Raw genomic sequence first — 118,256 nt, forward strand, 5'->3', positions numbered from 1 at the left:
ATCTACAGTTATTTTTAGTGTCTCAGTCTGCTGTAAGGGGGTAGATATCAAAGTAATTTACAGCAAAAACTATATCAGCCTTTAAATAAAGCAGAGGAAGATTTATTTATTTTTAGAAAATCTACATTAATACTTTTTATTTTTGGATATTATTTTTTTATTTGAATTATATTGGTTTTAATTGATTTATCTGAGTCCATAGTTTGTATTTATTTATTTCAATTATTTTATCAAAATCATTTTAGAATGATTTTATTTTTTATTATTTTATCTGTCGCTGTCCATATATCCTTTTTTTCTCTTTTGTAGTGTAGCACTTTGGGCTATATGCTTTTGTGCATGAATGGTGCTATATGAATAACATTTAATTGAGCTACTTAACATGCATAAGAAGTATAGTTTTGTCAACAGGGGGCGCCAAAACTGACACAAGTTGAGTTCCTCACAGGAGCTTTAAAACGGAGCTGAAGTAAGACAACAAACAACAACCCACGATTTCTTCACCTTCCTAGTCCAAGTTGTTGCAGCTGATGATTTTTAAATCTTGGTGAAATCACACTCTTGTTTGTTGTTGTTTATTTTCTGTAACTTTTATTTTCATTTGCAGAAGAGATGCTCTTTAAAGCCTGGTTGTTGTTTTTCACCCTCTTGTTTTCCTCCTCTTTCTAGGGTACATCAGAACAACGATCCGACAAAAAGTGAGGGTTCTTTAATGTAAGAAAGTGCCCTCGTCATTTGAGCTCATTCTGTCCTTCTATTCCTCCTTTCATCCTCCCTTCTTTCCTTCCTTAGACTGAAATCTCCTCCCTCCCTCCCTCCCTCGCTCTCACTGTTTCCGCTCTGATGAGGACTCACTCCTCTCCGGGCTGTAATTAAGCAGCTCTGCCTCTGTCTCTCCATTCATTCATGGATGGCTCATTGTGCACATGGATTCCTCTGCAACGCTTAATTGGCTAAACATTGTTTAGCCCACTTAGTCAGTTTTTCCTCCTACACTTTTATTATTTTTATTTCTATTATTAATATTATTACTTGTATTATTTAACACTCATCCGTCTCCCTCCTCCGCTCCTCTCTCTGTTTCTCTGTGACTCAGACGTTCACTACAATCACTGTTCTCCGTTAATTTCCCTTTTGTTTCTGGGTCTTCACATTGACGTCGCTCTCTCTCTCTTCCCCCCTGTTCACTTTCCCTCCGTCCTCCTCTCATCTGGCCGTGCTCCAGATCCAGCAGGGTTTTAGCCCGTGGTCCTAATTGTCAGGACGAGGGTGGATCCTGTATGAGACAGCCATATGGTGCCTGGCTGCAGGGCTGAGCTCCCCGGGCTTTTTAAAAAAGGTGAATGTTTGTGAAGCAGCCACACTGTGGAAGAAATTAAATATATATGAACGGCAGGGAAAAAAGTTTGGTGAAAGGATGGAAACTGGAGAGACATTTTTTCTTTTATTAAATGCTTGCCATCAGCTGGGAAAGAAGTGTAAAGTGTGTCCCAAGAGTCCAAAATGTGAAGGGTTTGTCCTCTGTATGGTGGCCTGTAGAGGACATCTCAGACTTACCTCTACACTCAGACTACAGTGAATTTTACTTGAGTAGAAGAATAGATATCAGTGCAGGAAAGTATTTATTGCGATCCCATGACTTCCTCATGTTCTTCATCACAAAAGCCTAAACAGAAATTGGGGAAAAGGCTTTTTGGTATTCTACACCCTCAACCTGGATTTGATTGCAGAATTACTTGCATTAAAAGAAGCTGGTGTCATTAAATGTTTTTAAATCTAAAAAAGGAAGACTTGAAGCAGATTCTCCAGGGCCAGACACAGGGTGTGACACTCACAGCTTCCCCCAGATCCGTCTCTGGTCCGTCACAGTACCGGATCTGATGGGTTTATATTCTAGTCAATGTGTTAACTTCCACTGGATCTGCTCCGTTGCATTCCGGCTGCGTCTGTGATCCGACAGGTCGGAGCCCTCTGGATCAGATACACAAGACTTCTATTTTTGCCGGATGCTGGAGCATGACTCATCAATCTCAACAGAGCAGATGGAGCAGCACAGGAAGTCAGGCACCAAAACAAAATGAAAACATCCGGTTAATTTTCAATATAGAACACTCTGTGTTATCACCAGATCGTATTTCACTTAACTACAACCACAAACCGTCATGATGAGCGGAGCCAGGCCTGGAGTCAACAGATCAGAGGTTTTCAGAGGACCGGAAAGGCAACGTGGATCAGGAGAGGATGATGAGAATCCTTGATTCAGTAATTGCCACGGGAAAACTTTGGTCACATGACTCCAGCTGTCCCACGGTCCTGCGTTCCGAAAACGCAACCAGTGGGTGTTGACGGACGAGAGATCACAGAGCCAGACTGCAGTGGATCAGAGATGGACCGGATATGGATCTGGTGGAAGTTCTGTGTCAGGAGGAAGAGATGTACAGTTTGATGGACACAAGTTAGAATGACTTCCTGTGCTGAACCAGCTCCTTATGACTGGAGAACATTGTCTAACATGGCATGATACTTAAACAGCGTCCTTATCTCTGACACCACCATCAGAGAGTCTATCTCCACCCTAAAAGTGTCACTAGCTTTGCATATTAGTTTGTTGAGTCTCTTACCCCCAGTCTGCTTCCTCGTCACACAGGATAGCACTGGTCCCCGACATCCTCAGCATCGTCCTGCAGATGGTAAAGGACCACAATGTCCACACCAACCCCACGGATGGAAACAGAGGTTACCTATCCTCTACTTTCTTTCATCAAGTGTGATATGAAAATAATATTAAACTTTCTTGTGAAAGAGCTGAAGTAAAAAAAAAATAAAGAGGTAAAACTTTTTAATTCAGCATCTCAAGCACAAAGTTGAAACATGAGGATTACATTTAACTTTCAGAGATTCTGAAAGACATGAGACGGAATAAACCAGGGCGAGATGAGTTCTTCAATCAGAAGTGAGAGGATGATTTTCATTCCGCCTGGCACCAACAATGAAAGTTTGACTTTACTCTCTAAAACTTTGTCTTGAAATGCAAAATAATAAAAACATTCTCCTTTAGCTTTCACTCTCTTAGATCGTACACCTGGCACAAATACTCACCTGTGGATTCATGCTGTTTCAGTTTCTGCAGAATAAAGGGGGAGGAAAGTTTTACAGGCTAACTGAACTCTGAAGACTTCTTCACAGGTTTGTTTAGGAATTAAATCTGTGTGTTTATGATCGTATGTACGTCCTGTGTTAAATTTATGCGGGTCATCTGCTCCATATGTGAACGGTCAGCAGGTCAGTTTTACTAATAACAACAGAATACACATAAACTCCCAAGATCACTGCTGCATCTCCACAACCATCAAGACACACAACCTGTTGGCCATGAATGTGTGTGTGTGTGTGTGTGTGTGCGTGTGTGTGCAAGTTGTAGACATTAAAGGTCCCATCGGGAACCTCGGATCCAGCTGCTGATTTCAGAGCGAATGACATCTGCTGTTGCACACACACACACACCACACACACATGCATGCATATCACCTCACTACCACCAAGAGTATATATAACACACTGAACATGCTAACCGGTGGTGCAACACACACACACACACACACACACACACATTAGAGTGTAACAGATGTAGTGTGGGCCTGAGACACATGCTCGCACTCCTCCGACTCAGGTTTTAAGAGAGCAGTGTGTGACGGAGACGGGATGCGGGGGGATTCTGTCCAGAAATGTCCAGAAGTTCTGCTTTCAACCAAAAATCACTTGTTGGTTTGTGCACGGTTGAATTTCTGAATTAATGATTGCATTAAGGAAATAATGCAGTGATAAGGATACTGATAATAAAAGTGCATCTGAAGAAGCTTCAATCAGGACCGCTCCTCCGTGAACACAGAACATGTGCTAAAAACAGAAGCCTCTAGTGAATGCTCCAGGAACTGCAGGTTTTAGCACTTCTGCATCGGCTCAATTCCTCAAGAACGGAGGTTGCCACTTGTGAGTAACCAGATGGGAAAACTATTCATTTTCTTTCCACATTTATAACCTCAGTTTACAAGTTTAGCTCAAAAACGTTAGATTATCGTGGGAAAAGTTCAGTTTCAGAAAGATAAACTTTCATATATTCTATATATTACACACAAAGATTATGGCTCATAACAAATGAAACTCAGGAATTCAGTGGCTTATCTCAAATCATTAGATTATTGCCCAATTTCACAGGATCTCAGCCTGTAATTTGCTATTTCATCTTGGCACCAATTGATCATTTTGGCATTGTGGGCAAGAGCTGCATCCTGCTGAATGAGGAAATCAGCATCTCTGTAAAGCTTGTCAGCAGATGGAAGCATGAAATGCTCTAAAATCTTTAAGCAGACACTGTGTTGACTCTGGATTTGATAAAACACAGAGCAGACAAACACCAGCACATGACATGGTGACCCAAAATACAGATTTTTTTCTATCAATCAATCTTTATTTATAAAGCACCAAATCCCAACAAACATTATCCTCAGACTCTTTCCAAACTGAGCAGGTCTAGACCGTAATTTATGTTCTATTATTAACAAAGACCCAACATCAAGACAGGATAAGATCCAGTCCCATCTTACAGACAAGACTCAGTCTGATCTCATCTTAATACACCACGAGCAGAGCACTTTGAAGCATTTAGAAAGTTACAGTGGCAAGGACAAAACTTTCTTTAACAGGCAGAAACCTCCAGCGGGACCAGACTTTTTTTTTTTGCTGCACCTGTATATTTTCCCAAAAGTCTGCACCTTGAGTTCTAGGTTTCCTTTAACTCAACTTGATGTGTATTTTATGTTGTTGGTCCAATTTAGAATAAAATAGACGCTAAAGCAGGGTAAGCTTAGAGCATGAGTACAAGTCACTAGAAAGCCAAACTTTAAACCAACCGAGAGAAATAGAAATGTGCGTTCACTCTCGTTCAAATGTTGTTAATCCTGTGACCGAAAAGAAAGGTGGTGTCAAACAAAATGTTGAATTTGGAGCTAAAAAATGTGAGCTAGTCTGAATAAACAGTGTGGATGTGTTACTTGCATCATCTTTTCTCGTTGACACAAAGTAAGAATCTTTTTCCTAACAGTTATGATTTGTTCATGCGTAAAGAAAGTTGTACTTGCATTATTTTTCTAAGTATGCATTATGTAACCTCCACGCGCAATGCTCGTATTTTGTGTTCGTTTTTACATTTATCTGTAGTTTTATGTGTGTCTGACTGTGTGTTTCTGTGGATGTGTAAGGCAGGGGGGTCAGTGTGGATCACAGTGGCAGGTGCAGGGATCGTGGCGACGCCCCCAGGCCGACCGCGGGGCTCGAACGCTCGCCGTGGCGATTAATCACCCGGCAAAATGCTTCTGACGTGCCGAAGAGGGAAAGAGAGGAGCTTCATGTTTCTGCATCCTTCACTGATCATGTGTGTGAGTGTCTGTGTCTGTGTGTGTGAGATAGAGAGAGAGAGAGAGAGAGAGAGAGAGAGAGAGAGAGAGAGAGAGAGGGAGAGAGAGAGAGAGAGAGATGTGGATTACCCTGTTATACACAAAGACAGAGTATGAGTATCTGGGAATAAATGTGGAGAGGAAACTGTGTTTATTTATTTCTCTTTTTTCCACTGCAAGTTTCTTTAGGTCACGTTGTTCATGGCGGTAATCATCTCTGCTATATGCAACCTCTACATTCTGGTGTCAAACCACTTGAGTCTCTTTTGTACATTATTTCTGTCAGTAGTAACATGATTACCAAGTCAAAGTTATTGATTCAGGAGCGCTCTCCTCATGGATTTCACCAATTTGATGCAGAAAGGAAATACTCTTATGCATGGCGTGATCGCTCCACTACCAGGATGCTCCCTGCGTTAGCTCAACAGCATGCTACAGGTTTGCAGAGCGAGCATTGAACCCGCCCAGTATCCAGAGTGACCAAGGGCTTCAGACTAGAAAGGTGGAGGCCGGGATGTTGGAGGCAAAGCTCTACAAGCAGCAGCAATGTTTTGTGTGCATGAGTGAGAAGGCAGCCACATTTGAAGAGACCGCCTTGCAGGGCTCTCAATTGAGACACACGCATTTCAACCTGTTCACACACTCACACACCACATCTTTTATTTTTCACGCAGAATAATTACAAGGACAACGCCCACCAAGTTGTGCTGCTTTTCCTTAAACTGTGGAACAAGTGGGTTTCCCGTAGATTACACAAGTAGCTCTCCACGCACCAGCTAATCAAAAAAAAAAGAAATAAATATAGCTACCCAACAGCCAATCAAAAAATAGCATCATTGTATTCGGGTAAAACAACACAACAACGTTACATTCCAAAGAAAAGGATGCACATGCACTATTGCACACTGACCAACGCAGATTGGAAGACGCATGATGATTCAGTCAGCAGGCTGAGAGCTGATTACAGCTAACTTTGGTGTCCTGCATGAAGTAATGCTGTTAAACTTTGCAGGTTGGATTGGTTTTAGTCTCATTTTGAAGAGATAGTCTGATTATGAAAAACAAACATACCAAATTTGACTCTAACAGAGTATTAGCGTGCACTACTCCTGCTCAAGCAGATAACCTGACCATTTTCGAGATTTGTAGACAACTTACTCAGGAATTCATTTGTCAAATAAACCTCAAAGAAGAGAACGCCAGAATCAAATTTTGGTAACAAGTGACTCCCTAGAAACAGGATTTTATCTGGGTCATTGGCATGGTTTTGCAGGATGTTGCTGTGCATGCTTTAGCCTCCTTTTCTTCAACTAAAGGGACCACTGCAAACTCAAAACACAACATTGACTGATTCCTTTTGCCCAAATTAATTTTTTTTTCTTAATCTAATTAAGGAGTTTCGTGGCCTATATACATAACCAACTTGTGACTGTTTCTAAAAACAACTGGAAGCCAAATGTTTACAGTTTGGTTAGCTTTAGGCACTAAATCAGTAGGTTAAGCTTAGGGCAAAGTTTGTGATTTGGGTTTAAATAAACCATTGGCTTTTGATATCAGAGTAGACCTCCAATCTGAGAATATTTTGGTTGTTGGAAAAAGTTGTTGCAGTTCCATCAAAATGTGTATATAATTCAGAATTTTTTCAACATTACACGTAGAGAATTTAAAAACAATCAGGTGAAAGTCAGCTGAAAATCTGCAGGAAGTCTAGTCATGACTGCAGCTCACACCAAAAAAAAAAACTCACCTGTGACCAAAGGTACCATTTGGCATAATGTCCCTGTAGATTAATCTTAAAGTTAAGACAAAGGTTGAGTTCATAAATCAAGATTTTGAGTATGGTTTGGTAGCATATCCAAAAGGTTGTGAGATGATCCAGCAAATGCAACTGAAATCATGCAGAAGGCAAGAAGGCAGTACAAGTAGCACATAGAGTGATGCCTGCAGACTTCTGCTAACACCTGCTAACATGCACCAAACACAATATGATCTAGTAGGGAGTGTAACAAACAATGGTGTATTTCAAAAATCTAGCAAAGCATTGGACAAATAAAACTTTTGACCAGCAAAAAAAAGGCACAAAATGGAAGTTAAATAAATGACCAAAGCTGCTCCAGTTCATTCTTTAGCTGACCGGGAAAGGTCAGAGTGCACGAGGGTTAATGATTCTAAATTCTGCAAATATTTTCAATACATGACATGCTTTAATGTGTGTTTAACCAAGTAACCCAAAAGCCATCAATACAGCTACGCATGGTTGAAACAATATTGTATTTTTCAGTCCAAAACAGAGTCACATATAAAACCCTCATTAAGATTTACACGTTCTCACAGAGACGAAAACAAAAGATGAGTGCGGACAAAACAGATGCTGCTAAATGAATGTTTTTCTCTTCTGCTAGTTTTGACGTGATATTATTGATGAGAACCATCAATCTTTGGATATTATTTGTCCTTTATTAGGTTATTTTCACAGCAATATCCCGCCTCTCTCTGCGTCTCTTCTGTCATCCCTCAAATGCATCAAATAAAGAAAAAAATGTAAACAGAAAAACATTTTGGTAAAGAAAAATCTGAGCCTCAGCTGGAACAACTTAGAGTAAAAATATGCTAACAGTTATTTATCTTTTCCCAACACTTATTGACAAGTCGAGTCTGTGGATATTTCATTTTTTATGCTGTTTTTGTTCTTTTTCAAATGTTGACTGGTCCAGCCTTTGAGAATAAATACAAACTACAGCTATTTAGCTAAAGATATATTTATTATATTTTGGCTATTAGGGGAGATGCTGAAAACGAACATCCATCCGTCATGCAATGCAACGTTATAGCAGTTAGGCGTCATGTTTGTGGCTGCAAGATGAACCTAAGAGTGCATTTTTCCATTGAATGGACATTTTATTTTATTTACTTAATTTGTAATTTATTTAAAAGTCTATATTTAGACCTGATTTAACCCAGAAATCCGCCTCAGTCACAAGATTCATTACACATTTACACACCTTAATGAACCCTAACCCCAACTCTGCTATTCAGGGCTACGATGATCGTATAAATGAGCAGTGCATCACAGTCACATTTTTAAAAAGTACGCTGCATTCAAAAACGCCTTGCTACAATTATTGTCAGTCACAAGTGGCTACCTCCAATGTTGAGATATGAAGCAGTTCCCAGAGTGCCAACTTGCGGTTGGCTCCAAAAGGCCTGGAATCCCCATTAACACTCATGTTACAATGTCTATTTTTATAGAAACCTAAAACATGTTTATAGCTTGGTTCAAAAAGCAGTTTGGTCTGAAAAGCTCACGTCTGTATTCATACACACTGCATTGAATGAAGCGAACTGTACGCTTATTCTTGAGAGTTTAAAAATCTGAACTCTAACAAATAATTTGTGCTGTGATAGCCAGTCAGCGTGCAGATCCTCCGGTGATGTATGATGTGACGTGCAGACCTGCGGAGGTTCATTCATCTGGAATACATCAGACATTTTGATTATATCTTTGTACAGCTTTTGTACAAGTTTGTGACTCTACCTGTTTTTATGGGAACAGGAATAAAAGGAGAACACTTGTTCCCCTTTTTGACCAACGCAAACCTGGTTGTAGTTCTGGGCTGGTGCTCGCGCTGGTTCGGAGCCGGATCAACTTGCGAAGTTTGTGTAGTGCAGTTTGTTTTACCACCTGCTCGAGCCCTTGGAAGAGCCACGTCATGACGTCACTTCTACGTGACCGCTTTTCCCCAACAGCGGACTTTCTTAAGGCTGATTTATACTTCTGCGCAGGTGCTACGGCGTAGCCTACGCCGTAGCACCTACACAGATGTGGACATGTCATACTTCTGCGTCGGAGTGTCTGTGACGCGCTGCAATACTCCACCTAAACGCTAGTTGGCAGTGTGTTTTTTATGCTTGTCAGAGCCCCAGTTTCCGGTTTTGCTTCGTATAATACGTCAGTTCCTTTGTTTGTATTCAGTGAAACATGGTGACTGACATCGAGCGTAGTATTTTGGCGTTGGAGCTGATAAATGTTGAGCAGCAGTTGATCATACTGAAGCTATTGAAAAGAAAACAAGAGAGGAGACGTCGGAGGAGATGGAACGTACGACCGCTTGATCGGTTTCGGCAGAGCACGGGGGAGTTTTTGGCTCTTGTTCAACCGCTGAGAGACATGGATGAGGAAATGCACTTCCGATATTTTCGTATGTCGGCAAGTAGATTCGACGATTTGGTTCGTCGTCTGCAGCCCTTTATCTCACGCCAGAGTACACACAGTATGCCTGTAGACATAACTCAGAGACTTGCAGTTACCCTTCGAATTTTGGCCTCAGGTGGAAGCCAACAGGCTGTAGCTGCTAGCTACAAGCTGTCTTAGTCTGGACTTTCCCTCGCATTAACAACGATGGCGGACAATGTAGCACTGTTGCTGATGTTGCTCCTTTTAGTAATCACATGAGGTCCCGAAGAGAACTTATCCAACTTTAACAACACTTCTGTGTCCGACTTCACCCCTCGCCCCTGATATAAGTGATTAGCGGTTCTAGACCAGCAAAGAGTTGGTGCAGCTCGGGAACCTGTTTTCCTGGCTGGTAGCCGGTTCTCTTGCAGTTGAAACACAAAAAACTGGTTCTCAATTGAACAATGGCTCAGAACCGGCCCTGCTACTGCCTCATGGAAAAGGGCATTAGAGGAAAGTGAATGAGGAGGTCTGATTTATTGAGAAATTGGAAACTTTAAACATACAACACCTTGCCAATCAGATCATGTCCAGGGTGGGACATAAGGCAAGAGAGAAAGAAATGCTGACAAATGTAGAAAATCTGTCCCGATAATTGGCCAAGTCTGATAATCGGTTGACTCCTACTGATGAGAGGTGGCTGGAATGCATTGATAAAATCGTTGCGATGGTAAACGATAAAGAATCAGCAATCTACACGTGCTTACTTTGAGGTCTGAAAGCAGCATTAAAGTCTTCATATGGAATAACAACCATTCTCTGATTTTAAAATGTAATTGTCAACCATTTGTATCATCTTATTTAATAAAATGTCTGAGCTGACTGAGCTTTACTTGACAATGAAAAGAAAACAAAGTATGGTACTTGTTAATATTTGTTCAGTGAAATGTTCTCTAAAGACATCAAAAAAGAGCCACGTGTTTAAAACAGAGATATTTATCTGGGACACTGAACACAACAATGAAATATGTTTTGATTTTACGGAGCAAAAAGGAGAATTATCTAAGACTGTAGGATTTAAGAGAGAGAGAGAGAGAGGAGAGATAGAGAGAGAGAGAGAGAGAGAGGAGAGAGTCTGTCCTTGAGGGATGAAGAAGAGAAAGAGGAGTTTTATAATTTGTTGTTTTTTCATTGTTTGGGTCTCAGCTGGCACAATGTACAATGTCTTCAGTGTGACTGTGTGTATCTCCGAGATGCAGAAGTGCACACACACACACACACACACACACACACACACACACACACACACACACACACACACACACACACACAGAAGCACAAACACTTATATCAGTGCTAAGTGAAACTGCCCTGTGAGGTGAGAATCTACATAATGATTCTGTATCACTTTGATTTATGGGTTCAGACCCACACCTCTTTTCTTCTTATTTATGTTTTTATGGTTTTCGGTCCCCTGGGTGAAGAGGTTTGCTGCTCTGCTGTTCCAAATCAGCAGAGCAAGGCACTACAGCCTGGGCGAGAGTTTGATTCCCTGTGGGGCCACACATGTTTTAAATAAGCGCTGACGCTGTCCAGCTTAATGGGACATCTTATTTTACATGTTTGATAATAATAATAAAAAAGTATTTCTGCTGTATTTCCATTTCATATGAAGATATTCAGAGTCAAAGCAGAAGTCTCAAGGGAAGAAATGCACCATGGGAGTTTAAATGTTGTGAGGAATTAGGTTAAACACAATGGAGGAAACATTTAATGAAAAAGAAGTATCTTTAGAGAGAGCCACTCCTGAAATACTCAAACATTTTACTGGAAGAATTTTCAAATGGTGCCCTCTTAACTTGTTTTATGGTATATACTGTGTCAAGACACCCTGTGGCCTGTGTTTAAAACCCTTTAGCTCTTTTCCTGAGGTACCATGAAGTGTTGGTTCAAAGAACCATTTGGAGCCTCTTTAAGGACACCCTAAACTGTCTGTTTCAAATATCCAAGTGGTGTACGTTTTAGGGTACCATACAGGGTCTTTTTCAAGATAACATTTGTTGTTTCTTTTAATGTACCCTTGGATGTGTGTTTCAAGTTGCTTCTTGTTATTATATGTTTTGTTGTGCCTTGAGATATGTATTTCAAGTCACTGCTTACCGCCTGTTTTGAGGTACCTTGGGATGTGTTTCAAGTTGCAATGTCTTGTCAGTTTTGAGGTACCCTTGGATGTGTGTTACAAGTTGCTTTGTATTGACTGTTTTAAAGGTACCCTTGGATGTGTTTCAAGTTGTTTCTTATTAGTATATATTTTACCTTGAGATGTGTGTTTCAAGTTAATGTTCATGATCTATTTTGAGGTACCCTCTTGTATTTGTTACAAATTGCCATTCATTAGCGGTTTCAAGATATGTTTTGATTTCCATAAACGGTCAAATTGTATATATCTTTCTGTCTGTTTCAAGATACCCTTAGGTGTTTGTTTTGGGGTACCCTTTAGCATGTGGTTTGTTGTACCCTGAAATGTGTTTATAGATACCCTTAGATTTATATCCAAAGTTGCTTTGTATTGACTGTTTTGAGGTACCGTGGAATGTGTGTTTCAAGAAACACTTGAGTGTCTGTTTCAAGGTGTACCACTGGGTGTGTTTTAATGTTCCTTGTAGAGTCCGTTTTGAGGTACTTGGTGTCAATTTTTAGGTACACTTTGATGTTTATTATACGGTCCAATTGAATATCTCTTTCGGGGCCTTCTTTTGATCAAGGAACCCTTAAGTGTTTGCTTCAGGGTTATCTTTAGCATGTGGTTAAATGTACCATAAGGTTTTTTCCAAGTTGCTGTGTATTGTCTAATTTTCAGTACCCTGGGTTGTGTGTTTCAAGAAACACAGAGTCTGTTTCAAGGTACCAGTTGTGGTTTGATGTACCCTGAGGCATGTTCCAAGTTATCTTTTGCTCTCATATTTGTGTTCCTTTAGTTTATTGTTGTAATGTTCCCTTTGTGTCCCCTTCAAATAATTCATAAATATATGTTTTAAGGTACCCCTTGACATCCGTTCAGAATCCTCTCTAGTCTTTTGTTTCAAGTCAGTTTCTTTTTAGTCTGATTTCATTTTTAATCTCAAGCACACGGTAATAACAGTTTTAAGGTACCCTTTAAGTCTATTTGGCAAATGAATTAATGCATGTTTTTAGGTACCCCTTGGCATCCGTTACATTGAACACTTCAGTGTCTGTTTTTCAGAGTATTTAGGACCTGATTCACTTCTACTGTTATTCATTTCTTACATATGGTCTGTTTTTGGGTACTCTTTAGTTTGTTATAGGCTCATGGTCCTTGTTTCAAATGTTTTAAGTTACCCTGAGGTATGGTTTAAGTTGTGTTTTCCTTGTGAAATCTGGATAAGTCTATTCCAAGCAACTTTATCTGTCATTCGTCTTTGCCATCTTCAGGTACGACTGCAGGATGTATGCAGGATGTATCTTCTTCATTCAGTCATAACATCTCTGGCGCCCTCCCCTGTGTGCATATATTCATGTTAATGCTCTCTATATTTTATATGCATGATGAGTGCATTCAGTGTGGTTGGCTTCAATCAGACATACATTTTAATTAATACGTTTGATCAGCGGTTTAATGAATTCATCATTTCGGTGGTACACTCTTTGGTTCCATACTCTCCCAGTCAACGTGATTTTAATTTTTCAGCTGTGATCTGTTGCAGGTGTCTGCTGTGACTATCAAACTCACCTCAAAGAGAATAACACTGCTCTGAACACACACAGGAACCCCACCCTGAGTCGAAGGAAGGAGTCTCTATCACATTCATTTTCACAGACGAGACTGAACCATGAAAAAAAGGAGGAAACAATCTGCAGCCTTAATAATTTGTGGACAAGAGTCTTGGTCATTAAACTATCAATCTGTGAATCTATTTGCTCGTATAATATCTTCAGATTATTTAATCAGTCATAAAACAGGATGAGGGGTTAAACAAACTGTTTAATCTCTGAGAAAACGAAGCCATTTGTGTAATATTTTGTTAACATTTTGAAATGGGTGTTTTTGTTGGGATTCAGTTAGCGTGTTCTCCATTAGCATGAGCAAGCCTTTCCTGTTCCCCTGCACTTCTCCCTCTGTGTGTTTCTATAGTAACCTTGGCTAAAATCCAAACAGCCGGCAGGGCCCTCTGAAGGGCACTACACACACAAGATGAAAGATTTCCACCAGGCGACTGCAGCTTCCAGGCAACAGATAAATGTGATTTTTAAAGGAGGACATGCTTCCACTGAGCAGAGGAGCAACAGTGAATATCGGGGTGACAGTGGCCCGTCCAACGTTTTTCATTTTCACTATTAATAACCCAGTTTTATATTTACTGACATGATTATCAATGAAATCTTGAAATAGAGTCTCAAATATGGACTTGCAGCAGCACATGACATGTTGCATAGCTGCTGCCAGGAGTGCTGAAAAGCTCTACGTCTTTAACAACAAGTTTGTGTTTTTTGAGAATTTAATGAAACCCTTATGCAAAAAGAAATGTGCAATAGACTGTTAGAAAGAGGTGGAAGGATTGTTTCTGTCCTCCTTGGAACCATTTTCACAGATCTTCACTAATTTGACCTCACGGTTCCTTTTTGTGTCTTTTTGGGCTAAAGCGCCAATTACACTGCAATAAAAATCAAATCTTTGCAAATGCATTTTTGCACATTTTTGCCAAAATATCTCATTACGCAGATAATATGCAACATTGATCTAACAAGTCCAGATATAAATCTTATTTCAAGACATTACAAGCCACTAATGACTAGTTCACAAAAGCACAGACAGACAGAAAACAACAGAAATGGGTAAAAGAAAATAAGAGTCATAATCATAAAAAATACTAAGAAATAGAATAAAATCAATGTAGTAAAAATGATAAAATAAGTAAGGTATAATGCAAAATAAAAAATCAGTGAATGTTTAAAAAAGAATCATATAAATACAAGAAATAAATAGATAACTGAATAAGATAAATAAATGTTGTTAAAACAATGATATAATAATGCAGTCCAGGGTTAAAAATAAATTACTCCAATTAAAAGCCATAATAAAAAAAAGGTAAGTCTTAAGTTTACTTAAAAAAAAACAAGCAGTTCATTGGGTGTATTGAGTAAAAATGACGGCCCATACAGCCATTAAGATATAGACCTGATCAATGAATGGAAAACCCTGTGACTGTAGCCTGTGAAATACAGTTAAACAACAGAACTATGAGCACAGTGCACAGATTGTCAACATGTTGCGTGCTCAGAAACGCTTTAAAAGTCAATCAGACACAATATTAAAGTGAGGAGAAGGCAGGTCGGTGTATTATTCCCACCCTCGCTCTGCTGTTTGTTCTGATCCCAGACTCTCAGTTTGGCTGTCGGAGCAGCAACCAGCGACGGAGTTTAAAGCTCTGAGCATCAGTGTTTCTGTTTGTTCCCTGAAAGATTCATAAGAGCCACATCCACATGAATCATTCACTAAGGAAATGATTGTCGTAAACATGAAGTGCCATCCCTGCCACTGTGCGCTGAAAAATTCATGCTTTTTAAGGCATAAATTATGACACGGCTGAGAGGGAGGGGGGGGGCTGTGACTTCCTCCATGTCAACCTTCGTCTTCCTGAGACGAAGTTCTCTGTCTCTCACACACACATACACACAAACACACACACACACCAATTTTTATCAGTAACAATATTTAAGAACAGAGACTAATTGATCAGTGACTTTAGATACCCCTCAGGTGTCATTTGTGCACATCTTCCTGTAGCTCATTATTTTAAGTCTTTTTAAGTGACGAAAACATAAAATCACATTGTAATTTAAATATCTAAGTTACATTACTAATGTAAGGTTCTGCTATTTGAACCCTTAGCCGTGATCTTTTACCTAACCAAGATGTTTTCATCCCTAAACAAGTGGTCTAGGTGCCTAAACCTAACCTCACTGCAACCGCTCAGCAATGTTATCACCCAGCTGTGTTAAATATCAAATCAATCTGCAGAAAGGAGCTCAGCACATTCCCCCTCTGCCTGTTATGACTGTGGTAGAACTGTTAGAATTGAATGGGAAAGAATGGAATGGAAAGGAACGGAATGGAACAGAACATATCAAAGCAGAATGGATTTGAAAGGAACACTTGAAAGCAGAACAGAATGGAACAGAACACATGAAAGTAGAATGGAATGGAACACATGAAAGCAGGACGGAATGGAACACATGAAAGCAGAACTGAATGGAACAGACCACATGAAAGTAGAATGGAATGGAACACATGAAAGTAGAATGGAATGGAACAGAACGCATGAAAGCAGGACGGAATGGAACACATGAAAGCAGGACAGAATGGAACAGAACACATGAAAGCAGAACTGAATGGAACAGACCACATGAAAGTAGAATGGAAAGGAACACATGAAAGTAGAATGGAATGGAACAGAACGCATGAAAGCAGGACGGAATGGAACACATGAAAGCAGGACGGAATAGAACAGAACACATGAAAGCAGGACGGAATGGAACACATGAAATCAGGACGGAATGGAACACATGAAAGCAGGACAGAATGGAACAGAACACATGAAAGCAGAACGGAATGGAACCGAACACATGAAAGCAGGACAGAATGGAACACATGAAAGCAGGACGGAATGGAACAGAGCGCATGAAAGCAGGACGGAATGGAACAGAACACATGAAAGCAGGACGGAATGGAACAGAACACATGAAAGCAGAACGGAATGGAACACGTGAAAGCAGGATGGAATGGAACAAATGAAAGCAGGACAGAATGGAACAGAACACATGAAAGCAGGACGGAATGGAACCGAACACATGAAAGCAGGACAGAATGGAACACATGAAAGCAGGACGGAATAGAACAGAACACATGAAAGCAGAACGGAATGGAACACATCAAAGCAGAACGGAATGGAACAGAACACATCAAAGCAGAACGGAACCCGTTTGAATAGAAAGATCTGATTGGTCAAAACCACATTGATCCTCAACAACAAAAGCAATGCCAGGCTCAATCTGATCACACACAAGTAGTTCTGTCACATTCCCCCTTTGCCTGTTGATATACTGGTAAAATGTCTTACAAGAATGATATTGAGTATTGGTTGAGTGAATACGTGCTGCAAAAACTCATAACTAACCTAGTGTTTCTAGAATCTTATTTCTAAAAGCCACACTCACGTTACAAGTCCAGATAAATATCCTGATTCAAGATATTACAAACGAAAAGTAAGACCCGAACTATTTGTATTGAGTAAAAAAAAAAAAACTGCCCTTATTCCAAGAACCTTGATACGTACATTTTTTGTACCCTAGTGGCAGATTTGCTTTGTCTCATGTTTTTGCAGTGCAGCCCTGCAAGTACAAAGATGGTTGCAGGGCTTTAGTTTAGAACATGAATCAAATCCACAACTCCTCAGATGTAGGAAAAAGAGCTAACAGGAGTAATTGTGAATTTGTTAGTGGAATGAACGGAGAGCTGTACTTGGATCAAGAATCCTCTCTTTTTAAATTGATTTAAATGTTTAGTGAAAAAAAGAACAAAACGGGTTGAAATGTTGAAACAGAGCAAAACAGAGACTGTTTTTCTGATCATTCAAACACTTATAGTTCCTCTCCTGTTTACATCTTTATCACTGCGAGGCCTCGGTTCTAGTTTTTGATTTGTGTGTGTGTGTGTGTGTGTGTGTGTGTGTGTGTGTGTGTGTGTGTGTGTGTGTGTATGTGTGTTCCTCCTCCCTCTATCTTCTTTCTGCTCTCACTGCCAGGACCTGTTTTTTTTTTCTAAGGAGTGTGTGGTCCTATCTGTGTGAGCATGTTCCCGCCTTTGTGTGTGTTCTCCTCTCTCTCCCTCTCTCTCCCTCTCTCTCTCTCTCTCTCCCCGTATATTCGGCCCTCACCTCGAGGCGAGTCGATCCTCTTACAGTAATACCATTGCCTAATCTCAGAGGCGTATCAGAGGGAGCTCAGAGCGCTCGGCACTAATAGGTTCACACAAATGGGATCTAGTCAAAAACCTCCCAATCCTCCTGCCTCTGTAAATATGGAGAGCATTATCTGAGTCCGCCCGGAGGCCTTCGATGTGGAACTGATGCAGATTTGACAGAGAGACTGAGAGATAGCAGCCAAAAAAAAGGTGATTTAACATGCTGTTAGTAGTGTTACAGCAGTAATTTTATTGGTTGTAGGGATGAACCGAATACGGTTTCAACTTTTTAGAAAACCCTGATGGAGTCATTCATGCAGGATTGTAATGTGAACAGTTTGGAGGGTGGTGAAAAGAATATCTGACATTTTTTAACTCTGTGTTTTTGATCTTTTTGAGGCAAAAGCCAGGCCTTCACTGATGCTGAGGCTTCTTCTTCTTCAATTTAAGCTGTAGTTTCCCCCATTTCCTGACATGTGCAGAAAAGCAATCTGAAGCATACACATCTCTAAAATGTCAAAGTGCAGGATTCATGGTTTCACTGAGATGAAAACATCTACATGTGTTAAGTCTGTAAATTAAATTTACAGAACTAAAGAAAAACAGTTAAATTAACCCTAAAAAAACACATTTTACTGCTTCATCAACCAGCTTGTATATTTATTCGCTGTTATGTCAGTAACAGCCGGGTCTTCCTCAGTCAGCTTCCACTCCTCCATTGCCTTCAGTTTAACTTCTGTCACATGCATCGGGCTGGTTTGTAGCACGTTGTCACATAAAGCACACAGAACGGGCAGTAATTGTCACATAGGATGCTCTGATCCGTGAAGTCGAACCCATCAGGGGCGGGGGAAACTCTCTGCAGACTGGAGTGCATCTTCCACCTCTCCTCTCATCTCTGCATAAAGAGATGAAACAGCTTTTCTTCTTTTTTGGTTTTCAAAGTGGCGAGAGCTTTTTGTTAACTTATTTCCACGACTGTCTGACATTATCCAACATATTTATTTTTCTGTTGTCTTCCAGCTCATTGTTGAGTTGTTTGGTAAACAACTTTTCTGTTCTGCTTCACTCTCATGGTTCAGTCAGCCTCCCAGTGTGCCACAGTAGGCAGCTTTTTTAAGAATAAAGCTACGGTGGCTGAGAAAGGCAGATGATTTGAAGTGGCCTAAACAATGGCTATTTTCGAAACTGCCTACTATACTAGCTGTGCGTACTGATTTGGTCAAAATTCAGTATGTAGCATGTGAACAAGAGAAAAATGTGCAGTATGCCAAAACTCCCCGGATGTCCACTGATTCAGGAAAATTTCACAGTATGCATCGGACCGGTCTGCCTAACATACTGTTTCCCACAATGCACAGTACTCGTTCCGCTTTTTCTTTTTTCTTCTTTTTTGACCAGGGGAACTCAGTTTGTTTGTGCTGTGAAAATTATTAAATTCCATATAAACCACTTCTTAACTTTTTAAATCATTAGTGATGCTAAAGAAGCAGTTTCTCTATCAGCTTGGCCGTTGTTAACTTCTGCTTTCCGAAACCGGCAATCCAGCGACGTCTGGCTCAGCATCCTGCAGACCAAACCCAACAGAACAGCCAGACTACAGACTAAATCCAAATGTAGTATGTAGTATACAGTTCCTACTGCTTACAACATTAATAGGTAGTATGTAGCAGGCCGTTTCAAAAACAGCCCATCTCTATCAGCAAAAAGGAGCAAGCTGCAAATTTTGCAGCTTGCTCCTTTTTGCAAATTCCAATACACATGCAAAAGTGCAAAACACAACAACAAAACTGTATTAACAATAAATGTGCTGCACACACCCGACATGGACGTGCAAACCCCGAAACACACAGAACTAGAAACAAAGAAAAAACGCAGCAAATCAAGACGTCACAGCGTGAGAGCCCCGGGCCTGTAGGGTCGCAGAGTGAAACAGCTTCAGAAGTGATGGGACTGTCGGTCGGTAATAAAGCTGTTTCACGTAACGCCGCCGCACGAACAAAAGAAGTAAAATTATTACGTATTTATCAGCCTGACAGCCTGTCGTTCAAACTCTTATTCATCGTACAGGAAGATAAAGTCAGTGTCTCTGAAGCCTTTTGACTGCAGCAGGCAGGACTGTGTTTAACTCCTGCAAAACATGAGCTGTGTTTTTGTTTTTGTTGTTGTTGTTGTTGTTGTTTTTGACAGTGCAGAAGAGCAGAACAAAGCACAGCACAAATACAAACTGACCACAGCTGGTGCAGACTTTTCACATCTACAGGAGGTGAGAGTTTGATTCTTCATAGACTGTTTGTTTGAGGTGGACAGCGTCCGACTGTCCCTTTAAAATGATCTTTGTTTTATTGCCAGAATATCTGTTTCATTTGTCTGGCTCAAATCTCTGCAACCATTTTTAATGAATCAAACAAATCCAAACTTTTAATGATTCCTCTTTGTATCATGTTCTAGTCATTTTAATTTTCAAACTTCTTTCTTTGCATATTTTCTAATTATTATATTTGCTTATGTGTAACTTAAAGATGCAGAGGTAGATAAGAGCTCTCTGAGCAGAAATTAAGCTAATACTTTTTTTTTTTTTTTTTTACATGTAATGAAAGAAATAAGCATGACATCAGATTCCTAAAGCTTGTGCAGTATCTGCTCGGTAGCCTATGTAGCAAGTAGAGATGTACATTTAAAGCTATGAAGCTATGATACCTGCTCCATAAACTGCTCACTCAGGAGAAGGTGCATGAAAGTCTGAGAGAATAGAAGTGATGAAACCTGTTCAGATGTTTACTGCCATGCGACCGGCTGCCCTCTGTTCCTGCTGCTGAAATACAAACTAACTGGAGTTAGGATGTAATCAGAAGAGAGCTGAGAGACAGAAACAGTCCTGCAGTGACACCCAGAGGCTACAGACGGTACTGCTGCAATAAAAGTCCCTGAAATACACTGAACAAAAATATAAACGCAACACTTTTGTTTTTGTTCTCATTTTTCATGCGCTGAACTCAAAGATCTAAGACACTAAAGGCCTCTTTCTTTCAAATATTGTTCACAAATGTTTCTAAATCTGTGTTAGTGAGCACTTCTTCTTTGCCCAGATAATCCATCCACCTCACAGGTGTGGCATATCAAGATGCTGATTAGATCAGAAATAGTCTCTGTCCAGATGTGAGAATAGGCTCTCTAAGAATAACATTTAAAAAAAAAAGTTTTAAAAAGGGTGCAAGCAGACCCTCACAATTAAAAAAAATAAAATAAACAAATGTTTTTTATTATTTTAATTTTAGATTTTTTAAATTATTATTTTTTTTATTTTGCTTTATGTAAATATATTATATATTTTTCTTGTGCTACTCTTCCTATTGTGTCTGTGTTGCTGCAACAACCAAATTTCCCCCGGGGATCAATAAAGTAATATCTTATCTTATCAATGAAACAAAACATCAATGCTTTGTTTCATCTTATCAATGCTAAAAACTGTAAGGAAATAAAATTACAGTATTTGATCCAGCAGGTAGCTACAGACACAAAATACATGAAGCATACAGGAAACACATGAAGCAGCATTAAGCTACGTTAAACAGGACTGAGAGGCTGATGGGGTAGATCATTTGCAGGTAACTTTTTAACAAAGGCCATTTTTTTCCCAAACCTTCTACTCCAAAATGAGTGACAAAATAATAAATATATTAAAAATATAGATAGATAATACATGTTGAAAATCTGCACAAATAATACAATAAACATTAATTTCATTGATTATTTACCAGGTACTTCATGAATGAATCTCACTTTATTCAATTAAAATACTAGAAATAAAGAGTTTTAATGATCAGAGCGAGGGTTTGACGTACAAGAAGAACAAATCTATAAAATCTATATAATGTGTTACCTTTACATTTTAAAAGTCAAACAGAAAAAAACACTTTGGTCCTTGAATCATTTTACAATCAGTGGTGTCAATCCTACACTTTAACAGTAAAATTGTTCATTGATGATTTAATTATTTAATCACACAACATATTTTTGTTTCCTCTTTGTTGCCCTTAAGTTTAACCAAAATGATACAATAAGTCAGTCAGAACAAATTAGATAATGGTCGTCTGCTTTTCTATCCATTATCTTGTCTTTAATGTTAAAGGAAGAACTGCTAATGTTCCTACGAACCAAATTCTAAGGTGATAAAGAATAAAACAGTCTCCTCACTGTTAGTATTTCATTCTCCAGGTTGTAAAGAATAAAATAATAAAGAATAAAAATGAATCTATATGTGTTTTAAAAAGTTTAACTGATCTGAAATCAACACAAAGAAATCACTGAGTCTGTGAACACAAGACAAGATATACTGCAATCACTAATTTGCCCACTTGATGGTGCTGTTACACAAAGAAACTCACAGCTGTTGCTCACCTGCCCAGCCTAGCCTTCATTACTGTAGACTCTTCCAGAAAAGGAGATTCATCGAAAAAGAGTGACTTATTTATTCATGATCACAATATGATTAAATGTTTCTAATTTGGATGGTGCACTAACTAAAGAAAGAACAGATTTGGGCTGTGAACTCAAAATTTCAACTTTAAAACAAACAGAAAGTTTCTGAAGCTTGAATATCAACAGAGTCAGAAGTAGAGGACAGACAAGTCTCACATTGTTGTTAGTTCAGGACGTGCAGGAAAAACAATTCACTGTTGTGACACCCCGGCCTCCATCAGCGGTAATATGACGAAGTTTTCTCTCTCTCTATAGACAGATATCTTCATTAAGGTGCAGCCAACAATTTCTGCAAATCTGCTCAACAAAATACATTTCTCATTTCCCTTGAATGCATCAGAGGCGATTGATTCGACCCCCATTAATCAAACATTTTAGAGGCTTTCATATTTACTGTTCACAAATCTGCAGCATGATGTTATTTCAGAAATGTTAGACCTTCTACTGAGGGTAAATCAGAGGAGGTCAAGTCTGTCTTTGTGGGTTCATACAGCTGAAATGAGGCTTCTGTGTAGTTTACTATTTACAGTGAAACTGAGACTTATCAGAAACAGATAATAGACGTTACTCTGGAGGGTGTAATGAACCAGAAAGTGACCGCCTTTACTTTGCAGACAAGTCCAGAGGGGTGAATGTTTCTTAACTTTCAGTCTGATCACGCTCACTTCTCAAATTGATAATTGTAGCGCGCAGAAGAGGACGTCCAGGCTGGAAGTCACTCCCAGAGAGATGTATCATTGTCAGGTTCTGAGGTGGTCTGTGTGGTAATCCAATCGTCAGCAGGTTCAGGAGCATCACAGCAAAGATGAAAGAATATCCTCCCAGAAGTTTGTCTTCACTTGAACTCGGCTGTGGAATGATAACCAACAAAGAGTCCAGCATAGAGCGGCTCCGTGAATCTGGTCTGGACTGTTTTGAGGAGAGTCATGGTTTCAGAGACTGCGTAGAATGACAGAGTACCAGCCTTCTGGTCCAGGTACACCCCGACTCTGTTGGACAGAGGGCTTAAAATAAAGGTTTTGATGTTGTCATGGATGAATTGATAACAGTTCCTGAAACACATTAACGCCCAGGACCTGTCGTTATACCCAAAGCCTCTCTCATGTACGACTCCTCTCATACACTTGTGTGTGACTGCTACTGAAACTGCGACCCCATCCCACTCCACCTCCCAATAACACCGCCCAGGCAGATGCTCTCTGCTCAGCACCTGCAGCTGGAAGATCTCACTGGGGGAGTCTAGGGAAACAAACGGCAATTGTATCCCCATTTTTATCCCACTAAATGTTTCTTCAATCCCTGTCGCTCTTCTGACCCCAGCAGATAAGGAAAGCTGCCCAGTGGCTGTGTCTCCATCCAGTGTGATTGGATATGAGTATTGTAAGAATTCGTCTCTGTTCTTGGGCTCTGGTTGTGGCAAAACATCCACTAATCTCACTGCAAGGGAAATCCTTTCCCATTCATCACTGAGGATGTTCTGAAGTGTGTTCTTGACCTTAAACACTGCTGCTGTCACATCCTCAAAGCACTGCACAGGGCCGATGTCGATGCTGCATGTGTCTGCAGAGCCAGTATCAGCTGGCAGAGCGGTGTAACTGTGAAGAAACTGGACGTTGTCTTCTGTGTTTGAGAGCAGCTCCAGCTGAGCGCTGGTCCTCCTCAGGTCAGTGAGCTCCTCGTCCAGCTTCTCTCCCAGGTCTCGGACTCGACTGACTTCTGTGTTCTGCTTTGTTCTGATCTGCTGCTCCAAGTCAGAGCTTCTTTTCCTAATAAGCTGGATCAGATACTTAAAGTACTCCTCACTGTCCTGCACTGCTTGATCTGCAGAGCGATTGATGGCCTCCTCCTTCAGCTGCTGCATCTTCACATCTTCCTCTCTGCTCTGGATCCTCTGCTGGATATTCTGCTGACTCACCCAAAGCTCGTTCTGCTTCTCGGTCCTCTCTGCTGCAGCCGAGACTGTGTCATGGTCTTTATGACCTTCCATGGAGCAGAGATAACAAATACACTCTTGATCAGTGCGACAGAATATCTTCATCATCTCATTATGGTGAGGGCAGATGTTGTCCTGGATCTTCTTGTCGGGGTCGACCAGCTTGTGTTTCCCAAAAGCAGCGGACTCGTAGTGAGGCTGGAGGTGTTCCTCACAGTACGAGACCAGACACTGCAGACAGGACTTCAGAGCTTTACGTTTTCTCCCGGTGCAGAAATCACAGACGACATCTCCAGGTCTGGCGTAGCATCGATCGGACGGAGCGTCTTGGAGTCCAGTCTTCTTAAATCCCTCCACTAAATTTGCCAACATGGTGTTTTTCCCCAAGACCGGCCTGGGGGTGAAGATCTGTCTGCATTGAGGACAACTGTAATCCGTCTTCAGATCCTCTCCATCCCAGTGGCTTTTGATACAGCTCATACAGTAGCTGTGACCACAGGAAATCGTCACCGGAGCCTTCAGTAGATCTAGACAGATTGAGCAGCAGAATCTGTCCTGGTCCACTTGAAACCCCTGCTCTGCCATTTTACCTCTCTAGAATACGTGGAATTATAATCTTGCAGAGCTGTAAGAGGATATAATGGAGGGCTTAACAGATCAGACTTTGATTCATTCCTTGGAGATAACAGGTTGGGCCGAAGGTTGAGTTTATGGGCCCTTTGACAACACAAACATCGATAAACTACTTGGTAGGAAACTGAAACAAAGATAACGTTTATAGCTTCAGGATGACTCAAACTTAGGAAAGGTGCAGCTGTGCACACTAAACCTGCAACGAAGGAAGGAATCATTCATTGCCTAATAATGGAAATTGTGACAAGCTGAAGGGGTATCCTTGAAGGTGATGGGTTGGAAGCAAGAATTATGGACAAGAATGAGGATGTGTGCATCACAAAAGCAAAAGGCTGGACAACTGGGTCAGAGGATCTCCAAAAGTGCAGCTCTTGTGGAGTGCTTCCAGTCTGCAGGGGTCAGTACCTACCATGAAAGGTCCAAGAAAAAGACAGAGAACTGGTCACAGCATCAGCGTCATAAGCAACCAAGGTCCAAGGTGTCAGAACACTGTGCATCATGGTTTGTTGTGTATGGGGCTGATACCGGTCAATGGTGACCCATCCTCCAATGCAAGCGCCTACGATGAGCTTGTGAGTGTCAGAACTGGACCTCAGAGTTATTTATAAGTAGTTAATATCAGCGGCACGGCCCGTTTAAGATGAACTGAGGGGAAGTGGCAACTGTCCTGTGGTTCGATGAATCCAAATCTGACATTCTTTTTGGAAATCATGGACGCTACATCCTCAGCTAACAATTAAAAGCCAGCGTCCCTGATAGTATGGGGATCATAATAGTCCCTCACATGGGCAGCTTCCACATATGTGAAGGCTCCATTAATGCTGAACAATATATACAGCAAACTTTTTTTGCCTGTAATTTCATTGCAACTTTCATGCTTCTTTTTTACTGTCGCACTTTTTTTTATGTCATGTTACGGTGCTCGTTTACCCTTCCAAGCTTGCAGGCTTCCCCTGGGAATCCCGTGTTTCACATCACAATGCTATGAGCTATTGGTAATTCCCTTATGCGGCTAAGTCTGCAAAAATGCCCACTTATTGAAAGGGGGCAGAAAGGGCTCAAAAAGTCTGAGAGAGATCCCTCAAACACTTGATGATTTGACAGTGGAACAGCCCGAAGCCCTTCACAGACTGAGCGGGAACACGCCTCAAAGTCAGTGTGTGTTTGAGGGTGGACATTGAGACTGGGCCATAGAGTTCAGTATTTCCAATATGGCACCCACGGACAATTGGCTTCAAAACAGCGCTAAGGAACAGATGGGTGACGTCCCGGATACTACCTCCATTATTTATACAGTCTATGGTGAAAACATACTTTAAATACCAAAAAACTGATGAGTATGGGTGCTCTAGTTACTTTGTTTTACTTCAAATATCAACATGTAAATGAGACATGAAAAGTAACCACAGTGAAATAACCACGTGTTTCAGATTGCTAAATGTGCCCTTGGCTTTTATTAACAACCACATGATAAAACACCATCATAAGACAGAGAGCAGACTGCTGCTGAAACATTCAACAACAGCCTCCAGCTTCCGTCTTCATTCACTCAGTAATAAAAAGACATCGTCTGCATACAGTAACACTCACACCGAGGGGATGCAGTAACAGTCTGAACTTTGGCTTCTTTCTGAGAGGAGCTGATTACAGGTCAGGAAGAACACATATCTTTGGGATTGTTGTAAACAACCATTGACACAGAGAATCCTCATTGTTATTATTCCTGTCGCTAAGAGGCATGTGAATCAACTTTTAAGAAGTTAAAAATGAAGCAAGAGAAGATGAAACTACTGTCATCATTGCTGGTTCTTTCTGGAAGTAAGGCGCACTTTTGGTTAATTATCACAAAGAGAAACTGCAGCAGAAGGAAGACGTTGTAGAGGTCTTTTCATGTTGCATAAAGCGAGTTTTAACGTTACATGAGAGACGTGAAAAAAGTGAGGTATAGAACAAATAATGTAGCTTCCAATTTTGCATGAATCTGAAGAATGAACAAAGTTTTGGTCCCTTAATTGACGCCCATCTGCGAGGACTCTTGTGACACTTGATACAACAAAAAGATAAACTGACTATTCACAACTTACTCTTAAATTAAGACACATTTTATAACATCCGACCCCCTTGCACAGCCTGGTAAAGTAACATCACAGCATGTACAGTAAAACCTTAAAAGAAGATAGCTTGATATGTTAAGAGTTTACAGAGTTTAACCTGAGGGGAAGTGTTTGGATTTCTAGAGATGGAAATAAATTAACAGAAGCCGCGTCCAATCTGATTTCATAAAGCTAACGGACATAATGACAGGGTTTTGTATCGACACTTCAAGTGCTCTGCTGGCTTCAGGTTAAAACTGTAAATGTCAGAAACAGAAAACGTTCGGGTTCCACATCCAGGCAGGGACTAAAAGAAGGCTTTTATCATTTTAAAAGATCCTGAGTTAAACAACAGTCAGTCACACATTCGCTGCACAACCTTAAACCACGGTAACGGTGGTCATCTCTTCGGTGAGCTTCTTCGTTCTCAAGAGTCTGTGCACAGAGCGGGGACTGCAGGCGGAGGAGTCAGTATCACAGACACTCAGGAGAAACCATGTGTTCCTCTCACTTCCACAAATATTTACACCCCCTCTGCCCACAGTGTCGCTCCGTCTCTCCCACTCAGCCCCGGTTGTTAGATGTTCTCCTCTCTCTGCACTCCTCCACGAGTCGGGCGCCGTCGGATGCTCCGTCCCGATGCGATGAGGTCTGCGTACCCCCGGGAATGAGAGAAGGCGTAGGCAGAGCGGCGTGAACGGCGACCACGCTCGAAGGCTGACGGCTTTTTCTTCTCATCCTCTTCCAACTCCATCTCGTACTTCTTCCTGTTTCTTTGGACCTGGATGGTAAACGAAAGGTGACATTAGCAAAAACTGTGACAAGTCATTTTTTCTTCTTTTGGGAATGGTGGCATAAAAAATAAGTAGAGAATAGCTGATTTTCCTGCAGAGGAGCTTGTTTGCTTTTATACATTTTAAAGATGCTTGAGTGAAAACTTCCTGAGACTCCTCACAGGAGCTTGAAGTTAAAACAAAGGATGTGTAGAAGAAGAAGAAACAGGCCTCGACAGAGCTTCATAATGTGTTTCTTAAGCACAAACATTTTTCCAAATAATGCTTTTCCAACTTCCTCTATGTGTAACTTCTGTTGCCTCTAGAGCAACCACAGCATCCACTTATCTTTCTTATTGTTCTCTGTAAGCAGAAAAGCTGCAGGTCAACAGCTTAAAGGCTGATTTATACTTCTGCGTCGAATGGACGGCATAACCTACGCCGGAGGTCTGTGTAGCTCCCGTACCTACGCACGTAGCTGACGTGCGCCTCCTCCTCCAAAATGTAACTACCCGTAGAATCGAAGCAGACCGCAAGCCCTGTGATTGGTCCCCTCGGCAGCATTGTATTTCATCTCCTCCTCTCTATTCTTCCCTGTAATCATGTCTGTATGATAGACAGCAACATGTATCAGCTGTAGATTAACATAACACGCTCTGAATTGCTGTGGAAGAGTAAACTGAGATCGTAGCGGGGCCGGAAGAAGCCGACCGGCTATCAGAGAGACCACACTGCCCTCAAGCGTTTCGGCGGACAATTGCTGCGCGTCACGGACACATCGATGCACAAGTATGTGGTGCTCATGTCCGCGTCAGGCCCTGCTGCGTAGGGGGGACGCAGAAGTTTAAATCAGCCTCGACTCTCTCAGGTCTCACCTTGTCTCCTACAGATGGCCAGATGGATTTATAGAGGAACTGGATGCAGATGACGGGCAGCAGACTGATGCCCACACTCAGGATGATGGTTAACCACAGGTAGGGCTGACGCAGAGCGTTCGATGCAGCGCCTAAAATACACAAAATATAAACATCAGGGGAGTCAGGGAAAGGGACGGGTGTTTGTGTGCAAAACAACTTCAGAGGAGAATTAAACTTTGAGAACTTCAAATCATTTTTCCTTTAATATTTTGACAAGTTTGTGCAGCTCCTTTTTCCTCTAAATGTCATGCACAGACGTGAAGCTCTTATGCTGCAGTGCAAGTAAAGATCTTGGACTCATGGTGTCCTTGGTTTTGAAGGACTGAGAGGTTAAAGTATAAAACGTGATGCAGGGCATGTCTTTTCTTTCACACAAGGTTTTGGAAAGTGGGGTTAAAGTTTGGAAGTTTTTCAAATGCTGGATAGCCCAGAGCGTCTGTTTGGGAATTCAATAAAAGAGAAACTTTCAGGTACAAAGTCAGAGATTAAAACAGTACTTAGTTTCTCTCTGCAGCTCAGAACAACTTGATGTAATTCAGTGTCTCAGAGAAGATACCCAACACGGTCTCAGCAGATGTGTGTCTAACATGAGTCTGGTCCTGCAGGAGGTTTCTGCCTGTTAAAGGAAGTTTGTCCTTGCCACTGTAACTTGCTAAATACTGCAAAGTGCTCTGCTCATGGTGGACTAAGATGAGATCAGACTGAGTCCTGTCTGTAAGAGGGGACAGGAACTTATCCTGTCTGATGATGGGTCTTTATTAATAATAGAACATACAGGAAACTGAAGACCTGCTCTGTTTGGAAAGAGTTTGAGGATATCGTTTGTTGTGATATGGCGATATATAAATAAAGATTGATGGATTGAAAATACATCAGATATCCATATAACACTGTAGTAAGCATGCGACGACTTACCGGTGAATTTGAACATTGACGGGAAGATGACGTGGATCCCGGCGCTGTGGATGTCAAACATGATGCCGAAGTAGATCGCTATGCTTCCCAAAACCGCAAAGCAGTTGACGAAGGTCCAGTACGAGGTATCCAGAGAAATCTAGACAAAAAATACGGAGGACAAAGTTCAGCAGGTCAATCTCACAACATCAAATCATTACATGCATTTTGTATAAACCTCTTAAATCCAGGTTTATTCTTTTGTTACTCCTTCAGTGAGGACTTCAAAAAGGACTTCATAACACATGTTGATATTTCCTTCATATCTAGTCATCTACAGCTGATACTAAAATATCAACCCGTCCCCGTCTTCCTTCTTCAACTACTTTGAGACGAACCTGCAGGTTGACTATGAAAACCAGCGACGAGGAGGTGACCACGGCGAAGGACTGGTAGTCGGAGGGGGCTTCTCCGTCCTGCCCCATGGTCTGCAGGAAGGCTCCGTAAGGTATGAAGAAGATGATGAGCGAGACGAAGATGCCATGGAACAAACTGGTGAAGAAGTTCTTGTAGTTGAACAACAACCCCTGCTGGCCCGGCAGGTAGAGCTTCGGGAACTTCAGGCTCAGTTTATCATTTACATCCTGCAGGAGGAGGAGGAGGAAGAGGAGGAAGCAGAGGGATCAGTTGAGAGTACTGAGGGACTTCTGTTTCATTTGAGTGATGAGATGAGGACAAGAAATATATACAAACAACACTTCCTTTATTCCTAAACCAGAGACTTATTTTATTTTGTATATTTAATGCTTTTAAGGAACCTTATTATGACCAATAACAAGCATACTGGAGGATGTTCTTCACTCTGATTGGGCCTGAAACATCAAGATGTAATCATTCCTCGCATCCCTCACCATGCTTTTCTTCCTGGCTGAACCAATCTACTGAAGCGATTACCAAACCTTTCATACCTTTCACTCACTTGCTCCCAAACGTTATAATATAAAGCCCGGGGTCACTTTGTTCGACCTTTACTAGGCCTGCTTCTTACCTGGTCAAGAAGTCCAACAAGCAGAACCGGTAAGCTGCTGTAACACAGATTGTAGAGAGTGATGAACCAGTCTTCGTAGGCGACCTGATGAGAGAGAAACAAATACATATCAATCAGTTTGTCCGTGAAATCAAAGCCATGAGGTTTCCTAGGCTTTTGAAGACAGCCTCAATGGGACAAATGAGGAACTGCAGTTTTTTGCACTACTGCATTATTCACTGATGTTGCCACTGACCTGTGAGGAGTATCCGCTGAAGAAGGAGTACCAGAAGTGGACCAGTGTGAAGGCGAAGTTCTTGAAGAAGAAGAAACGGAGAAACTTGCACATTCGGATGTAAGACCAGCGCCCGTGCACCAGCAGGAGGCGCTCCAGGTAACGGAACTGAGCGAAGGCGTAGTCGCTTGACATGACGGCCTGCATCCCCTCCTGACCGCTGATCCCGACACCGATGTCTGCAGCTGAAGGGACAGAGAGAGAGGAGAGGAAATGTAGATTCTTTTTTCTCTCAGAAGTGAAGAATTCTCCTTTAAAGAAAGGAAAGTTTGTGTCCTCACTCTTGATCATGTTGACGTCGTTGGCTCCGTCTCCGATTGACAGGGTCACAGCTTTCTTGTACTTCTTCACCAAACTCACAACGTTAGCCTTTTGCTTTGGAGTCACGCGACAGCAGATGACCGCCTCGCACTCACACGCCATGTCCACAAAGTCAATCTGTGGAGACATGCCATCATATTTATCATCATGCAGCCCGTCATACGATGCATTCCGTGATCAAATCTCACTTTTATCTAGTCCTACCTGTCTCAGCTCCTTCTCCCGGTCATCCATCGGCTGTCCGTCCTGAGTGTTGGCGGGAGGGGTGCGCTTTCCAAGACGACGAAGACGCAGGCGGCGACGTTTCTTCTTCTTCTCATAAAGAATCTCATTCTTAAAAATTAAAAAACAGAATGAATACAGAATAAAATCCAAGATGTTGCCTTAGGAGAAAATCATTTCTATTTACGAGCTGCAAGGTTATCCCTAGAGCTAAATGTTCCCGAACAAACATCCTTTGTTTTTACATCGACAGGCTCAGATTTTTTTATTTGAGTTTCTGACAACATAACAGAATGGTTTGTTCATTACCAGCCATCCTCCTGTGATGATGAGAGCGTTTCTGCCGGGCATTGGGAAGAACGGCTCCGCGGGTCTCTTCTTCCCTCGAAGGACGGTTTGAGGCTCGTTCCTCCTGTTGGTCTGACGGATCCTCAGCTTCTCACTGAGATGGGGACACAGCAGACATGAGCGTTAATAAAAAGGTAGAAATCTTAACACAGTCGTCTCTGTCAGTTGTTGTTTTAATATCAACTCACTTGACGTCTTCTCCGTAGTGGATCTGCATTTCGTCAGTCAAAAGGGAACAGGAAAATCCAATGTTCTCTGCCGTTTCTGGGGACAGGATTAAACGTGTTAAAGTTTGTTGTTGTTTTAAAGAGAAGCTTCATTCACAAATCAATCCATCAGACTTTATTTATAAAGCGTTTTTCATACAACGACTATACACAAAGTGCTGTAAATAAAAACAACTTAAAATAGAATAAATGAAGAAGGAAGATATATATACATAAAAATAAAAAGACCCCCCATCCTGATCCCAACCCCACCCCACAATCCTAAGGAAAAATAAATAAATAAATAAATAAATAAATAAATACAATAAAAATAAAAAAGAAGTTGTTGATGAACTGAGGAACACTAATGATATCTTAATGAGGAAACACTGGAGGTAAAATAAGATGTTAAAACTCACCACAGGAAATTAAACTCACCAAAATAAAATACATTTCTGAGATAATAAAACACTAAAATATTAAACCATTAAAATAAAATAAGATGCTATACTTAAAATAAATAAATTAAATAAAAAGTGAATAAAATTTGAACTAGATAATTAATTAATAAATGAATGAATGAATTAATTAATTAATAAATAAATAAAGTAAGGTGAAAAAAACTGCAATAAGGTCTGGAGTTTGTTTTTAAAAATGTTTATGTTCTGTGCAGCCCTCAGATCTTCAGGTAGGGTGTTCTACAGGCGTGGAAGCATGCATCTTTCTGCCTCATTGTTGCATTCCTCCTGAGTCTGAGCTGACGGTACCTTTCTTATCTCCAGTCAGGACCCAGATCTTGATGTCGGCCTTGGCTAGTTTGGCGATGGTCTCTGGCACTCCGTCCTGCAGCTTGTCCTCGATGGCTGTCGCTCCAATCAGCTGGATTAAGAGACACAGACGTTTAGAAACAGTTGGATCTGAAAGTTTCAACGCTCCAGAATTCAGCAGAGAAAAGGAGAGAAACTTTGAGTTGTTCTTCACTAACCATCAGGTTGTTCTCGATCTGCTCGTACACGTGGTCGAGGGCGGCGTCTCTGTCCGACATGCTGATCTGAGCCTCTCTGTGTCTCCTGGACCAGTCGTCCCATTCTGCTGCGCTGATGTCTTTGTAGGACAGGCACAACGTCCGCAAAGTTGCGTTGGCAAAGATCTGAAGTACAAAACACAGACCCTGTTACCTTCCACTGAACACCAGGGAAAATATGCATGCCTACATTTGTGTGCAAACAGGAAACATGAACTCACATCCAGAGCCGCCTGGGTGGTTTCTTTGTGTCTGGAGTCAGGGGAGAGCCGCTCGTAGATGACAGTGTCGGCTCCTTTACAGTACAGACGAACTCGACCGTCGGGAAACTTCACTGAAACAGAAAGCAGAGGTGCGACAGAGTTAAAGTCTGTGCTTCAAACCTTTGAATCAAGAATTTGAAGCTCAGAGGCCTAAACTTTGTATCCAGAGTTTCTCAATATTGTCCGTCTACTGACACCAACACACCTAAATGTTCAACATTTAGAAACGTATTCTCGTCTCAATTCTGTGAAAGATTGTACAAAGAAAGTGTATATTTTATAATGATAATAATGTGATAATGCTACAAGCTTAACAACTTTTATTTTGGCTTCACCTTTGAAACCAAGGCGCCACATCCACCTCTGGAATAATATCTTTGCCTACAACTCTTGTTAGAAGAGCAACAGTTTGTGTTTTGTGTCAGTGTGTGTCCTTACGGATGATCGACATGCGTTTGCGGTCGGAGTTGAAGTCGAGCAGCGCCAACATTTCGTAGGTCACTTCCTTGTCCATCTCTCTGATGGTGATGGTGTCCTGCGTCCGAGAGAGAAACACGTAGCCGAAGTTCCTCGCTGCGGTCACCAGAGCACCCTCATCAGGAGATGCAGCCTGGTAGATAAGTTCACCTGAGAGACAGAGATGTGGACTCAAACGTAAGAAGGTTGTGTAAAAAAAAAACGCAGTTTTCTACCCAGATAACATATTCAGTTATGATATGATAACATCGTTTAATGCAGCTTTAAATCCTCTTGAGGGGAAACTATCAATCAATCAATCAAGCTTTATTTATATAGCACCTTTCATAAAAATCTAATGCAACCCAAAGTGCTTTACAGTGATTGAAAACCAGGAAGAAGCAGAAATACATTTTAAAATAGAGACTAATGCACATCAACAACAATAAAATGTGTAATTAAAATAAGTTAAAGCATCAAATTAATATTAAGAATATAAATAGTTAAAATAAATAAATTAAAAAGGGTAAGAATAAGAGTTAAAGATAAAAATGTAAATACAACTGGGTAGATAAATAAAAAATAAAAAAAATGAATAAATAATAAAAAATAAAAAATTAACAGTTAAAATCAATAAAAAAAACATTTAAGTCTATATAATAGTAAAAAGTAAGTAATAAAATTGTTAAACCCTAAAGAAAAGCCAGACTGAATAAATATGTTTTTTGTTTCCGTTTAAAAGTCTCAATATCTCCAACTAGGATGTGATGGTTACCGTCTTTGTTCTCCACCATGACGGTGTGGCAGAGGGAGAGCAGTTTGAAGAACTCTGTGGCGTCTTTGTCCTTCCTCGATCGCACGCAGGAAACCAGGGAGTGATCCAAGAACGGGAACTTTTTGTCTGCAAGATTGTTCCAGCTCCAGTCCACCGGCTAACAGGAAAATAAAACATGAAACAGTAAAATAATAAGTTAATGTTTGTGTGAGGAATTAAGTTACAAGAAATACAAGAAATCTTTTGTTTGGCTTTTTAAGTTTGTCTGAAGATTTGCAGCAAAGACTGAGAATTCAGGATCACTTCTTAAATTCAGTTTCTGGTTTGAAAGAAAAGTTTGTTTTAGCTATTAGTTAGCAGTCATTTCGGTTTGTCTGTTCACTAATTCAATGCATATAAATATAATACTCTGCAATGTCCACAAAAAGTCAGCTGTATGAAATGACTGATCTGTAATCGTTTGGAAAAAAATAAAGAATATAAAAGAGAGGAAGAAGAATTTCTTAGTAAGAGTAAATATATTTGAGTTTTACCCTTCCTCTGTCCAGCGACACTCCCTCAGCAGTCGTCGGATCCCCTGCAGGAAAGAAAGGAGGTCCACACATTTATATTATGGCAAAGAAAAAGGAGTTTGCAAAAAAAAAACAGAAGGCTTGATGTCCATTTTTTTTTAAATCAAATAGAAATAACGTTGCCTAAAACAAAACTTCTATCAGTGACAGTAACAGGTAAAGTCTAGTACAGGAGAGACTTGGTGTTCTATACAATGGGAAAGAGAAGGAATGTTTATATTGCATCTGTAATGGCCAAATTGAGATTGAAAATATCAGCATATCATAGAAAAAGTGGAAAAATCATCCATCATGCATCCCTAAAAAACAACTATGACTTCAAACTAACAAACAGGCCGGTAGAGACCTCATTTGTTTGTGTTTATGGCTTTGTTCTGGTCCATATTCCACTTCTTCCTGCTTCCTCAAAGTGATCATTAAAAAGTTAATTTTGCATCCCCCTGATAACACTGTGTCAAAACTAAAGGGTTTGAATTTTTAGCACTAACAGATTTCCTGCAGTTAATTTTGTTGTTTTTGCATTAGAAAAGAAACAGTTGTCATTCCTGAATAAACGCAGCAGAGGGCACCCTTCACTTTCTTTCTCATCTTGACTTCCAAAACCATTCTTCTCTGGCTTTGCTCCAGAGATTTGAACTTTTTGAGTTTAGTGAAATAAACCAAAGTTTGATCAACAACTCTTACACCCTGACAGATTGTTTTCTTTATGTTCATGTGCGATAACACAGATCCGTACCGTAGGTGCGTCCAGCAATGGTGCACTTCTTGAACTGCATGATGTTCTGAGTCAGTGTTCCCGTCTTGTCGGAGAAGATGTACTCAATCTGTCCGAGCTGCTCGTTCAGGGTGGTGGTTCGAGCCTGCACAGGGAGAACACAAGGGTATTTAATGAAAAGGTGCAGATGGACGCACAGGGAGAAGATTTCACTGCTACAGGTACCCGTCCTGTTTTTAATAGCGCTGCTGCAGCTCATGTTAGGGGGGGAAGTTCCTTTTCAAACATTCACTAAAACATTTCCAGACTGCTCAAGACTCGGTAGATTTTGAAGAACTTACTTACATTGATTCAAGATGTCAAATTGATCTTTAAGTAAGGGATAATGTAAAGTGAGCAGGTCTTTATGCCAAATAGAATCCAGACAGGATGAGACAAGACCCTGATTTGAAGTGGAGAGGTCTTGTCTTCCCTCATATTATTGTGGAACCCTCAAATTTAAGACTCTTGTGAAGTAAGAACTGAAAACAAGCTTGAAAACATTGAAAAATGAAACTTTTGGTGTCTTCACAGCATTGTTTGATGACAAATGTAGCTATTAGGACATCAAAATGTTTACTTTCTTACACATGTATTGCTGTAGAACTAACTTATTTTCAAAAAACTTAAAATATGCATACATGTGATGCCATATTTTCATGCATTTTAAAATAAACATGGCAAAAGTCTGTAAACCTAATCATCTTTATCCCCTCCTTTTCTCTATAGCTCACTGCAACAGTTCTCTAGACTTAGTGTGAATCCTGCATAAATAGATATTTGCTTTAGCACAACAGCTAACTTCTCTATCTTGTTGTAAGCATCCTGTGCTAACAATGAGATCGGCGTTTCACCTGGAAAAAATTCAGCACAGTCAGAATCGTGGTTTAAATATCAACGTACCTTAGCTGGTGTGTCTTTCTCTGCATGATACATCTGCAGGTCCCAGTTGATGAACTTACTCTGGCCCAGACGGATCACCTCCACACTGAACATAAAAAAACCCACAATATTTTCCTCTTCTTAACATGTGTGTATCCTACCAAGATACATCAACACCAGTTTGTAAACCTGACATCACACTTTCTCACGACGATGACCCTGGAGCTCAGCTTTACTGACCTGACGTAGAGGGAGATGGGCACCATGGTGTTGAGCACGATGATGTATCCCCAGAAGCTGAGGAAGCCTCTGTAGGAGGCGTCCTGGTCCTTCCCGTCGTACAGATACCAAGCCTTGGAGCCGATCTCCTCGTACCAGAAGGTGTGACCGATGGCGAGGCCTGCTGCAACCAGGATCAGCAGCACGAAGATCTACACGGAGGAGGACGGGAATACCGCAAGTATGTGACAAAGGAAAAGCTCCGGGGATTTCGAAAAGATGGCCTTTTTTGAGTATTTAAACTGTGAGTTTAAATTCTGGAGGCCCCGGCATGCAAGGTCGGATGAAATCTGAAGCTAAATGAACATGCAGTGGTCAGAAAACATACGCCTCCAACTCAGACTCACTGTGTAAACCATGTAGTTCATCAGCTCGTCAATCTTGGTCCTCTTGAATCTCGTCTTCCCACCATTCCTCATAATTTTGGTGTCGGCTCCTGCAGAAAAATGTAATGAAGCTTTGAATTCTAGCCATCTGGTCAATAGTACCCATCATGCATTCATCATTAACATCTCTCTCACAGGAATGACGTTTGCAAACGTCTACTAAGACCGATCTCTCTGCAGTGAACTCTGTTAGAGCCATCATCAGTGTTATTCCAGATTTTCAGAATCATCATCTTTTCCTCAGGTTTGAAGCTTTGAGTTTTCATCCTGTTAAGGGTTCTTACCTGCGAAGATGACGAGCCCGTGACACTCTTCTGTGTTCCTGACCTTGCAGCCTCGGAGCAGCATGTTGTCCAGGTCCAGAGGGTAACGCTCCCTCTGCCACAGCATCGTCCCGATGAACTTATCCAGGCGATTGTTGGGCTCCTCACACTCGATCAGAGCTACAGGAGAGGAGGGACGGTTCAAACTCTGCTGATATGCACTTTAATGTTAACAGCGAAAGGTGAAAGTTTCCTGATTGCTGTTTGTGTTTGGAAGCACATTTTTTACTCTGCTGCCTTATTTGTTGAGATTCTTCCTAATGTAAGAGTTCATTTTTGGTCCTTTCATTCAATTTAAAACATGATGTTTGCTCTTTTTCAAAATGTGCTGTTCAAATAAAGTTCTACTTGTTCTTTTCTTCCATAATAATTGCAATAAAAAGGAAAATCGTCCCGTTTACAAGTACTTTAAAAAACAAGTATTCTATCAGAGGCCCTGCATCTTTATTCTCATCTGTAACTCTTGCAGCTATCAGTGTTATCATTTATTTATTGGCTCAAAATAAAAAAAATGCTATTCTTTTTGGTTTGTTTAAATACATTTGAGCAGATATATTTTAGAAAACCTTCTCCTGTCACGATTACTCCTTTCAATAATCAGAAAATCTGAAATTGAGTGTAGTTTAGAGCCTCTCTCACCGTCAAAGTCCGCCAGCTCGTGCTCATTCTGCAGCCGCTCATCGGTCACTCTGAGGCCCAGCTTAAACTTCAGGTTGGTCTCTCTGCAGGGGAGAGGAAAGAGTGCATCAACACAGGACTGAAAGCATGCATACACAATTTAACAGAATCTGGAGTTAGACCAGACTCCTTCAGGGATCAGGATCATTACCAAAGTAACTGAAATATGCATGGTGTTCAGTGTAACTTGCATCAAAGTTGATTCATGAGGTTGTTTTTCCATAAATGTTCTTTATGTCAAGTTAAAGCCACACACGATGACACAGAGTCAGTCTTAAACTCTTTCACTGATAAATAGGTTGATTACAGGTTTGTTTGATTTTGAGGCGTTCCTAAATCCATAAATATACAGCAGCCCCGGTCACATGGCCGATTAGTTCTTGCAGAGAGCTCTTTACACATTTACCCTGCCGATCAATGCTTAAAGATGTTGACTGAACTAATGAAAAAAACCAAAGATCAAACAAACTTATCAGAGCAAATAGGACTGATCCCGGTGTACAAGGGTCCGTTACACAATGTAGGAGTAGCGCAAACGGTAGATAATGAGGTGCAAACATAAGAGGACATAACACTGAGTTTAGGTTGAGATAAAAGTGTTATAATTTTGGTTTGAGGTTTAATGAAAGGTGAGTCTTACCCGTCGAGCTCTGCTGTTTCTACATAACACAAGCTGTTTGGGTTGGAACTGGACAGCAGCAGGATGTCAGCCTGGAGAAAAATACACATTATAAAGGGTTAAATTCAAGAACTATGAGGAGTTCAGGGTCAAATCTGTTAGTATGTCTGCTCCTCATGTACTAGTCCTGCTTTGAGGGTAAATGAGAGTAATTGCAACACATGACTGACTATATATTTCATATCTCTGATTATCAAAATCACAGCACAGCTCCATGTAGCAGAAAAAAATGCTAACAGCTTATCTCGACAAATAGACTCAAAACAAGAGCAAATGTCTCAGAGCTACAAAAACTTCATAAGTGTGTTTGTCCTTGAATGTCAGCAGGGCAAAATGTGAATAATACACTTTGTCTGTTTGCTTGTTTAACATTATTTGTGATCATTGTTATTGTCATCAGCATTGTTGTTTAAATGTGGGATACATTCCCGTTAGCTTACTCAACATGGAGCTACAGTGGCTGGCTATGTTACTGCAACGTTACACAACCATCTGAGCTTTAGGTGACAGTCCTGATTCATGCAGGAGGTCAAACCTGCATAATTTAACAGTCTTTGCATCTACACCGTCCCAGACAGGCAGGTAACTTTTGCTGAGCGCTGTTATTCTGCATCAGATTGAATCAACGTACCGGGATGAAGTCGTTCTTCTTCAGACGAACCACATCGCCAACCTGAATCTCCCTCCACTTTGAGCCCTGAAACCTGCAGCAGAGAGATGTTCGACCACAGCTTTAAACATGGTGTTCATCATGATTTAATAAATAAAAGGATTTAGAAATGGCAGAAGGTTGTACAGGAACATATTGCATTTTGAAATATGATCGTTTTGGGTTTTTTTATTATATTTTGGGGCATTTTTGCCTTGAAGAGAGACATGAAATGTGGGGAGCAGAGAGGCCGGGAGTTGAACCTCCAACCACTGCAACAAAGACTATAAACTCTGTATATGGGGCGCACTTAGACCGCCAGGACACCGACGCCCTGAAAATTTGATTGAACATTCGGCATGTATTAAAGCACATTTTATAAAACATTCTGCAAAACTACTTTTTCAATCTATCGCTCGGTATCCAAACATGTTGCCAACCAAGTGGCCAAGCTTTTACACATCTCAAAACAGTAAGCACTAACCTTCCATCTAGTAGGACCTCACACTTCCTGTTGTTGATCTCCTTGTCCATCCTGTGCCGCGCCTGAAAGAAATACAACTTTACATGACGATGTGCTGTGGTTTGAAAAGTGGTCACTCAGTTTATGAATGTTTGACTTCTCTTTCTTTCAAACCGGATTTAATAAAAGTTGCTATCCAGTATTGTGAGTGTGCAACAGCTCGATAAAACCGACTGGTGTAACATTAACTTGTGTTCTACCAGGCAGTGTCAGAACCTATGAATGAGTGATTACTAGAAACGTGTCCCTCATACCAGATCATCCACGAGGTCTTTGATGGCAGTGACTCCCAGCACCACGACCAGAGGAATCAGAGTGGTGTACCAAGGCAGAGTGCTGATGTCTGGGATAATCTAAGAAACAAATAAACATGGTTTAAAAACACACAGATCCAGAGTTCATCAGATACCAGCTGTTCTTTTTGTCTTTTTGACGTACCTGTAGGATCAGCAACGCCAAGAAGTAGAGGTTAGCTGCTCTCTTCAGCTGCTCAAACAAGTTCAGGGGGATGAAGGTGAGGACGTTGTACTTGTAGGTCTTGATGGCATTTCCCTGAGGAGAAAACAGATGGCAGACAATGGTGAGCGTTTGCATCTAACCCCCTTACTGCTCATGATCTCATCCGGGTTGTCTACGCCTGGTTTTAGAAAAATCAAAAACAGAGAGACAGTTTTATAGATTGTAACTCATGGTGGCTCACAAAACAGGAGCGGAGCAGGAACGTAGGACTCGTGAAGTTACGGACAAACTCACCAAAGCACACGGACAGTTTGTGCCTTTTATTGAAGGTAATAATAATACCGATAATCTCCCCCCCTCAAACGCTCCTGCTACGGGGGGTAGTACTTTTCAAAGGTCCCATGGCTTTCGGGGGGGCGGGTCCTGCAATGCTGAACGTGTCCTATTGGTAGATTAACCGTAGTGTTTTTATTCCGCCGGTCGTCCACAATAACATCAAACACATCTGTGATTCACTTGATTTCTCTTTCTTTCATTTGTTATATCATTTTTTGTATGTGTGTGTACTTTTCAAAAGAAGAAGCTGTGATTCACTTGATTTAGCAACTTGTAACAGTAGTCTTCTCTCAGCCGTGAATGCATTTCTCCTGTTACGGTTTTAAAAGTGACCCTGTAAACTGGAGACTTTCAGCTGAACGTGTCAGTGTTTGTGGAGTTTACACTGCTGTTGAAACACAGAGGGAGTTCCTGGGAATGCAAACTAGTTTAGTTTTTATTAAGATTTCAAAATATCCTCATCAGATATTTAATAATTGTCTAAAGACGTTTATGAGGGATGCATCCGGCTGAGAGTTGGCAGTTAACAGGGTCGCGGTTTTAACCAAAACACCGGCAGATCTCTGCCACAGGCTTTTGAGTTAAAAAGGATTTGAAAGCCGTGTTGAAACGTTTTTGCTACTCGCGCTTTTGTTTGAAGTCAATCGTCGACGGGTGACATATCAGAAATGCTGAACTCAACCTAATTTCGTCCGCATTTTGAACCAGGTTGTAAACATGTTTATTTCTGCTGTAAAGATCATCCTTTTTGAATGGGTGTGCATGTGGTTTCAGTGATTCTGCTGCCTGCCTCAAGTGGACACTCGAGGAACTGCAGTTTTTAGCACTTCTCCATTGGCTTAATATAAACTGAAACTACATTTCTGGGTAAACATCAAGTTATTTCAGGTTTCAATGACCAAATATGTAATATTTATACTTTGAGAGGTCAGGTTTATTCATATGTGGTGACAAACAAGCCTCAGAGGGGGGCACTCTGTCCTGGATTAGTCAGGGTCAGTCTGCTATCACGGGTGTCAGTGATGCAGTGGTGCTGGGTTTCAGGTGAGGACAACACTGCGATCTCTCTCTGCTTCTCTGGAGCCAAAAACTGTCAAACTTTTGCCATTAAATCGAAGTAACACGTTGCTTTAATTTAACTAACGCAGAACCAGGAAATAATTAAACACCAATGATCCTGGACTGGGAAAGAAAAGGTGTTAGAGCACATTTCTTCCCTACAGCGTCTGGACCAGTTGTCCTAGTTTACGGTGCAGGCAGTGACCCAGTTTGAGAGCAGGTCAGTAATGAGACGGAGCTGCATTTCATCACGGATAATTATCTGATCACTTAGTTAATAGTCTTGACTCAGCTGCGGGACAAAAACAGGCACAATCAAGCACCTTCTCTACCTCGACTATTTAATTTTCTGTTGAACGTAAGATGAAAGCAGAAGTCTCTCAAATGATCTATTTTCAGTCCCAGAGTCTCGCAGTGTCTAATGTGTCTATTAGAGAGACAACGGTTGGCTTGGCTGGTTGATCAGGTTTCAGCCTCCACAAAGGCTGACGACACAAAGCTTCAGACACACGAAAAAACACTCCTCTGTTCACCTGCTGCTCGCAAAACAAAGACAACCCAAGCATTCCCGTCTTCAGTGAGGGCTTAAAATGACAGAAAGGTGACTCAAATAATCGCTTAAAGGAAAGGCTAACGAAACAAAAGAGCTGAATTAAAAACAACATTCAGAAAGTCAGCTGAACAAGCTTAACAATAAATCAAGTAAAAAAATCATTCACATGCTTCATCTTTATCTTAACTGTCATCTACATCTCTCTCAGAACAGACTGTAAAACTTGACTGTGTTAACACTTGTACGACGGGAGAACAGCCTTTAAAATGCTCAGGTGAGTTTTATGGAGTCAGGAATGACTCGGCAGAAACAGAGAGGTGACGTAAGAAGGAAGGAGACATGAAGACTATTTATTTAACAAAGCAGGTTCCTTGAGGGTGAGGTTAATCACACTGGTGCAGGAACCAGGGATTTAAAGCCACTTTCAAATGATGCACAAATTCAGATTTTGGAGTATTATATTTTCCTTCATGCTCACACAGATGATATAACAGTGTCACCACAACTAAGGGACCTTATACGTGTTTATTACCCGGCTCTCTTACTGATCTTCCGGTTGTGTAAGATGCTTGATTCTGATTGGTCCAAACCCCTTGACAATGGTTATTAACTTTCACTAACATGAGCAACACCAGAGGCAAACTGATCACACGTCATGTCAAATCAATCCACGGAAAGAGTTCAGACACATTTAACTTTTGCTTGTTGACACCATAGACTGTAAAGTGAGGTAACACTGTTAGCTTCCGTGAGAATCAAAACAATGTTTCGCTGGTTTCGTTAGTATGCTAATTCAGCTCCTGCTCGTTGACACCATAGACTGTAAAGTGAGGTAACACCTTTAGCTTGGTGGTGATGACAGCAGCAGGGTTCAAAGTTGGACATTAGTTTATTTTTAAAGGTGTGTGAACCGCAGAGCTCAGAGAAGAAGGAGAGCTGAATGAGGACAGTTTCATGTTCAATCCACTGCAACAGGCAGATAAGAACCCAACACCATGAAACGCTAAGTGACGTGGAATCACTGGGACTATTTTTAAAAAACTGCAAACATAAATCATTTTAAATCAATATAGTAAGCAGGTGGTTCTGGGAAATATAATCCCTTTAGTATCCCTTACTATAAAAATGTGCTTAATGAATAAAGAAGACATACAGAGCTACAGAGGAGAAATATCACAGTTACAAATAGTAACTAAATAGTAAAACTAGGCGCTTTGGATTTCTGTCCCCCCCCCCAAAAAAGGTTGCTTATAATCCATTTCATGCATTTAATCTCAGTTTGCTAGTCTACTGTTAAGGCCTCTTTAAAAGTTGTTAAAAACAAATCAAAGAGAGAACTGCAGTATGTCCAGAATATTGCTGAAGGCTCCTCCTCCAGCTTCTAAAGTCCCATTTTTTTCTTGCAAGGCATGGCAGAATCTCAGAACAAAATAATCACTGATTTATGTCTGCACTACGACACATCCAGACCCCTCAGGATTACAAAACATGCCCAGGATCATAGCAAAGCAACATGAAGCAAGCGTTAATCTAAGAGGTAAGCTTGCCGTATACCTGCGGTGTGTACAAAGTGTTGGCTCATCTTAATCAGGGCTTAAATATATTAAGGCAGCGTCCCTGAAATTACATACATGACATCTTTTACTGCTTCTATTATTAGATCACTTTTCTGATGCAACTATAGTATGTTTTTGTTGTCTACAATACTCAAAGGAAACGGACAATATCTCTTGCATTGGTTTGATAAGAAACAGGAACACAAGTCAGATCTGGTCTTTAAAGACTTCTTCACTAAAGGAATCACCGCTCATCAGTTTCCAGATCATGCATGAGGTTTTAAAGTGATTTCCATCCGTCCAAGCATCATTTGTTTTCACTTCATGAGTATGAAAATCTTCAAACTCACTCAGTGTGGATGACAGGACATAAACGCACAATAATGTTGTTTAAATCGAGTGTCGTTTCCATTCATGCAAATTTTAAAGTGATTCAAAGACAGGCTGAAGTTCAAACGCTGCTGAAAAGAAGCTCCATGCAACTTTTCAATGATATAAAAACAAGAGTAGAAAACAGGATGCAGACAAAGTTGTTTAGTAGTAGAGTATAAAGCAGACAAAGTCCACTCAGTGTGAAGGATGCCAAGTTTTTATATCCTGCAGGTTGATATTTATACGAACAAAATAAAGAAAACTGGCTTTTATATGCTCATTTATAAATCCTAATCTCTGTTGTTTGTCCAGGGTGTGTCGGCCTGGCTCGGCTCTATGTGCACAGGATCCGTTTATTCCAGGAACTTTAAAAAGCAGGTTTTTTTATCAACTTACAGAGTATCGACTTTTCTTGAAGCAAAGGAAGACTTTCTTCTGAAACTCTGGCAGTTGGTGATACGGTCGGTCGTTGGCTTTCACTTTCCATCCCAGCTCTGAAAGAAGAAATCATTATTTACAAACTTAACAGAGAGATAAAAACTACACATCTGTTTCTGTTTGATGCACTAAATACAAGGAATCTTTTCATCTAACTCTTGAAAAGCTGACCAAGACATGAAAATTAATTCAGTATAAAACTTAAAAACAAGTCTTCATGTGTCCATGTTCAACTCACCGCTGGGTCTAACTTCCACCGGGGGTTGTGGGGCTCCTGGCGGCTCTTCTTGTTCCTCCTCTTCAGAGCTTACCTCTAATTCATCATCCGTCTCGTCGTCACTGTACGGCATGACCTCATCGTCGGGCCCCAGGGACCCGCGGGAGTCTACACGCCGCCGACTCATCTTGGCGCTTCAAGTATTTCTGAAGAACAGAGAACGAGTGGTTCAAACTGTTAGTATCTCTTACATCATTCACAGTGAATTCACATCAGCTGTTCACCGATGAGTCTGGTTCTGCTCGAGGTTTCTGCCCGTCCAAAGGGATATTTGGCAGCAGAGTGCTCACTCTTTGCAGATTAATATTGTCTCCCTGGGGAGCATAGTGAGTTTAGGTATGTATTAAATGTGCTGTACGAATAAAACTGCACTGGGTTGCACCAGCCTTGCATGAGTTCAAACCATAGACTGTATAAATAATGGACGTTGTATCCGTAATGTCACCCATCTTTTCATCTTTTTTGAATGGGTGTGTATGTGGTTTCCGGTGTTTCTGCAGCCAGCCTCAAGTGGATGCTCGATGAACTGCAGTTCATAACACTTCCGCATGGGCTCTATATTTTGAGACCGGAGGTTGCCGCTTGGTTTAAACATATTTTGAATGTAATTTCTAATTTAGGATGGAGTTTATGCTCTGCTAACATTTCAGGGGTTGCAGCAGCTCAGGTAGCTCAGAAGTTCAATCTTAAATCTCTAAACAAGTGTTAAATCCATTGTTAAACACCGGCTGCGACATTTTGAAATATTCTCCATGATTGATAGCATCCATTAGAGACATAATAATCCGATCTGCGCTCCTGATGCAGTTACTTTTATATTGTGTTGGAATAATAAAAGGTAATGACTCTGAGTTCACGACTAACAAAAGGAATCAAATTGTTAACATATAAAAAAATAGAATAAAAGTTGAAATATTCAAATTATAAAACATCAGAAAAGCCAGGCTGACTTATAAGGTCTAATGTTTTAAAGCATTAATATTTTCCTATTGTATTCATCTTTTAAAACAAATTAAGTCGACATTTTGAGCCAGAAAGTATTGGACACTTACGAAAGAAATGAATCACAACTCATTGTTAAAGCTGCACACAAGAGATAACAGGGTGAGGACAAATGCCAGAGGAAAGATAAATATAAGAAGTTAATGGTGCAACAACACTGGCGACAAGTCTGACGGGTTTGAAAGTGACAAACTGACTTGACTTTGAACTTTAAAGAAAACCAAATATAATCACAAGGGATTATTTATCAAGTACGAGGAGAACGGAGGGAACAAGGATACAGATAAATCAGGACGGGAGAGATTACATGTAGCTGCTCACTTCATTAAAATTAATCTGCACAACTGATGGGTAAAATATTTAGTGTATTTAAATTAGAGGCAACTTATGACACAAAAATCCACCTTGGTACACGAGTACTTCCACTGATGTTCCGTAAACAAAGTCTTCTGACAGGTCGGTTTCAGAAGTCACATGAAGCATGTGTGATGACGCTGCAGCCAGTCTTTGTGTGTTTAAGTGTCATGCTAAAACAGAATATACAGGAATGTGAACACACCCTCTACTCAGGTGTCTTCACAATCAGAGGTTCAACCCGAGCTTTATTTAGCTGAAAAATGAAGCGTGTCTATTTTTAGATGAAACCTGACACCAACCTTATCAGATCGGACTCCAAACCCGGGTCCTGTTTTTAATTGAATGCTCCGAGTTAACACGACACACTACAGTACAATACAGAAACCCCAACCCCATGTAAAGCCTTCATCAGGTTTCACAGCATTTTTTAATCTAGGTGAGAACAACTAGAAAAGCCAGATGAACAACCGTTAACTGTTTCTTAAGATTATTATGAATGCATTCACATTAATATCATATTTTACGGCGCCAAAGGGTTAAAAAACAATTAAATGAGTCACAGGTTGCGTAAGCTGACAGGTTTCTTCATGAGTATAAAAACACACATGCTGTAGCTTAACTCTGAACACACCTTCAGGAGAGTGACTAGGTCAGAGGTACTCATTTTATTAAACCCATCAAACTGTTTTTGCATCCCCTGGCCAGACCACGTAAACAAAACTCTTTGTAGGCGAACAGAAACAGCAGAAATTTACCCAGACTTTTTTCATGCCAGCCCCCTTTGTGAATTTGCACAAGAATTAGGGTGAGTTTAAGTGAGAACGAAGCAGGAAATATTCATGAAAGATCCTCATGTTTACATCATGCAAACCCGGAAGAGCAACACGCAAGAGGATGAGTGAAAGCATCCGAGGTTGAAGGAGGAAATTCACCGAGATAGCTGCACACTAGTCCGTTTACATGCAGCAGTGACATGAATGTAAACACTGTCATATTAGTGTAGACTCTGCTGCTTCATCTGCCATCATGGTGTAAACATTACACAGTATGCTTTTGATGTCATGTCCTGCTTACAGACACTTTTGGGACATGTGTGAACGAGCAGCTCTGGATAATTGCAGGGGAAGAGCTCCTGCAAAATTCTACAAATTTCAAGGAGTGAGAATGTGAAACAGGCTTTAGTTTCTGGTTTACTTAAAAAGGGAGCGTGCCTAAATCTGGTGCGCCAATCTCTGTTTATTGCAAACATTTAATGTAAATGCACATTGTCCTTTTAAATAAACAAACGAAGTAGCACAGAGGCCTCGCATTGACTAGCTTCCGGTCAGATCAGTCAAATGAAGTGCAGCAAGTGGATGCAAACCATAGTTTGCAGTAGCTGAAGTTGAAGGGAAATGTAGGAACACAAGACGTTATTTTGAAAATGTCCTAGAAATGTGGGAACATAGGGATGACCCCCACCCCCTTAAGAACTCTGATACTGAACCACACGTCATATCATACAACTGCTACATATTTGACCCTGCAAAAAAAAAAAAAAAAAAACCCAGGGCGGTTATGAATGAGAATTCAAATGTAGTCTGCAGACATTATCTATATTGTTTCCTGCAACACCAAAGGTAATAAGGAATACAAACATGCATTCAGACTTGGATTAAAGACTGAACATGTTTAAAAAGACTTATGTTTGTATTCTTATTGATATCAACAGAGTTTAATTGTTTAAAGGAATAAAGAGGAGGTCTATGTTCAGGATAAGGAACATGACGTTTCGAGGCTGCGTGCATACGTTACAAAAGTTTTCCTTACAAGTGAGTAAATTTAAGTAAATCGAAACGGACTAATAAGATAATTTGCACTGTGTTAGCTGTGTTTGCTAAATACTGAACTAAATTTTGCATCTGACGTCAAAATTGTAAAAAATGAGAGAGTTTTCGAGCACCGCCAAGATAAGAAAAAAGAAAAAAATTCTGCGTCTGTCCTGAAACAAGTAAAAATGTTACTTCTAACGCAAAAATCCTAATGTCGAGTGATCCAAACTTCCTCTCAAGACACATAAAACTCAATCTCCAGTCTCCTTGGAAAGCCCCAAAAGACACATCCTGGTAAGCAGGAGCCAAGTCTAGCTCAGGTTGGCACCTCAGCGCTTCCCATTGTTAAAAGTTTAATGATGTGGAAGAGTCCATTACCCTGTGAGCAGGTTCACTGATCCTGTGACCAAGAATAAACACCTGAAAGTGCCGGACGAGACGGTACAGGAGTCCAATACAACAAATGGAAGAGTTAAATTTACTCTTAGATAACTTTCACCTCGAGATATGTCCACTTTCATTGATGTACAGTGTTTAATTTCTTGTTGGCGGATCTAGACATCAAAAATATTGCTTCAGGAATCTGACGAGTGGCAAAAATGATGCCCTACCCGAGTCCTTTAGTCAGAGTTTCCAAACCATTTCGACAAATGTTGGTCTGACTGATAGAGCTCTGACTGGTCCCACAAGTCTGCACATGCATCTGAGGGAGGGGGAGGACTTTTAAAGAGAACCTGAGAAGGTAGAGGAAAGAGGAAAGAGGGGGAGGGAGCCTGGGGTGGGGAGTAAAGATGATGACAGCTGAACATTCAGCAGGTTTTTTAAAAGATATTTGGGTTTGTGCTGATTCTGGCGCCCCCTGTGGACAAACTGATATTACTCATCTCTTTACTGATCACGTCCCTTTGGTGTGTATGTGTTTTCTGACATTGAAAATTACACCATAGAAATTGTCAGTCTTATTGCTGATGGTCTTGTTTGCTCTTGTAGGTCGTAAGGAGGCTTCTCTGTTATTTTCAGTCTTTTTCATGAGCAGTTAAAAAACCCTCACTGGAGCTTTTTATCAAAAAATATAATTCTTCTAACACGGGACTTCCACCAGATCCTTGTCCGCTCCGTCTCCGATCCGCTGCGGTCCGGAACAGGACCGCTTGTCAGCTGGAGTCATGTGACCGAGGTTTTTCCCGCGGTAATTACTGAATCAAGGATTCTCCTCCTCCTCTCCTCATCCATGTCGTCTTTCTGGTCCTCTGAAAACCTCTGACCTATTGACTCCAGGCCTGGCTCCACTCATCATGACGGTTTGTTGTTGTAGTTAAAGTGAAATACGTGACCTGCTGGATCAGAGACGCAGCCAGAACAGAACAGAGCCAGTGGAAGTTAACACATTGATTAGAATAGAAACCTATCAGATCCGGTGCCGTGACTGATCGGAGACGGATGGACACGGATCTGGTGGAATTTGGCCGTCAGGCTGGTTCTGAAATATAGATTTTTACATATTTGAGGGCTAAAACAGTCCTCAGCATGAAACATTCTTACATTATTTAACTTGGTTGCTTCAGCCATCAGCTATCAGACAAGGTGCTTGACCTGGCTGCACCTGTGACATGCTTTTTTCATACATCGCCCTCTTCAAAGCCACCAGACTCTATTGACAAAAGCTGTAATTTAACGCAGCAGAGCAGGAATGTTGCTTGTCAATAACTGCATGGATTTATATGTTTATTGTATCTTTGTATTACTTTTGTGTTTTAAAAGGTTAGCTCCAATCAAACTCAATAAAATAACTCAAACGAGCTTACTAGCAGTGTCATCTGGTGGCTTTAAAGAGAGCAATTAATCAGTTATGATGATCTTAATCTTAAAAAACTAATATTTATTTCCTGTGTGGAATCTTTTCCCAATGTCCTCAGACAACCTGAGCCTTTGAGAAGCTGTACGCTGATCATTGAACTGCAAGATCACAATGCATCTAGTGCAGCCTGTTTTTCAACTGCATCCCAAAATACTCTAAAGGAGCAGGTCGAACATTTTTGTATCTCGACCTCAAGCTATGTCATATTCAGGGTCAGGTTTACGTATAGTAGACAGTTCTGTCATAAAAATAAGAAATTACTCTTCAGTTTTTAGTCTCAAATTGACACCACAGGGATACTATTGAACACTTCATTAAATATAAAACAAAAACTCATTATGTCTCTTTGAAAGGAGGAACTTGATAAAGCTATTGAACAGTAGTTGTCAGGAGTCTTCCAGTAACACTCGTGTTGGAGTTAAGTCGACTTAAAGAACTTTGAAAGAGTGTTAATCTTCAGGCGACAGTACCTGATGTCAAAGTCCTCAACATGCAGTCAAACAAGGTGCCACACCAAAAGAATACATATGCTTAACAAAAGCACTGCGTCACAGTCGCATTCATCCGTGTTAGGTGCGTGTTATCACTGAAGGCATGCACAGAAACGTTTCCTAGATTGTGAAACGGTTACAAAAACATGTCAGAGGACGGATGGTAGTGAAGTCACAGACAGTAAGAGACGTCCCTCATGTCCAAAGAAATGATGTCCCATCTTGTTAGTATTATGACGCCTTATGTTGCAATTTGAGAGTGAAAATTCGGGGAGACTTTTGAGATGAAGCTGTACAAGAAAATGTCTTTGCTAGCAAACAACATCTTACTGGTTTATTGTTGGATTCTGATTCAAATGTTTTATTCATGATGTTATTTTTTCATGTGTTTTAGGGATAATGGAGGAAGCGTCTTTTTTTTGCTTCATATTCCTGAAGTCATTCCTCTTTTAATGTTCTGTGTTACATGCAGGAACTAAAGGAGACAACCATAGCTCTTAGTCCAGGCTGGTATCACCACAGTCTGATCAGCTGTGTTACTTGTGCTGCAGACCGTTTTTATTTTATTTTTTATTAACCTTTATTTTACCAGGAATAATCCCATTGAGATACAAAGTCTCTTTTACAAGAGAGTCCTGGCCAAGACAGCAGCATAAAAAGTTTCACATTGAGAACAAGACAAAACATACAGTAACAAGTAACCATTACATCAGTTTATAAATTAGCAGTGTTAAGCTCTATAACATGTGCACAAGCTGATCAGATCTTTTATTCTAGTTTTAAAATCCAACAATCAAATTAAACAATCTAGTTTAGGTGACCTTGAAGCTCAGACCAAGATGGGGGAGAAAAAACACAACATGCACTTTTACCAAAGACAGAGGGAGTCCGAGGAACGACAAAAAGAATTTGTCTATGGGACCGAAGATTTCAGCCACTGTCGACTTTAGGAGTCAATAAAGAGCATAGATAAGACGGCAGCTCCTGGAGTGCGGCCTTATAAAGAAAGATATACCAATGCTCCATTCTTCTGTGGCGTAATTTGACAATAAAGAAGACTATGACTTTGACTTTTCACAAGTCTACATTTTCATACTAGATACAGTGATGTGTGTATCAGAACCCTGAACCAGAAACAGACCGCAATGCAGTATGGTACACAGAGTTCAACATTTCCACTGTACTGTGAGGATTACAAAACCTCTAACACGTCAGCGCACAGTCATCTGGAGAAACATTTCTAAATCAATCCAATCATTGTATTTTGCATTATTAGGTCAGTAAAATAAACATATTTTTTGGCGTTCTATGGAAAAAAAACTAAATGGAGATGCAGCTTCCTCAACCCTTAAACGCCATGACTCCATTTATCACTCTGCATTTATTATTAAAGGTGACACACATCGGTGCATTCTTTACAATAAGGTTGGGTGGTCCTCACTCCAGGAGAGATGGAATATTCATTTGCATTTTTTTTACAGCTCTCTTAGGAAAATTGAATGTTCCACGAGTTCAGTCAGAACTTTTTGTTATTCTGCTTCCAACTCCTGGAACAAGCTGCAGCAGCTCCTTGAACTAAATGCTTTTTTATCTCTTGGACAAGAACCTTGATTTTCAACCTTTTAACCCCTTTTTGTTGCGTTTTAGCTGAGTGTACCTTTGTTAATTGATTGTACCATTTCATTTTTTATAGTCAATCCGTTACACCTCTATTTATTTCTATTTAATCTCAATTGCTTTTACCTTCCTATCACAAATCACCCCATTTGATACCTTGTTGTACTTGATTCAATATCACTTTAAATGAGAGTTGCCTCTCAATGATCTCTCGAGTATAAATAAAGTTTGATTGATTGAAGTGCAGTAATTCTAAACCATTTTGAGTCATGGCTCAAACAGTAGTATCCTAAGTGTTGGCACCCCTTTGTAGCCGTGGCATCACCTGCAGTAGTCACACTGCCAGTCTGAAGCCAATTATGTCACTTGTGCCAGCGATGTAAACCATTACCCATTAGAGGTATTTCATGCCATCTTTCAAAGCCATTCTTTTAACCACACAAATCTGGCGACCCCCGATGGGTAAGGACGCCAAATCTGGGAATCATTACATCTATGATTGACTCGACTGGCTTATATTTTTGGCGGACATGTTGACTCATGTAAACTTAAAGACACATGAAGGATGCATTTAGACTTCATCAATCAATCAATGTGTGCTGGAAAGTAAAGGCTCCTGGTTATACTTCCTGTATTTGAAGCATCATTGCAGATCTTGTGAAATGTTTTAGGGTTTAGTCATTTTCCATGGTATTCTAAGCGCGTTCAAACATAGTTAAAGCATAAGAGAAGGTTAAACACAAACTTTACAGCAGCAAACAAGTCTTGAGTTGATTTGTTTAGTAAGCAGTGCAATGCTTAGTGAAGTGAATTTGCAGTAAACACATCACAATCATCTAAATGTGTGGAAACAAACATGGAGGATGATCGGGTGTGGCCGTGCTTTCAGAATCAAGTGGATGCAGTCAGACGAGGCTCAAAGTATTGGCTACCTTTAGATTGATTTGGTGCTAGGATCGGATTCAAGACGGACATGTTGCAAACACAGATGTGATGTAAAACATGAGGAACAGCTGCAGACAGACATGGACTGATGTTATTGCACATCTTATATTTTCGTGCACGCTCGCTTAGCACTGACCATTAGTGATCGGATCTTACAAGAAACAGGTAAATGTTCGGTAAAGAGGGCCAGCTGCATGAACTAATGCCAGACCTGAAGATGTAGAGCACTTGCAGCAGGAAAGGCAGTAAGAAAATCTTGTGATCTTATAAGTTTACATTGAAAAATATGTAGATAGTTCCTACAGTTCTCTCTCTCCGGTATCGACAGGGAGGAATAAAAAGAGCTACAACAAATACAGCCCAGGGAGGAAAGAACAGAAGCTCCAGCTGTAGTCTGAAGTTATCTGAACAGAACCTTTAGAGGACATTTAAAAAGGTTAAACTGTTAAATACGTTAAAAACTTTCAGTATTGTCTGTTGTAAAAAAAAAAAAGAGAGAGATTTTCTACATCACAGCCAAAGACACCAAACCAGCCTGAAAACAGCATCAACAAACAAATTAATTCACTTTCCTGTCCAGAGCTCTCAATATCCCACCACCTCCTCAAAACCAACCAATCAGATTCCACCTGAGGATCTTAGGAAACCAGTTTTGGTGTCTGTCCTGGGGCATAGTTATGGTGACAGAAGAGTAGGGAGCAGGAGGGGGAGGGGCTGTCGGAGTGGGACAGAGGAGAACATACCTGAGCGACAACAGTGAAACCTGAGAGAAGGGAGGGAGGGAGGGAGGGAGGGAGGGAGGAGTGCAGCGCTCGCTCAGGTGCGGAAGACTCAGACAAACAAAACTACACGAAAGGAGAGACCGTTTCTCAAAACACTGAATACACAGCATGGATCTGAGGGTGTAGTTTCTGTTTCCACTAAACACTTTGGACCCTGTGCGGAAACTAACATTGGATCTTTAGATATTATAACTGGGGGTGTAGATATACCTTCAATTACAACAAATAAACCCTGACCCCTCAAACATACTCATAGTAATTCAGATCAGGAAGATGAAGAGATGAATAGCAGTGCATTTTTTTGTCAGAGTAACTTTATCAAATTGTGCTATTGATTTATTTTTTGGATGATAATATCTCCTGAAATGCAGAAATGTTATTTTTGGACAATATCAGTGCCTGTTTTTATGAGAAAAAAAGGTGCAAAAGAAAATGTGGTATAATTACATCCTCAAAAATGAAAAAGGATGATTTAAAAAAAAAAATTATATATAGATAGATAGATAGATAGATAGATAGATAGATAGATAGATAGATAGATAGATAGATAGATAGATAGATAGATAGATAGATAGATAGATATGCGTGTAAGTAAACTAAGTGAAATCATATTTATTAATAACTTGGTTTGAATTTTATTTCTTAAAAAAAAATTGGAAATCAAAGTTTGAGAAAATTTTACTTGAACTGTTATGATTTTGTGAAGTCAAAACAGTCTTATTTAAAATACTTCTTCAATAATTCTCTCTATTTTATCTTTTCTATCATTCAAAGGTAGCTATGTTTATACAGGCATTTTTTACGTAATCTAAAAAGGTAGTATTTGAATGAAAGTAGACATCCTGTTTTTTATGAATATGAACACATAAGGACTTTCTGCACTGTTTGCAGGAGATGTAGCAGCGCATCAAAGAAAAATCTAAAACGTTTGTTTCTCTAGCTCAAAAACAACCGGTTTCAGTATTGGTAATACTTTTATTTTCACTTTCAAATGAGTAACGGTTTCTTTCTCCAGACTCCCAAACTGGTCGGGCTGAAACAGAAACACAAGCAGACACATGCCGCAAAATGTCAGGGTACCCAGAGGCATTTTCTCACCAGAAAAAAAGAAGCTCTGTGCAAAGACACCCGAGGAACTCTTTGTAACTCTTTCAAACAAGAACACAGGCAGAGGAAAAAGAAAGACAACAAAGCAAAAGAAGGCATTTTAAGAAGTTTGATTTAGATTCAAGGATAATAAAGATGAAATCAAAGAATAGATAAATAGTATTTAAAAGGACAAACACAATTTTTTTCTAAATTAGCTCCAGAAGGCAAGAGCTTCAGGGACATATTTGTGGTTAATCACTTAATCCATTAAATCCTCTCACAAATAAAAAACACCTGATTTACAAAAAGGCTGCAATACCTAACAAATCCAAAACCATAGTGAGAGTTATTTTAACTATTCATTCTTTTTATTAAGGTGGAGTTCCTGATGGCACCGAGATCTGGGCCACAGCTAAGGGGAGCTGATGTCGGTTACTGAGCGAGAAAAGATGCTATCAGGTAGATTAATGCAGGGTCGGGTTTCTGCAGCACCTGAGGGGAATCCCTCTGTAATCAACAGGTGGGAGATGTGAGGAACAACGGCTGCCTGTTCTCAGCACAGTGACTCTGCATGTAGAGACACACAAATCAACTGACCTCGACTCAGAGAGTAAATAAAGGAGTAGTGCGAGGCCAAGCTCATTTTGATGCAAGGAGGGGGTTCTTCATTTCAAAGAGACCGCTATCAACACATGGCTGGTGCAAATACCACACCCATCAGGGATTAGATATCCAGACTTCCTGGATTGATCGAACCAAACTCCACTCAAGAAACAAACATTTTAAAAGTTGACAAAGCTTGACTTTTCCTTAACACTACTCTGCTTCATGATGCTGTTTGACAAACTCAACACCTCACAACAAAAGACACTTCATCTCTTTTTCAGGTTTATATCATTTAAGTAAGCCAGACTGAAGTCTCTCATTTTAATCCTATAGATGTTAAATACTCAGTTTTCTGTTGGGCCCCTTACACTCCATTTATGTGTCCCAAATAACCCCCCTGCTGTCATATTTGGGTTCTAAGTTTACGCTTTGACCCATTTTGAATCCCCTGAATGCTCAATTTAGGGGCAAAATTTTCTTACAGACCACTTTCTGATCTTCCGAATCTAAAATTTGGGGGTTAAATTAGCTTTTAGACCAATTATAAATCCCCTTAATATAAGATTTGGGGTTTAAATTTGCTCTTAGGACTTCCTTAACCCTATTATAGCTCACATTATGATATTAAGTTGACTCAAGCCTTTAGTGTCCACCAAACTGTCAAATTGGGAGGCCAAATTTGGTTTTAGACCAACTTTTATCCCCATGAATCTAAAATTTTGGGGTTAAATTTGGATCAAGACCTCTTTTCAATCCCCTGAATATAAAATTGGGGGCCAAATTTGATTTTAGACCCCTTTTTAATACCCTGAGTTAAGATATTTTGGCTAAACCTGCTTATAACCCCTTCTAATTTTTTTAAATTAGCCAGAGCCACCAATATGAGCTTGAATTTGGGGGCTAAATCTGCTTTTGGACCTATTTTAATCTCCTAGCTATCATATTTGGGGGAGAAACTTGCTCTTTTACCCCTTTTTTTTTTATTATTCTGTTGTTTTATATGATGTTTTATCCTTTGTGCATCATCTTTGAGTTTTTAGAAAAGCGCTTTATAAATAAAATGTATTATTATTATTATTATTATTATTTAACACTGTAGCTTTCAAATGATGGACTGAATTTCCTTTTCAGCCTCTATTGGTCTCCTAACTGTCACATTTGTGGTCTAAATTTGCTCTTGGACCCTTTTCAGCTGCCCTTGCTGTTGATTTATGGACCTGAATTTGACTTTGAGACTCTTGTAACCTACTACTCACGGTGAAGTTGAGACTCACCAAAAGCCTCTGGGGGATGAAATTAACAAACTAATGACAGTGTTTGCTTTGCTGACGTATCTGAAGTGGTGGGTTTGTTTTGCGTTTTACCTGAGCACACAGTCACTCAATCGGATACAGGATATCAAACACAGGGAGCGCAGTGCTTTTACAATGGAGCCAACTTCTGAACACAAAGGTTAATCCGCTAATAGCCAAGTCTACCGGCTGTAAAGGTTTGATAATAAGATCTATTACTACACTTTAACACGCCAGATATGGTCACTAATGACTCCAGACTGAGAGTGTGAGGGTGAGTGTGAGTGTGAGTGTGAGTGTGTGTGTGTGTGTGTGTGTGTGTGTGTGTGTGTGTGTGTGTGTGTGTGTGTATTGAAAGTTAATGGGTCGAGTCTTCAGAGTGTTCCTCACAGCTGGAGTCCAGACAATGAAACCAGACACAGACAGCCTGTCTGTCCACAGAGACACCGGCAGCAACTGCAACATGTGACTGACTGCGACCTTCAAACTTTCTCTGGATGTTCTGTAGATTTATGTGATGTTGTTTTCTCTGACACAGAAATCTCAATAAACATTATTTACAAGGTGAAATCATAGAAGCATCCTCCTCCAACAACAAACACATCGCCGTGGCACTGTCCTCCCCGTGTACTCAAATTCTATTTAAATTCTAGTTTGCGTATGTTGTAGTTAAACCTCAGCAGAGCCTCAGCCTCGGGCGGAACATATTTCTGACAGCAGTGTTTGTGGCTGGATTGAGGGTTCCTGTGGTTGTCCTGTTTGTTTTTGTTGTGACTCAAACTCGGACTTACAAACAAACATCTCCATTGATCCTTTTCTTCCCCCCTGAAACAAAAACCCAGGACCTTTATCCTGACAGGAACCCTGCTGTTTGTCAGCTCATTTCAAAAGATGAAAATAAAACCCTAATGTTTGTGCTGAAATACATTATATTATTATATATTGATTTGCTCTCTGTCCTATTCTTGCAGTAGCATTACAGGCTTACATTTGGACCCTTGGTGACACCATAGCAGTTAAATTCCGGGCTAAATTGGCTCCAACTAATTTTAGTCCACAAGATGTTAAATACTGGGCTATGTTTTCTGTTGGGCCACTTAAACTATATTTATGTACCCCAAATAACCCCCCAGCTGTCATATTTGGGTCCTAAATGTGCTTTCACACCAACTTTTAAAACCCTGAATCCAAAATTTGGGAGTTAAATTTGCTTAGACCCCTTTTTAATCCTCTGAAATCACAATTTTTCAGCTAACTTTTCTTTCAGACCCATTTTAATTCCCTGAATCTGGAATTTGGGGCTTGCATTTGCTTTTAGACCCATCTTTGACCTCTGAACCTAAATTTTTGGGTCTAAATTAACTTTTAGACAAATTAAGGGGGTTAAACCACCTGAATCTCAAATATGGGGGCTAATTTGCTCTTAGACTTCTTTTAACCTCTTATAGCTACAAGTATGAGCTTAAATGTACTATTTAGCCTGAAGTAACCCCCTAACTGTGAAATTTGGGGGTTAAATCTGCTTGTTGGACACATTTTAATCCCCTAGTTGTCTAGGGGTCTAAACTTACTCTTTCCACTCAGTCAACCCCATAGCGGTCACATTTTGAGCCTGAATTTCATCATAAGCCTCTATTTTTACCCTAGCTGTCAAATTTGTGGTCTATATTTGCCCTTGGACTCTCTTTAACCCTAAAGGTGCTCAGGGCCTAAATGTGCTTTTGTGCCCTTCTTAGCTCTGGCTGTTAAATTAGGGGGCTAACTTTGCTTTTGCACACATGTTCACAAACAGCTCTCACATTAAAGGCCTAGTGCCTGTCTCGTAGCTGTCAAAGATGTGGTCTAAATTTGCTCTTGGACCCCTTTTGACCCCATAGCTGTCAACACAAATAACCTGTATAAGACAGAGAGGAATTAAGGCAATAATACAAGCTCTATACATGCAAAGTTTTTGGGTGGGGGGAAAGGTTGTAAACAACTAAAAAAAGAAAATTAGAAACCAAGATTCTGGTGTCTAATAAACCGCACTCTGCCCAAAAGGTCAAAGAAAGATGAACACAGAAATAAAAACTCCACTTTGCATGGTGTCTCTGATTGAAAATAAGTCCCAAAGCTACTCTTCATTTGAATGTTTTCTAGACAGGCTCTACTTGCTGGTCCGACCTTTATGTAAAGAGGACAAGTAGCTCATAACAACTGAGAGTATCTGTCGATTTACACTGTTCCAGAACAATAAACACTTTTATAACATAAAAAAAAAAGACATTTGGGACTCAAAGCAGAAGATCAAACCCCGAACAGATCCAGTCTAAGGCTATCTAAAGAATATAAACAAGCTGTTGTAACTCCTTCACCTCAGCTTCACCTTCATCGATTTGCCTCTTGAGTCACAATTCAAATCTGAAGTCTCTGATGTCAATGTCCGCCATTTCCATAAGAAGACAAGCATTTTCATAATCATAGGATCCTGCTCCGTCTGCAGAAAGAGAGCTTCATTTTGTGTTTATGGAAAAATACCCGGGCTGGTGCGACACATGCGTACAGGAGGTGTCCGTGTGTTGAGGCACAACACCAGCCAAAGCTCACTGTATGTGCGGGTGTTTCACTCTCAGGTGACGCAGTTGGGTGACGCTGCATTCAAAGTCTTTTTACCTGCAAAGATTTGTTTCTCTATGGCAGGTGCTCGGTTTTCTCTGGAGCGGAAGAAACGTCTCGGATCATTAATGCTACAATAACCTTGAATATTTCTGAGATTTTACAGCAGAAGAGAAGAATAAACAACTGAATCCTCCCTACAGCACGATCCACTTCTTCAATCACGGACACCTTCACTTAGTTATGTAAGGGATCTCTTCTGGAGTGTGTTCCGGTTTCAAAGCTTGAAATATAAAAGTATACGTCAGCAAGATATGAATACACATGTGAAAAAAACTCCCTGAAAAATATCCACCATGGTTCAGGACAAACGGAGTCAAAATTCACATATAAATCTGCTTCGGTCTCAGCAAATGTGTGTGCAACATGAGTCTGGTCCTGCTGGAGGTTTCTGCCTGTTAAAGGAAGTTTGTCTCAGACTTGGACCAGCTCTTAGTTATGCTGCTATAGGATTAGACTGACACACTGGGATCCTATCTTTTCGTCTCTCTCCTCTCTCTCCCTATCACCTACTTTAACTCTTCCTGTCCCATTAAAGTTCCTAACCATAGACCTTTCTGGAGTCCCTGAGCTCCCTTGTCTTGTAGGTTCCTCTGGATCTCTGCTGCTGTGGACATGCCCTACTCCAACTGCTATAACTACTACTATCCGTCTAACCACTATCATCTCTCTCTCTCTTCATCTCCCTCTATCCCTCTCTCCAACACGGTCTCAGCAGATGTGTGTCTAACATGAGTCTGGTCCTGCTGGAGGTTTCTGCCTGTTAAAGGAAGTTTGTCCTTGCCACTGTAACTTGCTAAATGTTGCAAAGTGCTCTGCTCATGGTGGATTAAGATGAGATCAGACTGAGTCCTGTCTGTAAACTGGGACTGGATCTTATCCTGTCTTGATGTTGGGTCTTTGTTAATAATAGAGCATAGAGTACGGTCTAGACCTGCTCTGTTTGGAAAGAGTCTGAGGAGAACATTTGTTGTGATTTGGCGTTTTATAAATAAAGACTGAAATAAAGAGTTTGTATAATTGTGGAGCTGAATGCAACAGGCTGGTCTGCAGGTATCCGTGCTTCATCAGTTAGCCCAGTTTCCACATGACATGGGTGATAATTATGAGGAATGTCAAAACATGGGAGTGACCGGCTGTCATTTCAAACGTGTTATCTCGGACTGCAAATATATGATGATTGATTTTCATCTTTGGATGAACGCACCTTGCTGCTTCTGTTTGTATTTGCCAAGAAGGAAGGACATGAAGGCCCTAACGTGTAAATACGTTTGAAGAGTACTTCTGATCACATTCTTCATGCGAATTCAATTTAATAAAAGTATCTTGATTGAATTTTTCGTTCTTTGCCTTAATTACAGCTTTTTTAAGGATTACACGATTGTGAGATCTTTCTGTTTTGTTCCTTGCTGAGAAAATATTACATTTGTGGGTGATTAAATCTCAGAGCAGGTAAAAAATATTACGATTAAGACTATTAAATACATTATAGTACTTTTCCAGAGACTTCTGTGTTTGAAGAGTGTAACGCTAAGCAAAAAAGAAAGAAGTAAGACGGTATTTAGAATTAAACTAACTGATAGACAGTGAAGAACATGATGCAGACGAGGTTTGGAGTATAACGTTATATGACACTTAAAAGGTTTTTGAGTAAATTGTCCCAATAAGCAACCTTTATTTCAGATTTAACTAATTTATCTATTATTTATTTATATATTTCTGACTTCAAACACTCTTCTGCATGAGTAAAACACATATGAAAGAGCATCCTTCAGGACGACAAGGAAATAATAGGGTGAATCTATTTGTAAATATGAGTTTGTATCACACTTTTCAAATTCAAACTGCATTATGGAGACTTAAGTTTTGAAACGTCATCACTGCAGCCCATATATGAGCCTGTTTATAAAACTTTAAGGGGATGGGAATCCTGATAACTCTAACAGATGATAAGGAAAAGACTGAAAAAAACATAATTTAATAATAAAAACATGGTCGACAGCGATTTCTGACCCCACACTACATATTTGCTCATTTGGACTGCTTTTATAATCACTTTTCATACATATTTAGGTCAAACGAGAGGAAGTTAAGTTTAAAATATGATGGCCTTTGTGAAATATAAATTTTAGAGATAAGTCAAGAAGTTTGAAGCAGAATCAGCAGCTGGAAATGGATCAAATTGACATTAAAAGGTGTAACATGAAGGTGTTGCTCTCCCAGCAGTTAGGACTCCTTGAGGAGGAGAGCAGCCGCCCAGGTGAGACTCTTACCTGCTCTGTTTAACACTTTAAAACTTAAAAAAAAACTCAAACACAGACACACACGCAGACATTACAGTATTGAAGTGTACTTACTCGGTCTCTTTTGCAGGCTGATTTCACACAGTGGATCCTGTTCTTGGTCGGTGTCGGTGCGTTCAGTCACCGCACCATGTTGTCCTCTTCTTCCTGCTTGTAGAGAGCTCCTCCGCCGCTCCCCGCCCTTCCTGCCCCCGCTGCCTCACCTGCTCTGCCCCGCACAAACCTGCCGGACCGGTCCGACACGTCGAGGCCTTAAAACAACATTAAAAAGCGGGTTAAAAACAACGCGTGGCATTCAGGGAGGCGGCGACAGAGCTGCGGAAGTGGGCGCAGAGGTGTTCTGCTCACGTGACGCGCAGGTAAAGGGACGTAATTGAATTCTTAATTAAACCAGGTGGGCTTTACACTGGGAGGGCGTGCTGCTGCAGCTGACTCTGTGATCATTTGATTTGATTTGATGTCTTTATGTCGATCATGTAGAAGTAAAATAGAAAAAAAAAATACGAGTAAAAGAAGAAATAGTTATACAAAAAAACTCAGTTCCATTAGCAAGCACTGAAACATTTTACTTTACATGTGCGAAAAGGAGTAGGAAGAAGTTCAAACTTATCTAATCTTTCCCCTTTATTCACATTTTTCTTGCATTATATGGGTGCATTCCAACAAAACAAATCTTCATATATAATCTTCATACTTACACCTACAATCAAAAGCAAACCCCTCATGGTTCTCAACACTTGTCTACCTCCTTGTACCTCATGAAAATTACTTATTTATACTTCTTCTTGAACTGGATTATGTTCTGACATTGCTGTAGCTCCATGTTGAGTCTGTTCCACAGTTTTACACCACAGATTAAAATTCAAAAGCTTTTCCTTGGGGTCCAAACACTCACCATCTTTAATCTTAACTTCCTTCTTAAGTAATAACCCCCCTCTCTTTCAAAGAATAATCTTTCCAGGAAGGATATTTTTCCTAGCCGTATACACAATTTGTGCAGTTTTAAAATCCACAAGGTCAATGATTTGAATATTTTGGATTTGAGGAACAGTGAATTTGTGTGTTCACGGAAATCAACATTGTGAACTATTCTGATGGCTCTTTTCTGTAGTACTGACAGTGGTTGCAGTAAGCTTAAAATTTGAATGGTGATTATTCTAAAATAAGAAACAAGTTTATTCATTTCTTTTTCAATAAAAAGGATCCAAACCTTTATTTTTTTGTTTCTCACATTCTTAAATGATTTTTTTCAGTATGCTGACAAAGGAACACAAGTCATGTTAGATATTATAAAGAGAGAGGGTGATATTGAAGTGTTCTTTAAGTTTTAGGGAATTTTTGATAGAGTCAAAGACAGAGCTGCATCTTGAGTTTGCATGTTTTTCCAGTGCTCCAGTTTCCACCAATCAGAAAATAACGAGTTAGTTGAACTGTTCTGTGAGAGCCCTTGACACATGGCTGACTTAGATCTGAAGTTGTTCCTTTGACGCTGCAAAGCTGTGACCTTCTTCCTCTGTGCAAGATGAAAATCAGAGACCAAATTGAGTGAAAACAGAGTTTATTGTTCAACGTGTCATTCGTGATCCCCATCCTGCATGGACTTAAAATACAGAAAACAAAATAGATGAGAGCAACAACATTAAAAGAAAATCAAAAGTTATCACAATGTCGCCCCTCAAACATCAACCCTTCAGCACGTCTAGCGCAACGACTCTAACTTTACTGCTGAGAGGCATTTAACTCAGACTGAGCAAACAAAAACACTTCATGTGACCATTTTCCAACATTTTGCAGAAAAGAGCATCATGGGCAATAGAACTAAAAGTGCATTCGATTTTTCACCTCTCCCACATCACACAGAGAACTCTTTCTGTCCTCCTCTGGTGCTGAAGTGACCTCTGTTAGGTTCAAGGTGACAGAGCTCTGGACTGTAAGGTATTTTGAGCAGGCTTTATGATTTGATCGAAAAGGGTGGACAAGAAGAAAAACACTTGAGACAAAAGCTGAACTCATTCAGGGTCATGAGAATATTTTATTTCTATCTTTTAAAACTGATCAAAGAAAACAGACCAAAGAGGAGTCCTTTAAGTCTAGAGGCATTTGTCATTTGAGTTTCTTTTTATGCAGATAATTTCAGCTTTCTTCTCCTTTTGTGTCAGACATTAGATTGACCTCTTGCTCCTCTTATGTGATTCTTCTGGTCCTTGCCAATAACAGGTTGGGTTCCTTCTGACAGAGTCAGCTCTATTTGTTGACCCACAGTGCCACCTAAAGAGAGTCCTCCTCAGCAAATACTTTTACTTAATGCAGCTGTACAGTAAGCTATCATGAGGAGAATGAAAACTCACAACAGAACAGATTCATGATAAGCTGCTCTCTCCCTCTGGAAATTCCGGAGAGAGAGGCACAGTATCATCATTGGATGCATATTTATTGATGTGTTTCCAGGTCAATTATCAGCAGAGAAATATGAACTTAAACATTCAGATAAATTGATATCAGATGCATTTTATATTAAAACCAATTTATAATGCATGCAGTAAATTAAAAAATTATAATTCATTAAAGATTGCATATGTAATAGCAATAAACATCAAATTAAAGTCCACAGAGATCAGTTCACTGGATCATCTAGATCCTGTCGAGCGTGACATCCTGACATCTTATTTGATTTTATTTATTCTGACTCAGACTCATACCTCAAGTTAGAAATTAAAATAGTATTTAAAAACACTTTATTAACTTAACAGAGATGAGATAATATTGCTTTTGTACAACTTCAAATTAAAATAAGATATTAATTTATTCGTCCCACAACGGGGAAATGTAAAGTGTTACACCAGCAGAGTAGGCAGTGCAAAACAGCATAAAGTAAACAAGAGCCTGTAAAATAGCAATTATTAAAAGTTAATAGCAATTAAAACTAGAGAAGTAAAAGAAGCATATCTTACGAAATATATACACAACTAAATAAGTATATTTACAAATATTTACAAAACCTGTGATGCAGTGAAAAATGTGCACAGACTTGTAACATAGGTTAAAAACAATGTACAGAACTGATAAGATGGGTAGAAAAAAGTATTGCACATGTAAGAAGAGAGGGATGAGTAACTATTGCACTTTAATAAATAAACAGGGGGGATATTGCACATGAGCAGTTTTGGTGAGGCAATTGTTATTGATTTTAAAGTCTGAATTAATTAACGAAAATAGTCGTGTTTTAAAAACAGTGGAGCATTTTTTTTACTTTCAGAAAATATGGATTTAAAAAAGTAAATTGTTAGACAAATAACACATTCCAAATTTCTTCAGTGAAAAGGTTTTATTATTTATCCTGAGGGGGGCAGTAAAGCTCTTACATGCGTATAAAACGCCCGAGTTTATCGTAGAAGAAGATGAAGCCCCGCCTTTCCGGTTGGGTGTCGACCAATCAGGAGTCCGCATCCTGAATCAGTTCACTGTAGCTGTGTGGTTAGAAAGCAGGAGCAGCTAGTTAGCTAACATTCTGACAGAAAGCTAAAAACACAGCACGTTTTAAACATTCATCTGACCTCAGCTCTCTCCTGAACAACACCCAGATAAGTAGCTCACTTCACCGCCGCAGACTCTACCATGGTCGGTGTGAAAGTGATCGGGAGCGACCCGGATTTCCAGCCGGAGCTAGCGGCCGCCGGCTCCAGGCTCGCCGTGGTGAAGTTCACAATGGCCGGGTAAGATCGACTCACCGGCTCCGAGGCCTCGCTGCGGACACTGTGGACTCTTATCTCAGCAGACTATTTAAAAAACATTAAAGCTTATTGTTTAACTTCTTGTTGAAGATGGCAGATATGTATTTCTTTGTTGTCTGACAGGTGTAGCTTCCATTTCCATGAGAGCTAGTTATCATGCTAGCCGCCGTTAGCTAACTAGCTCTGCTGCTTGGAATGACATAGCATTTATTACAGTTCCTGAACAGCTGAGGTGACAGACCATTTAAAGACTTATTCATCACATAAATGGATAACTGGCAGTCAAAAAGTTACTGTTTTCATCACCAGGAGAAAGCGGGCACATTACATCTCATTAAAATATAACAAAAGTGAAGTTATTGTGAAGTGTACTGTAACATGTGACCAACCCTGTCATGTTTACCTGAATTTTACACAGATTGTTGCTGATTCAAAGTTTAGATCTGGCCTATACAAGCTTAACAATTAATTTATTTACATGACATATCAAAAAAGAAAAAACAGCACCTCTTTTAGTAAAGCATTCAGAAGGACTTTATTTGTAAAACAGAACATCAAACTACTGCGAGTTTGTCATGCTCTCGTCAGCCCTGCCTTGTTTCTATATTATCAAAACGTAAGACACAGGACTCATCACGGAATGTCTTTAGAGACGTGGTGGCTGGAAATATTATATATCAATCTAAAGGTTGGCGGTTCGATCCCAGCTCCTGCAGTCACATGCGGAGGTGTCCTTGGTTATAGTGACCTCAATATCATCCAAAACAACCAAAACTAATGTGTGTAAAATGTTGATATTTCTTATGTTATATACAACTAAAACATATTTTACGTTTTCCCAGTTGTCCCCATTAAATTTGGAAAAGTCATAAAATATGAAGCCAAATTTCAATTTAGAGACGTTAAACATTTAATGGGGTCCGATTGACCCCAAGGATGATAGGAGGGTTAGATGAAATGACACTCCAGAAATTGACAGGACTTATGTGGAATTAGAAGTTATCATCTTGCTTGATACATTTCCAAAACAATTCACAGATTTCTGTTGACATTATCTCTCATATTAAAGGTCCCGCTGACTTGTTGACCTCTTGTGTCATCAGGAGAGACCAGAGCAGATCACTAACACCCTCTCCTCTTCCTCCTCAGGTGTCGGCCTTGTGTCAGAATAGCTCCAGCTTTCAACATGTTGAGCACCAAGTACCCACAGGTCGTCTTCCTCGAAGTAGATGTTCACGTCTGTCGGGTGAGTCTGGTGTGCTGCATTCACCGAAGATGTTATGATCCAACAGAGTCTTGGGACAGCTGGGGAAAGGTCTAATATGTAAAGCCATAACCAGCCTTCATTCTTGTTATATTGTGATTTTTGGTTTAGTGAAGCGGTGTCAGACCAGAGCTAAAGTCAGGGGGGATAGCTTTTATTTGATCTTTGTATCAATAATCTTATTTTGTTATGGCAAAAGTAATCAATGGACCTATTCCCATGAAAATGTGATCCTAGTCTGGAGGATATGGATGAGAATATCTAAAAGCAACAATGTTTTTGTTAATCTCTTGAAATTTAAGACTTCTTGAGCTTCCTGCTAAGAGCAAAAAAAGATCGGAAGAAAATTACACAAAGACATAATTTTATTTTTTTACAAAATGTGCAGTGATTTCCTAAAAACCATCATGTCTATCTGCGTGAGAGTATTTCTAGCAACTGAACAGTGTTGGTCAAGTTGTATATGTTTAGTTTTTGGAAATGATGATGCTCTATCACACATGAAGAATAAGATATGCATCTGATGCACAAACTATACTTGTTGTGAGCTGTTGCATCCAGCACAGTTAAAGACGAGGGTTTTGTTCTATACAAAACTACATTTTTTATACATCATTTATTTTTCTTGCAGGCAACCGCAGCAGCCAACAACATCTCGGCCACACCGACATTCCTGTTCTTCAGGAACCGGGTTCGTGTGGATCAGTATCAGGGAGCAGACGCTGCAGGCCTAGAGGAGAAGATCAAACAGCACACAGAGAACGACCCGGGGAACAGCGAGGACTCGGACATTCCAAAGGGATACGTGAGTGAACCCTATTCATCGTTGTTTCCACTTTCATATAGTTCACATACCTCTATATGATCCCAATTTACACCTCCACATCAATGACTTTACCAAAGGCTCTATGTTTGTGGTTTGTCTATCTACCTCATTCTTCTGAACACAATATTTTAGATACACCTTGGTGGAAACGCTTACAAATCAGGAATAAATATCTGCTTGAACGAAAGGGTGAAGTGATTTGATTTTCTCAGTAGAGGTTACAGGTCAAGCAGATGATTCAGAAAGACATGTTAACATATAGCTGTATATGTGATTAAAAAGTGTAAATAGACTTGTAAGTCTTATTTTTTGTCCTGCTTGCTTTCAGATGGACCTCATGCCCTTCGTCAACAAAGCTGGCTGTGAGTGCCTCAACGAGAGTGACGACTGCGGCTTCGATAACTGCTTAGTGAAAGACTCCACCTACATGGAGTCTGACTGTGATGAACAGGTACGAGCATCACCTTTAATGACAGAGACTCTTGTGAATCTTTGAAGATTTTATTTTCTCCCAGTCCAAGAGTTTGGACCAAAACAACAGAGTGTAGAAAATGCAAAATACCTAAACCTCTGCACTGAAGCTAAAAAAAAAAAAGTGATGCTGTGATGACATAATCTCAGAAACAAGTTCATCCTCCGTCTTTTCTGGGCCGTCTTTCAAAGTTAAACCCAGTGTAGTTATAACACCGTGTGTCACATGCCTGTAGACTTTTTTAACAAGTTGCTGTCTCTTCATTTTGTGTAGTTGCTGATAACCATGGCTTTCAACCAGCCGGTGAAGCTGTTCTCTATGAAGCTTCTGTCCTCAGACTTTGGTGAGTTCAGATCAAGCTGCTCAACTCTTGAGTCATTGACCCGAGTCTCTCATCTGGTTGTCGGTGAAAATAACTGCCCTGATGATAACATCCTATCATTTTTCTGCTCCTTTCTTTCCCCTCTCCCTGCTTTATTCCCTTTTGTGCGTGTCAGCGCAAGCCCCTAAGGTGGTGAAGGTGTTCATAAATCTCCCCCGGTCGATGGGATTCGACGATGCTGAGCGGAGTGAAGCCACTCAGGCTTTGGAGCTTTCAGAGGAAGACTACAAAGAGGACTGTTTGATTCCCCTGCGTTATGTCAAGTTTCAGAACGTACAAAGTGTTACGGTAAGAAATTTACTGGTGAAAATCAGCCGTGGTTCACAAAAAATACATGTAGCTGCTCTGTTGAAGTTAACCTATTCCTTATTTCCTATTAAATGATGTTTAAATCATGCTGCTGGTCCTAAAGCCCTTTGTTTCTGAACCAGCACGTTGGCATTTGACTTCATGTTACAGCATACTGTGTCATTATTTTTAAGGTCCAGGTTAATGATCCTACCTGACGAAAAGAAAAGGTCAAAGTGAGACATTTTGAGTCCTACTTTTAGGACAAAACAAACTTTGTTTAATCACTATTGTTATTCTTCTATTTGATGTTAACTTTGTGGAAGTTTACTTAAATTCCAACATTCGGTGTATTTCTTTTAAAAAAAGCCTTAAAGGTTTTTTATCCCACTTGTGCATATTCATGTAAATGTGTACTCTTGTGCAGTTTAATCTTGTTTTTGCACACATTTTTTAACTAAATGAAATAAATAATGTGGAGATGTGACTTCTTTGTCTTCCAGTTGTTTGTCAAGTCAAACCAAGGAGACGAGGAGACGACAAAAATCAACTACTTGACCTTCATAGGCACTCCTGTACAGGCCACCAACATGAGCGACTTCAAGAGGGTAAATAAAGAGCAGCCGAAGCACCTCGAGGTTCATGTGTGATGCAGACTGTTTGTGACAACATGTCAGTCATGTTTAATCGTCTTCTTTACATTTCCATCCAGATTGCGGGAAAGAAAGGAGAGAGTCACTGAGCAAGGGAACCATTGCGGGGTTGAGATGAAGAGGAAGAGGAGGCTGCAGATACACCAAGGACTTTCCCTCTGCCAAAGTTGCCACACACACACCGACATATACACACACAGACACAAAGCCTCCTGCTAACTCCTCTAGACCTGAATGAATTCTTCAACTGTGAAGAGTCAGTCCATAAATTGTTTGTATTGTAATTCTGATGAAATTCACTGTAAATAAAACACAATCCTTTTTCAAAGGCATGTGCGTCAAGACTTTTTCTTTTGTGGAATAATTCACTGAGGACAGCCCATTTACATGCATGGACAGTCACAATAATATAGGCAGATATGAGCAGCAATAAAAGGAAACAGATGTTTCTTGGTGTTTGAGCATGTAACATATATTTTCTTTGCAGTATTTTGGTGCTAATGGTTCTCTTTAGTTCTGTTGCTTTCACCAAAAGAGGCTCAGTATGTGTTAGAAGTGGATGTAACCACTGTGATGTCATACATTGGTTTGTATACTTATGTTTTGAAGCCATAAGTTTGGCATTTTGGCTGTTGACATGGACAGGTAAGAATGTTTTGACAGCAGGTGGTTGTGGTTGCAGTCTATCCCCACCTTTATAGCATGCCCTGCTTTAACATCTACTTGACTCTAATTGGCCCTGTGATTAACTAAATGAATGTCATGCTGTATTGAGAAACACTTTAAACTAGTGATTGAGACAAACACATTAAAAATGTTTACTGAGGCACTAATTCAAGTTAGAATAAGGTCTTTAAACTCTTACAATAAGACCCAACTTCTTTCTATCCAGTGGAGTTACTTCCTCTTGTCCTTCAGAAAGAATGCTGGTTAAGGCACTTCCTTACTGTCTAATACACACATTTGATGTCCTATATTTACCACCAGCAGTAAGAAGTCAACCCATAAAAATAAAGAGAGCATAGGGGTGTCTCCTCTGCATAAAACTCCAACTTCTGACATTCCTTAGATGCCAAATGAGTGATTGCCATCATGTACTCAGGCAGAATCGTATCTCTGTCAAAGCTCCACAGCATCATGGACAACATCCACTACCCTCTCTATAACATGATAACATGCTGGTGAATCACAGGAGCACATTCAACGCAAGACTGATCCCCCCCCTAAATGCACCACAGAACGCCACAGGAAGTCATTCCTGCCTGTGGCCATCAGACTGTTCAACTCCTCCCTCTGATGACTGAACTATGTTCTGTACTCTGTGCAATAACCATGCAATACACTGTGCATTATCTCTGCCACTTCAACATCTTGTATACCAGTTGTTCTCAAAGTGGGGTCCTGGGACCCCTGGGGGTCCGCGAACCATAGCGTGGGGGTCCGTGAAATAATTTGAATACATTTCTAATAAATTATAAAATTGTGCTGTGTCATTACAAAACAGCATATAAACCATTGTTATGATACCATTTCATGCCATCCATACCATGATTAGGGTTAGGGTTATGATTAGGGTAAGGGTCATGATTAGGGATATGATTAGGGTTAGGGTTCTGGTTCTGTTTGCTTGAGTTGGTTCTGGTTCTGTTTGCTTGAGTTTGGTTCTGGTTCTGTTTATTAATAATAATAATAATAATAATACATTTTATTTTGGGCGCCTTTCCGATCACCCAAGGTCACCTTACAGATCATAAAAGCATACATCATTAAAACATCATAAAAACAAACAAACAAAAAGTAATAAATAAAAACTAAAAACTAGTGAGGTGCAGAGAGTCCAGTTAGAGTGAATATGCCAGTTTGAACAGGTGAGTTTTGAGTTGGGATTTGAATGATGTTATGGAATCCGACTGTCTTATGTGTGGGGGGAGGGAGTTCCAGAGTCTGGGTGCTGAGCAGCTGAAGGCTCGGGCACCCATGGTAATGAGGCGTGATGGTGGAATTGTTAAACCTCTGCAAATGATCCAGAACCATAGACTGTATAAAATATGGACGTAGTATCCGTGACGTCACCCATCTGTTTCTGAACGCTGTTTTGAAGCCAATCGGCAGCGGCAGTCATATTGCTGAAGTGTTCCTGCAGGCAGCTGTGCCTCTAATTGGAAGACTAGTAATCTAAATATCTTAGCAATTGCTGCGTTAGAAAAAATCAGCCCCTGTACAGTGTGTGCCAATCGAGAAATGAGCTATCCAGACTAAACCTGTCTTCTGTACCAGGCTGTAAACATGTTTATTTCTGCTGTAAAGATTGGCTTTTTGGAATTGGTGTGTATGTGGTTTTCGGTACTTCCGGAGCCAGCCTCAAGCGGATCCTCGATGATCTGCAGTTTTTAGCATCGGACTCATATTTTTAGACCAGAGGTTGCCGCTTGTGTATTATTCATTATACGATAGGATGCCATACAATGTGACATAATATGATAAATACCTGATCTTTAGCCCAGGCAAACAAAAAAATTATAATAGAATGTATTGATAAATTATTAATCGCTTTAATAACTTTAATAATCACCTTATTCATTTGTATTTTTTTTATTTCAATTGTACTAAATCTAATTAAAATAGTAGTATCTGGGCCCAGAGATAGAATAATTATAAAGCACAAATTAGAAATAGAGTATTTATGGAACTAGTAATACTGATGTTTTGTTCCATTCCTATAATACATCACTGAACCTTATTCTGTTACAATGTACTAACAGTTAAAACGAACCTAAACAACGATTTTGTGGATATTTTAAAACATAGATTTCAAACACTAAGTTAGATGAGGATGTGCTTGACGTGCTTTTATTTGTTTGACAATTATACCTTCTTCCGGTCTGAAAGCTCGCTTACTCTCGTTTCCTTGACGCAGAGCCGTAAACTCAGTATGACGTCAGATTTACGTTGTTGTGAGCTGTCACATAGCCCCGCCCCCGGACGTTCACACCCACTTTAAAGACCCTCCCACTGTGTGTGTGTATGTATTTGTGTGTGTGTGTGTGTGTGTGTGTGTGTGTGTGTGTGTGTGTGTGTGTGTGTGTGTGTGTGTGTGTGTGTGTGTATAAATAATAAAGTATATATATATTTCAATCCAAGAATCATGGTTAAAATAATAAAAGTGAACACATTCTGAATCTTTGACACCAAACTGTTTTATTCATATGAAAAAATAAAAAAAAAACTATAAAAACTGTTCACTAAAGTATCATCAGGTCAGTAAACAGAAGGAGGGACAAACCATGTTTATAAAACAGAAGCAACACTATATCTTAATTAATTGAGCCTGTAAAGACTTATAACATGTCCGTTTTAGTCCTTTGTGTTTACCACTCCTGTTATGTTTCATTAAAACCAGTTTTTCCAGCACTTAGAATTAAAGCAGCATTTCCTTCTTCCTTTATACAACACGGGGCGAGGATGAGGCGAAGAGCTGAAGAAGAACCAGGAACTGTTTTTAAATAAACACAAACAGGAAGGATCTGGACTAGACTCTGGATCTCGAGCTTGGTATAATATCATATAAGCAAATAAATATATGCTGCTTGATTGGGATCAGCAAAGACCTCCAACATCGAATCTGTTTAAATAAATTCTGAATGACACATTTTAATAAAGGGACATTATTAACAGCATGGGAGTCTCTTGTTGTTTTAGATTTATGTAGAAAGAGTCTGGCTGTAAGAGCTGTTACAAAAACAGGAACTTTTTTTTTTTATTAATTTACTGATAGTATTTCTTCCTTACCCTTCTTTATCTTTTATCGTATTTCAATTCTCTCTGTCTGTTCATTATGCTAACATCTATTAAATTTCCAATGATCAATGATCTGTGTCCGGCGGGACAGTAAGACTCAGTTATGGACTTCAGAGCAGCGAAGGGGGGCTGAGTATTTAGAACAATCCCTTCTAATTTAAATAAATAAAAAACTTAACACTATTTACTATGTATGTTAAATTACTGAGAGAGAGTTGATCAAACATTATTGGCTGCATATAAGATGTAAATGTTTGCAGTGTTTGTTGTGTGTTTTTGTTGATTGTTACTGTTCTGGTTTTTGTTTTTAACTCTGTAAAGCACTTTGAATTGCTCTTTGTATGAATGGTGCATTATAAATAAGATTGCCTTGCCAAAGCCAAAGAAATAAGACAAAATAATGTTTCCACATACTTGATAGTAAAAAACGTAGAGAAAAAAAAAGTCAAATTAAAGTTTAAAGTCAATTTAAAAATAGATTATTTTTTAAAAACTCATTATTATTATTATTATTATTACTATTATTATTATTATGAATAGAAGCCTTGCTAGGACAACACTGTTGTTTTATCATATTCTAAAGATAAGCTGAGTGTAAGCAGTTCTCTTTTAGCAGCATCTAGTGGCCAGTAAAGGAACTGCAGCTGAAGACAATTAGACTTGTCAGGAGCTGCTTATTTTGAATTTTGTTTGACTCTAAAGCCTACATTAAACATTTTCTTTAATATTTTTAATGTTTTATTTTTTGTTAAATATTTAACCAGCTCTACTACAACTAAACTAACCCCATTATATTTATTTTATTACTTTATTATGTAGTTTGATATTTTTATTCCTTTTTTGAGCTTCTTTTCAGAGATGTTTGAGTCTTTAGTGCAGAAACTTAAATGTTGTTTTATTAAAAGGTAGCAGGAGTTTATTTTGTTAAAGAGGAGACATAAAGGTTAACCTTAAGATAAAATTACAAATCATTCAGAATCATGTGGTTAATAAAAAAAACTTAAATGAGTAGAAGTCTGTAAGAGAAACCCTCGTACAGCCATGTGTTTGATTCAGGTTTTATTGAAGTGCAGTTTATTGATAGAGGCATATTTTTACACAAAGAGGCAGAGCGCGCAAACACGATGATTTCTAAACCACCGAAGACTGAATGAGTTGTTTGAAGGACGGGCGGCTCTCCAGAACTCCAGCGTCAGCGCTGCATCTTTATATAGGAAGGAGTGGAAATGCTGCAGAGCGAGGGTTTGAACCAAACAGGGGATTTATTCAACTTCACAAAACCACCAAGAGTTAGAATCAGATATACAGAACAATGTGTGTTTGTATGTGTGTGTGTGTGTGTGTGTGTGTGTGGCAGTTCTGCAGATGTTCTCGGGGCCTTTGCTGTATGTTTTCTGGACGTCACAGGAATGCAAAAAAATTTGAAACCAACAGAACTTTGGAAATATGCTGCAAATTATTCATGCATTCTCACATTCATTCAACCAAGGAACAAAGTGTAAACCGTATCTTGTGAGAACTTCTGCATCTTACGGTTAAAGGAAGTGCTTCAGTAGTTTCTGAAGTCTTCATGTAATCTTAATCCTTTCAATTTCAATATAAGTTTGTTTTTTTTAAACCAGGGAAAACTTTTTTATTTAATTGTTCCAAAAACTGAGCTGTGGCTCTAACATGTGCAACCAAACATCAAAAACATTTCTTTGATAGTTCATGATTTTCAAATGAAGTTTGCAGCTTTACTTTTTCAAATCCCTTCAGATTATCTCTCTGAATGAACACTAAGTTGTAGAAAATTAATTTAAAGAGGAACAGGATATCACTGAGCAGCAATCAAGACCACGTTTACAATATTTTGGCATTTTATCTGGACATGCAGACATGAAACACTCACAGGAAACTAATGCTAACTGTTATTCATCACCTTGTAATAATCAGCCATGAGCACGAGCAGAAGCAGACGATGATCCACGTTCAGGTTTAAGTTTCAAGATGGCGGCTGTGACGTCTGACGTGAGATCTGTAGCTCTCTGTGAGGAGACGTGATGGAAAGAAACCAGCTAAAGGCCGAACACAGAACTCTTTGATTTGTTAATGCTGAGACAGAGCGCTGCCACATGCCGGGTCCAGATAGACTACCAGAGTGTGTGTGTGTGTGTGTGTGTGTGTGCATTACTGTGTGTGTATGATCGCGCGCGCGTGTGTGTGTGTGTGTGTGTGTGTGTGTGTGTGTGTGTGTGTGTGTGTTCATGGTCGGCAGCGCTGGATAAAGCGGGGGTACAGGCAGACGTCTCGGATGTGATGTCTGTTCAGCAGCCAGGTGAGGAAACGCTCCAGACCCAGACCGTAACCTCCATGAGGACATGTGCCGTATTTCCTCTGAAACACACACAGATACACACAACAGCATGTTAATACACACGCAACAAAGAAGAGAGACAATATACAGCAGAGTGCATGAAACCAGAGGACAGTCAGGCCCCGTCTGTGTCTGCTTGGTATCTTAAAACTCTCATATTTCACACAGTCTCCTTTAGACTAAAGATAAGACATGAGAGCAGACATTTACACTCTGATCCTGCAAGAGCTGTAACATTTAATGTATCTCTAAACAGTTTTGGCAAAAGATGAATCTTCAAAAAAGTCTAAATTCTCCTTCTAGCTTTGTTTCCTTTCCTCAGTGACAGAAAGTAGTAAATGAAGAATGAATGATTTCTCATCAGCGTCATATGTAAGAAGTTGGAGGACGTGTGTTTCCTGTTACCTGGTCAGTGTACCAGTAGTAAGGGGTCGGGTCAATTCCCTCCCTCTTGTATCCGTCCAGCAGCTCCTCAGCGTCCCAGATACGCATCGAGCCTCCGACGATCTCTCCAACGTTTGGCATCAAGACGTCGACCTGCAGCAAACGCAGCAGAGGAGACGTCAGGACAGCTCGTTATTCAAATTTTTACCGTCTCTGTTTCCTAAACCCACTTTACACAAAACAAAATAACATGCTGCTATTGAATTATTTTCATCTGAACCTCGACCTCCTTGATGTAAAGCTGCTCTTGTTCTGAGTCCAAAGCTCAGTTTGATTCAGTTTGATCTCTGAGGTTCGTACCGACTCAGTGAGGCGTTTGTCGTCCTCGCAGCGCTGCATGTAGAAGGATTTGATCTCCGCCGGGAAGCGGCAGAGCAGGATGGTCTCGTTGATGGAGTCGGTCATCATCCTCTCCGGAGCCTCGGGGATGTCCTGAGATTAACACAAAACGGGGAGGTTAGTATCTTGCTGGATTTTTGAATTCCAGGAGGAGAGAAAATAAGAGTGTGTCAGAGTAAGCTACAGTTACGAACTGAAGGAGTGGAGGGATTTACCAGAAAGTTCTTCTTAAAGAGTTGCATTGTGGGATCTAAAAATCAAGATATTTTAGCTCCTCTTTTGAGTCTGACTCCTCTTTTCTTAAACAACCCCCCAAAATCTCCAAACTTCATAAAACACAAACACTGGAAACACTCTTAAAGTCTGCATGATATAAAAACAGTGACTCATGACCCGTTTCTTGGGCTTAAAGGGGAACTACTGGACTCTTAAACGTGGATCCAGATCAAAGATCATCCTCTAAAAGTGCTTGCTTTTGTCACTGACATACTCCGATTGTTATTTGAAGTATTCTAAGGTTTAAGACTAAGAATCATGAGACATATTCAAGATATTCAGATGTGTTTGATCATCACCTCTCCAAACTCGTAGTAAGTGCCATCGTCCTTCTTCACATCGTGCTCTTTGAGCCACTCGATGGCTTCAGTGTAGTTCATCCTCTTAAACGGCCTCTTGGGCGGCTTGAAGTTCTGGAGATGAAAACAACATCAGAGAAACATTAGCACATATTCCATCTTCCTACCAAATAAAAATGATTGACTATGTACTTTTATAGATTAAGGGATTAAAAAGGACGTAATCTTCATTCACACAAACAGCAATTAATACAAAATGCAGAAGAAAGAGTTTTGTCTTGCAATATATCCTTACATCCCTAATGTCTTGCCATCATATTATTTCAGCTTCCTTCTTGTTTTCAGTCGCCGTGAAGCACTTTGGGTTGCATTTTCTTCGTATGAAAGGTGCTATATAAATAAAGCTTGATTGATTGATTGAAAGAGACTTACAGGGTTGATGTCGTAGAGGAGCTGAGCGGCGGGGGACTTGAGCACTCGGTCCACCACGTCACACACCAGATCCTCCAGTCTGTTCAGCAGGTCCTCGAAAGACATGAAGGGACACTCTGCCTCGATGTGAGTGTATCTGAACACGGGACACATTGATCTCACGTTAATAAACAAACAGGATTATGATGTTTTTTGTGATTTTAACTTGATATAAAGTCGCTCTCTCACTCAGATAGATGTCTGCGGGTGCGAGACTGCTCGGCTCTGTATGACTGAGCGATACAGAAGGTGTCACCCAGAGCGGGTATACAGGTCTCCAGGTAGAGCTGGGACGACTGCGTCAGGTACGCCTCCTCGCCAAAGTAGTTGAGGTTGAACAGCGTGGAACCGCCCTCCACCTGTGTCTGCACCAGGGTCGGAGGAGTGATCTGATCCACGGAGAAAGAACGAAGGAGATCTGACAACATGTTTATGCATCCCATAATAATCACAGTTTTATATATTTCTCTGTCTTATATCTCAAAGTTGAACATCATGACTTGAATCATTTTGAGTCCGTGCGCTTCACCTCGTAGTATCCTCGGTTAAAGAAGTGGTCCCTGAAGCACTGTGTGACGGTGGATCTCACTCGGAGGATCTTGGACACGTTCTCTCCTCGGATCAGCATGTGTCGGTTGTTCAGCTGCACGTCCACATCGGACTCCTCGTTCAGCAGGTTGTCAGCGCCGCCTGCCGGAGCCAAGCCAATCAGATCCCAGTAATCACAGTGAAGCTCGTGGCCTCCGGGTGCCTTTGAGAGGAGGACGAGAACTCAGTCAGGAGATTCTGCAGGTTTTGATACTCCAATCATCCTGCAGTGTTGCTCTGTGTGTGCCTCCTGCAGAATGTGTGTGTATTTGCAAAAATATAAAGACTTTAAACAGCTTTAAATGTGGAATCAATGAGTAGTCGAGTCCCTGCACAGTTTTTGAGATTACTGCAGGTCGCTGTACGTTAGGAGGAATCAGCAGCCATGAACAATCAGTGTTTAGCTGAAGCTTTGGTTCTTGTTTCTGAATGCTTAGCTTGCTTTTTGGGTCTCAGTATTTGTTGCTCACAAGGTTTTCACAGAAGGACTTAACTCCCACAGAGGTCTCTTTCTCAGACATGACATAAAAACCAGGAAAATACTGAATTAAGCAATTTTAAGATCAAAATAATATTCCTCCAAAGCTCTTCTTTAGACATTAAGAAGAACAGTGTGTCAAAAAAAATCTGTAAATGTACCTATTAGTATATTTATTTATGTTACTTTTATGTTTAAACTAACCCTCAAACTTGGCAATAAAAAATTAGCTTTATGTCATCCATTGTTGTACACGTACACTACCAGTCAAAAGTTTAGAAACACCTTCTCATTCAAGGGTTTGTATTTATTTTAGTTATTTGGAACACTGTAGATTAATACCAAAGACATCAAAACTATGAAAGAACATATATAGAATAATTTAATTCTTTCACATTTAGGTATTCAATCTGGACCAGAGAGGTATAAATCTGCATCACAACAAATTTAAATTTCATCATTGAATCAGTAAGAATCTGTGGCATAATTTATGTAATTGAGCAGACATAGACAATAAACCTGAAACCAGTGAGCAGATTCACGCCGCCCATCTGGTTTCCTGTGGAACCTGATTTTCTCAGTAAGCTGTTTCCTTGAGTGCACGTTGACCTACAGCAGGTTTTAAATGTGGTGCAGCAGGTGTGTTTACCTGTTTCCCCTCTGGGACCGGAGTGACGGTGCCGTAAAGAGCTACTGTACTCTCTGTGGACAACACCAGGCCGTTGTAGCTCTGGCACTAAAAAACAGGAACAAGAAAACAAGTCAGACTTAAGAAGCATCTTTACATCCCGATCATAATTCAGCCTGGGAAATTATTTCACATTAACTCATTAAAGTGTCACATCGATGACTAGTTTGAAATGTATAACCCATTTTGTACTTTAGTGAACAAAATCAGGAACTCCTTTCTCACAGGTAATCTACCTGACCTTCATGATCTTATGTTTTGAGCCTACTGGAATTAGAAACTGGGTTCCTTCCTTGAATCAAACAACTCTACTTTTAAAGATCAGATCGAATAAATGTTTTTAAATTCCCTCATGATGACCGAGAAAACAACCTCAATTAAACACAGGTGTGGATGTGAGTTAATTCACATGTTAAGACAACCTGTGTGCAATTAAATAAATCTTGAATATATGTTAATTTCACCTTTACTTCATCAGCTGTTTGGCTGATTTTCTTCTTGTTTTAGCTTTTATTCATCTCAGAGAAAATCAATCTTTGCCTCCACAAAAACACCCAAATAATAAACACTTTAGACTCAACAGTACATTTAACAAATCATAAATGAAGGCCAAAAATGAAAGTGCAGTGTGTTGAGTGAATGTATAAGATGTTGAGTTGTACCAGTTTATCAGAGAGGACACATTGGAGGAAACCAGTTCCATCTCGCAACACGATGAACATCAGGTTCTTTCCTGCAGAAGACAGAAAATACAAACTTCAACCAAGTTTGACATTTTACTTCAAACAGCATCAAATTTAGAGGTTTGGTTCTTTTAAAAAATAACGGTTGTATTTTACAGAACAGGTAAAAAGTGGATTGAGTATCATCATCCTGTTTCATGCTGCTCACCCTGCCTCCTGAGACGATGGACCCATCCGAACACTTTCACTCTCTGACCTCGTTTGGCCTCTAGATGTTGAATTTTTACCTGAAGGAAATAACACGATAAGATGAGACTGTATTCAGGGTCGGGGACTCTTTTAGTACAGGTTACTCAGTTATTTGCACCAGTATGTGATAAAAAGGTGGTTCTTAATGATAGCAGTAGTTTGTAATTCACACTAGATAATGCAAAAACTAAAGTTAGTCTGCATCCTTGTATTTCTAAACAATGACATTGTAACACAAAGTGCTGTACATAAAAACAACTTAACCCCACCATCCTAAACCCAACCCAGCCCCGACCCCAACCCACAATCCTAAGGTTAAGAACACAATACATACAACAATAATAATAACAATAAATAAAGTAAATAAATAAATGAATGAAAAATGAGTTGCTGAACGAACTGAGGAAATGCTCTCATGATATCTTAATAAGGAAACACTGGAGGAAACATAAGATGTTAAAACTCAACACAGGAAATGAATCTCACCAAAATATAATACATTTCTAAGATAATAAAACACTAAAACGTTAAACCATTAAAAGAAAATAAGATGATAAACTTAAAATAAATAAAAAAAAGGAAATGAAATATAAAGTGACTACAATTTGAACTAGATAATAAATAAATAAAGTAAGGTGAAATGAAACTGTTATAAGAATAAAACTCAGTTAAAAGAGAGACTAAAAAGGTAGATCTTGAGTTTGCTTTTAAAAATGTTAATGCTCTGTGCAATGATTACTTCTGACCCGGTTCAGTTTGTTTATCTGTCATCAGTAAATGATTCATGACGTCACCACATTGTGAGTCATACTGCCCTCTGCAGCTTTAATTGCAGCAACAATATAAACTGTGACAGACTTACAGCGTCAGGCTCAGGTAGGCTGGCGTCCTTCTCGATGACGATCTTCTTGGCTTCCTCCATGTTCTTCTCTCTCCTCTCGGTGTCCTCGGCCTACACAGAACAAACATGTAGAAGACACAAAAATAAAACAACAAACATACCAGACTGAGGGTTTGACTTTCTGATGACAGAGAGAAAAAAGAGAGAAGTAGCAGAAACACACACCTCTTTCTTGTCTTTGGCATCATTCTTTGATTGTTCCCGGTTGAAGGCCTTCTTTGCATTCTTCATCTGGGTCTTGGAGATCACGGCCCAACGCTGAGGAGGAACACAAACATGAGACATGAGGTGTGCAAGCAATATCCAGTGAAAGCTGTGTGAAATTAAAATCCATATGAAGCATCATGATCTGACTTTTACTGCAAACAACAGCTGATTCACGGTGGAAAAGCCTCTGATCAAAAACAGACTGTGGTTGAAATAAAATCTTCAGAGTAAAGATTTGTGTATTTGAAAACTCTTAAGTGAGGATATTTTCACATACTCAACAAGAACAGCTTCTTGTTTTTGTAATGTGTAGATAAGAGAAACCAACCTCTCCTTCCTTCTGTGATTCTACGTAGACGGTGGGGAATGGCTCCTTCCCGACAGACATCAGAGCCTGAAGAGAAGATTAAATAAATACAAGATGTTGACAGACATTTTGGACCAACCAGTGAAGAAAGAGACCAACCAGTGAAAGAGATCAACAACAACCACACATCCAAACACAATGAGAGCACACATCTGAGGTATGTGAAGCTGCATCAGCGTTTACCTTGAGGGGAGTTTTAAAGGGCTTCTGCTCGGTCCCGTCTCCGTCCTGGTCGCTGCCACATTTATCCGACACGTACAGCTCACCTGAGGGGCAGAGGCAGAGTGAGAAGCTGAACCTCCTGTGAGTTTGTTCAAGACAGGATTGTTATCACGGTTTGTCAGTCTGTATAAAATGTATAGAGGCAGACCTGGGTTGAAGTTAATCCCCCGTGAAAACAGAAGCTGATGAAATAACAGAGCTGCGTTTGTAAAAGAGGAAGTCACTCTCTGACACACTTACTGTGGTTTACTAGTCTCCCCTCTTTTGCTCCCGTGACCCCGTATAAAAGTCACACACTAATGCTGCAGAGCTTATCTTCTCCTTACAATCAATAAAACAAGGCGGGCAGAAAGTTGCCTGAATGCAAGTTATCAAAGTGATATTGGAGTTTTAGAAACAGTGCAGTCATTGTTGGTAATGTATAGTACTGCTGCATTATCATCGTCTACTTCAGTCATTCAATGAAGCTAAAAAATACAAGTGACCACATTTCTGGATGTCTGTATCTGGAAATAATATCTTTATAATTCATGGTAGAATTAAACGTTTGTCTTTGTCTGTTTATAAAACACAGTAAGACTAACAGGCGGATTCTTGTACATGAGAGACTGAGTGTTTATTACAACTCCTAACTATTCACACATTAGAATAGTTCTCCGCCCTCCCCTGCAGACATAGGGAGAGAGAAAGACCAGATTGATGACTAACATTGTTGTATGTATGCTCGTTATATGTGACACACATGTGGATATGATCTAGATCAGGACTGTCAAACATACGGCCCGCGGGCCAAAACCGGCCCGCCAGAGGTTCCACTTGTACTATTTTGCACTAAAACAAAGGTAAAAATGTAGAGTTGTTGTTATTTATAGGTTGTTATGTTATGATTTTGCTGGTCCGGCCCAATTCAGATTAACTTGGGCTGTATGTGGCCCCTGAACTGAAATGAGTTTGACACCCCTGATCTAGATGATCTACTCTCACCTACAAAGTTTGCACTTGACCTCTTTTCTGGTTTATTTTTCGTAGAAGTTCCTGCCAAAATTCTTCGGAGCTGCAAAGGTTTCTGCATTTTTCTCCAATTATTAATCTCTACTATTTTACTTTACTAACTATTTTATTGGCAACTGGCCCTCATATGTTTGTATGATATCTGGGTTATTATTAGGACATGTTTAAGGACAGTTTTAGGATATGCTTCAGGACACCATAATAACATCCTGCCCACCTTGGCCTGTTCTATGAGGCGTTCAGGTACCGAACAGAGACGAAACCGAAAGAGCATTTAATATGTTGACCGGTAGTGAAAACTATATCAAAATATCATCAGTTAATATGAACAGTAAAATGACAAATCAAGGTCAGCTTCATACATCAGGTTATCTCACCAACACCGCCTCTTAGCTGCTGCATTACAAACTGACAGCTGTCATGGCTGAATTCACTGTTAGCTTTCTCTAAATGTACCCTGCTAGGCTCACATATTTTTTCTCTGTAGCTTTCAATTATTAATCTACAGCACATACGTTCACTGACTGTGTAAGCACGCTCAGTAAAAAATCAATACAAAAGCCTACACAGTCAGAAATACGCGTTAGCAGGCATGCTAGCTGCAAACATCACTAACTGATGCAATAAGCAGCACACACATGTCTACAGCAGCTAGCTAACAAGGCTAGGCTACTCTCTGTCTTACCCACTGAGACCTGCTCCACACCTTGTGTTATCTCTGTCGCCATGGCAGCCCAGAAGCAACGACAATCCGCTGTGGAGTGGAAACTAAATATATTCTATTCAAAAAAATAGAGATTTAAACTCCGGGAGCGACTGCCGGTGGCGTCTCTTCAGCCGCAGACGTGCAACTTTACGTCAGCCAGGCTGCGGGTCGGCGTCATGGCGTCATCCAGACAGCGTAATGGAGAGGCGGGGCGACAAGCGCTGATTGGCTGAGCGTGAGGAAACCTGATTGGTCGACTTCCTTGTCAGTTAAGCGTTTGGTCCATTGGGTCAAATGGTCAAATAAGAAAAAATGTTAATTGTTCAACGTCCAAAGAGAGGATGGATTATTCTGGAAAAACTAAGAAAAAAGATGTGAATAAAAGAGAACAATATAATGGAAATTAAAAAAAAATAATAATAATTAAAAATTAATTGGGGGGAAAAAGACAAAAGTTCAAGATTTAAAAAAAAAATTAAAACATTAAATATTAAATGAAATCATTTTAATCAGAATCAGAAATACTTTATTTTAGTTGTTTTGGGAAATTCAGTTGTTACAGAATGCTCTTATACGCAGTATGAAGAAGTCAAAATATTAATAGAAAGAAGGAATAAAATAAGGTATAAAAACAAATAAAATTAAAGCCGCAAGCGGCGATGAACGGGCCCTCGCACATCCGCAGCCGCCGCCTACGCGAGCCACTGCTGCATACGTACGCAAACCACCGCTGCATACGTACGCGAGCCAACGCCGCATACGTACGCGAGCCAACGCCGCATACGTACGGGAGCCAACGCCGCATACGTACGCGAGCCAACGCCGCATACGTACGCGAGCCAACGCCGCATACGTACGCGAGCCAACGCCGCATACGTACGCGAGCCAACGCCGCATACGTACGCGAGCCAACGCCGCATACGTACGCGAGCCAACGCCGCATACGTACGCGAGCCAACGCCGCATACGTACGCGAGCCAACGCCGCATACGTGCTTAAACACAACAGTATTTGTACATTTTGATCTGGGAAGTGGTTCATCAGCAAGGTGCTGGCATCTGATCAGGTGGCCTCCTGGTGAGTGAGCTTGTCGGTGGGAAAAGCAAATAGACATATTATCAGGATAACTTGTATATTATAATATCCTAAGCACAAAAGTAACGTCTCCAAAACCAAACATCACGTCTGCTCCAAAATCCAACAGTCTTTGAACTACAATGTCACAGGAGGAGCAAAACAGAAAGCTAAACATCAGGAATTGCTCAATCTGGCTGTGATAAACAGCTCAACAGGGACACCTGGTGGCCTTTTTCGGCTACTACCTTACATTTAGATTATAATGTGTCATAAGAAAACACTAGAATCACAAATTGGTATATGAATTAAATTTGTAGGAAAGCACCATGTGCACTGTCAGATGGACCTGCTTGTCCTTCTTGGTCAAGAGTTGAAACATAAAAGATTCATTAGGCAATGATGTTTTGCATGGAAAAGTGTGCATTGTTTGTTCAATTGTGTCGTTATTGTTGTGTTGTCACACTGCTTTGTTCAAGTCGTAGGAATAATTTAATAATACCAATGTTTGTTCATGTCTTGTTTAAGCATTAATTAGTAACTACATGAATACTTTAAACAAGGATAATGAAAGTACTTACTTCCTTCAGCAAATGCTTGGACAAGCATTTTAGTTTCCTACATTTTGTTTAGTCCTGTAACTCCTGGATGGTGTTGTCCTTAATTTCCAGATGTGAAGCTTGACTCATCACAACAGATTTTTGCTGCTGGATCTCCTTTCTTGCTGTTTAAATGAGTTCTGCAGGGCTTGTTTCTCATTTGCATTTTGAATCCCCGCCTCAACACTTGCCACGCCCACAGTTTGGACTGAATGGGAGAAAAACTCTTGCAGCAGCTCTCAAAAGTATGCACCCTTATTTTGGCTGCGTTTTTTATGTTCAAAGCTAGGTGGCGCTCTTCCTGTTGAGTTTGGGATATGGGTGCAAGAGGCTTTTTTGTGCGTCCTGATGTCCTGGATATGCATAAAATTTTTCACGCATGTAGCTCAAAATAACCCCTATGGGGAGGGGTTTTTGAAAACTGTAGGGGGCGCTAGTGAGCACATTTTTTCGACTTTTTTGGCGAAACCCATAAAATGTTGCAAATTTTCCCTGGACTGACGAGTGTCTTGGATGAGGTGAAATGACGTGCATATTAAAGTCACAAAAATCCATTTTTGGAGTTTTTTTTTATGGCCCGCCCAAAAATTTGCCACGCCCACATCTTTAGTCTGAACGGAATGCCTTTACTTTGTGTTAATCGTCAATGGGTTTACTGTAGAATGTGCCTAGTTTGGACTGAATTGGAGAAAAACTCTAGGAGTAGCTGTCAAAAGTATGCACCCTTATTTTGCCCTGTTTTTCACATTCAGAGCTGTATGTGCGTTTCAGGCCCTGCCTCAACTCATGCCACGTCTACAATTTTTGTCTGACCAGAAATCCTTTTACACTGATGTATTCGTCTATATGTCTGCTATACAATGTGCTTTGTTTGAACTGAATCGGACAAAAACTCTAGAAGGAGCTCTCAAAAGTATGCACCCCTATTTTGGCCCCGTTTTTCACATTCAGAGCTGTATGTTCGTTTGATTCTCCGCCTCGACAACTGCCACGCCCACAGTTTTACTGAGGAGGCATATCCGTTTATAACCTGTAATCGTCAATATGTCTGCTATAGATTGCCCTTGGTTTGGACTGAATCGGAGAAGTGCCTTTGGAGAAGATAACGTTTGAACGCACCCTTGTTTTGACCTACATTACCCCGTTTTTTATGATCAAAGCTAGGTGGCGCTCTTCCTGTTGAGTTTGGGATATGGGTGCAAGAGGCTTTTTTGTGCGGCATGATGTCCTGAATATGCGTACAATTTTTCAAGCATGTAGCTCAAAATAACCCCTATGGGGAGGGGTTTTACAAAACTGTAGGGGGCGCCAGTGAGCACATTTTTTCGACTTTTTTTGCGAAACCCATAAAATGTCGCAATTTTTCCATTGACTGACGAGTGAGTTGGATGTCGTGAAATTACGTGCATATTAAAGTCACAAAAATCCATTTTTTGACGGTTTTTTTTGATGCCCCGCCCCAAAGTCTGCCACGCCCACATCTTTTGTCTAAATGGAATGCCTTTACTTTGTATTAATCCTCAATAGGTTTACTCTAGAATGTGCCTAGTTTGGACTGAATCAGACAAAAGCTCTAGGAGAAATAATCAAAAGTATGCACCCTGATTTGGGCGTTTTTGGGCACTTTTTGGAGCAAATTTAGACTTTCAAAAGTAGGTGGCGCTCTTCCTGTTGAGTTTTGGATATGGGTGTGAGAGGCTTTTTTGTGCGTCCTGGTGCCATTAATATGCGTAAAATTTTTCAAGCATGTAGCTCAAAATAACCCCAATACGAAAGCGATTTTGAAAACTTTAGGGGGCGCTAGCGAGCACATTTTTGCACAAAAAATTTTGAGACCCATAAATTATCAAATTTTTCACCAGGCCCAATGAGTGTGCAAAAATATTGGCGCTTTCATTAAAGTCCAGGTGGCCAAAAGTCCCCTAGAAGTTGCGTAAGAAAGAAGATAAATAATCCCTAGGGTTTCAATAGGGCCTTCGCCCCCGGTGGCCACCGGCGGTGCTCGGGCCCTAATAATAATCCTTAGGGTTTCAATAGGGCCTTCGCCCCCGGTGGCCACCGGCGGTGCTCGGGCCCTAATTAAAGCCGCAAGCGGCGATGAACGGGCCCTCGCACATCCGCAGCCGCCGCCTACGTGAGCCACCGCCGCATACGCGAGCCAACGCTGCATATGCACGCGAGCCAACGCCGCATACGTACGCGAGCCAACGCCGCATATGTACGCGAGCCAACGCCGCATACGTACGCGAGCCAACGCCGCTTACGTACGCGAGCCAACGCCGCACACGTACGCGAGCCAACGCCGCACACGTACGCGAGCCAACGCCGCATACGTACGCGAGCCAACGCCGCATACGTACGCGAACCAACGCCGCATACGTACGCGAGCCAACGCCGCATACATATGCGAGCGAATCACTAAGACAGGAATTGGTATATGAATGAAATTTGTAGGAAAGCACCATGTGCACTGTAAGATGGATCTGCTTGTCCTTCTTGGTCATCTATCCAGTCTGCATCCACTGAAGAGTTGAAACATAAAAAGATTCATTAGGCAATGATGTTTTGCATGGAAAGTGTGCATAGTTTGGTCAATTGTGTTGTTGTGTTGTCACACTGCTTTGTTCAAGTCGTAGGGATAGTTTATTAATACCAATGTTTGTTCATGTCTTGTTTAAGCATTAATTAGTAACTACATGACTAGTTTTTTAAACAAGGATAATGAAAGTACTTACTACCTTCAGCAAATGCTTGGACAAGCATTTTAGTTTCCTCCATTTTGTTTTTAATTTTTCCTGTAACTCCTGGATGGTGTTGTCCTTTATTTCCAGATGTGCAGCTTGACTCAACACAACAGATTTTTGGTGCTGGATCTCCTTCCTTGCTGTTTAAATGAGTTCTGCAGGGCTTTTTTCTCACTTGCATTTTGATGCCCCGCCTAAACACATGCCACGCCCACAATTTTAATCGGACCAGAATTCTGTTAACACTAATTTAATCCTCAATATGTCTGCTATTGAATGTGCTTTGTTTGGACTGAATAGAATAAAAACTCTAGGAGAAATGAGCAAAAGTATGCACCCTTATTTTGGCTGCGTTTTTTATGTTCAAAGCTAGGTGGCGCTCTTCCTGTTGAGTTTGGGGTATGGGTGCAAGAGGCTTTTTTGTGCGTCCTGATGTCCTGGACGTGTGTCTTGGTACACAGCTACAGCTACAGCTACAGCTATGAACATATAGCTATGTGGCTATGCTAACTAGCGCTAGCACTTATCCATGACAAATAAAAATCATCCACTATATCTTCAAATCTGCAGACGTGGGGAGTAAAACCGACCTTTGTGTTTATTAAGACAGCCTACAACAGCATACCTCCCTCCTAAGCTCCTTGTTAGCACACATTTGTGCAGGTAATGAAAAACGGGGGAGGGATTCAGTATTATTTTATACAGTCTATGGGCTGAACAAGCTCCGAGCTCTGACTCCGTGACAGACCGGATATTGTTGTTACGTAACAAAAACACGGAAGTCTGAAACGGCTCCTTTCACACAAGCGGCAACCTCCGGTCTAAAAATATGAGTCCAATGCGGAAGTGTTAAAAGCTGCAGTTCATAGAGGATCCGCTTGAGGCTGGCTCCGGAAGTACCGGAAGTCACATACACATGAATGGGGAAAAGACGATCTTTGCAGCATTAATAAACATGTTTACAGCCTGGTACAAAAGATGAGTGTAGTCTGAATAGCTAATTTCTCGACGTCCTCTCACTGTGAGGGGGGTGAATTTTTTTCTAATTCGGTAATTTAGAAGATATTGAGAATACTAGTCTTCCAATGAGAGGCACAGCTGCCTGCAGGAACACTGCAGCTGTTGCATAGACTGTATAAAATATGGACGTAGTATCCGTGACGTCACCCATCTGTTCCTGAGAGCTGTTTTGAAGCAAATCGACGGCGGCAGCCATATTGGAAATGCGGAACTCAACCAGGCAGAGTGTGACGTAGTGTGAGCCTCTTAGCCAATGGCTGTGTGTTCCCGACCGGGAGTCACGTCAGTCATGTCCTTATTTGGGCAAAACTCGTAATCCTAATATCTTCTGAACCGTCACGTTAGAAAAAAATTCACTCCCCGTACAGTGTGTGCCATTAGAGAGATTAGCTTCATAGGGCCAAGCCGTTTTTTGAACCAGGCTGTAAACATGTTTATTAATGCTGCAAAGATCGTCTTTTTCCCATTCATATCTATGTAGTTTCCGGTGTTTCTGCAGCCAGCCTCAAGCAGATTCTCGATGTATTGCAGTTTATAGCACTTCCGCATTGGCTTCATCGTTTGAGACCGGAGTTTGCCGCTTGAGCTGTTGGCTAGGAGGCTCAAAGCCCGCCTCTTTACGTCACACTCGCTCGACAGAAGCAATATGGCTGCCGCAGCCGATTGGTCTCAAAACAGCTCTTCAGAAACAGATGGGTGACGTCACCTACGTCCTACGTCCATATTTTTTACAGTCTATGGTTTCACACACATTTACAGAAAGGTGTAGAAATCAAAACAGGGGCAGAATGGATTTTTTTTCATTCTCGGGGGGTTTGTAGACATGCCAGGGACACATATTTCAGGTAAAGAACCATCAAAAAGTCAATTTTGCATGATATGTCACCTTTAACTGTGCATGCAGGGAGGCCTGCCAGTAGAGAGTTGAAATGTATTTGTTTTCTGTATTGTTTTAATTCTTCCAGAATTTTGCACTTTCTTGAAAAAAAATTAAAAAGTGAATTATAAATTTTTTTTTATTGAAAATCCGTGTGAACCCTGATCAATAAAAACGTTTGCAATAACATCGTAGTAATTCATGTTTTATTTTGAAATTTCAAACCGGAAATGCGAATGTGGTCAGTGTCTAACTTGACGGCCGTTTGTACAGAGCCGGTGGGAGCTGAAGGAATCTGGTTGTCACATTGCATCGGCCAGCGAGTCACTCACTGTAGAGAACTACGCGTGGATTCAGCTGCTGCTGCGAGCACACACGTCAAACCTGTGGAAAGAGAGACTGTTACCGGCTGTGAGAAGAGGAACATACCATGATGGCTGTCCTTGGCAGCGCCGGTCGCTTGATTCAATGTGAGTGTGACTGTGCAGCTTAGTTAGCTCAGTGTGAGCGGTGCACTTACGGTGGAGCTTTGATTCTCTTATATTTGAGTAAACCTCCGTGTTAGTCCAGTGAGGGATAGATTTAAGTCTCAGTTTTATGTTTCTTACTGTAATGTAAGGTTAGCAAAACTTAACAACACGCTGACATTGGCTGCATTTCGTAAACGTTTGTGAAGCTAGCATAACTATAGACGCTTGCTTTCCTGTGAAGATTTTCAGAATAAGATAAGGGTTTTTTCAGAAACGTTGGATTTGTGTTTATTTCGCACTTTAAAGACATCAAATGAACTAATACATCTAAGTAGGGTGTTTCGTGCTGAAGTTATCAATGTGAATTATACTGAAATACCAAATTTACTGATATAGAAACTTTATTTTGAAAATTACTACTACACCTTCCGGTAGGAGCCGTCGGGTAAATCCCGTTAGCTTGACTCAGCCCAACATTACAGTTTATAAAATGTTAATGTTACATAATAGACTTATTTACTGACGCTGCTTTTAGTAACATAGAGAGGATCAGTTCATTCAACACGTAACCTCATTTGTTCGTGTTCCATGTTTCCACAGCGAGTTAAACACAATTACACATTGTCATTGAGTTACACAATTCCAATGTTGTCAACTTGTGTAATAGCATGAGGCGCCCTGGTGGCGCTCTGAGGTACTGCAGCTCAGGTTATAAAAGTGTGTGAGAGAGTTCAAACTATGTTGGAAAACAAAGTGAATTTGTTTACAGAACTCACTAAGAATTATTGTTTGTGTGTGTCCTCTGAAGTGTGTACCACATATTTCTGCTTTTACTCTCAAGGTGCTGATTACACCACTAAAGACTCCTGTGACATTTCACATACATGTACAAGACTTTGATTTCCAGTGCAATATTGTAATTTGTTCCATAACATATTTTATTATTATATTCACCTACTTCATGTGCACTCTGGCTTAGACTAATTTAACTTATTTCATGTCTTTAAAAGTACTTCTTTACCTTTTGTTATACAGATAGTATTTTTATTTAGAATTTTTGGATTTGTGTTTAGGTTTATATATTTATTGTCTTAATTGTCTTGTTGTTAAGTACCATTATTACCGGGCTTTCTCATGGATCTTTTGGTTGTGTAAGAAGCTTGATTCTGATTGGTCAAAACCCCTTGATAGCGGTTATTGACATTCACTAACATGAGCAACACCAGAGTCAAACTGATCGAATGCTTTCATGTCAAAACAATCCACTGAAAAGAGATAAACAAAGACAAGACTCGGTGTCTTGTCTCACCCTGTCGGCATTCTTTTCCCCATAACAACCTGTTCACATATATTACCCCTTACGTGTTCCCTTCACCACGTCAAATTCCCTGTGTGTGCGAGCTCACTTGGCAATAACGCTTTCTTGAATCTTGAATCTTGAATAATTCAAGTGTATATAAGGTCACAGCAGAATGTCCACATGTGAGAGGTTATTACAGAGCAAGGTGCACAACTAACCTCTTAAAAGCTCAGCTGTATTGGCCAATCATTGTTCAAACGTACTGAAACTAAATTCTAGTGTTGTTTTCATGAATGCAAAATACATCAGCCGCTAGTTTTTTATATGTGCACTTCAAAAAGAACAAAAAAACCTGAGGTGCAGAGTAGTCGTGCAAAAGTTTTCTTACAACGAAATGCACAATATGAGATCAAGGTTTTGTTTCAAAATAAAGAAGTAGGCAAATCTGATTTTGTTGGATGAGTAAAAACAAAGGTATATGGGCTTCTAGTGTGCATCCTGCAGGGACCATGATTTTCTGCAAAATGGCACAGCAATGCATCCAATAGTTATTCTGATTATATGAGTGCTGGCCTGATTGTAGCTGATATGACTTAAAGTGAAGTCTGGGGTTTATCAAACTTGTGCATAATAAAATATGGCTTTTTAATTTCTCTGAAGACTTATGAAAGGAGAGAAATGTATGGTTAAATAATTGTGCATGATCAATAAAGAAATGTTGCTGTTCTCATGAGAATTGTGCAAATGTTTGAAAACTAACTGCATGCCCTCCTGTTGAGAGTAACAGATTTATGAATGACCTCTCCTCTCTTCTGCTCCTCTAGTTGCCAGGAGCAGCGTCAGCCTGAGTTTGAGGAGACGCTCTACTGCTGCTGCTTTAGCCCAGACTCCAGACACTCAGGAGAACAGGTGACAAGTGTTTTCTTTACTTTGAGTGGGTTTAAATGAACATAAATACACTCTGTGAAATGACTCCTGCAGCTCGTACACGACAGGACTGGGCTGTCGGGGAAACGGACAGCATCTGTGACTGACAGTCTGTCTGCTGCTGTCTTCCTTCTAACAACAAAAGATCTGTTTTACCCACCAAACATATTTTGTGTACACTTCCTTGAAAACACTTCCTTTAAAAACCTGTTCATGTAGAGCGTTTAGAGCTGCAGTGATACAAAGATAGAGAAAAAGAATGGCTCAGTCTTCTGAGTATTGATATTTCATTTTAAGGTTTCTTAAAGCAAAATATAAATCAATTTCTCAGACACAAAGTCATCAGTTCCAGTTTCTTAAACCCAAAATAAAGGTGCTTTTATTACACTCATAACTTGATATTATAAATAAATGTTTACAAAGTGCTTCGACAAACGTAGTATGGCTGGATTCAGGAGGACGACAGAATAAACCTTTAACAGACAGAAAATTCTAAACTTGCGAAAAACAAAATATACAATGCAAAATGTTAAAAAGAATAAATGTAAATAAACAGAATGAAGTGATGAAACAGTAGAGCAATAAATCATTGTTACTGAGGTAAAAAAAAAGGAGAAAAAAAGATTAAAAGGAAAAATAAAAGTTTGAAGATGACATCACATCAGAGAAAATAGAAAATATAGATCAAAAATATCTAAATGATAATTAATATTTTTTATAAAAAATGAATAATGAAATGAATAAATTCTAATTAATTAGTTAAATAAAATAAAAAGAAATAAATGTAATGTAATATAAAAAGCAAAAAAAAAGCTTTTCCTCACATTCTTCCTGTGTGAAACTGTTTAAAGCTCCTGTGATTTTGGCGCCCCCTGTGGACAAAGTGATGCAGCCTTACTCTTAGTTGATTTTTCCCTGTATAGCATGTTAATATAGTTTAAACAAGAAACCTCAATAAGTGTTCCTCAAACTGTCAGAAGTCTTAGTCATCGAGAATCTCCACCACGGACACATTAATTAATGCAGCATGCTGTTTATTGCTTCGTCTGACACCTAGCTAGCTTCAGGCTTTAAAAGTAATTATAAAGATAATTCAGTTTATTGCTGATGGTCTGATTAACTTCAGTAGATCACACAGAGACATCAGTGTTCATTTCATGGTGTTTCACAGCTGTTAAAATCTCCACACAGGAGCTTTAAGTTTGTTAGTTTAGTCGTTATTGTGAGCTCTGAGAAACACAACTTTCTCTCATTTAGAGACTGAACTTTTATTCTAATAACCATGAAAAGAAGTGTCAGATTGATAAATTCCACAATCACTTTGTTTGAACTCGTCTGTGCTTTACAAAAACAATGACAGTTTCTTACAGCGGTTTAAATATCTGACTCTAAAGTCTTTGAACAGAGTGATTACCTCTCTTTAATTAACACCCTAATCTTTCAGATGAATGTTTCTTTGTATGAAGGTGTTATGAAAGTTGTTTGGAGTGACAGTGAGTGGAGTTCCCACAGTGGAGCAGTTGCCTGACTTGTCCTGAGTTCACCTCCCCTTTGCCTTTCATTTGAAAAGCACGTGGACCTCTGCCAGCAGCTCGTCTCTGCCAGCAGTCAGTTGGAGACCTCTGCGTTCTGCACAAACGATCCTCCTCAGCTCCGCTCTCTCGTCTTCTCAACTCTTATCAGTCCTTTAAAGGTGGCCGCCAAACAGTGGTTATGAATGAGACAGCGGATTCTTCAGGAGCATATCGTAGAGCTGTCATCGCACAGTGATTATGAGGACAGTGAAGTCAGAGAGGAGCACATCTGAACACTCTGCCGACAACCTGTTCAAATGAGCTGCTGGTGTTAAAGTTAGCTGGCAGGGAGGACAAGCTAACATTTTTGTGGTTTGGCCGATGAGAGTACAAGCTAATGCACGCTGCTCGACTTCATGAACACTTTCACAAGCTGCACATTATCTGCACACACAAAAATATGACGGAGAAAAACAGTTAACCCTAGCTTTCTGCAGCTTATTTCACAAGCTAACACCAGGTGCTGGAGTTACCACCTCTAGCTGCTCAAGCTAAAAGAAACTGCTTCTCCTCAAACATGTGGAGGTGTTGGTGTTGAATGAAGCTGAAAGTTGATGTTTGATATGAACGATTGATTCTAAATCTCTTGTGCCCACAGGAAACCGAAGACCGGCATCTTGATGCTGAACATGGGAGGACCAGAGAAACTAGAAGATGTTCACGACTTCCTGCTACGGCTCTTTATGGACACAGACCTGATGAAGCTCCCCGTACAGAAGTATGCAGCATGGACACACTCGCATGCACACATGCACACACACTCTTCTAGTTTTTGATGAGTAAAAGCAAGTTTCGATTGCTCTAAATGACACCTGATTCCTTTGCAGCACAGTCGAAAGGTTTCTCTGCACTACAAAAATACAATAATCAATAGTTTGTCGATCAGCAGGTCTTATGGCTGATTTATACTTCTGCGTTGAATGGACGATGTAGCCTATGCGTTTAAAACGCATCTTTTTAACCAGATTTGATGACATTTAGAACAGTTTTTACAGCTACACTTAAGAGCACAAATACAGTCTGGAAAAACAGCTGATTGTTTTTAATTATTGTATAAATTATATACTTAGAAATGCAGAGCAAACTGTGTTAGACGTTTCTTTTTGTACTCTTAGATGCCACTCATGGCCTTTTATATGTTGATTTTTGTAGAGCGAGCACACACACACACACACACACACACACACACACACACACACACACACACACACACACACGAAGCTCAGAAACTAAAGGAAGAGGTCGTTGTGTCACGGCTCCCCGCTGCTTCTCTCGTCTGTTTCGTAACAAACGGCCGTGATGGAGAAAGAGTCTCTTTCTCTTGTTGTTGTTGCTGAGAAGAACACGTTCTTCAGTTCCTCGTTTCACGGACACGATCCTCGTCAGGCAGATGTTCCCCGGCTGTTCGGCTCGTGAATCCTTAAAGGAAGAAATATTCTCTGCTCATCACAGGTTAGAGTGGCTGTGAGTGAAGAGCAGTTCAACCGGGAGTCATTTGTTTTTGGCTTCAGAGCTGTACAACGGGAAGAGGCAGCGCAACGCTGTCCATTTTTATTTACAGTCTATGATCTGAACGATCCAGTTCTTGGTGCATTCTTTTCTTGGTCTCTGGAGCTCTAAAACACTGGGATAAAACTGGTTTGAGCATTGATCCTGGACCTTGAGGTATCAGAATCAGAATCAGCTTTATTGTCTTTGTACAAGTACAATGAAGTTTCGTCCGACTTCTCTCCGTTTAAAGATAAGAATTTAACAAGAATATATATAGGAAAGACATGTTCATCAAAGACAACAGCTTGGCCATAATTCTCCTGTCAGCCACCACCTCCACAGGGTCCAGGACTGAGCTGGCCTTCTTCACCAGTTAGTTCAGTCTTGCTCTCCTGTATCCTGTCCGCCCACAGCAGGTGAAATCCTTCCAATGTGGCGTTCGTGTCCGGTGTTAGCTCTGTTAGCATGATGCTACTCTCCCAGTATTCATCTGGTGCTGGGTTAGCTCGTCCACCTTATTGAAGATAGAAATTACATTCCCATAACGGTGGGTGGAAGGACAGGTCAATGTCATCTTTTTTAGCTTGCACCTCAGTACCAGCACGTCGTCCTTGTAGCAAAAGTTGTGAGCTTCAAAGCCAAAACATCCCGGTGCAGATACAACTTAACGCTGAAACATCTCAACAACTGCTAGACGGAGTACAATCAAACTTAATCCAGACACGCTGCCCTCAGAGAGAGACTCATGGCTCACCTGTCTTATATGATAGTAACATCCACATGTGCACTAAACAGTGTTAAGAGCTGCAAGCTGATAAGCTAACGTGTCTCAGAATGCAGAGTCTGGCTCCTGAATATTAGCTTTTGGCCCTGCTGGGTGTTTTTGTTAGTCTTTAGTCTTGTTGTTAATTTGGATCCACCTCAACTCTGATTTGACGAGCCCTGAGGGAGGCTGATCTGTGGTTCAAGTCCTCATCCATGTGACACAATCTCTCAAACAGATTTTATTAAATGCAAACTCTGATTAAACTCTTATGTTTATTTTCACTCTCATGCAGACACCTGTTCGCACTCTTTTCTAGTTTCCTGTGTGAGTGATAAACCGAGGAGTTAATAAAACCCTTTCTTTGTGTTGCAGTAAGCTCGGCCCGTTCATCGCCAAACGACGCACGCCAAAGATCCAGGAGCAGTACAGCAAGATCGGAGGAGGCTCGCCCATCAAGCACTGGACGTCCATGCAGGGGGAGGGCATGGTGAAGCTGCTGGATGAGATGTGTCCTGAGACAGGTGAGATTCTCAGAGCTGCTTTACAGTGCAGCTCAGTTTGCTGGTCGGATCTTTTGTTCGCAGTAAATGTGTGTGCGAGGTTGAGATAGCGATGCGGTTAAGGAGTGTCTGCACACGCCTTTCTGATAACAGCCCGCACACTGAGCTGCTGTTTAAAAAACCGATCACATCTAAACCTGATAACTCGAGCAGTTCCAAGAATAACTGTTTCACTCCATCAGGTAAACTTCTACTCTCTATCTTCAGCCCCTCACAAGTTCTACATCGGTTTCCGGTACGTTCACCCACTGACGGAGGAAGCCATCGAGGAGATGGAGAAGGACGGAGTGGAGAGAGCTGTGGCCTTCACACAGTATCCGCAGTACAGCTGCTCAACCACAGGTGATGGTCACCAACACACAGTTAACAAAGCAGAGCTCTTTGCGGTAGCTTTAAATCCTCATGTCCTCTCCTGAGGCTGCTCACAGGTCATTCACTCTTTCCCTTGATGATAGCATTCAGAGAAGTAAAACAGAGGTTAAAAAAAAAAAGCTCTTGAGGCAGTTGATGTTGCCGCACCCAGATTGTGTCACGTCTGTTAGGTCCAGATAAATGCTTTCCACACACAAACACACACACACACACCGGTTCACTCCAAACTAAATCCAATTCAGATTCCTGTCAGGAGATAAGAATAAATTCTCAGAAAAAAAGCAAATGAACAAACTGGAGCGCGCTCAGTGCTGCAGGATGTGTGGTTGTATATGAGCCGGTCATGTCCTAAACTCACCTCTGACTGGATCGATGTCGTGAAAACGATCAGATCAGAAACCAGCTCAGAGATTGATTTTAACTTCAGTGTAGTAAACCTGGGAAACGTGCCAACCAGGCTAAAAGGCAAGACGGATATTTATTACAAGTACTATCAGCTGTTAGTAAAACAGCCTTAACCAGGAGAAGGCTGAATAAAGAATATAGAACAGGACATTGTTTGACTTTCTCTCCAAGAGATGCAACTAAAAAAATGTGAGAAATATTGGAAAACCTATCCAAAGCTGCATGACGTCTTTATTTTCATGCATTCTGCTGTGAAAAGCAGACATGTTACTTCATCCTGTGCATGTTCTCTGACTTAAAGGACCTCTAAGATGTCCTTATTAATGACTGTATGATGTCAAACATTTCACCTCACTCATCATGATCCTGTCTGTCTTATTGTTTATTATAAAACAATACAAATAAAGTTTAAAAAAATGAAACAAGAAGCAAACCGAGGCTGAATCTGCAGACTTTTTACCTTTTTAGTCTGTGAGTGTTTAAGGAGTTTATAAACTGTGCTCTTTAGAGCGTACTCATTTTTTATATAACTGAAAAAGACCCATTATTCCACAGTCACACAGTGGAGGAATAAAATGAAAGACACTTTCTAAATAAAGAGCATAACTGCGAGATTAGAGTTCAAAAGTGATGTTTTTTCAAGATTTCATTTTTCAGTTGAATTTCCGATGGACATTATTATTATTATTATTATTATTATTATTTTATTTCTAAAAGTATATTTGATATGCTTATATTACTTTCTATGTTTTTGTTTCTTTAGACATGTTTTATTTATTTTATTTATTTATTCTTATTCATTTATTTGTACTCTTTCATTTATTCATTTTTAATATTCTATTTTATTTTTACTTTACTCTTTAGGTAGGACTATGGACTTTTTATTTCATTTTTTTATTTCTTAAAGGTATATTTTATACATTTTCATTACTTTCTATTATTTATTTATTTTAAATTACTTTTTACTTATTTTAATAATTTTGTTTTATTAATTTATTTTGTACTTATTATTTATTCATTTTTAATAATTTATTTTTACTTTTACTTTGTACTATGGACTTATTTTATTTTGTTTTTTGTTTTTTTTAATTAAATTTTTGTGCATGAGATTTTCTTCTGGGTCTAATGGCTGCTAAGACCCATCATTAATCCAGCATGTGCACAGCAATTGGCAGCATCTAGCAAGTAACAGTTGCATGAAAAACTTGCTGAACAAGGCAGAAACCTGGAACAGAACCAGACTCGTATTGAACAGCCATCTGCTGCAGCCGTGACGAGCCAAAACAAAGAAAAGGAGAGACAGAAAGACAAATCTGTGATTTATAAAAACTAGTATCATAAAAGTGTCCTTAAAATGCATCTTCAGTGTCTTCTCTTTTATCAGCTCCTCCTCAGAGCGCTGAGGCTGTTTGTTTAATCAGAGATACCGACCTCACAACCGTTTGATTGTTGTGTCCACTCAGGGAGCAGCCTCAACGCCATCTACCGCTACTACAGCAACAGAGGGGACAGGCCAAAAATGAACTGGAGTGTCATCGACCGTTGGCCCACACACCCTCTGCTGGTGGAGGTTAGACACACACACACACACACACACACACACACACACACACACACACACACACACACACACACTCACTAACACAAACATGTCGACACAATAACCCCAAAGTACCCTTTTCTTCCCCTCAGAGGGAGCAAGAAGACTGCATTTACAAAATAAAAGGATAAAGGATGCTAGAAGTTGTCATAACAACTAATGAGCCCAAAGCTGCCATGGTTAGTTTTCATAGCAACCACAAAGCGAAGCTGGACTGTATTTTTAGATCTCAGCGTGTTGTCTCCATGGCAGAGAGCGCTGATCGGAAAACTCAAGTCGCATCACATTCAGCTCAAACAGAGAATAAGACACTGTTTGAAATCTAACATATGTTGTGTGTTTGCATGTGTGTGCGCGCGCGCAGTGTTTTGCAGAACATGTCAGTAACGAGCTGCTGAAGTTTCCAGAAGACAAGAGAGACGATGTGGTGATTCTGTTCTCGGCACACTCGCTCCCCATGGCTGTAAGTACCCTGAAGTCTGACCTCTCTCTCTCCTGTGTTCGTCCTGAACACCTGCGCTCCCCAGGGGGGGCGGGGGGGAGTCACAAACAAAGAGTCCCTGTGAGGACTGTCTCTGCATTTATATCAGCTGATGTGCAGACAGCTTTCTACTTTAGATATCCGTCCTGTTACGTCTCACTCTTCCAGTTTTGCACCCATCTAACCCTTTTCACTGCCACTTCCTGCTGCGCTCTCACACTGATTCACTCTGACTTCCTGAATTTGTATTAGGAGTCACACGTGTAATCCAGCTCCCAAAGTTTTTAATAGTTTTCTGTAAATACATCTTATGTTCTTCCTACTTGTAACAAACATGTTATTTCAACAGTCCAGTCGTGCTTCTGACCGTGCCTCTGTTGTGTTTGTGTGCAGGTTGTAAACAGAGGAGACCCGTATCCTCAGGAGGTTGGAGCCACAGTTCAGAGAGTCATGGAGAGACTGGGACACTGTAACCCTTACAGACTGGTGTGGCAGTCCCGGGTGAGTTCACAAACACCTCCTCACAAACAAACAAACACACACGCACACACAGAGCACAGACTCTGAGCTGTCAGTGTTAAAAACAAACCAGTGACACCATCTAGTGACTGTTTGCTCTAACAGCGACTTCAGAGCTGAGGGGACCTCTTTGTGCTGCCTCTTTAACCCTCCTTAGTCACAGTAAATGTTTGATCCTGAGACTTACAGAGTCATTAGATTATGTCGCGAAAGAATAAAATACTTAGCGGCTCTTGTTGGCTCATATTTGAAGTAGGGAAGTGATTCTTATAGATTTACCCAGAATTCTAGATTAAGGACCTTAAAAGTCAACCCTCCAGACTTTCAGTTAGCCGCGAGGATGAAAGCTGCTTTTCGGTTTTGCTGCAAACGTTCCCCAAAGTAAAGTAACAAGCCTCCGTTAGCCGACAGAGGGCAGGTCAGATTTGTTCAAACTTTAAAAGTACGAGGACACGTCGACGGGCACCATGTTCTGGTGTGTTTGAAATACAAAGGCGGCTGCCAGCTTTAACTTTACAAAGGTCTACCTATCAGTTATTATTTCCTGATTTTAAAACAGTGATTCAACACAATGTAGCTCTCGTCACGACGACGCAGACACAGGTTAGTTCTTTAAAACGGGTGTTTAATTCTGGAGTCTTGTGGAGCACCAAGACGCCATGAGAACTGCAATTGGTATGAAAAAAAGTACAAATTATCACCACATTGTACATAAAACATATCAGAATAAAAGTAAATACAAAAATATTCTTAGCACAATCATAAATAAAGTGCATTTTCATAACCTAAACCTCCAACAAGGTTGGCCGCTTGTAGTGAGAAGAGGTTCTTGATTCTTTACAATGTCTCTCCCAGTTTTCTTAAACTCTTCATCTGCATGACCGCAAGGCACGAGCATCTGCCTTTGCATGCAGTCCGTCCCTAAATTCTGTCATAGCAGAACCAAAAACCTGGAACTTTAGTTCCACTTTAAGACGTAATTATTTATTGCCTTTTAACCTTTTAACTCTTCTTACATTAACTCTTATTTATTTATTTATTTATTATATATTATAAATGTATAACTTTACAAATATGGAGCAAATTAAAGTAACAGCATTTACAACAATACTGTTTATTATTTCTGCCCTAAATGACCGGAGGAAACTCAGGAGGCAGCAGCAGTGCATTTCTTTCCTTTCTTTTCATTTTGGCTGGTTAGGGTGGTAACTGGATGCACTGTATACATTTATGCTGTATTTATATGAGCTACAGAGAAGCCATATACACTTAAAAGCAGTGGTTTATAAATAAATGAACTTTTTCTTGAGGTGAATTGGTTCTAAATACACAAAAAAGGGGTTTGCATGTAAAAAAAAAAACACACACAAAGAAGAAAAAATTTAAAAAGTAGATACATTTCAGAACATGAAGCAGAAAAGACTAAATTTGTCCACAAGAATTCACCAAAATTCAGGAATGTAGGGGCTGTAGTTCATCTCTTACTTGATGCCTTTATTAAATATGTGGATTTTAGATGCAGAAATTGTTACAACATGAATTTGTGCAGTAAGGATTCTGATATGTGTGGCACCCTCCTCTGCAGTCTGTATATTTATCAGCCTTGGTGGAAAACATGGTTTTTTTTCTGCAAAGCTGTGCCTCAAAGAAAGGATAGGAAGCTTAACAATCTGTACTCTGAGGAGATTTTCCTGATTTAAACGACATCTAAAGTGTAAAACTGGTATTTTTGTAGCATGGATTCTTTTTTGTGGTAAAGTTTCACAGTTTAAAATTAAACAATCACAGAATAATGTCTTACAGCACTTCAGGAAGCCATAAGCCTCTTCAGGGTTTCTTTACTACAGTAGGAAAAATCTTTCTCATAGCCTGTTTAATTTGTGACTTCATCTGTAAACAGTTTACAGCACAGCTTCCTCTTCATCAGACTGAGCTCAGTGGAGTCTGTGCTGCTCTCCCTGACATCACCCCCAGGTGGAGCCACTTGTCTGTGTAATGTGGATCCCAGAGCAGTCCTCAGTGTTGTGTGCTGGTCTCCTCTCTGGTTCTAATGTGCTGTGTCTGGTCCTTCAGGTGGGTCCCATGGCGTGGCTCGGCCCTCAGACGGACGACGTGATCAAAGGTCTGTGTGAACGGGGGAAGAAGAACCTCCTGCTGGTGCCCATCGCCTTCACCTCGGACCATATAGAGACTCTACACGAGCTGGACATCGAGTATGGGCAGGTGCTGGGGGAGGAGGTGAGGAGGCTGCTCTAATAGCGCCTGTGTCGATGTGTGTGTGTCAGATGTGTCAGATGTGTCCTCTGTCTGTGTGAAGGCACCAGTGAGGTGACCATCAATCAATGTGACTGGTGCCTAGGTGACACACATTTTTGATTCTACAGATGCTAGATATTCATTATGAAACCCTTTAAAATCCTAAAAAACAAAGACCTGATGTTCCAAAGTATCTGCTCTTTTCTGAAGTGTCCTCGTTCCACACCAAACATGTCCCTCCTTTAAAAACTCCTCACTTTGCCTTTAAACATTTCCTCTTTTTCATTTATCTCTCATTCCCAAATACTCCCTCAAAGTTTATCATCTTGCTCACACAAAATAGAAATACAAACTAAACACACAATGTCTGCTCGTCTTCAGTGTGTTTAAATTGACGATGTGTTTCACTCTAGCTCAAACGTGCAACTCAGGACAAAATGCTTTCATGAGACTGATTTAACTAAGATTTTTCAGTCATGTTGAATGTAGAAATTTTAGAATTTACACATTAACTCTCTGGACTCTTTACAATGAATCTAAACTGAGGGATGTTCTGAAGCGACTCATTTCCTAGTCGATTGAATGGAAATTCAAATTTCTGACTAGTCCAAAGGTCTAAAGCTCACTCAGCATTTTCTGGCATACAATAATGAGATATGAACAACTAATTTAAACAATTAGTATTTCTTGCGTAGACCAGTGAGGTTGACGAGGTTTAATCATGAAGTTTGTGTAAATCCCTTCCAAACCATGTTGGTTTACATGTTTGGAGGTCAAATGTTTGACTCTTTGTCTTTTTCTGTTTTCAGTGTGGAGCAGAGAACCTGAGGAGAGCAGAGTCACTGAATGGAAACCCTCTCTTTATGAAGGTAAGCTCCAAACAAACACATACATACATACACACACACACACTGAGCTCCACCATGTCTAGAGACTGTCTCAGTTTAACTTGTATTTTGGTTTTTACTTTAATCTTGATTATTTTATTAGTCTTTTTAAATAATTAGTCCTTTTAGAATCATTATAAATAAATCATACATCATTAAATATTTTGTATTTCTTAGTCTTTGTCTTTACTTATGAATTCTGTTTCATGCCTTTGTGAAGCACTTTGTGACTTTGATTTTTGAAAAAAATAAAGTTGATAAAAGACTAAAATAATTCAAATTTAGTGAACTTCTTAAAAGTTTATAAGGAAAAATAAATTAGTTAGAGGTGGGTATTTGGAAAAGAGGAGTTTTAAAGAAGAGACGTAAGTGAACATAAGACAGGAGGAGGTAAAGAAACAGATCCTTCCTTTCTTCCTTCCTACCTTCCTTCCTTCCACCTCTCCCTTATGTCCTCTCATACTTCCATCCCTTCTTCTTTTCCCATTCCACCACTCTCCTTCCCTTCATCCTCAACCCTGCAACCTTTCATACACCAGGCAACTCTTCCAGCTGTAACAGCTGTGTGTGTGTGTGTGTGTGTGTGTGTGTGTGTGTGTGTGTGTGTGTGTGTGTGTGTGTGTGTGTGTGTGTGTGTGTGTGTGTGTGTGTGTGTGCATGTGAGTGTGTGTGTTTGTGTGTGTGTGTGCAGGGTTTATTAAAGGAAGGGGGCAGATCAATGGGAACCTTTAGAGCTGACTACAGTAGAACTGAACTGGCTGACTGGCTGGTCAAACCGCCGCGCTCAGAGACCCCTCACCAGGTCTCAGAGAGAGAGAGTGAGAGAGAGAGAGAGAGAGAGAGAGAGAGTGTGAGTGTGAGTGTGAGTGTGAGTGTGTGTGTGTGTGTGTGTGTGTGTGTGTGTGTGTGTGTGTGTGTGTGTACAAATCAATATCCAGAGGATGATTAGTTGGTAGTTACTGAAGGATGGTTTCCTTGGTGTAGTTTCAGTTTCTCAGTGAGCTGCATCAGTCTGCTGCCGTCTGCAAGCTGAGCAAAGAAAAACCTTCATCATAATTTAACCTGCAGAGCCGATGATGAAGTGGGTTCATATTCTTATATATCCTCACACAAATAATCATTTCACACAGTTAATCTCACATCGTAGTCTGGAAATACTTCACTCACTCATTTTGGTTTGATGCAATATTATAATAATAAAGCTATACTTCTTAAAATATCATTCTGTCCTCAAGTAGTGTTAATCAGATATCACAAAATCAATCAATCCATCAATCAATCTTTATTTACAAAGCGCCAAATCACAACAACATGATCTCAAGACGCTTTTACAAACAGAGCAGGTCTAGACCACTCTGTGTCAAATTATGAACAGAGACCCAACACCAAGACAAGGTAAAACTCAGTCTGACCCCACCTTAATCCACCATGAGCATTGCCCCTCGCAGTATTTAGCTAGTTACAGCGGTGAGGAAAAACTTCCTTTAACAGGCAGAAACCTAAAGCAGAACCAGACTCATGTTAGACACACATCTGCCTAAGTTAGGAAACTCAAGGGTGAACATTTCGGTTCTTTGCGTTCACACATGCAGCATATCCTGCAAAATTTGGGGATTTTTTTCAGCCATTAGTGCATGCGTGCTGATTAGTAGTTCATAAAAATCAGTCCAATAGAAGCAGCTGGAAATGATGGGTTAATGAACAAAGAAACAAGGACTGACAGGGATAAAATCAAGTGAAGGAACAAACAAAACTTCATGTGGCAGACTGAAACATACTCATGTGTTCAAAGCTCTCACCTCTGTCTCTTTACTGAATGTACTCTTGTCCCTCTTCCTGTTCAGGCTCTAGCAGACCTGGTCCAGTCTCATCTGAAGTCCAACCAGCCGTGTTCCCGTCAGCTGACCCTCCGCTGCCCGCTGTGCACCAACCCCACCTGTGGAGAGACCAAGGCCTTCTTCGCCAACCAGACGCTCTCATAGAAACACACTCAGACACACAGACACACAGAAACACACACACACACACACACACACACACACTCAAGGCCTTTTTTTAGTAAACTGAAGACTGATACACAAGTATGTATGCGCACAGCGTTTCCTCAGAAAGATACTAGAGGTCGCAGAAGGGCCGAATGGTTTCTGCAAATGCATGAAGCTCAAGGCGGTGAAACTCAACTTGGCTGCTAAACTCTGACTCAAAACAGACCATCACTTTGGTTTTGACTGACATGTCTTTAAATGCGACTAAAAATTGAGGGATTAATTATATTTAGATGCTTAAAGTAACTTAAATTTTAAATGCATCACGTCCCAGCCAGGAAACGGCGCACTGGTTAAAACAAACGCCTCGGTGAGCACTTGCAGAAACGTTGTGGTCAAAGTCTGTGAACTGACGCTCTGCAGAAACCGCCCAAATCCAATCAAAACTACAGGAAAGAAAAAGCTGTGCACTAATTAATTTCTTCAACATGGCTCCCTTGCTTACATTCCAATCCCCTGAGCCCCTGCAAAACCCTGTCAGAGACCCTGTTGCCCCTCTCGCTGGTGCTACAGTCAGCTGTGACGATAACGATGACTCAGAGGTTCTGGCTGGTTGGCGGTCTCGTTCCCCTCCAGCCTTCTCACCTGTCGCTTCACCTTATCGGCCCGACAGACTTTGCCCATCCTGCTGCAATCCCTGCAATGTGATTGGAGGAGGTTAGTGCTCCTTAAAATGCTGCTGCTTGATCGCTTGTTGTCAGTGGATAGTTGGTTAGATTGAACTTGCTATTTCTTGATGGTAAGATTTCAATGATATTTAAATCCTGCGTATTTTCGACGCCAGAACTTAGGGGAAGTCTGCATCTTACAACAAAACCACTGCTGTAGTCCAGCTAAGATATAAGCAAGGGGGGAACGGGTATCGTCAGATAGTTTACAAGCTAGGAATATTTTATTAATATACAAATCCATTACATGTTTATTTTTATACTCTTCTCTTTTGCTTCTTTCCTGCTGAAACATTAGCTAGTTAATAAAATAGTTTGTAACACATTTAGCAGTTAGCCAAGGTCTTCTCTGTGTCTGAAGTCTGAAGAGAACTGTTTCTCATTTTGTTCATATTCTCACCTTTAACGTTGCATTAGAGTATGACGCTGCTTTTTGAGGCACTTTTTAAAAAAGCATAAACAGTATTAAGGCTCAATGATGCTGGAGTTATCCTTTAAAAGCCATCAGTTGGTTTCCTTTTGAATGAAAACCACACATGAAAGTAGCACAGGCATTTTAAACGATCCAGATGTTGCTGTTTAAATCCGTCTTTTTTCTTCTGTCTGCTTTAAACTTTAATGCAGTTTGTTTTTCGTACACTTCCACCTTGCTAATCACATTGCAGTATCTATATGTGAGAAACCTCTTATTTAAGAACGCTTTGTTAGGTGCTACACCACTAAGAAAACCGCTGAGGAGAGCCAAACACATGTTGGGTTCCTTCGGAGGAGACTCCCCAACAATGTGTAAATATCCAGGTTACCCTTTTTACGGGTAGTGACTCGACCTTCTGACTTTGCTCCCTCTCAACTCTCTCGGCCCCGTTAAACCATAACAATGTGCCTTTTTCACTGGCTGACAAGAAAACTGGACTTGTATGTCTTTGTGTTGTTTTATGTGTGTGCTAGGCCTCAACCTGGAGGGAGAAACCAATCTCAGAAATCTAGATCGACATGTTCCTGCTGTGATCTGAGCCATGCAAAGCTCTCAGATGCAAAGACGTCTGTTTTCCAAAAAAAGAAAGTAGCACATTACAAGACGAGAGCTGATGAAGCCACTAGATGCTCGATGTTAACAGGATCCTACCCGACAATGCTTGCATAGGTTGTGCAGATGCTTTGAGGTGAGATTCCTTTCTGCTTCCACAGTGTAATGCAAGGAGTAATGCACTTTCATTCAGAACTAACAGCGTAGCTCCTTCTCTGGTTTAACAGGGATGGTTTTGTTTTGGAGGACCTCTTTAATCCTACAGATATTGAGCGGTTGAGCATAAGTAGAATCATGCTACACCTTTAAACTGCCCCTTGTCCCTTTAATGTGACTATCACCTGAAAACTAGAGCAGGAAGTCGGATGTTTCACTCACAGCAGGGAACATGTTGACATCAGGGTCTGGGTGAGTTCTCCTTCATTAACATACTTATTTAAAACATCCTCTGTGTGTCAGTTTTTACAATAATCTGTAAGAATTCTGCTGTTTGTAAGTGTGTGCGCGTGTGTGTGTGTTAGGCTGGCAATGCATTGCACACAGTTTGTACATATAACAGAGGTGCTTTGTTTTAGCCCTGGCATACTTTCATTTACATGTTGGATTTATTTATTTATGTTTTTGACCACACAAACCATCTATCTCCACTGTTTGACCTCTTTTTTTTTTACATGGAGAGTCACGGTATGTACAGTGTGATAACACATAGCTACCAGTCTTCCTTCAAAATAAAATACGACTATTTGCAACTGCTGATTATGATGCATCTGTGTGATTCTTTGAATATTCTTTGTAAAATTAAATAAATAAATACAAACCCTTGAATGAGAAGGTGTTTCCAAACTTTTGACTGGTTGTGTATGACATAACGCCTCAAAAGTGAAGCGAAAACCACATACTGTATGAAACATGGATTTAGTCCCTGGCTGTCACCCTATCGGAAATGCTGACTCCAACTAACTCTGGGTTTTCCAATGCAGAAAGGGAGGTACGCCGTATGACTGCATAATGATTTCTAGCTGAGTGAGGTAGACTAGGAGCAGCGCTTTTTGTTGACATATCAGAGCAACACTAATGACCGCTTTTTAGATTTGTTTTCAGTCAAGGCTGGGTTGACTGATCTAACTCACATCAGCTGGGGTGCCGGTTTGACCACAGACTATAAATAATGGACGTAGTATCCGTGATGTCACCCATCTGTTTCTGAAGCGCTGTTTTGAGGCCAATCGTCGGCGGGAGCCATATTGCTGCTGTTGAGCGAGTGTGATGTAAAGAGGCAGGCTTTGAGCCTCCTAGCCAACAGCTACAGTGTTCCTGCCTGTCAATCAAGTCAGCTGTGCCTCTCATTGGAAGACTCGTAATCCCAATATCTTTGAAATTACCGCGTTATGAAAAATTTCACCCCCCCGTACAGTGTGTGCCGATCCAGAAATGAGCAATCCAGACTACACTCGTCTTTTGTACCAGGCTGTAAACATGTTTATTTCTGCTGTAAAGATTGGGTTTTTTGAATTGGTGTGTATGTGGTTTCCTGTACTTCTGGAGCCAGCCTCAAGCGGATCCTCGATGAACTGCAGTTTTTAGCACTTCCGCATCGGACTCATATTTTTAGACCGGAGGTTGCTGCTTGGGTTTGACCCAGTGGTGAAGTTATGCGCCCCATTTACAGAGGCTGTAGCCCTCAAATAGATTGCCAGGGTTTGGTTCCAACCTGCGTCCCCTCGCTCCCTTCTCTCTCCCCCCATTGCCTGCTCTTTCCTGTGTCCTATCCTCTATGAATGAAGGCATGCAAGCCTGATACTGTAACTTTAAACAATCAGCTGCTCTGGAACCAGAAAGTATCTCATCTGAGGGTCAATCAACTCTGCGCTTGTTGCAGGGAGACTTTGGGCTTCACTTTTGTGCAACAAGATGCTACATTCATCTTTAAAGACAGCTGTAGGTAAATATTAATCAAAGTACCGAGGATGCTGGACCAGTTTTTCACTCTCCTGAGTCAGCTTGGGACTATGTTGTGGTTTTCGTTCCTGTACTTGAACTCATCACAGTTTTCTCCCTGACTCTGCTTCCTCCAGCAGGTGAGATGAAAACACACCAAGTGAAATATTTCCACATCATTGATTGGTACAAAAATGTAAACACACATTTCTTCCATAAATCCAGCTGACTGTGTGACAATCTGACTTTTCATCTGGAGCCGCTCTCGTGTTGATGTTTGTGATTTTTCAGGAGGGCATCTCAGCAGCTCCCGGCGCTCTGTGATTCGCTCCACACATTCATGTCCCTTCAAAATAAATTGTCCTCACTTTAGTGCTCCCTTTTCTCTTTACTCTTTCTCACCTTTTTCTCCCCTCTCCACATCTCTCTCCTTAAATCCTCCGCCCCTTTTCTCCTTCGTTTGTCACCTAATTTTCCCCTTTCTTCCTTTCCTCTCTCCATCTTTCTCACCCCTCCTCACCTTTCTCTTCCTCTTATCTTTCCAATCTGCAGTCTTACCTCCTCTCTCCATCCTCACCCCCATTTTTCCTACTTTTCCAATCTTCTCCTCATCTTCCCCCTCCTCTCCCCCTCCCCTCCATCCTTCCCATTCATTCCTATCTCGTTCTCCCCCTTCTCCACTTCTCCCGCCCCCTTCCCTCCATCTTTTTTCCCAGCAGTCCCCTGCGGTGTTGCAATCACCTCTGCTGCTGTTGATTAAGCTGAGAGAGATTGGCTGTCCACGACCCAATAACCCCTGAGGGCGCCGGGCTGGGCGCCTCCTCCCCCCTCTCTCTCCTCCTCCCTGCATCTGAGCCAGCTACAATCGCTCCTTTCATTTCATTTTCTCCTTACCTTCTCTTTTGTCTTGTCCACCTCCCTGACCTCCTTTTCTCTTTTCATCTCTTGCCTCTGTCTGCTCTTCCTTCCTTCTCTCCTCACCTCCTGGTTTCTCTTAATTTCTCTCCTTGTTATCTCCTTTCTAAGATATTTCCCCCTCTTTTTCTCTCCATCACTCTTCTAACTCTCTTCTGTTTCTCCCTCACCAAATCTGCTCTCAACATATCTTCGGTTAGATTTACAAATACACTTAACTCTTGAAATTCTTGCAGTAGCTGAAGACGTTGCTCAGATTTTTTCTTCATCCACCCTCGTAGTGAAAGGAGACAAAGCTGAGCTGATGTGAGAAAGCAGCAGGTAAAACTGTGCTATCTTTGCGATCTTCGTGCACGAAATTTAGCTGCTTCAAACTCTTTTGCTTGGCATATTATACATTTCCCACTCATTTCTTTATTCTGTCAAATAATGTAGCATAAACATTAAGGTAAAGCATCAGACTCTGATTCACCATCTCAGATATCTTGTAAACATGATGCAATGACTTCTGCAGCGTCCTTATTACGTCATGTCCCGCTGTGATGGACATGCATCTTCAGAAAATGTCAGGGCAGATGGAAAAAAAGGGTGTCTCCATCCTTTCTTTCCTCCTTTCCACACTAATCTACAGCCCTCTTTTTCCTCCCTTTCCTCCTACTTTCTTCTTCCTCTTAGCTCCCTCTCTAACAAACACCTTTTTACATTTTAACGTATTGTCATATTCCACACAGGCACAGAGAGCAGGAAAAACATAGACGTTAAAGGAAACATATTTTCAACAAAGTTAAAGGTGGTGTCCTCCTCTGCTCTCACAAAGACTGGCCATTCCTCTCACCTCTTAGCAAAAAGGTTGCTGGTCCAGTAAGTCATAGAGACACCTTTACATTTGTTGTGTTAGTTCAAAAGTTCCCTCTCTGTTCTCACATTCAACCAGGAGATAGTTCAGTCGATGAAGATGCTGCTCTCACTGCAATGTAGTGTGCAAACATTAGCTCTTCCACAGTTCTTTTATATCAATGCTAGGTGTAACAGACGGATGTGTGAAAACCTTTACTTTTCTTGTCTTGGGAATGATTCTCAAAAGAGGAACAGAGCCACTGAAAAGAAAACATTTTAGGAATTTAGGCCATATTTTCTTTTTTTATGATTTGAAATGTATTCATTAAATAAAGACACACAAATGACAATACAATCAAAAAAAAAAGACAGAGCAGAAATAACAAACAAAATAAACTAAACAAATTCCAGGACAAACAGACAAAAAACATAAATATAACGGATTATTTACAGCAAAAAATAACAATAATAAAATTGATAGGTGCGCTTTACTTGGTACTCAAAGTCAAAACAGAACAAGGACAGAGGTGGGGCGGGAGTAGAGGTCATGTGTTGTTTTCTTTTTTGAACAGGAAGGTCTTGAAGTGGTTTTTGAATGATTGAAGTGAGTCAGAGTTGCGGATGTTTGGAGGGAGAGAGTTCCAGAGAGTTGGGGCAGCAATGGCAAAGGCTCTGTCCTCCAAGGTGTGGTGCTTGGTCTTGGTGATAGAGGACAGGAGATTGGTATCTGATGATCTGAGGTGGCAAGAGACGTTTGAGGAGGTCGGTAAAAAACAGTGTGAACATAGCAACTCGTCTAATGAGAGAAACATATCATACCATACACATACCTACAGTTGTGCTCATAAGTTTACATACCCTGGCAGAATTTGTGATTTTTTTGGCAATTTTTCAGAGAATATGAATGATAAGAGAGAAAAAAAAATTCACTCATGGTTAGTGGTTGGGTGAAGCAAAATTTTTATCAAACAACTGTTTTTACTCTTTTTATATCATAAAGACAACAGAAGCTACCCATAAACCATAATTTCTGCCAGGGTATGTAAACTTATGAGTACAACTGTATATACACAAATTATATTCTATTTTCCCCAATTCTGATTTCAAATTTCCGAGTTCTGAGAAAAAAAGTCTGAATTCTAACTTTGATCTCAAAATTCTAGAACTCCCAAATTCTAGAATTTGGAACCCTGAAGTTCTAGAACTCCCAAATTCTAGAATTTGGAACCCCAGAATTCTAGAACTCCCAAATTCTAGAATTTGGAACCCCAGAATTCTAGAACTCCCAAATTCTAGATTTTTGCGATCAAAGTTAGAATTCTGCAGGGAAAAAAAGGTTGGATCTCAAAATATTCTTGCTGGCGTGTCCACCATTTTTGTTTTTTCAGTGGACCTGATCTTCTTCCATCTGATTCTCCTTCTTAACTTCTGGTGCCTCCATTCATTCTGTTATGTAATTTTTCTAGTTGCATGATATTAATGTCATCACCTCCACCTACTTCCTTGTGGTGAATTTTCCTGCACACTTCCTGCTGTGTTCTCACATCGGCTCACCCCGACACATGCCACCCGCCCAGAAAGTTTAGGTAAGGTTTCAGGAGTTTGTGAATTTGCAGTCAGAGTTGGGATGATGAAGTTTATGAGAGGTAGCTGGGCAGGTTCTCAGAGGAGAAAATGCTGTATTAGGAAAGTTCTGTTGAGGACGACATATTAAGGATCAATGTGACATTTGATCTGAGGCTGAATTGAAATAACCAGACTCAGGGAGTTTTTAGAGACGTTCATCAAAAGTCTGAGAGCTGAGGTCTGTTAAAACCTTCAGTTCATCCATGAGAGGCCTAACACAGACTTTCAAGACCTCACCTTCTCCTCCTCTGCCTGGGCTACTCCTCCTCTCAATCCTCATCCTCTTTCTTCCCAATTTACTCAAACTCCTCCTCTCACTCCACCTGATGTCTCATCCTTTATTCCTCTCTCTCCTCTCTCTTTTACAACATCCAAACAGCCCTCTTTTAGTTTTTAAATCTTCCCTCGGTCCTGCCTGGTGGCCCGTCAGCTCAGGGGGGAGGGGCTGTACATGACGAAAGTGTGCGTGTGCGTGTGTGTGTGTGTGTGTGTGTGTGTGTGTGTGTGTGTGAGAGAGAGAGTGTGTGTTGTGGTGACTGCAGGCTGCTAGTAATTGAAAAGCCGGGACGCCAGCGCCTGCAACCCCGTGACCTCCTATTGAGAGAACAACCATTGATTTCTGCAGAGAGAGAAAGAGAGGGAGAGAGAAGGAGGGAGGGAGAAATTTTGGGGGAAAATTGGAGGATAGAAAAATAAAGGCAAAAGGTGAGGAGAGAGAGAGAGAGAGAGAGAGAGAGAGAGAGAGAGAGAGAGAGAGAGAGAGAGAGAGAGAGAGAGAGAGAGAGAGAGAGAGAGAGAGAGAGAGAGAGAGAGAGAGAGAGAGAGAGAGAGAGAGAGAGAGAGAGAGAGAGGTAAAAAATGAAGGGAAGCTGAATTTAAATCTAAATTTCCAGGAGGAGAGAAGGATGGAGACAAAAGGTGGAAGATGAACGGAGAGGAGGAAGCAAAATAAAGTTGAATAAAAATTTAGAAGAGAGAAGAGGAAAGGGCTTGTATGGTTTTAAATAAAACCTAGAGAAGGAACAAAATGTTAGAACTGAAAGGAAAGTTAAAGTGTGTTTGAGATTCATCACTGTTCAACCAAATCCTGAACCTGGAGGAATCTGGCAACACCTGCTGAATACAGTGACATCAAATTCTGCTAATGTTGAAACTTGTGGTACAGATTATTTGACTTCAATCTGGCACCTTTGTTTTCCACTTTTGCGCTTTATTAGTGGAAGAAAAACATCTCTATTCTCCATTGTGATGTTGTTTGATGCTTCATCCTGCAAGCCCAGGAACCTTATTCAACCCCTTCAGACCGGAGCCCCTCTTACATGGCCTGTTACGCCTGTTGTGCCCCGTCATCAATGTAAATGTTGCTGAGCTGGTATCAAAGGCCAAACAGAGGCTAAACAGTGTCACTGTGAAACGTTTGAGTTGGCAGGGCGGACCATACCGTTCTTGCGCTCCTTGAGTGCAATAACACTCTGTAAATTCAAATTACAGCTGTGCAGGTACAATGTAAGGGTGAAGTTTTGTCACGACGCTGCAGTACAGTCAATGACAGTTCCTGATAAAACGGCAAGCACCTCTGTGTAACATCACACCCTGGGACGCCAACATTTCACTGTTGTGGAGTTAAATGTGAACATGCAAAGGCTAGGAATGGCAGAGCTTCGTTACAATGCTGTGGTTGTCTTTAGCGTGAATTTGTGGCGAGGTCGTTCCATCACTTGGCTTACTCTGGAGCTGGCAACAGAAATGAAATGGCATCAGTTTGGAGGGAACAGCGTTGCAAAACTAAAACTATTGTTTATGCATCTGAATGTGTGAATGAAGGTTGTGCTGTTTGCTTGCATGTCAATGGCTGTTTTCGAAACGGTCTACTACATACTACCTACGAATGCATACTTCATGCTGCATTTAAATTTAGTCTGTAGTCTGACTGTTCTGTTGGATCTGGTTTGCAGTACGCTGAGCCAGACGTCACTGGATTTCCAGTTTCGGAAAGCAGAAGTAAACAACGGCCAAGCTGATAGAGAAACTGCTTCTTTAGCATCACTAATGATTTAAAAAGTTAGGAAGTGGTTTATATGTAATTTAATAATTTTCACAGCACCTAAACACTGAGTTCCCCTGTCATAAAAAGAAGAGAAAAGAAAAAGCAGACCGAGTGCTGTGCATTGTGGGAAACAGTACGCGAGGCAGACTGGTCCGTTGCATGTGAAATTTTCCTGAATCAGTAGACATCTGGGGAGTTTTGGCTTACTGCAGATTTTCCTCTTGTTCACATACTACCTACTGAATTTGGGCCAAATCAGTACGTACTGCTAGTATAGTAGGAGGATTTGAAAACAGCCAATGACTATATGCTCACAGGGGTAATCAGACACAGGTGAGACAAACGAGACACAGGTGGAAACATTCAGAGAACAATCAAAAATGGAGGGAAAACACACAAACAGGACAGGACAAGGACACTAAGAAACACAAGGATGACAACACAAGACGAAGTACAAAGAGACACAAGGACAACTTCAGGAACTTGCAAAACAAACTGGAAATCTAAGAAAGATTACAACAGAGAAATACAACACAACATCCGATCTTTCCTCTCTTCTTGTGTTCATTTCTTAGTTGTTTCCAAACTCATTTGTCAAATGAGAGTGATTTTTTTGTTGCTCCGGTTCCAATTGTTGAGCAATCTGGAGACTTTTAAATCTTCTCATCCTCTCTGGTGTTTGAGTCTTGTGTGTGTGAAGGGGTACAGAGGACAAATCTAATACTAAAGACAAATCAAATGCACAACAACGGTTTCCAAAATGGCCTCAGGGTTGAACCGGGTCTGGTCACATGGTGTCACAGAAAGAGAGAACATAATAAGCATCATAAAGGTGGGATAGAGCTGATTTACAGCTCAACATGTTGGAGTAACATGAGTGTTCAGAGTGAGCATGTCGCCCCGCAGGCTGCTCTGTCACTCGCGTTAATAAAGACGAACATTTTACAAACATTTAGAGTGACTCGCTCGCTGGTTTCCCACCCTTTGTCCTCCTTATCAGGCATCTGACCCGCAGGTAATAGAAAGACAATGTCACCAGATTAACAGCCGCAGAATGGACTGCTGTTTCCCTGGCAACAGAGAGGAGGAAGAGGAGGAGGAGGACGAGATGGAGTGATTAAAACGGGAGAGGAGGAGAAGAAGAAGTGAGGAGGTGGATTGATGAGGGGAGATGGATGCTGGAATGATTACAGACAGAAACAGAGAAGAGGAGTGGCAGAGAGAAAGGAAAGGAGAGACAGACAAGAGATGTAGAGAGAGAGAGAGGAGGCGATAGAGTCATTAAAGCCAGACAGAGAGAGAGACTGAGGGAGGGATGGATAGAGTGGTTTACAGAAGGGAGGTGAGATGATGAACTGATATAACTTGGAGAAGGTTGGATCAGAGAAACTTTGAGTTTGTAGACTAAAACTAAGAAACGTCACGAGGAGGAGGAGCAGAAATAAAACCACACAATACCCTTTTTTGTCAACTTTAGTTTTTAAATGTGTAACTATTTGTATGTTTTATCCTCATTAAGGTCCAAATATATAAGACAAAAGCTCGTAAACTGGACTTCTGAAATGTATAGAAAAGGTAGAAGACGAAAGGAATTACTTTTTTTTTTAGGTTAGTTTAGTTTTAAGTGGATGATTGGAAGAGGACCTTTTGCACTGCTATTTCTCTGCGTCTGCTAAGAATGAAACAGAAAAACACTTTTGTCTGACTTTACCCTGAATGAAAATGTGAAGTTTAATGTTGTTTCAACCTGCAAATGGCTTATTTGAACAAAATAAACATTCAATCTGCAGGACAATTTTTTTAAGTTGCATAAAAAAAACATTTTTTAAAATCAATAAAACCATCTTTAGATTTGTGGTGTCAGCTTGTTTGTATCGTTAGTTGCTAATCAGTGGGATAATGTATAGTGAGCAGGTTGTTATGCAAAACAGAGCACTGACAACTCCAGTTTAGAGCCTCTTTCTAGGTTGACCAAAAGTTAGCTTTTGTCAGCATTTCCAATATGGCGACCACCATCGTTTGGCTCCACAACTCCTTACAAGTCCATGTTTTATGCCGTCCATGAGGTTGAACACCTGAATTCATAAGAGAGTCTGAGAAGTGTAGTTAAGCAAAATATTATCTACAGTGCTGTTGTACTGGATTCAAGCATGGCTGTGCTTCAGTCAAAGGCATGAGACCTCATATTTAGCGTGACAGTAGCATATTGAAGGTGATATTGCCTTAAATACAACAGTTCTATAAGTCCAGTGTAGGAGTAAACAGTAAAAATACTCAGATTTTTACCTCAAGATTATTGTGGCCCAAAATACCCCACAATTACCATACCTTCAATCAAATTACGTTACTTTATAAACTTAACTAATAAATCCAGTTGTCTTACTGACATTTCATTATCAATATCTAATGATGTTCAAAGCTATCCTCTATCTGGATCACGAGCCCTTTGACAACCTCTTTATAGAAGAGATTGTCTCAAATAACAAATGTTTTTAATGCTCTTATTTTTACATTTGCATCATGATGCTTGATTTCCTGTGTTGCAAAACATGCAACTTAAAACTTTCCTTTTTGATAAAGCTTATAGTTAGAGCTGGATCAGGCTTGGACCAGCTTTTGTCATGCTGCTATAGGCCTAGACTGCCGGAGGAACTGGCACACTGACACACTGGGATCCTAGCTCCCCCCCTTCCCCCCAACCCCCTCATCACTTACTTTAACTCTGCCTGTCCCATTAAAGTTACTAACCATAGACCTTTCTGGAGTCCCTGAGCTCCATTGTCTCGTAGATTCCTCTGAGCTGCTGTAGACGTCCTCCTGCTGTGAACGATCTGGACTCCAGCTGATACGGACGTGCTGGACTCCAGCGGCAACAGCTTCTACGACTCGTCTCATCACTATCACCTCTCTCTCTTTCCCCCCCACTATCTGTCTTTCCAGACCCAACTTGGTCGAGGCATGATGGCTGTCTAACATGAGTCTGGTTCTGCCTGAGATTTCTGCCTGTTAAAAGGAAGTTTTTCCTCACCACTGTAACTAGCTAAATACTGCGATGTGCAATGCTCATGATGGATTAAGGTGGGGTCAGACTGAGTCTTACCCTGTCTTGAAGTTGGGTCTCTGTTCATAATTTGACATAGAGTGGTCTAGACCTCCTATGTTTGTAAAAGCGTCTTGAGATAACGTTTGTTGTGATTTGGCGCTATACAAATAAAGATTGACTGATTGATTGATTGAACTCTTATTTTGAAGTGAAATTAACGCTACTGCGGGTAGATCGTAAATAACGGAATTGATTGAAAACAGTTAAAAAATCGGTAAGTGGGGAATGTATAACCACCCAACGACTAGGTGCAAGCAATTTCGTTGTTTTTGAATCCACAATACATCTTTGAACATCATCTCTTGGAGGGCTGCTACACCCGCTTCTTTTCGTTTCCCCTGTTTCCTGGTGGGTAGAAACCAGCGTGAACCAGTTACTTAATTATTGTTCACATGTTTTTTTATATTGAATTCCTTTTTAAAAGACAGTTAACGTCAATACTGGTATAATGCGACAGCCCTAACATAACTAGCTTAAAGCCTTTAAGAAGTGAAATAATAAAAACAGGAGTAGAAGTTGTACATGGATAAGACCATTGTGATTTCTTTATTGATTTTTTTCTTCTTTTATACATTG

The 118,256-nt window shown here is 40.5% G+C and overlaps 5 protein-coding genes and 1 long non-coding RNA gene across 9 annotated transcripts; 2 read left to right on the top strand and 4 right to left on the bottom strand.

Moving 5' to 3' along the window:
- Nucleotides 1-17,819: 17,819 nt before the first annotated feature.
- On the bottom strand, nt 17,820-20,453 carry LOC117831493. Its single transcript, XR_004635008.1, has 2 exons — nt 20,375-20,453; nt 17,820-18,506 (listed from the first exon to the last, which is right to left on the bottom strand). It is a non-coding gene; the product is annotated as an uncharacterized LOC117831493 (long non-coding RNA).
- Nucleotides 20,454-22,925: 2,472 nt separating this feature from the next.
- Nucleotides 22,926-24,608, bottom strand: LOC117831482 (tripartite motif-containing protein 16-like). Its single transcript, XM_034710202.1, has one exon. The coding sequence runs from the start codon at nt 24,606-24,608 to the stop codon at nt 22,926-22,928; it is 1,683 nt and encodes a 560-aa protein (XP_034566093.1).
- Nucleotides 24,609-26,080: 1,472 nt separating this feature from the next.
- atp8b1 (ATPase phospholipid transporting 8B1) lies at nt 26,081-62,299 on the bottom strand. The gene is made up of 30 exons (XM_034709118.1): nt 61,908-62,299; nt 45,007-45,191; nt 44,727-44,824; nt 40,434-40,547; nt 40,250-40,348; nt 39,957-40,018; nt 39,455-39,527; nt 38,785-38,855; nt 38,106-38,188; nt 37,428-37,586; nt 37,105-37,193; nt 36,719-36,909; nt 36,500-36,584; nt 35,579-35,702; nt 34,804-34,847; nt 34,271-34,427; nt 33,478-33,666; nt 32,998-33,110; nt 32,738-32,902; nt 32,520-32,631; nt 31,735-31,810; nt 31,508-31,640; nt 31,181-31,309; nt 30,937-31,093; nt 30,617-30,840; nt 30,382-30,465; nt 29,732-29,977; nt 29,355-29,493; nt 28,398-28,528; nt 26,081-27,530 (listed from the first exon to the last, which is right to left on the bottom strand). The coding sequence occupies exons 2-30, from the start codon at nt 45,170-45,172 to the stop codon at nt 27,327-27,329; spliced, it is 3,717 nt and encodes a 1,238-aa protein (XP_034565009.1). The 5' UTR covers nt 45,173-45,191; nt 61,908-62,299; the 3' UTR covers nt 26,081-27,326.
- Nucleotides 62,300-65,257: 2,958 nt separating this feature from the next.
- Nucleotides 65,258-69,801, top strand: txnl1 (thioredoxin-like 1). Its single transcript, XM_034710378.1, has 8 exons — nt 65,258-65,566; nt 66,734-66,830; nt 67,480-67,653; nt 68,003-68,125; nt 68,420-68,489; nt 68,644-68,816; nt 69,320-69,424; nt 69,529-69,801. Exons 1-8 carry the CDS (start codon nt 65,469-65,471, stop codon nt 69,556-69,558), a joined length of 870 nt encoding a protein of 289 aa, XP_034566269.1. The 5' UTR covers nt 65,258-65,468; the 3' UTR covers nt 69,559-69,801.
- Nucleotides 69,802-74,311: 4,510 nt separating this feature from the next.
- nars1 (asparaginyl-tRNA synthetase 1) lies at nt 74,312-88,018 on the bottom strand. 4 transcript variants are annotated; one of them, XM_034710138.1, is made up of 16 exons: nt 87,961-88,018; nt 87,688-87,747; nt 81,797-81,879; nt 81,575-81,640; nt 81,205-81,297; nt 81,001-81,090; nt 80,098-80,176; nt 79,869-79,939; nt 79,168-79,254; nt 77,982-78,203; nt 77,642-77,841; nt 77,414-77,549; nt 76,982-77,095; nt 76,368-76,499; nt 76,029-76,160; nt 74,312-75,643 (listed from the first exon to the last, which is right to left on the bottom strand). In XM_034710138.1, exons 1-16 carry the CDS (start codon nt 88,001-88,003, stop codon nt 75,512-75,514), a joined length of 1,740 nt encoding a protein of 579 aa, XP_034566029.1. In that variant the 5' UTR covers nt 88,004-88,018; the 3' UTR covers nt 74,312-75,511. The 4 variants fall into 4 exon arrangements, with proteins under 4 accessions (XP_034566029.1, XP_034566031.1, XP_034566032.1 ...); XM_034710140.1 differs by having other exon boundaries at nt 74,506-75,643; nt 87,964-88,018; XM_034710141.1 differs by lacking the exons at nt 87,688-87,747; nt 87,961-88,018 and adding an exon at nt 83,532-83,734 and having other exon boundaries at nt 74,506-75,643.
- Nucleotides 88,019-90,097: 2,079 nt separating this feature from the next.
- Nucleotides 90,098-107,963, top strand: fech (ferrochelatase). The gene is made up of 11 exons (XM_034710143.1): nt 90,098-90,336; nt 92,461-92,545; nt 94,736-94,855; nt 96,767-96,915; nt 97,162-97,296; nt 99,195-99,301; nt 99,696-99,794; nt 100,206-100,313; nt 102,405-102,569; nt 103,397-103,456; nt 105,319-107,963. The coding sequence occupies exons 1-11, from the start codon at nt 90,297-90,299 to the stop codon at nt 105,454-105,456; spliced, it is 1,206 nt and encodes a 401-aa protein (XP_034566034.1). The 5' UTR covers nt 90,098-90,296; the 3' UTR covers nt 105,457-107,963.
- The last annotated feature ends 10,293 nt before the right edge of the window (nt 107,964-118,256 follow it).

This window comes from Notolabrus celidotus, chromosome 19 (genome assembly GCF_009762535.1).
Source record: "Notolabrus celidotus isolate fNotCel1 chromosome 19, fNotCel1.pri, whole genome shotgun sequence".
Taxonomy (NCBI): Eukaryota; Metazoa; Chordata; class Actinopteri; order Labriformes; family Labridae; genus Notolabrus; species Notolabrus celidotus.

Excerpts from the sequence above, each read along its gene's own strand:
- fech (XM_034710143.1), top strand. The coding sequence starts at position 90,297 with ATGATGGCTGTCCTTGGCAGCGCCGGTCGCTTGATTCAAT. Across the intron at positions 94,856-96,766 it reads ATGAAGCTCCCCGTACAGAA|TAAGCTCGGCCCGTTCATCG; the intron begins GTATGCAGCATG and ends TTTGTGTTGCAG. Across the intron at positions 99,302-99,695 it reads CACACCCTCTGCTGGTGGAG|TGTTTTGCAGAACATGTCAG; the intron begins GTTAGACACACA and ends GCGCGCGCGCAG.
- atp8b1 (XM_034709118.1), bottom strand. The coding sequence starts at position 45,172 with ATGAGTCGGCGGCGTGTAGACTCCCGCGGGTCCCTGGGGCCCGACGAT. Across the intron at positions 40,019-40,249 it reads AAGACCTCGTGGATGATCTG|GCGCGGCACAGGATGGACAA; the intron begins GTATGAGGGACA and ends TATTTCTTTCAG. Across the intron at positions 38,856-39,454 it reads AGAAGAACGACTTCATCCCG|GCTGACATCCTGCTGCTGTC; the intron begins GTACGTTGATTC and ends ATTTTTCTCCAG.
- LOC117831482 (XM_034710202.1), bottom strand. The coding sequence starts at position 24,608 with ATGGCAGAGCAGGGGTTTCAAGTGGACCAGGACAGATTCTGCTGCTCA.
- nars1 (XM_034710138.1), bottom strand. The coding sequence starts at position 88,003 with ATGGAGGAAACTAAAATGCTTGTCCAAGCATTTGCTGAAGGTA. Across the intron at positions 81,641-81,796 it reads CCTTTAAAACTCCCCTCAAG|GCTCTGATGTCTGTCGGGAA; the intron begins GTAAACGCTGAT and ends TCTTCTCTTCAG. Across the intron at positions 79,940-80,097 it reads CCATCGTCTCAGGAGGCAGG|GAAAGAACCTGATGTTCATC; the intron begins GTGAGCAGCATG and ends TGTCTTCTGCAG.
- txnl1 (XM_034710378.1), top strand. The coding sequence starts at position 65,469 with ATGGTCGGTGTGAAAGTGATCGGGAGCGACCCGGATTTCCAGCCGGAG. Across the intron at positions 66,831-67,479 it reads TAGATGTTCACGTCTGTCGG|GCAACCGCAGCAGCCAACAA; the intron begins GTGAGTCTGGTG and ends TTTTTCTTGCAG. Across the intron at positions 68,126-68,419 it reads AGTCTGACTGTGATGAACAG|TTGCTGATAACCATGGCTTT; the intron begins GTACGAGCATCA and ends CATTTTGTGTAG.